A 144179-nucleotide genomic window follows, 5' to 3' on the forward strand; every position below is an offset into this window, starting at 1 on the left:
AAACAGCTAGATATCCTCTTCTCACACGTGGCAATCAATTGTATGAGCTGTATATGTGCAGAATACACCTGTTCTCATATAGCCTCCTTTTTGTCATTGCGGCTGGTGTTACCGAGGGGGTATAGTCCACAGTCTTTGTTAGTCTAATATTGTTTTAGGGCAAATTCATTCAGTTTCAATCTTTCAGTTTCCATCTATCTCGCTCTTCCCATTTTCTCTTTCTTTGGTTTTCCAGGAATCTATGTGGGAACAATAGCTGTACAATTAACGTGAACCAGGCACAAGAGAGCCAGCGTTTGATGTTCCTGTCGAGTGGCCTCCTCGCTGAGGGTAGGAAAGCAATGTTTGTCTGTGCTTTTGCTTCACGGTGTTGTTTTCCTTCTTTCTGAAGTGTGTTAGCTCCCAGATTATTAAAATTCAGGCCATAAATAATAGCTGATTTCCCGCTGCAATATGCCAGAAATAATGTTTACAAAGCCAAGGCCCTCATTATCTCCCCAAGCCCTAAAGTAGGAAGACAAGGAGTGGGAGGAAAAAAAAGAGAAACATGCTTTTAGCCTCCTGTATGCTCACTTTTACTCTGCTCTTCTTCACTCTCATGTCCTCATGTACCACTTTCCCTCTGACTTAGTGGGAGGAGAAAGACAAACCAAGTTAGAATCATGCAGATATCTGACTAATGGTAGCAGCAGTAATGGAAATACTTTCCACTAGTTACCCTTTAAAAGCAAAAATGAATTTATACAGTACTTTAATCTTCAAAAAAGGTTGGGGTTTTTTTGGTTTGGGTTTTTTGTGAATATAGTGCATAATATGAAACAGTGCTCCCAGTACACAAATTATCATTTCTAACGGTTCCATTTGTGGTCACAGCAGCAGTCTTACTGTTTCACCCCTTTAAAAAAAAGTGAGGAAAAAAATCAACCAAAAGAAAAAGCGCCTCTATTGTATGTTGTCTGTTAGCTTCAAACGCTGGACCAGTAGAGTATAGCTAAAGTAATACGCTATTCTTTCATCAGCTTTCCCCATTATTATTGCCCAAGGTCAACAGCTGGATGGAGGAAATTGTGCCAAAACACAGGGACAGGTTGTAATGAACTGGCCTGAATGTTCATTTTGGCCAATTTTCCACCTCCAAATTAACATACCAACCTGCAAACTCAGAGGTAAGATTTTAATCTCTTGTGTACTAATTCAGTGTGTGCTCATTTTCACCCAAATGTGCACTTTGCAGTGTCACAGCTGGCTTCAGGGAATTCAGTAATTAAGCAAAGGCAGGAATATACACGCGGCATAATATACAGTTATAACATATCTATCAGCAATTAGCACTGGAGGTCAGGTTGTCTACTGAGTACTAAAATGTAAAGGATCAAATTTAAGTCAAATCTATACACCACACCAAAATACAGTGCCTCTTTCTTCTGAATTTCATGTCTTCAGACCTGTTTTTTTGCTGGCTTCTAATGGTTGGACATTCTCCAGAGACATCATCGAAAAAGAGTAACACAGTAAAACGAGTGGTGGGGGGGCTCCATCCGCTGGAGTGGTTCAGCCAAATAAAACCCATGGACATGAGGAGCGCAGCCAATTTATCTTTAAATGTGGTCATGATGAGAAAGGACATTCAACTGAATGCATGCTTTGTAATTGCACAATGGCCATTCTGGGAGGAAAATATTGGTGAGCTTTTGGTTGCCTGCCCTGGCAACTCAAGAAATAAGCAGTAGCGTTTACATGGGTGTGGAGGCCAAGATCATAGAACCTTTACCCCTAGAAGTGTCGCAGGTTGATGTAGCACATTTACACACACAGATAAAATATTTCAGAAATATGTAATGGGCAAAGTTTTGAACATTACTTTAATTTCATAGTAATTTACCAGGATTTCTCTGAGCTGTGCCTGCTACAACAAAGAGAAGATGCAATTTGGAGCCCAGAGAAAATACAAAGCTTTTGTGAATGTTGTGTACTGTGTGTGAGTAAGGGTAGGAATAAGCACGTACACTACGCACACATGCACTGATAAAATAAACCAGCATACACTTGCACATTCGCAAACATACAAACAGATTTAATGCATACACTTTCAGTGCAGCGGTTGCAGGTGCTTGTTCTAAATTTAGTTGTATTGTCAGCGTCTTTGATCAGTGGGGCTGCTGATGGAGGGCGGTGAGGGCCATGGTGTGTTTCCATAAGAGATGAGGGAAGTAGACAGAAAGCGTGTCGCATGAAAGCTTGTTGCTTTGTTGGGAAAGCAAAGTGGAGGGAGTGTATATGGAAGTGTGAACTAATGGGCAGGATGTTGAACCCTCTCAGGCAAAACATAAACAAATGTTAATCCACACTGATACACGCAATGTCACGTGTCCTTCAAACACAATGGAACCAGTTAGGAGATCCACAGAATGGCAGACTTCATATACTATATATATATATATATAATATAAAATATTTATTCATTCCTCATTTTCCAAAAATATAATTTTTGCCTTTATTACATTCTCTTTTTTTTTTTTCAATCCAGAGTATAAGATTTCCATACTACAGAAAAGCTGTTTAATTGGCACCGTTGGCTGAACACAGGAGGTTTCCCTTCCTCAGGATATCAGTCTTACTCAATGCCATCTAGAACAGATGTCACATAAACGTGTGGAAGATACTGTTTTGCTTGAGTACGGTATTTAAAAAAGGCATCTTTGCTTAAACTTTCCTTTTCAATAAGGCTACACTGTTGAAAATGTCACTTTACAGTTAAGTGTTTCACTTGTTATTTTACAGTCTGCTTACTGTAATCAATAACAATCAATGCTCAAAAAAATTATGGTACTATACAGCATACATGATTTACAGTACTGTTATTTGTTTGATGTCTATTATATGTTCTTTCAGTGTTCCAACCATAATCTCCTAAATAGTTTATTACTCTAAATTCTAAAAGCATTTCCTCAGCCGTGCACGCCGACTTCAATTTCTTTTCTTTCCTAAACAAGATAAACACTTCCTCTGCTCGCTGGACTGCACGGTGCTGTCGTACTCCACATTTTATGAAGATGGCAAGAGGTGATTTAATGCCATGGGAGTCTTGGGCATGTCTGTCCATTGCAAGCTAAACTTAAATATAGCAATCTCAGCCATAAACACCGGAAAGCAAATTACATATCCCACATCCACAACTATTAAAGTCAAACACAAATAACAATAACAATATTCTGAATATATGATTTCCATTTTAACATATAAAATCTCATTTTCCCAAATATTTTATTATACTGTGAAAAAGACATCCTGTCAATATTTATTTATTTTTCTTGAAGGACATCATCATTCACAGTGCTTCACAATTTCCCATTTCTATTCTTTTTTTTTTTTAGAGAGAGAAAAATAATTGTTTTTGTTAGGAATTCAGCAAATTTTGTCATCCGTTTCATCGTAATACTAAGCAGTAACAACAAACCACTTGTTGGCCCAGTTGTCAGGAAACAGGAAGAAAACTGAACTTTTCCATGGAAAATGTAACTTTTTACAATCACACGCTTTTCCTCCTTTAACCCCCAAATGAGACGAGCCACAGCAAATTTTAATGAGAAGCAATCCTGTCACTGTCCTCAGTTGTCCGCATGAAAAATGGACTTTACAATCAAATCAGTGCTGACAAAGAGGAGAGGGATAACTGATTAAGAAGAAAAATGCAAAGCCATAAGCACAGATCATGGGAGCTCATGAATAGCGGTAGAAGAAGTAACTTTCAACCTGAGTGTTTTTACTCCGTTTTCCGTCTCTTTAAGTGTGTCCAGGATTTTCCATTTGGCTGTCGCTTTAGATCTGCTTCTTACCTTCAGAAACTCCTCCACCCTTCGTGGCAGCTAATGGAAATGGTGTGGAGGTGTGTCACTCAGATGGGATAGGTAGGATGGTTATAGTGTCAGAGTGAATGAGATCCTTCAAATAATGGCTTTTAGCAACAGAAAAAAAATTATTTCTAGCTATCTAGGTCAAAGTATTGCAACATTATTGTGGCACTTTTTTTGTGTCTATAGCTACAAAGTTTATCTGTGAAAAGTGTTTTTGTGTTTCTGTCAGTGTCTTCCAGCAAGAAATTAGAAGTGAGGTTCTTTGCTTGTGTGAAATAAAGTCAGTAATAATAATAATGGATTGCATTTATATAGCGCTTTTCGGGGCCCTCAAAGCACTGTACAATTCCACTATTCATTCACACACACACGGGTGGAGGCAAGCTACAATTGTAGCCACAGCTGCCCTGGGGCAGACTGACAGAAGCGAGGCTGCCACATCACGCCAGTGGCCCCTTTGGCCATCATCAGTAGGCAGTAGGTGAAGTGTCTTGCCCAAGGACACAACGACCGAGACTGTCCGAGCCGGGGCTCGAACCGACAACCTTCCAATTACAAGACTGCCAACTCTTTGAGCCACAATTGCCCCACAGGTTTTGGGGAAAAATAGCTGCCAGCTGGAGCGCTCTATTTGCAGGTGAGAGGGAGAGAGGATAAATCACAAGTCAAATGTCAATACGCCATCGGGCAAAATCTCTCAACCTGATGAAGCACATCAATAATCAGATTTGGAGACCCATTTTGGGAGCACGAGATCCGGGGAAAAGGGGTATCTTTGGGTGATGATATGCGCTGAACAGACGGAACAAGGAGCACTTTTTCCTGACTGACAGGCAGCTCCAAACAAGGCTGTTCTTTGAGGGGATAAGGGTGAGGGTGGGAGTGGTGCGTGGTCTCTTCCCCAGACGTGATCCCAGCAGCTTAGAAAAAACACAGAGGAGGAAAAATGAAGTTCTTTGTGGAAGACCGAGGATGCACTGGTAGATTTGCGGGTCAGATAAGGGTAGAGAAACTGAGAGTTTGACAGCTGAATTAGTCTTGGCAATTTTTGCAGTATCATACATTCATGTGATTGTGTGTTTGTTGTAGATGCGGTCATCTGAATGTATGTTTGTCCATATTTATGTGCACATTTTGCTTTCGTCTTTGTACCTTCTTTTACATGCTCATTTGAAAGAATTCCTCTTCTTTTTTTTAAGCAAACACAGACTGTATGCACTGAGCTTTTTCTGTTTATGAATACCCAACCGGTGACAAATGTGTGTGTGTGTGTGTGTGTTAGCGCAAGTATTTGATCTCCTGGTTTTTCAGTCCATACAGACGCAGGCGTAGAAGCCAGTGTAAACAGTTGCTGCTCTGTCAAGTTGAACGTAGAGAACCTCAGGTGTCATTGCATTTGCGTCAAACTCGGCCCTTCTTATCACACATTCGTCATCGCTCGGTTTGCCGCTGACTGTTTTCATACATTATGTAGTGATGTGCATTTACCTGTAAAGACTCCATGAAACGTGAGAGTCCTCGTGAATGGGATTTGTAACAGTTTAACTCATGATCCATCCATCACAGGCAGAGTTTGTTTAGACATAAGAATCTTTCACACGAGTCATAATATTGTAGAAATTTGCTGTAGTCTGAGCTTCATGAGCGGCTGAATGTAAACCTGGAGAGCTATGCAAATCACCCTGCACTGTCTGCTCCTTCAAGCAAAACTCAGGTAAAACAGCAAGTTCATGCAAAATTGTTGAACGTCTGCCACGCTATGAGATTTCGCTGTGAGTGTGTATATGTTAAAATAGCCATAGTGTGCACAGGTAAGCACGTGTCATATGTTTTACATATATTAATGCTGTACCAGAAAAGAACATGCCACCTGAGCTATTAACATGATTAAAAGAATTTGTTTTTTATTGGGGGTTTTTGTTCTTGCTTTTTTTAATGCATGCAGGTCCATTAGCTGCACAGAATAGTTGTAATTAATTTCTAATCAAACTTTCAAAATATTTGCATTCTTTTTTTTCTTTTTCTTTTTTTTAACCAAAACAGGTTAGGACTATAGTCTAGCAGCTTTTTCTAGCTTGACTATTTAGGCTATTCTACTGACCATTGCATCTGGCGCTTCCTGGCTCCAAATTTGAACCATTATTCTCTGAATTTGAAGTCCAGATTGAACGCGTGCTGCTACATCTCGTTTAATCTGCTGATTGCTCGTCGCTCGTTGCAGTGCTGTTTAGTGACGGGCGCCGGGAAACTGGAGGCGAAGCCGCCGTCTGAAACTGTGGTAATGCAAAGTAACTGTCCCGCACAGTGACAATGTCAAACAGAGGAAAGGCTTTCATGATGATGTCAACGGGCCGGCTGTTTGTGCGACTCTTGCTGATCCATTCTATTGAGCTCTGTGAATGAGAGAGCAGCAAAAGCAGGAGGAGGAGGGGGGCAGCAGCCTACTGTAATGTGGAAAACACCGGTGCATTTACAATGAGGGACGTCAATTTGCTGTGATGATTTTCCTGTCTTTCAGGCTCAAATCGCTGTAGCACTTTGATGTTATATATTTTGTTCAGGTGTTTGCAGCTGCAGCGCAGAGTGAGTGCCTTTGTGCGTTTGTGTGTGTGTGTGTGTGTGTGTGTGTGTGTGTGTGTGTGTGTGTGTGTGGGAGTTTGTGGCAGCCGACCACTGTACAGTCATGTATCCTGCCGCAGCGGCGCCAGGTAGGGAGCAAGTACACAGTCTGCACCGTGCGGGAGCAGAGAGACAGCAGGCCCGAGCGTAAGCTCACTTGAACTAAGCCTCAGCCATCTAAAATGTTATGAAGACGAGACATCAGGCATGTATTTTTTTTTCATTCATTCAGTCATTCATCTTTATGCTTTACCAAAACTAACCGAGCAGCATAATATCCTAATATTTCTGAGTGATTTGTTTCTGTGCGCGTGCATTGTCATTTCCTGATACTGAGACCTAAAACTTTATTTCATTTCTATTTGAAAACGATCTGGAAGTGAAAAGGTGCCTTTTGCCGTTTCTCTCCCTCTCTCTTTTTTTACAATTTTTGACAATACAAATAAATTCGCAGATTTTTATTGACTTATTTTATTTCTTATTGTTATTTCAAAAAATTCTCAATTAAGTTAAATATTTGTATCGTTCTTGCATGTGTTCGTTTGCTTGTGATAAGTGTCCTATTTTCTAGTGGAATGTTCACATAATTTGACCTAATTTATTAAACAGACCATTTTGAAATTATCTGCGTTATTTGTTTATTTGTTTAAAGGAGTCTGCAATGAAAGCGCGCGTGCCCTCCTGTCTCGCAGTTCCCTAGCGCCATGCAGTGGCGGGAAAATATTTTCAATTGGAGTTAATTTAAGTCTAAAACTGTCCTGATGTGATTTATTGTGTCACCTTGTGAAATTCACTCCATCCTCGTTTCTCTCTCTCTCTCTCTTTCTCTCTGTCTATTAACCCACTGACAAGTCTAAAAATTCAATCATTTTAAATTCCCCCTTTTTTTTCTTAGTCGTATTGTTGGAAGATTATAAAACAACTCTTAAAATAAGCGATTGTTCCGCGACTTTAAACGTCCGACTCTATCAATTTGACCCAACTTTGATCAAAGATTCAAAAGCGTTTCCGCGCAAAATCCGTTTCAGGCGGAAGACTCTAACAGCTTAATTGGGACTATCAAGTAAAATTGATACATCCTCTCGCTCTGCTTAAGATACCTACAGAAAACTGTGACACGTTTTTCTTTCCTTTCTTTTTTTTTCTTTTGGTCTAATGACCCCTGCAATTTTCTTCCACCCAGACTCATTTGCCGGCAAGAGGAGGAAATATTGCATGGGACCATTTGAGGAGATGATTTTTCTTTGAAACCATTTCTCCAGGTCTCTCCAAAGGGGAGTTTGAAAACATGTCGACCCCAATTAGCGCTTCAGACTTCAGACTGCACACCAGAGTCAACGAGTTTTTGTTTTTTCAGCATCAACACAGACTTACAAAATTTTAAATTACATTTTCATTATCCGTATCGTGATTTTTTTTTCTACATGCTTTTTGGAGATATTGAATACGATATTATTTATTGCTATTTGTTGTGTCTGTATGTTTTTTTTTAAGTATTTGAATTAGAAAGCTAGTTTTTCTGAATTAATACTTATTTTAAAATTGTGCAACGATAATACCTTTGGGAGGTGTATTAGAATCTTAGAACCTGTGCGCTAAACTTCGCTCTTAAACGTGATTTAATTTTTTTAAACCCTCAAAGCCAAAACAAAATGTAGAATTAAAAGAATTAGACATGGTTTAACATCACAACGTCATGGAATAAAAATAAAAATAAAATAAAATCTCATAGTTTCCCGAACGAATTTTATTTACATATTTATTTATGAATTTATTTATTTATTAGGAGAGACGCACTATTAAAGTACCGTCACATTTGTTTTTTTCTTTCATTTTGCTTTCTTTCTTCCTTGTAGGCCTTGCAAAATATTCCACAATAATGACACTAGGTTTATTATTACAGGTGAGACATATACATATATATATGTGTGTGTGTGTGTATATATATGTATATATATATATATATATGTATATATATGTATATATATATATATACATATATGTGTGTGTGTGTGTGTGTGTGTGTGTGTGTGTGTGTGTGTGTGTAAAATACTTTTTTCCCTGAAATTAAGATGGCATACTAGTTAATATAAAAACCCACAAAACACACTGCAATATTGCAGCACCATTTTTGTTTGAAACAAAAGGGTAATTCAAATCACCATTCCTGCACCCTGACTTCTCACCCTGGCTTGGAATTATGTAAGCAAAAGAAATGTGATTATCCATTATGTCAATTTCAATAACGTTTCATCAGTAATGATACCAGTATCATAGCAATCATTTGCCCCAGTTGACTATTAATCACCTTCCATTAGGGTCTCTTACCAGGCTTTCAGAGCGGTTCCAGGATCCCAGTCTATGTTTCAGGATAAATTAGTCATCAAGCCAACCACAAAAATACAACAAGTCACTGTCTTTGTGTTCCTGTGTGTCACTCCTGCATACTTCTGTGCAAACGCAGGCATTGATTAAAATATGCTTACCCTCTATCAGGATAGGACATGGGACAGTATCCCATGGGATCACAAAGGTTCGTGTGGGCAGAGCGACAGAAAGGGGAGAAGGGGGGACTCATGTGCAACACTTTAAAAGAGGCGGGTTCTCCATCTTGCTTTGTCAGGAGGCCTGCTGACATGGGGAAACATCTGCTGCGTAGAAATAGAGACTCATGATTCAAATTATGTGCAGTCCGAGGGGCTGCCAGCTTCCAGAAGATGGGGAATGAAATGGCAGAGAATATGTAGACAGCAATCATTCAACTGAATGCCCCGAGATATGTTCCAACCCTACACAATTCAACTCTTCCTCATACGTGGACTGTAAAAACAAAACAAAAACAAAAAAAAAAATGAAGAAGAAGAAGAAAAAAATAAATGAAGAGACCCAACACAGCTAAATGTTTCTGTAAAGAGTGAAAAGTCAGAGGATAAGCATGTATGTGTTCACCTAAAGTTGGAACACAAAGAATGAGGCGCACTTCAGCTTGCGTGCTTACTGGGACGACCACAACAAAACCGGGATCTGCAGAGCTGTTTGCAGTCTGTCTCCAATAATGCTGCCATTTGATCTGGCAGCTGAGAAGTCTGCCTCTGTCTACTCCATGTTACTTGTTGTGTTGGTCCACTTGAGCGAAGATGGAATTTTTAGGGGCACGTTTCACCTCTTGGTTTAGTCTCCAGCAGCAGCGTGCTGATGTTTTCGTGATTAGGATGGCTAAATTAGAACCAGAAAAACCATAAACCAAGACAAAAAGCAAGAGAGAAACTATTAAGTGCCAGAGAGGGGATCAGCTCTTTCTGTTACTGACACCATGCCAATGAGCTTTTGTTTTGAAAGGATGAATATTGACATTGTTATTGTAATTATAATCACCACATACAGGGCTCATGGCACAGGGAAGGACTCTGCTCCTTGACAGCATGCCGTTGTTGTGATCATCAAGGCGACCAGGCACAATATTGGATCTAAGAGTGTTTCATGAAATTTCTCCACCATAATAGTGTTGATTTACATGCGACTGTGAATCCTCTACATGAATAACAAAAGGAAACTGAAAAGGAGGGAAGTGGGAATGCGTGCTTATAGACTCTGTTTCAGTCATGCTAGTAAGCTGATTTATCTTACCATAAGAGGCAGATCTTAAGAAAATGCAAAGAGAGAAAGCTAATGGATCATTATTATGTCTTCCTCACTCCCTATCTTTCAAATGACTGCAGGGCTTTGCAGTTCTGGCTTTGATTCGCAGCCCATTCTCCTATATGACTTGAGTGGACTAGCTGAGCTAAGACATGATTTCCAGAAGATTGCAGTGTAAGTGCCTCTGGCAAGACCTTTTTATTTATTTGGCACTTGATTTTATCCCACTCTCTTGCTTTTGGGAGACAGGGAGTAATGGAGAGAGAGAGGACGTTTCTTTTTACTTACATTGTTTTGGGTTTAAAGGATAAAAATCACCATGAGATAAACATCACAATAAATATTAATAGCCGATAGTTTTGTGTAACCATCATCCACGTGCCCGGATTATCAAGTTACAGACCCCTGGGTACAAATATCCGGTGGCCTCTAACCAGTTTGTGTAAGTTGGGCCCTTTCATTTCTTCAATAGTTAGACATATCATACAGAAACATGTGGATACTGTACATGTACAGAGAAGAGTTTTCAATAGAGAGCGCTGTGGCTTACTGGAAAAAGAAAAGTAACTTTCAGAGTGAACTGTTTCACTAAAATCTTTCAAATGTGTCTGATATGAAATGGAAAGTTGAGCAAGCAGAGCTTTTTCACATTTTTAACAGGATAATACTGCATTTAATTTTATTGTCTTTACACACACACACCTGTTGTTGTCTCCTCCCTGCCTCTCTGTCTGGTTGTCACCCTGATGATCTCCACCTTTACTTCCGTTCGGCACCACTTGCCAGGAACACTTTGCTCTATCTGTTACACTTGTGCACAGTCCTGCTGCCAGATGAGTGCTAAAAACAATGATTAATGATAAAGTAAAGCTCAGAGCTTTTTTGGGGAAAAGCACACTTTTGGGATGTGACAAAAAGAATACAGGGTTTTTTTTATGAAATATGAAAAATAAGATGTATTTCAGGAAATATTCCCTAGAAAATTCTCCTGGTTACCTCCCTTTTCAGTTGTGAGCTGCAGGAGTCCTTTAACTGCAGGGCAAAAATGGCCATTTTCATGAAAGTGGCACATCCATTTTTTGGTGGAAAAAGGACCACTGCATTCTGCCGATAGAAAAGATATACATACATACATAAGAGAATAAAATTTTAGTAAGTTTATTTATTTATTTATGGTTTTGATCTTGCCACAGTCTACAACTGTGGTGATCCCCTGGACACATACCCAGCATGCCCATCAGATAATCCAGCCCAGATCCTCTAAAAGAAGAATGTTTGCATTTAGTCTGATCTAAACCAAACTTGCAAATTGTGCTGTATTTATGTTTTCCTAGAAATATGGTTGCATACATAAAGACAAAAGGTCATAGGATGAAATCATTTCTACTAAGCATGGAATCTTCCATTTACACAGGGAGTGTTAGTGCACCTATAAATCAACAACGTTTGGATCTGAATAAAGGATTCAAAGGATTTTGTTTTGGCATGCGTGTGTACTCAGATCAGTGTGTAATGACACAGAACTGGTTCAGCGTCATTTGCTGTTTGCTTGCATGTGTTTGTCCTTAAATACAATAGTCTTCATCACCGTCTGTATCGTGATTTGTTCTTAACTCCAATAACTTTGTCTGTTCTTATGTGTTTTCTTGCACGCATAGTTATGTCTCTGCTTGTCATCTGCGTATCCTAAATGCTTCTTGATGACGGGAGGTGTCATAGAGGACATATTTTGTGCCACACAGGACATGTTTTGTGCAAATGCATGAGTTGTGATCTCTTGACTAACAACTCTCCCTTGTGGGCACAGAGGACATTGCATTAGCAATGAAAGAGGTTTGAACACCTTTACCTTTCATCACTGCTTCAAATCATGCTGGTTGTGCCTTCTAGACAAGTCCCATCACATCGTCCGACTGCTCCACATATTAAACACACACACAATTTCAAACAGATGTCTCGGTTGCAGATGTGGCATTTTGCGAGCAGTCTAATCCACATGCTCTAACAAATACAGATAAAATAGCTCTGAATGTATTAAAACACAATAAAACATATTGCTCGTGTGTGCCACTTACAAATGCAAAAACTAATAATGCACGTCTTAGCTTTGGTTGAATAAAGAGCGGTTCCTTTACCATCCAATTAAAGGTTACATCATTGTACTGTATTTAACTAAATAATGATTAAAAAGCACGATACTCTACAACCAGCAGCAATGCAGGCTGTCGCTAAAGAAAACACTGCAGTTGCTAGGCAAAACAGGAGTGTATAATTACCAGCGTGAGTGGCAGTTTTCCATCAGCGTACCTAACATTGAAATTCACTGTGATTCAGTCCCAGGTGTGCCGTTGTTGCGTGTTTACAGCAGCTTCAAACATGTCTCAGCCAATAGCAGCTGCTGAGTGGAACCTCCTCTTAATAATTAGGTCAAATAATTAATGAAATAATGAAACAATGAGCCTGAGTTTTACATCTCAGAGGCGTTGATAGGGCCTCATCACCATGCCAAGTGGAGGTTGAAGTGTCCGATGGCTTATTGGTTTTAGGAATCAGCCAGACGCACTGTGTCCTTTTGTGCAGAAAAAGATTTTGTAAAAGAAAAAAAATCATGAAAGCATTCGAGAAATGTTCTACTATCAGTCAGTAACTGAAAAAAAAATTAGTAACAGCAGTGCTTTCTGTGATGTGATGACTGATGACAAACATCTGTTACAAGATTACAGTTTATCATCAGTGACTGTCAGACTTGTGTGGAAAATGTGACAATGCCAAATGTTTCAGCCAAACACGCAAAAGTCGCACGCCCACGCAAACTCTCATAGCTGTCACTCTGACATCTGTCAGCCAACAGCTGCGTTAGTTTTGATATTGTAACCAATAAATAACCACCAAAAAAAGGGACGAAAAAGGCCGTGCACCCTTTCCTGCAATTACTGATTATAACCTGTGAATAACCAATGACTCCTCAGCTGCAGGTACATATAGGCAGTCTTTATCTTTTATATTGCATAATCTTGCTTAATGGCTGTTCTCATTTAATTATTGCAACATCGAGTGTCTTTAATTGATATTTTGTTTCCAAATATGCAGAATGTCAATTTCAATTTTTGTTTGACCTGTCAACATTGCTAATTATGAGTTATAATATATATATAATAATATTATAATAACAATGAGTTCATCTTTTCCTTACTGGCTATCTGTGGTTTCTTTAATCCCACTTGCCATTTTTCTGCACTCACAAATCTTTAGTGCACAGTCCTTATCCTCAGTTTTCTCCTAAGGCTACATGCCCCTCCCTCAGCTTTCTTGGATTGTTTGTGGCACGCAGTTGCAAGTGGATTAATGTCCTTCAAACTTTTATGCCTGACATAAATGACAGATTGTGTCCTCTCTAGTGTTTTGATGTGTGTAAGAGGGGGCGCACACATGGACTGCTTTGAAGTCCGCAGAGCTTTTATCTTCCTCTGTTTAGATTGGCTAAAGTGTTAAGTGGAGTTCTCCTTCGGCTTGAAGGATGTAATGTCCTGCAGTGAGAGATTTACAGAAAGGGAAATTGCAAACTCTGTGTGCTCGTTTTGTGGCCTCTTTTTAATAAAAACTATTTATGCAAATGGAAAGTCTGGAGATGGAAAGCAAATTCAGACAAAATCAGATGTTTCCAAAGAGGCTGCCGTACTGAGTTGGCAGATGTTCTGTCGCTTCAGCGGGGACCCCATAAACAAAAGCTGTTGATGGCTCTTCGATGAGTGTGAGCTGCGCCAAAAGCTGCATTTCCTTGGAGCCATCTGGAAAATGGCTGACAATATGCTTGGCTGGAGCTGGCCGAGCACGGGAGAAAGAAAAAGTGAGGGCACTAATTAAAATGAATGCTTATGATCTAGTAAAGAGCAACAGAGCTTTTCAAAAAAAAAGCCTTCCCCATTATAATGAACTATTGATAGACAGCAGAGGTGTCAGGTCAAAATAAAAAACATTTAAAAACCTGCTATGTGTTCTCACCTTCATTGCATTTTTTCTGATGTTAACAGTTTATGAAGCAACGTAACCTCAAAAACTAAAATAAAATTCATCAGCTGTATGTACTGTAAGTTGATGATGATCTATAGCTCGTGTAGGATCGATGTCAACAGAACAGTAAAGATTTGACTTTAATAAACCTATTCAGGAACTCCCAATAAGCCCATCCTCAGAGAGTGCTTTATGAGGTTGGTAGCTTTTGCACTTATCCATCAAAAAGCAGTATTTGAGAAAGTCTCACTTTTGATACATCAGCAGATTCAGTCGTTTAATCTCATCATCAATAACCGAGCAAACCTTCACACACGCCAGCAGGATAATGATGAATAGTTCTCGGAAAGTTAACATTCCTGGAACTTTTGGTGAAAAGCATCCATAGAGATCGTATCAGTGCTCATTATCCTCACGTTGGATGGTTGTGATCCTGACCTGTACCACCCACAAGCCGTGTAGTGCTCTGAACCCTCCATGACCTGGTGGGCATATTAAAAGCCAGGCGGACATAAGACCTACCACGTTGTCCAACCCCACAGGACTACCGCCATGACAGACACCAGACAGACCAATAAGGTATCCAAGGAGTGTGTGCGCATGTGCGTGCGTGTGTGTTTGCATTTCTTTCATCAACCATAGGAAGATCAGCAGTGTAAGTAGCAACTACAAAGCTGCGTGAAGATACAGCCGCCAGCTGCCTCCACTTTGAAAAGAGCGAGCGTGTCAAAACAGCACATGGCTGTGCCCTGCACTCTCACGGGTCATCTCCAGTGACAGGCTGGCTGTAGCACTGGCCCCTCTGTGCACCTCTGCACTTTTTGTGCTTTTTTTCTTAGCACTGGGAAACAGAATGGTCAATTTTTTGTTAAAACACACATTTGCAGGAACGTTTGAATTGCTCTAAGCGCAATAACAGTGCTCTGCAAAGTAGCTGCAGTAGACATAATGATCAGTCATTCTGGTGAACTTTAAATTGCACCCAATTTTTTGCTCATCACATGAACTACTCACATTAGTAGTATTTTCAGCTAGCACACTGTGAGTCAGCCAGCAGCTTTACCTTTGTGAACTCTTTTATTGAGCTTTCATATAATGGAACTGGTTGCAAGCACCTATCTGCTGCTATAACTTGCTGCAAATAAAGTCATGTATGTGTCGTTCTTAACACATAGCTTTATCTGTCGATTTGTGGAACTGCAGATTTTGTAATACCCCAAACATGTTTTAATGTCTGTTAGTATTCAGTAAAAAAGGGAATAAATACAAATTAAAAATGCTATTTCTGCATCCTGTTTCATGACGACAAGCCACAATAGATCTTTATTAAGCAACCTTGTGATGTCATGTGGTGCACTGTTGACATAAAATGTAATTGACTTCTAATTGTGTAGCACTAATGTTATGTCAAACCAGACCCTGGCCTCCTTTGTCCAGTGTGTAGGCCATTTGGCTGCAAAAAGGCACTTGGAAAGCCAGATAACAGGTGAATGGCCATGGCCTAATAGGCCATCTGTGGAAAACACATTGCAGTCAATTAAGAGTCCACTTCCTCCAGTTGTCATGGCCATTACACAGCCCCACCACGACAAGTGACTCTTCAGTGGCTTTTACTTTTCAACTACTCGCTCTTTTTCATTCACAATGTCCTCGAGCTGCCCAGTTCCTCAAAGAGAGACTTTTTTTTCTAGTTTTGTTGTCCACTATGCTTTTCTAGCTTCTTTTGAAATGCATTTTTTTTTTTACTTAGCAATATTATGTGACCCTGACAGTCAAATACAACCTCTTTCACAATCTCTTTTTCTCTCTTGCTGGCACATATTCTCTCTTCTAGATCATACATAAAAAGCAGAGCTCTTACCTCCCTTTGAGAGGACAGCCTTTAGAATCATTACATGTATCCAATGAGCTAATTTAAAAATCCTTGTCTGGAAATGTATTTACTGTTTTTCATACAGCCTTCCCAACACACACATACACACATGCACCTTTACAGGCAGCCAACTCTCCCACAATCCTGCATTTTTCACTATTTTCATAATGTAACTTTATAAAAGAAAGCATCAAACCTGCAGGTTTCAACAGCAGCTTTCAGCAGTTTACAGCCGCATTAGCAAGTCTAATATGACACACCTCGAGTCACGCTACAGTGACATTTCCTTCGTCAGTTCATTTTTGTTTTTGAGTAACACTGACGCATGACAGTTGACGTGCAGAAAAAGCACTTCTGTAATGTGACAAAATCATATTGACGTTAATTCCTTTTACAAAAGGAATTTAATCAGCAATTGTGTTTGCAGGTGTGAGCTGAATACACACTATAAAACTCGACCGTCTTGTTGAACAGGAAGGGCAGATCGTGCGTGATAGTCAGTCAGCACTGAACCGTGTGTTGTTGTCATTTGCTCTAATGAACCAGTCAGTAAACGTCGCTTTCTTCAAAGGTTACTTGTAATCTTATTTCCACGTTCAGTTTTATTTCCAAAGAGCCTGGAGAGCTTGTTGTCATTGCGCAGCCTTAGATAATCCTTGGGTGTTGTGAAAGACGGATGCTGAAAAACAATGATTCACACCTCTTGTCAGCAGCGCAATAAAAGGCTTATCGCCCTCGTCTCACAGCTTGTTATATGACGCTGTCAAATTATGATTGCTCTTACTGTGCACACACTGTTTACACCATTTCACGTTTGAGCTGTTGCACTACACAGACCTACAGCCAGCATTTAGGATATACATTGATTCAAAAAAGGTTTTGAATCAATGTATATCCTAGTCAGAGTCACACTTCCTTTACCAATTAGTTACTGTAAATGGTGAATCCTGAATCCACTGCTTGCCTTTTTTTTCTTTTGATACATTCTGTGCACATGTGCATTTGAATTAAACTAAGCATGATTAAAGTACCCTGTCAAGTAAATGAAGCAGACATAGTCATCAGCCATTCACATTAAATAATTTAGAAGTATATTCAGCAAGTGCAACTGTGAGTCAGCCTGTAACATGACTTTTTGAAACTCTGCCATTGAATTTTGCATTATGAATTCAGGTTGTAGCCGCGCAACAGTTTGGCAACCTGTCCAGGGTGTATCCTGCCTCCCAGATAGGCTCCAGCCTCCCACAACCCCGAATTGGATGAGAAGAAGACGGATGCATGGACAAGGTTGTATATCATAGCAGATTTGGCTCTGCAATTATTGGCACATGTTGGGGCGCTTAATACATCCTTGTGTACCTGAGTACTGTTGCTGACCATGTCCATCCCTTACTGGTTTCTTTAACAGCTGTGTGATGCTATCATGTTAACATGGGCCAAAATCTCAGAAATATTTCCAGCACCTTGTTGAATCTAGTCCACAAAGAATGAAGGTAGTTCTGAAGAAAAAAGGGTGTGCCTAGTGAAAAGCCTCGCTAAATATCACCAGTAGAATAAAAAACAGTAGCATAACGTGAAACAACACAACTTTACTTAGATGCAGGACTTGTTTACATTTAACCATAAACTGGATAACCCAAGAATGTGTGAATAGTATGGAATAATGTTCAAAAACATGACAAAAAGTCAATAGTTTGCATTATTTGGTATTAAAGGACACTGAACACAACTTCATTTGCAAGAGTTTTAATAATTTACTAAAAAAAAGAGTGTAAAAGTAACAGATCTCTCCCACCAAAGTGGATCTGTTTGATATTCAAAGTGATGACAGATGTAACAAATTTCTGCAAACTTGCCTTTGTACATTTGTGTATACTTACTTGGCAATTTAACCTCTTGGCTGTAATTAAATGAGTTTTGCACTGTATACTGTATATCAAAAAAAAAAAAAGCTCAAAGGGAAAAAAATACTTTGATATGAATTAAGTGAAAGTAAACCAACCAGCATTAAATGTACAACTTTAAGAAACTCCAAAAAGCACATCTGAAAAGTGTATATACAAACATGCTAGGAATCTAACAAAGAGCAGACTGAGGGAAGCTGGAGAGAGACGGGCCTTTCTAATGGTTTTCTTGACATCATTTAGGAGAGCCAATAAAGTAAAGCATCATTCGGAAATGTTTCATAATCTCGCAATACCGTGGATTTTATTGCCTATTTCAAGTTTTTGTTAGGAGAATAGGAACACTTTATAAATATACAGTTCATAGCGTATCTCCTGCATGAATTTAATTTAACTTAAATAAAAAGTTAAAATGTTCAGCATCTGTAGAAAACAAAAAGAAACTAAAATGCATCTTTAATAAATGCTCAGACTGTGCCCATCCCCAGTAACATTAAGTGCCTGCTTGAAAGAGGTAATATATATTTATGTATGTACACACATATATATAGATATATATATATATATATATGTATATATATATGTATATCAAATTCTATGACATGATATAATTTGTATAAATATGGCGTCTTTACAACTGCATTAAAATGACAAATTTTTATTTCAGATCCCAAGACGATTAATGGTCGAATGGGAACAAAAAGGCCTTGTTTAAGTTTCTCATTTTCTCGTTTTAAATATTAAAAATAAGTCTCGATTCTTTGTAAATGTATGCCATACATTATAAACAACACATGTTACTCAACTGTACAAATATTTTCCATCGTGTTCATATCTACAACACTTTGGAAGGTACGAGGGGGAAAAAAGTGCCATTATCAAATAGTCCCCCCTTCTGGAGCGAGTGGGAGTTGCTCCTCTCAGAGTGAAGGTAAAAGTTTCTGTAACCAACCAGCAACCGAGAGACACAAGGAGCTCAGTTCTATACAAAAAATGTAAAAACACCTTTGATGTAACAAAGACACGCGCTTGTGATCTCACGTCACTCTGCTGGTTGTAAAACACGCCATGTGGAGTCATGTGACCCTGCACAGAAGTCCCTTTTGACAGTTGAGGGTGTTTAAAAAAGAACCGTACGGAGCTTCTCTGTAAATGTCGTCCACAGATGCTTCAAAACACACAAAGAGATGCTGCCCATGTGGGATATAATGGTTTGTTTTTAGTTTTTTTCTTGGATAGGCATAGTTGGGATGGATCTGTCCGTGTTCCCCGAAATGTTCACAGACCCATTTCTGAAGGTACACCCTGCACTGGCTTTCCACTGCGTCGCAGCTGAGTGACGTTGCTGTTGAAAACATTTCGCTCTTCTTTTATTCGTTACATTCCAGGAATGGGATTGTCTGGCTTGTCCTGTCCTTTATTTGCCATCAATCCATGTCTACCTAATAGAACAGAGGAGCTCTGGTGCCCTCTGGTGGTCGGAAAGAGGTGTAGGCACAGGAGAAATTAAGCTAACCCTCGGCCCTTGACTGCTGTCCTGGAAGTCTCACAAAAGCTAAAGCATGTTTAGGATGGCATTGTACATCTGGACTAGTATGGCCAGGTGGACGGGCAGGCAGGATTGGCGATCTTGAGTGGCAGGGGTACACGTCAGCCAAGAGAGGGCATTGTACTGCTCCAGCACAAACCTATGAGTGGAAAATATACACAGTTTTATCAAGGCGCTAGGTGAAAACTGTTGAAGAGGAAAAAATGTAACTGCTGCTTTTTCTATGAGATCACATCTAATTCTGAACTCATTCTTCACACTGACAAAAATATGCAAACATCTGCATAATTATCAAGGTGATAATTATGAACTTTTCAAGAACTATAAGAAGAAGGCTTCATATTTTCAGGCTTTATGCAGCTTCCTTCATCTGAATTGTTGGTGCTAATATGAAACATATACATTTAGCACGCTTGTCAATTTCATTAGCATTTAATGCACATAATGAAGTTACCTGAGCACGTCAGAAGTGGTCTTTGAATCCAAGGGGTGTGGGGCCCTCTTAGTCTTCTCTGACACGTTCTCATCTGACTGTGTTATGGAGATATGGTGGTGGAGAGAGGCCTGCGGGCAAGAAACACAAAGCAGTTTAAAGTACTGAAGCTTGACTGCTTTCGAAGTTTACCTGAAGATTTTATAAACAGATCTATAAACAAATCAATAAATTTGAGGTTTGTGTCTCTCTGAGTTTCTCCCTCTGTCTCCAATCCTGAAAGCTTTACATTCATTCTCAGCCACACTTGCATTGTTGTGGGTACCTTGAGGAAAAGCGGACACTGTTTCTCAGCCTGCGGGCAAGAGGCCCAGAACCAGTGAGGAAGTCCGTTCGCCTGTGCAGTGGAGACGTAGTAGCCCAGAGCCAGCGGCTGCTGCTTTAGCTCCTCCGGGGGATTGTCCCTTGACAGCAAGCGCTCTCCCTGGCTCTGCAGACAGAGAGAATGCCAGCAAATAAATATTACCTTCATTGCAATCTGGGGTCATGACCTGTACAATTTATTCATCTGTCAACAGGCTATATTTCTGAGCATGTGCACTGACAGCTGTGGGCTGTCTTCCTTAAACAGAAATGCGTACGTTAGCATTTTATGACAGGCAACTCTTCATTTTTCAACCGAAATAAAACGGTTATGTGTAAACATAGCTCATTTACATTTTAAAATATACGACAGTCGCTCTTTTTCTTTTGTTACAGGGTGCCACTTGTTTCAAGCCTGTGCACCCTCTTTCCACTGAACCCTGACTCACCCTGGTGTGCTGGAAATGGGATCCCATTCCCATCCCAGATGGAGACCCAGGCGAGGGCACGGGAGAGGTGTTGGGTGAAGAGTGGAGGTTCAGCATTATGCCAATGCCAATGTCATTCTCCAGTTCATCAGGAAAGGGAAGATCAAACATGTCATCTGAGGAGAAAAAGTAAAGTAAATGCATGCTTTACTCATCAACAACAGCAACTATCTGTGGTCATTAAAAGCCTACTCAAAGCACACAGCAGCACATATCTGAAAACTATTTTCAATGTGACTTTCAAAGCACAAGGACGCCACCTGTTGGTACAAAAAAGCACCATCGTATTTATCCAACTGTTCAAGGTCTACTACTAAATAATCTTATTACTTTAGCATAACTGCTATCCTGGGTGGCGTTACCATTATTGTCTTCTGTCTGGTAGGAGCTGGACGCCAGCTGGGTAGTTGAAGAAGTTGGAAAGACTAGAATGTGTGTACAGGAAGCATCCTGAGGTGTGTTTAGCTGCGAGGTCTGCAAGTTCAAAGCAGTGCTGCGGCCAAACACAGAGCCCATGGTAACCGCATCTGGATCCGCATAAACAGAAACACACAAAAGGTGAGGGGAAAACTGTATTTATTAGCTATTGAACTAAAGTGGTCAGCACATGTTTAATTATTTATTATAGCTGAATACAAACATTTGTTTATGTACACTTTTTCTTATTTGCACACTGGTGCAAAAAAATTTCTGTTATTAATCTGTTACTCTGACTGTTGTGACGTCTGAACGCTCAAGTATGCGCTATTATTAGTGCCACAGCCATAAACATGACAGCTAAACTCATAATTTATTATGCTAACTGCTAAAGTGGGTGAGCTACTTACCAGGCATGACCACGAAGGAGCCCTGTGGCTCCAAGGCGACCAGGCAGGCGCTGAGGATTGTTGGAGAGTCAGCAGCTGAGATCCCACACATGCGGCACGCCTCCCTCAGCTGGCGTCCTATTGAGTGGAGGGAGTGCTCCCCAAGGAGTGAACTCCAGTCTAGTAAGAGAGATAAAGTAGGGGATATAGAGATGTAGCAAGAAAAGCCAAGGTTTTAAGAGAGAGCAAGTTATGAAATGTCTTTCCATTATAAAACGTGTGTCTATGTGTGTGCGTGTGTTTGTGCACCAGTCTATGACTACATCTGTAATCAGTACAGGTGGGTAACACGAAACTCTCCATTCAAAAGGTCAGAAAATTAAATTACGATAAAAGAATAAAAGAAGAGTTCGTCAGAGAAGTCTGCTGACTGAATGGCCCAGTTGTCTTTGCTTAAAGCCAGAAACTGAGCAAGTCCAGTGAGTCCCAGTGTCCTTTCAGTGGATTATATGGAGCTCAAAAAATTAAACACTTTTCATTCAGAGTATAGCATCGCATTAGTTAAACTTCTGGGATACTTATGTGGTTAAGTAGCAGAGGGGGTTGTTGATCAGTTTCAGCTGATTTGCTGTTAATGAAGTTAAGAACAGGCGCACTAGAGGGGCAACAATGAGACAATCCCTAAAACAGGAATGGTTTTACAGGAGAAGGCCTTTTTGGAGCCTCATCTTTTCTTTTTTTTCACTATTTTAGCATTAGGGTAGGGTCAGTGTCACAACTGGTGGCATGAGGTGATACGTGGACCCTACAGACTTCGCATAGGTACGCTAACTTCTCCAGTTGTGTCTCCCAACATAGTCCCAGGAGCATGGAGGAGATTCCGGGAGAAAGGAAGTTACTCTAGAAGATTTGGACAGGGTCGTAGAAGGTCCTTTACCCATCAGCAGTACTGGTATCTACTAATTTGTGCAAGGAGGAACAGGATTAGCAGTGCCAGAGCCAGAGCCCTACAGAATGACCTCCAGCAGACCATTGATATGAACGCCTCTGATCAAACAATCAGAAACAGACTTCCTGAGGATGGCCTGAGGGCCTGACGTTCTCTAGTGGGCCCGTGCTCACTTCCCCGTGGGGCATGATTGGCATTTCCCATAGAGTACCAGAACTGGCAGGTACACCACTGGCACCCTGTGCTTTCCAGAGAGAGCAGGTTTACCCTGAGCACATGTGACAGATGTGAAACATTGGGCTGACTACAACATCATTCAGCATGACCAGAGCTCAGTGATGTCCTGGTCCAGGTCTGGATTGTGGAGGCCTTGAACATCTTTTCATTCCTAACACATTGCCCAGTCCGTATCATTATAGATATTACAAATAGATATTTTCTCTCATTGAGATCTGATGTGTTTTCTAATGATCAATTTCATTTTTTCAGCACTGTAATATTGATAGATGTGCAGTATGAAGAGTAAAGGTCAGTTATACCCTAAATTAACCCTCAAGACTTTTTACTGCTATTTTGCAAGAAAAAACTATTCTACTGCACACTTCCTCTGCTTAAAACCTATCAGAAAGAACTGAAAATGAGTTGTGTCACTCACCTTTAAGCTCCCCGTGGCCTAGTCGGCCTAATCGACCAATAACAATCCTCCATGGCAGCGATGTCATCTGAATGATGCCAATGCACCACTCCCACAGCTTCTGTAGTCCCATCTTCCTAGCTGACGCCTTAGGACGGCGGGCTCTGAAGTGAGAAGAAATCATGAAAAAAGCTAGAAACCGCCATGTCACACCAAACGCTTTGACAGGACAGGCCTTTCACTGAAACCGTTTCTCACCTGTTCGGCACATCAATGTTGATGATACAAGTCTCTAAGAGCTCTCCTTGCTGGTCAGTGCAGGAAACAAGCAGCCAACGCTGGTCATGTGACAGGCAGTATCCTACAAAGAGCACGTTGTATTTGGGAGGCAGCTCTGCCCATATTTCTCCTGGTTCTGGCTGCTTGGGACGGCTTGGACCGAGCACAAATGGTGGAGTGTACAGCTGCAGTGGGCTGGGGTGCTACATTAAACAATTAGGATTTTATTAAAAAGGGAAGTTATGATATATACTACAGTTACTGAAACCAAACATATCATTGAACTGTCATGCTTACCTCTGGACTCTTAAGTACCGAACTGACAGTGGAAACTGGGCCAAAACCAGTCAAGGACTTGATATGTGTTTGCTGGGGTAGTAGACGCCTGCACTGAGAGTAACAAGAGAAGGCCAGGGAGCGCAGGTGTTGCAGGTACAAATGGCTCTCTCCGCTAGCTGGCTGGAGTAGATACTGGCACGGCACCACCTAAAATATAAATGACGCAAAGAAATGTTGAGGATGGCGATCAAAAGTGAATTCTGCTTCCTGCCTCGCAATTATTTTCTTACCTGTAGCACCAGTGCGGGTCTTGTTGTTTCAGGCAGTGTCTGCAGCATCTCTGTGTAGCAGCGGAGAAGCCCTAGCAGCCAAATGCTACTTGACTCTACCTCGTCACCTTCTTCCTCCTCCCCTCCATCGTTTCTCGCTCCGCTTGAGCTCAGGAAAGCGTCCACTATGTAAATAACAATAGCTGGTGGGTTGGCATGGCTGTCCACTGAGTCAGCCACAGTGGGGATGCCTATTCTAGACTGCTCGGAAGAGCTGAAAAAAGAGCAGAGGAAACAAGCTTCAGTGTAAATAAGCTGGAAGAACAGCTGAGATGTTAAAATCATTCTTAATCTTACAGTTCAGGGTTTTCTGCTGGTGTGTTGGCTGGTGGGGTGGAACTAGGAGGTCCTTTGGAGTCACTGGCTCCTCCTTGGATCTCTTCTGTCTGGCCTGCGGTTGCTCCAGTTGGGGCTGAAGCATTTACTGAACTGGCACCACCTGTAGTTTGTTCTCCTTGAGTGGAAGAAGAAGGCTGAGCTGAGGATGTGTTGTTCACAGGCGGCTGGGCTTTGGGAGGTAACAGAAGACTGCTGTCTAATGGCAGGGCAGAGAGCTGGGGGCCTGAAAGCGATAAAAAGAACACATGCCCATCTTTATTCACCTAAGATAAAGAAATATACAGATTCAAAAACAGAGCTTATGCGATCCAGTTCGTTTACTCTGTTCAGTGATTCTCACCAAGCTGCTGCTTGCAAGCATAAGCATAAAGTTTGAGTTTGTTGAGGTTGTCAGTGTGCTGCTGTCCAACCCAGGGTCCAGTCAACCACTGATCCACATCCAGCTCCTCCAGCTTTTCTTTCTCCACATCTTCTCCCACGCGCACGATGCCATCTCTGGACACCTTGGCCAGCGGACGGTGCTTCCCAAGACGGCATGTCTGGAATAGGAGTTGGGAAAAGGACATGAAAGTCTCAAAGTATGTACAAATGAGTTGAAATCGGACCGTGGCTCTTACTTGGAGTTCAATCTCCTACCTCATAAACTGCACTAAGCTCCAGAAAGAAGGATCGGGCAGCAGACAAAAGCGAGGGGCTGTTGGGACAAACCACCATATAAGCAACATCTCGTTGTCCACCGTAAGGTTCCAGCAACAACTTCTCCCAGAAAGGCAACGCCAGCGGGGACAGTGCCAAGAAGTCCCGCTCCCGGTCATAACCCAGCAGCACTGTAGGAATGGGCAGGGGCTCCGGAGACTCCTCTGAACCTAAGAAAGGAAAACATTATGACATCTTTAAGATATATATTATGGCACAAAATATACAGGTGAAATTCAACACAAAGCGCTAGCTGTTCACGTAAACACAAAGAATGCACTGACTCACCATAAGAACCTCTCCCGGCCATCTTATGAAACTGCTGCCAGGTGAGCGGACCCTGAACATGCTGGATGTTTTCCCAGGTCCGTCCTGTTCTCTTTTTCTGGATGGCATCCTGCAGGAAAGGCTGCAAAGACAGCAGCATACGCACCATATCCTGTGACGACAACATGCTCATATCCACCACTTTCGAGACACACACACACACACACACAGAAAGTGTACAGATGCACAGGCGTTAACAAGATTCTGAACACCAAAGAAACAAAGAAATACATAAAGAAATACAAAATACATCATAGATTACATATAAAAGCAGCCCAGCATGCATAATAAATATCTTAATTTAAGGGATTTATCATAATTATTTATCATATCAGTCCACTCTTTAGAAGCCAGATTACAATTCTTACCATTAGTGTGAGGCCAGGAGTGGAGAGCGGTACTTCTGACAACGGATAGATCTACTTTCCCTCCTGTGGGGTTATCCACATACTGAAGTCCCTGCTCCAAAGCATTGTAGCAGGCCGTACAGGCATCACTCCCATCTGCCCACTGCTTTTCAGACATCCAGCTCTGGAGCAGTGCCCCTTTGCGGCCGTGGCAGGAGCAGCTCAGGGGGAAATGAAGTGAAGCCAGAGAAGAAATTGGGTGGGAGCACTGTTCCTGTAAAAGGACCATGACCGCAGGAGAGGCAGGCGCTGCATCCTGCGGCCGCTTGGCCTTGGAGTCTCCCATAGTCGGGTCCCGTCTGGAAAGTGCTAACCTCCTCTCAGCTGCTCGCCCTACTTCGGAGGTTCGACCAAAAATGTCGAGCTCGTCCTCCAGGAAGAGGCCTGTTCCGAGGGCCAGTCGCCTGTTCACGATGGCGCTGAAGCCACACATGCAGCGATACTGATCTTCACCAGTGGAATCTGGGATATAAACCCCCACATCTGCTCCTTTGACATTCTGGTTGCAGGCACAAATACAGCAGCTGTCAAAGTTGCGATCCTTGAAGACACTGAGGACAGAGTCTGAGAGGAGGAGGATTGTGTACAGGCTGTGGGCCTCAGGCAGAGACGGGCCCGGCCGAGCTAGGGGCTCTACAGAGCTGAGAGGCAGGCTTGTCGAAGGGGTGGAAACTGGTGAGCTAAGCTCAGTACCATCCTGCTTTACTGAACCCTGTCCAGAGCTTGCAGTGTTAATACCCCGTGGTGTACGTGGAGTTCTTGGGGTGGGCACAGAGAAGCGTGGGGTGGCAGGAGATGGGAGGATGCCAGTAGTGGTACTGGTAGAGGCAGTAGCTCCACTCATCTGCACATAGTCCTGGTCAGCAAGGGGAACACTGGGAATATTTCTGGAAAAAGAATCGAAAAAACAAATAGTGAGACAAACAAGATTAGCGTTACTGTCTGGAAGCATCTCTTAAAGGTTGTGCAGTTTGTTCCAAACACAAAAGGAAATCCTCAAAACTAAGTGATATCGTGCTTAGAGCACTACAGTCTTTCCAGTGAGGCTAAAAAGTGCCCACAAGCCATCCTATCAGGAACTGCATGCTTAAAAAAACCTTTAAAATGAACTCATTAATTATCCTTGGTAGATTAAAATCCTTGCCGCCAGGGGGCAGCGTTTCACCAGTGTTGAGATGTTTTGGATGTGTGCTTTTCTTTAAACTACCCATTTTCCCCAGGCTCCCCCATCCCCACCCCCCGGCCATCATTGCAAATAAGAATGTGTTATTAATGACCAACCTGGGTAATTAAAGGTTATAGTGACAGGTACACGCTAAAACTACATGAAAGTAAAGCTGGGCCCTAATTCTCTCCAACACAGTAAACAGATGTTCTACACTTAAAGTCAAAACAGTTGTGTCTTTGCATTCTGTTGACAGCTTAATTTCAGAAGCTTTAAACTATTTTAAACAGTGATTTATAATTACAAGCAATGTCCAAACATAAAACTGTTCAAAAAGAGTTATAAAAATATGATCTTCTCGATCTATAAAGAAAAGGAAAATATTTAAATTAAGTGAATGTCTCTATTTAAAAACAAACAAACAAAAAATTCATGATGTGATATTATAGTATATAGTATATCAGAAATCTGTTCACTATTTTTATTACAAATTATATCAGTAAGGAAGCTGACTAAATATTCACTGATAATTTATGGCAAAGGGGTGGGATTAAATAAGTGTATACTTCTTCCCACTCCCTTTCAACATGTAAATTAATCAGAATGGTTTTTTGTATGTAATTTGTATAGTATTTTTTTTCTCTCTTATTTCTTTTCTAAATGTACTTGTATATTGTTCACATGTTGAAATAAAATTACCAACCAACCAACCAAGAGAAGCACAAGATGAAAGTCGTTTTACTCTCTAATGTGATAACTGATTACTCACATGTATCCATCCTTGGTGAAAGCAGAATTCTGGGGATGCATGACCGTGGGGAAATGTTCCATCTTGGGCAACAAGGACCAGGAAGGACGGTAATAACACTGTTCAGGAATCTTGAGTGGTGGAAGATTCTGGCTGGGTAGGCAGGCTAGTGGAGCAAACATGGAGGAGCCTATCAGCGGCTGGACAAAGAGAGGAATAAATGTTTGTTATTTACAAGTATAAAGACATGTTTCAATACGCTGAATAAGTGGTTAAAGAGCAGAAGTTGAGGAAAAGCTTCTTTCTACTGTAGGCGCAATTAACCCTTGTGTGGTGTTCGTATTTTTGTTACTCAGCCAGTGTTCATGGGTCTGGTGGACCCGCTAGAGTTTTGGCTTTCCAAATTAACACTATCAAACAATTTTATGTTAAATTACTCAACAGATGTTTACTTCATCCCAATTACAAGACATATGAACAGCAAACATGGTTAATTTTTTCCCTTTACCTTTGTTAGATCACATTTATGAATTAATGTGCTTCTCGTTTTTCTTTTATATAAAATGTTATAAATAAATCAGTTATAATCAAGTGGAGTGAGTGGAAAGACACAACACATTTACACGTGAAAAAATAATTAATTGTTTAATTTTTCTTTTGAAAAAAACTGAACACGGGTCTCACAGACCCGAACACCATACAAGGGTTAAAAGGGCTATTTAGAAATCAGGCTTGCAAATAAATCAACTAAGACAGTATTTTTCCAGATTTTTGGAAAAAACAATTCAGTGGCCACATTATTGAATGTCTGTCCCCAGCATCATTAGCAGTCCCTGCCTTGAGTTTCAGAATTGTTGCTTATCTACTAATCACAGATTTTCAAATTATAAATACCTCCTGAAAATCACTGAAATTAATAAACCAGTGATTCCACAAAATTAATGCCTCCATCCAGTTCAGTTCTGCTTATCCAGTTCAGGGTCACAGGAGGCCAAAGTCTACAGTCATAAATCTATTTGATAATTTTCTTGAAAAACATAAATAATTTCTTGAAAGAGCAGAGAACTGTGTTTTTTAGCAAACATCCCCTGTCTGTGGTACTCTGTTGACTATTTAAAGCAACAGGATGGCTTGGGGAAACTACCCATGTTCATATTAATATGTTTTTTAGAGCAAACAGAACAGTGACATTTTCTCAGCTTTAGCTGCGTAACTGATATGTTAGCAAGATATTCCTCAGTGATCTTCTGTTTGCATTAGGGACTGCATTAGGATTCTAAGAAACTGTTAAAAGCAGATGTTCTCCTTGAATTATTCACACGTTTAAACATTCAATAACATGTCATAAGAAGCAGGATTATGACAACCCTTATCTGCTTTAGATCACTATGTATGTCAACTCATCATGAAGTCATATTCACTCAAATCTAATATTTATGTATTTCAGTCTTCCTTCTCATATCGAAGCTGCTCTAACAATATGATTTGCTTGGAGTAACTTGCTTGTGTTGTTAAGAAGATGCACTCAGTACGGAGCAAATGCATTCATAATGCATATGATTAGCATTCCCTGCTCACCGAACCTGCAGTCAGTACAGCTCTCTAACATTAAAAGGTATTAGTGAAACACTTCCAGTGTGATATGAGCTAGCACCAAGTCAGCCAAGTCAGACATTTAAATAATAACAAGTAAAATGGACAATTTATCTTATTTCCATCCATCTGTGCACTTTTCTAAATTGATGCTTGCTGCAAAAAGCTAATGACATGTTTTCATACTAGGGATCAATTCAGAGTGTCAGATCTAACAATCTTAACTACCGCTTCTCCTCACCTTGATATCCTCCTGCCTGGGACTACCAATGTCATCCTCCACCTCCATCCTGTGTTCAGTCAGCTGGGTGGAGGCTGCTGCAGGAAGGTGGTCAGCTGGTCCAGTGGGCGCAGGGGGCTCTTGACTAGGGGTGTCCCGATAGGTCATGATGGGAGAGAAGGCTGGGTGCTGCTCTAGAGAAGGCGGGGTGGGAAACATCCGCTGGAGATCTGCTACTGCTGAAAAGAAAAAGAGATGGACAAGGAGACACAGAGAGAGCAGGGGGAGGTAAATAGATGGTGAGCGGAATAATAAACACCAAACTGAGGGAGCTTTTGAGATTTTAAAACTAGATACTCATCAGAGTGACTCACTTGATGGATAAGGTACTGCAACTCTTCCTTCTTTTCCAATAGGACGATCTTCTGTTGACACTGGTACCTTAGTTGAGTGCTGGTTTGGGTAAACAGTCTAAAAAGTATTACAGGGTAAGTTATGTGACTAAAAAATTTATTCTTTAAAATTCTTAAATCGTTAACTAAAATACTATTTATTTTCTAATATGATGTTTGGAGTTTTGTTTGTTGTTTGTTTGTTTGTTTCAATTTAAATCAAAATCGAAAATTACATAGTGTCTTACCACTGTTAACATTGTTACAAGAATATAGATAGAACATTATATTTTACCCCCGGGTCTTCATCGTCTTCATCAAGTATGTTGTCTAGATCAGAGATGTTGACCACTAGATCTATTTCTCTGGTCAGAGAGGGATTGGTTTTAGCAGCTCCGTCGTCCTGGCCTGATTCGTCTAAAACAACACAAAACATCGTTAGACTGAACAAAACTACTCATGTGTGACATGAATTGCTGTTTTGTAGAACATGTAAATTATGTTTATGTCTGTGATTAGGACCCCCACCTGATTTTGGAGCAGAGTTAAAAATGGACATAGCATCTTTTCCATCAGTTAACGCTCCATTGCTGGTGATTTCTTCTCCCTAGTGGAGGGATTCAAATAAAATGAGAACATTCGCAGGTTATGTTCAGCACAGATTCAATAAAATATGTCGAGAGCCTCACTTCATTATTATAATGTACGCTTTGTGCTACAAAATGCCTCATCCTAATAAAATGCCGCATTCTGTAGCAAAGAACACAAAGTATTAGCATTTTAGCATTTTCAGTATTAATTGGCAGTTTCTTCCTGTTAAAAGGGAGTTTATTCTTCCCACTGTCACCAAGTGCTTGTCATGTGATTGATGCGGTTTTCTCTGTATTATTGTAGAGTCTTTGTCTTATAATTTAAAGTACCTTGAGGCAACTGTTGCTGTGATTTGGTGCTATATGAATAAAACTTTATTGGATTGAATTAAATAGAACCTACTTTGGTATAGCTCAGACAAAATGATGGGTTAAAGTTTACTGTTCACTCTCCATTTAGCTTTTTTTGACTTGTCCACCCTACTAGTGGCTTATCCAAGTCTTTAGCTGCAAAATGCTCTGTTATGTTCACCCTCTGGCTCACGGTTGTTAAACTCATTTTACTACATGAGCTGCATATATTTAAATTTGAACTTAAGTAGAGTAGACTTCTAATAACGTATAAAGACTATAACCTATATACCTTTTTTTAGTGTTAGGAAGTGTTTCAGAAGTTCATTCTGGAAATGTTTGGATTTCATGAACTAGTTTTCTAAAACTGGTACACATTAGTGTTTCTAATTTGACCAGCCTTAATAAATTATACAGACATGTTATTGTAGCAGATCAGCAGGGCCAGAGAGTTACAGTTAAAGATATACATCTGTAAACTGAACTTACTAGTCTTAATTTAAAAAATATTTAATTAAAAATTTTTCTTTCAATTCAAAGGAAATGCCCTTTTTTTCACTGTAGACCCATACTGAATAAAATAGCAAATTCTCTATTAATTCATTCTGTTGTTTTTTTTATGGTGGGTCTATTACTTATTTCGGTGTAGCATGGCAGGTCAGCAGTGAAGTCTATCGGTACGAAGGCTGTAAAAATGACGATGATTCAGATCTCTGGACCCTCAGTTTGGACTTTCATGATGTGATCAGTTTTTAAGCTTGAAAACCAGAGGAAAATTTACATTTATACTTTACGTCTTTGCAGTAGTCACATTTTGCAAAGTGGAATGGATGGCCTGATTTTGACCGCTGGGCTGTAACTTTGAAAGCCGTGACCTGGTTGATAACTATGTCTGCTGGTTGGGTGACTGGACAGATAAGATTGATAGCTTTATTTATTTTATGTTTTACTCTAAACAATTACCTGTTACAGCACGATTGATGGCAACTGTAAAACGAAATTAAACAACAAAGCTACTATGAGACCTCCTTGCATACAAGTGGTCATGCAATCCATAATTAATAGATAAATATTGATTTTAACCACGTTACATTTTCCCTGAATCCAGTTTTTTTGTTTGTATTTGTATTTTCAAACTGTGTGTTGTCCTACCTTGGCCTTCTTGCTGGGTTCTCGCCCTTGACCCTTTAATCTCTTGGAAGTGGAGAAAGTGTACTCAATGTCTCCTTCCTTAAAGTCATAGGGATCGTCCCCATTATCCCGAAGTGCCTCGACACCTGGCTGCTGGAACAGGCCCAAAGTTTGGATGTGTTGCCTCACTCTCTCCTCTGAGAGTTTAAATCTCTTGTGCGCCTGTGCGTATAGTCTAAAGGAGACAAAAAAACAAGGTTATTCTTCTGCGTTCTCATGTACAATACAAATGCACTAAATTCCCAGTATTTTCAGTATACTTCCAAATATTATTTCCCCAACACTGGTGCAACTCTCCTACCTTTTAAGCGAAGCTCCCTCGATGGTTGTGTCTGTTGTCACTTCCTCTAGTTTATCAATGGGGAGTTCAGAGGGTCTAAAGTCAGTCTTATCAGTCCTGGGAGTCCTGAAGCCTCTCCACCAGCCAGCACCACTCTCCCTCTGCCTCAGCAGAGCTGCATACACAGCTGTCTCGCTAGTAATCACCCCCAATCCTGAAGCGCCATCTTGACAGGCGGGCATATCCACAGGCCCATCCATAGCCTCTGGGTCTTGTACCCGGGGATGCGGGCTAAGAGTGGGTGGAAGTGGAGATACTGGTGAATGGAGAAGGGACTCGGGGGCCTTTCTGCCATTGGAGTGGGGCTTGGAATACTTGCAGGTTGGCAGAGTGGCCAGGGACTCTATGGGTGGATCCAGCGCCACGAGGCCACCGAGCTGGGGCCCTCCTGGAGAGTCCTGTTCCAGAGGACTCTCCTGTGTGACAGACAGACGATGGTGGAAAGGAATAACAGCTGGCCTCTTGGACTGTTTGTCACCCTTTTCTGTCTTGTCACTGGTCTTGTGTTTGGGCAGGGAGGGAGTGTATAATGATGGGCCAGAAGACTGAGTGGGGTTGGCACTAGTTTGGGAGTTGGCAGTGGACGCAGTGGTCAGATTCGACTTCTGCTGCTTTAACCTGAAACAAAAATAAATAGCAATCTACTTAAAATTCTATGAAAATACTTCCAACTAAATTATATACCTGAAAAGTTTGTTTTTTAAACGCATCAGCATGAAAACAAGAACACCTGAATCTAACACATTTGGAACAGCTTGGGTGCAATTCTGGAGTACCTAGAGCAGCTGCAAGGTGCTCTCGCTCCCAGATCGTTGAAATCCCACGTGGTAACTCCATTTGGCACTTCCTTTCGAGGCGTTACTTCAGTTGACTGATTCGGTCTGCAGGGAACGAACAGATCCATGAGGGCGCCAGCTCAGCTGCATCACTGCACTTCAATTATAATCCGGCCAAAGTCAGGGAGTAAACTCCAGATTTACTTACACATGTTGAGGCTGGTTGAGATAGCACTCCCTCCAGGCCTGATGGACCACCTGACAAGTCAGCTTCTTCCCAGAATGCTTTGGGCTGATGCTGGTGATACTCATGCTGCTGTCTGGTGTGGGCACACTCGAGGCCGAGGTTACGAAGCCGCTGTCCGCTGAAAAAAAAAGAAAAAAACACCGTCAATGTAAAACTGTGTAGTTTTAACATTTCAGCATGTGTGTACAACGCTGCGGCATGTCTGTGTCCCTGTTACCGGAGCATGGCTGCTCTGGTGATGTTGGTGGCGTCAGTGGCACGCTGCAGTGGTTCAGCTCTTTGTTGAGGCCCTGAGCTGTGGGAACAGGTGGAGGCTGCTCCACTGGTAGGTCTCCTTGGGCAATTAGCACGAAAGCAGATGGGTAGGTCATTCTTACTCCACCTGAGAATACAAGAAAAGAGGATCTGCTGTTATAGGATACATTTAAACGCTGGCTTAATTTTTTAAATGGGCACCATTTCTAGATATTGCTAATAATTAACCTTACATAAATAAAGAGGCTGTATAATGTCTGGTGCTTTTCTGTTAATGTAATTACCCACTTTCGTACTCACCAGTCATGAAAACACAATCAAATCTAAAATCCGTTTGTACTCACTCCTTCAGTATTATTTCTGGCTTTCCTCTTTAGATGCAAAGCAGTTTTAATTGTAATCAGGTCAAACCAAAGCTGTGGAATCAGACTGATTAGAGTAACTGTTAGAGTAACTCCCCAGGGTTTTCTACCTCAACTTCACTTCACTATTCTTCCTTTCTGTCAGTCCTGCTCTCTCCTCCCCTGCCTTCCAGTCACTTCCTGACTTCTGCTCTTTGATAACTGACTGTAAGGATCATTGTAGTATAAGCACCTCATCCACTAATACCTCAGCTCAAACTGCCTGGGAGTCTACATGAGGACAGAGGGTAATTAACGTGATGCTGATCTCTTGGTGTTTGTTCTAGTTCCTTCTCATCTGAAAGAACTGCAGTCCTCTTTACTAAGTACTGCTTTTTGGTACTATTTTATGCAGGATATGAGTTTCATTGCAGACTGACTGCACAGCAAAAGTTTTTTTCCTTCTTTTTTTTTTGCATTGATTAGGTGACCCTGAATCCTCCCTTAGTTATGCTACAATAGGCCCAGGGTGCTGGGGGTTCCCATAATGCACTCAGTGTTTCTTCTTCACTCACCTCTTTGACTCTCTATCTGTTTATACACCACTCTGCATTTAATCATTAGTTATTATTATTTTTTGGCTCTCTTCCACACCTTCAGCAGGCCTGTCTCCCTCACCTCACCCCCTAGACAGTCAGAGCAGATGGCTGCCCCTCCCTAAGCCTGGTTCTGCTGGAGGTTTCTTCCTGTTAAAAGGGAGTTTTTCCTTCCCACTGTTGCCAAGTGCTTGCTCACAGGGGGTCATCTAATTTGGGGGGTTTTCTCTATATACTATTGTAGCATCTTAGCCTTACAATAAAAAAGCACCTTGAGGTTAGTGTTGTTGTGATTTGGTGTTATATGAATAAAACTGTACTGAACTGAATTGCATACCATTTTAAATCCAATGTCTTTTTCACCACCATTGCTTTTCCATACCTACAACGACCTCCACCGCCACGTGACTGTTGCGATCGTAGGCCTGGCTTGTTTCCTCCTTTTCCTTCTCTCCACCTAGCTCTTTCTGCTGAAGTACCATGGGGTAGAAGTAGCTCCACTCCTCCATCAGCTTCCGCACTGCTGGATCACTCATCTTATAGGCCTGACCTGTAAGAGTGCCGCTCAGACCGTACGGACTCAGGATCACTGCATAGATAAATTAATAATGTAGAGAAAGAAACAAAGTTCACACATCAGTAGCTCTGAACCATTTTATTATTTTTTTCTGCATTGATTTTTATTTTCTTTGCACAGCAAACCTTTAGTGATAACTGCAATGCTGAAATACTTACTCTTGGTTTGTGCTATTTAAACTTCTACCACTGGTAGAATTGGACTTTTTACACATATAACCCACAAGAAGAAGCACCTAAAATATAAGATATTACTTTTAACGAAGCAATCTGAAAGTACAGTATGTAAAATACTTTGTAACCAACGGGATCCTCACTAGGCTATTTAACCTCTCCCCGACTGGTGCCACTGTTCCCACCTGTCTGAAGGCCTCCACTATCATTCCTATCCCCAGAGAACTAGTATAGACAGCCTCAATGACTACAGACCTATAGCCTTCACGTCTGTAGTCATGAAGTGTTTAGAGCAGATAATGTCTCAGCACATCAGAGACTGTCTACCCCCTGTCCTCAACCCCCACCAGTTTGCTTACAGAGCAAATCGGTCCATGGAGGATGGCATCACCATCACCCTTCACAGAGCGCTGAGCCATCTGGAGAACAGGAAGAGCTACATGAGGATGCTCTTTGTGGACTACAGCATCCTAACCAGCCGGCCTCAATTAGTCCGAAGCTGAACGTCCTTAAAAACAAAGAACTCATAATTGACTTCAGGAGGCACAGACAGGTCCACTCCAATCTGATTATAAAGGGAGAACAGGAATCTGTCTCCACCTTCAGGTTTCTGGGCACCCACATCTCTGCTGACACCAACGACCTGCTGAAGAAGGCCCAGCAGTAGCTGCACTTCTTCGGTGTCCTGAGGAAGAATAAGCCTGACCAGAAGCTGCTGCTGGTCTTCTACCACTCCTCAGTGGAGAGCGTGCACTCCTGCTGCCTGGGTGTTTTGGTACACAGGGGCTACAACAATGAAGGGTGCTCATACAGTGATTAACACAGCCCAAAAAGATCACTGGCTGCCCTCTGTCACCCCTGGAGGCCCTCGCCAGATCCTCTTCCCTCAGGAAAACCAGGGCCATCACAGGTGACAGCATGAACCCCACTCACCACCTGTTTGACCTGCTGCCCTCAGGGCAATCAGGTCCCACACCTCCAGACCCTAACCCTAACGCCCCAACCCTTCCACTGGGCCATTTGGACTGTTAACAAACACTGTTAACAAAGCCATGGTCTGAGTAGCCGCCATCACTCAGGCCACTCTATTCAGACCAATTCTTTCTTCTATTGTGTGCCTTTTTTTGTTTTTGTATATAGGATATATATGTTTATATTTTATTCCAGCACAGTTGGACCACTGACAAGAAAGGGCTAATCTATTCTATTCTAATTACATAATGATTTGTACAATGCACAAAATAGTGTCACACTCACAAGACCAAAAATAACTATTATTTGTGCATCACAACAGATTTTGCTCATTCATCCAAGCAATAAGCAGTCATGTGTCTTTGTTATTACAACTGTGCGGTAATACTAAAAACACATGACTGAACCACACTGCTGGTCTGAGTGATGTTTCATTATTATAAACAGCATGGGCACAATTGTTTATTCAGAAATAACTCTATGGGCTACCAGCAGTGATCACTTTTATTTCACTTAACTGTGGTTTCTTGAAAGTGAAAGCAAAAGCGTTCAAGATTCAAATGCTTCCTCTCTACCTGTTGCTGACTTGACAGCCACTGTCATCTCATTTTCCATTAAGGAAATTAAGAGACTTCCATTTTTACATAATAATAATCACACCTCTGTTGGATATATATCGAACATGAGGATTGCTTTGTTTTACATGCATAAGCACTAGAAGAAGAAAAAAAAAAACATCGGGTTTGTGGTGTTACCCTGTACTGGTGTGACGGAGGTCTGCGCGAGACGGATGTGGTGTTCTGTGATGTGGTACGCAGGCTGGTGCTGGGCAATCTCCACACTTGTGCACACGTTGCTCTCTCCGTGGAGGAAGAAGGAGAAGGAACACGACAGGTGTTCGCTGAGGAGAGACGACAGTGAAGATTCAGATGATGGAATCAGGGATGAGCGTAAACAGCGTAGAAATGTGGCGGCGCGCTCACTGAATGTGAGTACGTGTGTGTGAAGTGTGCTGACCACAGAGACATGGGAGCGAGTAAAGGTACACAGCCTGAACAAATAACAATGCAGTTCACGCTGTCCATTTTAATTCCATGTAAAATTTTCAGTGTAACACAATTCATTTTAAATCCAATTACATCATTACGTTACTTGAGACTGAATAAACCCAAAGATTGGATCTTGGAGAAAAAATGTTTAAAAAGTAAAACATGAAGTTGCCTTTTAGGCCACAGAATAACAAATGAGAGCATTTCTGCAAATAGCAATTTAGAGAGCAGCCTCAGAATGGATCTTGGTAAAAGCCTCGCTGAGCTCCACCTTCATTGATCATCTTCATCAGTTACCAGATATGCTCCTTATTGCAGGTATAAATCCTCATTTGCTTATGAGTGATTGTGGTGACTACATGTTTACATTATGCAGCGCTCTCTTTATTACACAGCCTGGGCATAGTTCATCATATTTTTCTTCTTTTTTTAATCACAGAGGATAATTGCTGGGGCCTTATTACAATCTATGTACCAGTGGGCGGGCTGGACATCATCACAAGTACCTCGACAGCTTCACTGATGTATATTTTTAATCTTTAAACTTCCTTGCTACCTTGGTTTATAGATATCAGACTGACAATAAAGTCAGCAGGTACTGTAATCTTCTTGCGATTACCCTGCTGCCTATGCAATATCCCTTCTGCCCCAAGGGAGCTTGACCTCCATTTGAGTCGTAATGGATCATCAAATTCAATAAAATGGCCAGCTCCACAGTCACTCATTTGGGCAGAGCTTAAAACGCAGTCTAGGGAGACGGCCTCCAGATGGCGCTGAATGCACCCTAAGACAGAGCAGGCCAATTTTTTTTCCGCTTCTTAAACATTCCTGATGCTCCTGGAGAAAAAAACACGCATACCCTCCTAACAGCAGGTGGTTTGAACACAGGTCTGCACAATCACAGGAGAAGAGCAGAGCTGAAGCACATGCATATGCATGCACTGGGCTGCGACAAACGGGCGCACAGGCGCATGTCGCCTCCACACCTACAGGCGCTGCCCCACTGTCTCCCTCACGCACGCACAGACAGACAGACACACACAGTTCATCATCTCTGCAATTCACATCTCTGCAAGACATGACTCAAAATGATTTCAATGTCACTGTCCTCCAACCTTGGCCTCACTGCATCATCCCACCATATGAAGAGCTATATATAGCTGCATGGGGAAGTTCAGGCAAACAGCTGCAAGTCATGAATACCGCTCATGCACATACGCAAACAACTACAATTATCACTGAGGGATCTTTAGTGTCTCCACTCTTACATGCTTTGATTCTGAATGTGTTCACTCTTTCACATAGTTTCAGCACTTGGTTGGATTAGTAAGTTTTTATTTATTTAAATATTTTATGGTCCATCAACTGTCTGATTGGCTGATTGACTCTTGATTGGTTAACTGTACACAGTCCTGCACAAATAAAATAAAGCTGTTGAAGGCTGTTTATTGCCCTCTTATGCTTGTAATTTATTTTATATCATTATTTATATATACACAAAAATATGACTCCCGTAAGGACTCTTATAGACAGCCGAGACCTAATAGCAGGGAATCACTGTAGAGAAATATCTCTCTTTAACTATCCGTCTGTAACTCAGACATTGATCCAGCATAATTAAGGGCTGGATCCTTCTGATATCTCAGCTCAATTTACTGTGCACTGAAACCGTCTTGTTCACAATGGGGCAGCCGAGTAAGAGCACTCGAAAAAAGTGAAAACGTTGCAGGGAGACGAGGAAATATTTGCTTGTGCAAAACATGCCGACCGATAAAGCAATCAATGAAGCCAATAACTAGTGCGCAACAATTGCAACAAAGGAACTCTCGCAACGGCAATAAATATGCGATCATATGCAAGTCAGGGAAAAGCAGAACTACAGAAAGAGCATCAAGCTGTAGGGCTGACGCAGCTGGGAGATTGATGCTCCCTGTCCTTTTACAAAGGGCATTTTCCTGCACAGTAAGCGACTGTGAGTGTGTGTGGACGCACTGGGCTCCTTGCATCCTCTGGGGCATTTGTGCAGTCGGCAGGCATGTGTGTGCAAGAGAATGGGAGACAGAGATGCGAGGCAGCTCTCTGTGCTGGGCTGTATGAGTACAGGTATTAATAAATGAAGAGGAGTGATGGTTGAGACTTGCCTAAGGGCTGACAGTACAGGAGGAGAGATAGAGAGAGGAGACAGAGAGAGTGAGAAAGGGAAGGCTGAGAGTGGGATGAGAAGAAAGAAGCGGGAGCGTGAGGGGGAAGAAAAGGGAAGACAGAAGGAGAAGAAGATGGAGAGAGCGAATTAAAGCCGTGCATGGGTAAAATTGAGACAAAAGGGGGGGTGGGGGACGGAAGGATGGAGAGGAAATTAGGAAGACAAGGAAAAGAAAGATGGAGTTAAAATGAGGAGTGAGAGCAAAACAAGTGTGTGAGAGAAAGAGGAAGAAGTGAATAATTCAGCGCCACACTCTGCAATTGCTGCACACATATCGATGAGATCAGAGTTTTAATGGGTGGCTACTGAGCATACTTTTATGGTGAAATCAATCAGGAAATGTAGAGTCAGACAACACAAAGAGACATACCGCACACTGTTTGTGCGGTTTCATGTGCATGTTATGTGCTCACAATAAGAGGTAACGGTATAAATGTAGTTGAAGCGAATGTATTATGTATGTGCAAACAAGCAAATGCCTTATGCATGCAGAAAGTGGCATTAAATGCAAGCACAGCTAATGCAACAACGACAACATACGGTCTAAATGCTGCACGCGTGTTTGAAGGGATTGTGTTTTGGCTCGTGTGACAACGTGTGTCTTTTTACCCGATCACAACAGTACCAGCCAGCCAGCCAGCAGGGAAGCTGGTTAATGTCTGACATGCATCATGGACTTGACACAGACACACACACACACACATCTGTGCATATAATCACATGCACACAAAATAATAATGTTTATCTCGGTTGTTGGGCTGCTCTCACGTCTAACCCAGGAGACACAAAGATAAAGCAAGATTAGATTAAAGGAGATACAAAGCATTAAGCATTACAATCACAATGCGCAAGGCACACAAGGCTCCTGTTTCCACTGTTAGATGCACTCCCAAAGCCCATGATGTGTTAACTATGTTTTGATATAATCAACTGTAGTTACATGCACAAAACACACATATCAGTATTTTTCTTAAGATTCTCTGAAATCTAGAGGGATTAATCTGCTTAATCTGCACTCATACTGTTTTGTCTGTTACCAGCAAAACTGAGAGTTAAACTAACGGTTACCCTGTTCCTTCTCACAGTCTAACCTTTCCCACACAGTTGCACGAGTGTACACATTCCTCTGGTGCACACAGGCCACTGTGGAGGATGTTTGCACTCCTGTGAGCTCTTGTTAGGAGCGTGTACACACACGCTCCGAAAGTCCTCTCACTGCTGAATTGCTGAAATTACGGCAAACAAATCTAACCAAGCCACCTACCATGCATAACGCATAACAGACTCAGACGTATGCTGCTGCATGTACAACACCACTATTAAAAGTAACATAGGGGCACATGTGGTACGTTTGATGTATTATTCAGCGGCCCCTGGTGAGTGGCCTTAGCTAGTGTTGCTATCACAATCTTTGTGTTCAAACAATCCTCAAATGAAAAGGTGTGATGTAGACAAAAAAAAGCACAAAGATTGATTGATTGTTTTGGGTGTTTTTTTTTACAGAATCTCTGCAAACGCTCAATCCAATCATTACCAAGTGGCTAAAAAAACTTCAATGTGAGCCAATACAGGCTTTTACTTCATATCTATGATCTAATTAAAAACAGAAGGAAGAGGTCTGGTTTTAGGTTGTTGCTCTGATGTATCACCATCCTCTCTATTGATCTGTATGTTTTTTTTCTCTCCTCCTTGAACTCTCTCGCATGCTCTCTGTGGTTTCTCACCTGGTAATATAAGAAATCTGGGTTATTGCGCATCGCATGTTCTCTGCATTTTGTCCATAGGGAGGCTGAACACGCACGTGGAAAACGTTTCAAAAGGAGAAAATACAAACCTCTCAATAATCCAAATGATTAACAAGCCCTCTGATGACCACTGATGATCACTTAATTCTGGAAATGATACTATCAGTATCATTGTCTTGTGTTAAATTAATAATTTTATGGCTCACAGTGCATTTAGTCAACCAATGAGCCATTGTATAGACTTTTAGCTAGTTCATGAAAAGAAATAGAGACGGGAACATTAACATAAAGTAGTCAAAATTCATGACTGACTGCTGAAGTTTAAGCGATTAAGCTTTAATCGCTTTTGTTGTCAATTTTCACTACAAACAGTTGTTTCAGAGTCATTTGCAAGTCAGCCATTATTTTTCTCCAGTGCAATACTGTACCGTGTAGTAAAATATAATAATTTGGCTCTAAAATAAGTATGAAAATACAGCGGCTTAGAAACAGTTGCATGAACCTTAGAGTTTTTCCTGCATACAAAAAAATAAATAAATAAATAAACTCAAGCACTTTTCCCGTATTTTCCTGGTAAATAGACTCCAAAGCTACAGGAATACTGCTGTAATTATCATCTGAACAACAGCTCTGAACTTCCTGCTTCCACAGTCATGTGGTCTAGCTGCTAAATCTTCAACACTCATCTCGGTCAAAAACAAATACAATCAAAGCTTAGACTAAAATACGATTTGAAATTTTTCACTTCATTCACTTTTTTGTGCTCGCCCGCGCAGAAATGAGAAAAATCGACAGCAAATTATTGGATGAAATAAGTATGAAGGGAAAAAGTACCGAAAACTCCCAGCAGCTAAACTTTAAAGAGCCGATATAAACAAATTAAAATACAGTGATTTAATTTAAGCAGCTAATTCGCCTGAAATGATCCCACATCCCACATCTGGGATGCAGACTTCCTCCCAGTTGCAGTTTTACATATATGATCAGTTTTTTTAACCTTTTTTTTCTAATAGCTCAAAAAACAAAGAATATATATGTGCAAAAAATTCAAAGCTGATCCTTTCCCCTACTTTCACATTAGTATTACTCTCCACACAATAATGAGGATAAAGAATGTGTTACTGTGTCTGTTGCAGTGAGGGAGGGGGTGGTTGCATACTTACAATGAAAATAAATTAGGTCATCCGATTGTTTATATTTGTTTTTGGGTTTTTTTACTAACTTGTTTGTGTTGTTTGTGAATGAATGTGACTGAATTTATTTATTTTTAAGCTAGGACTCCATAAAACCCAATTCCAGCCTCGCTCCTCTCCTGCTCATGCAGTTAACCGTGGCATCTGAACTGTATAAACATAAACAAAGACCGGTAAATTATTTCACAGGTTAAAACTGAGATGTAGCAAAGGTACATGGAGAATTTTCAGAATGTGAAGGATAAGAGATGAGGGGGGGGGAGAGATCTTTTTTCTCCTTTCATTTCTTTATGTTATGTTTTTATTTCTGGAGATTCTGTGACCTTGTGGTGTGGCCTAACACCAGATTAGGGCTGGGCGATATATCGAGTTTTTTAAAAATATCGATATATTTTCATACGAGATATAAGATGTGACAATATCGTTTATATCGATATAGTCTATGTTACGTTATAATTATACTTGTGGAGCCGCAGGTTTGCCTCTCTTTCGTCCACTTTTGTCTCTACGCTGCGTTACTCTGCCTCGCCTCCCCCATAGCTTCACCTGCAGGCAATGACAAGATGAAAGCGGAAAATCTCCGTTAGCGAGTTACCGTGCGTGGGGCTGGACGGTGTCAACGTGTTAGCGAGCTAACCGCGCTAACGAGCTAACCGCGCTAACGACATGCAGCCCGGAGGTGCTGCACGGCCTAAAATCCTTTCATTTTCTCAGAAATCGACAGTGCACCTTATGTATGAATTCTGGTTGTGCTTACTGACCGCGAACCGATTTTATGTGGTACACAGCGCTCAGCAATCTGTCAAAAAATGTTTTAATATGACTTTGCTAAGCTACGGAGTTGCACCGCTTGATGGATTGTCAGAGGACTACGGCTACCGAGGAGGAGCCTCGCGGAGTGATACGTGTTCAGAGACCTGTTCAGAGACGTGGTGCAGCTGTGAAATCTGTCTCTTTGTTATTACGCTCAGCATCTATTAGTTTACATTTTGACTGCACAATTGTGAGCTTTTTGTTATGCACAAAAACAACATTGTTTTCTTTTATTTATGGACCATGATTATTTAATAAATGCTGATAATTTATTTTTGAGTAATTTCTTCATGTACATCTACGCTGTATGTAAATAAAAGTGCCCGTGTGACATCTGGGACACAGTGTGACTAAGAACTCTCTTTTTGTTCTTAACTTATGGCTTAAAAAAATAATAATATCGAGATATATATCTTATATCGCCATCCAGGTAAAAAATATCGAGATATGAATTTTGGGTCATATCGCCCAGCCCTACACCAGATGTCTGTTGCCTAGGAGATGGCTCATATCTCAATGTCACTTATCCCTGAGGAGAGGAGAGGAGAGGAGAGGAGAGGAAGAGGGGAGGACCTGCAGTGTGTTTTAAAAAGCTTGTTCTGTCAGGTCAGGTAAGAATTTCTGAGATTTAAAAAAATATATATTTAGGTAGGTGATGCAGCTCGTGTCTGTTTTATAGCCATGCTACACTAAAATAACCACATTATTTATGCATGAGTATATAACCATTAGTGAAATTAAAGCACCAATATTAACAAGCATACTGTGGACTGCACTTGACATGCATAGAATTGACTGAACTAATGAGAGAGACAGACTCTAATACAACCATTCAGCCGTCTATAGTAATGATTAATTTATGACCCCCTACTTTCACTGAGCCCCACCACACACACTGAGCCTCCACCCCACTCTTCCTCCCTCTCACGCTTCTCCTCTCATGCTCTCCCCTGTAACTCTCTCCCCTCAGCGTCTGATGCAATGCGTTACCAACCCAGAGTGCTTTCCTCTCATTCAGACACAAAGAGAGCAGGAGTGTTGGGTTAAGAAAGGAGGGGTTGACGTTTGTGTTGTTGTTGGTGGTGGTGTTGGTGGGAGTGGGGGTGGGTGGGAGGAGTGGGTTTGGGAATGTTCTCCTGGATGCGCCGATTCCCGCTGTGCCCCAGGGACACATACGAGATAAACACCAGATAAGCCTGACAAAGGCAGCAGTGCCAAGGCGCAGGAGTTGGCACGAAGAGGCAGCATGCCATTGATATTAGCACCAAAGCGCCCCCTGTTGGGGATAAAAAGGCACAGAGTGGAAGTGAAGAGGAGACAAAGGAGGTGGTAACACAGCTGAGGCGGGAGGTCACTGTACGCCTAACTGAGCAATGTCCCCCTCATGGCACGAAAACGCTGATGGCCAGAGATCTGCAGGGGTTTTTAGGACTCACACTGTCAAGTGTGGGGCAACAGTGCAATTGTGGGAACAAGGGATGGTTTCTGTGTGTGTGGAGAATGAGGGAGGGGGGAGGCTGTGTGCTGGAAGTGAGCTGTGGAGATATGTGGCAAGTGCAGGTACAAAATGTACAGACATCTATAAAACACTTGTATTTGTTTGTGTGAGCGTTCAAGTACATTTCTCTCCGTCTCCGTCTCTGTCGTCCCTCGCAGGACTTGTAATAATTCACAGAAAGAACAAGTCAGGATTGGCATAGCAGGGGGGCGTACCAGCTGACAACATATTCAAACAGAGCTGTCGAACTCAAGAGGAATTACATGATGTGCAAAAGTCACACACACGCAAACACAAAAAAAGCACGGCACATGTTCATACGCCAAATGTGTATGAATGTCCACTTACAGTAGGACACACGTAACAGCGTCTTCACACCGCCCTACTGCCCACATATAATTTAATTAATCTCCAATAACGAGATATGTGATCACTGCTAGCTCTACTTACTAAGATGTACTGTTTGCAGTGGGTTGTTGATTTGTTGTATACTTGTACGTCATTTGTATATTGTGCAGTTTTATGGTGCCATCATGGGGTCTACAGAGATAAATTTATAGTTTTGCTAAAATTGGGCATCTTACATTAATATGCAAAAGTCTTGCGCAAACCGTGATTTATTTATATTCTTGTAAAGTGCTCTCCATGCTTTCTTTGGACACTCATTTGACTCATTATCGCTTGAGTTCTTGTACACGGCCATTTCTAGAGGAATGTGTTTTGTTTGTGTTGTTTGCTCGTCAGTCTTTGACTCATGAATCATTTAAGCATAAAACAAACACCTAACGCAAGAACGGAGTCAGAATCAGAATTACGTTTTAACGCCAAGTTTGCCTGGTACAGAACACCGGTACAGAAATAGAATATAGTGTTGAAGAGTGTCTACACATAACCCATTTTGAATTGTATCTATTGTATTATTTGTATTTTAATAGTACATTTGTATTTTTCTATACAAATGAATAGAAAAATACAAATGGGATCCACTTTGTTAGAATACAAAGTGAATCCCAAAGAGCAACTCGCTGAAAATTATGCAAATCTTGGCATGGTGTGGAGTGTATTCTTAAAAAATTTGCGGAAACTGGAAATGTGAAGGATAAAAGAGGAAACAGCTGGACTGAAAAACTGTCTGCGGCAGATGAACAGAATCTGAAAGTCATGTCCTTAGGAAACAGGAATAAAAATCCAGCAAAGACCTGACACGGTACTTGAGAAATGCACCTGACCCTTCAGTTGATCCATCTACTGTTCACTTAAGCCTCATCAGAGATGATCGCAATGAAAGGGTGTCTGTCAAGAAGCCACTCTTAAGGAAGGGAAACAGGAAGAAAAGGCTGGCGTTTACCAAATTACACGAGAAATGGATTAAAAATCAGCGGCAACAGGTCTTTTCACATTTTCCAAGATCAAAACTTTTGCACAGTAAATATGGTTTATACTGAAATCCACTCACATGAACTGTCCCTGAAAAATATATTTTTTTTAATTTACCACATCATTACTTTGTAGTCGCTCTTTTACCAGAACAAATGCAAACGTATAGCATTTGTAAAAAACAGCTGTTACCAGATGTTTCAAATTATTACAAAGTCACACATCAAAGGCCCTGACTGGACTGGAGGATAATAGCATTTGTTGGGGGGTTTCTTGTTTACAGCAAGCCATAACACATCACCAGTATAACACATGACCTCAAAAAAAGAGGAAGAAGAAAATGTTAAGAATCTATTGCCGAAGCTGCATGCCGTTATAGCTGGACTCTTCTGCCCTGAATGCATTACCCCATTGGGGTTAAACAGGCCCTTGGAAAGCAAACATCCCCTCTGAAACAAACCTGTACTACTTCCAAACATTTGAACCAGAGGCAGCAAAAGGTTTGCTACACAGTATCAAAGTATCTGATAGTACGATGGAGCCAAGTTATATGATCGTGGAGCTCAAGCATGGCCATTCATACTTCATTAAAATGATGAACCAATAAAGAAACAATTGAAGGACGAAAATGTTGCTGTTTTTTTTTTCCTTTTTGGTTTTGTTTTTCCAGCTGAAAGTTCTGAAAACAGACATTTCTCTGTTAGTTAGCAAAATCTTTCTGTTTTATAATTACAAGACAGCCTGGCCAATCAGCTACCAGAACGTTTTCTGTAATTTTACACATTTATTTCTTACAATTTAAGCCCAAACAGACTTCTATTATTAATTACAGCAGAATTTATTTATCACATATAAAAATCGAGCAGCATTATTGAAATTGCACTTCTTTTCTTATATTAATGCATCTCAGGGATTAAATGTGTCAATAAACTTCTTTACACTGACAGAAATGGGGGATTTCAGCGCTCTGGCACATGTGAGATCAAAGAGAGCTTTATGTGCACATGATGTACAAAGAGCTTGGCATCCCTGACTTAATGTTTCTATTTCTATTTCATTTATAGTTTTTGTTTTCAATTCACTTTAGTTCATTGTCCCTCAGTTCCTATAAAAGTTACTGCTACTTTAGAGTCTTCCCCCTCCTCCATGCACCTCAGAAGCTGCGCCAGAAACTACTCCTGAGCCAACACAAGCCGCCAGAGCTTCAGTGCTCATTCTAATATGTTATTTATATGCATTTTTAAAAAATATTAGAGGGACGAGCTTGTTATAGAAGTTAAGAGGTTTTATCTTCATATGCACAGTGGAAATATACACAGCAACCTACACTGGGAAAATTGTATTTCGCCGATCTCTCCCTTCACAGAAAAAAATTCTAAAAATTCTAATGAAAATAAAAAATAAATAAACTTTGGAAAAGAAAGTGGAAGTCATACATGTGCAAACAACGAAAAGAGTTCAAAAGACCTGCGTTTGAAAAACTGAGCTGTACCTCAACTTTGTGCAAGTGTGCAAACACATCTGTATAAATCAGTGGAGCAGCAGATAGCAACAGTCACAGTAATACTCAGCAGTCTCATTCAGGAGTCTGATGGCAGTGTCACAAGCATTCACAGTCTCTCCATCTTCATAAAATCAGTCAGCGAAAAAATCAAAACATCCACATTCTGAATTATATCTGATTCCTCCATTACTTTATCACCGATACATACAGTACGTTCTACCGGGAGTGCTTTTTGGTACAAAGATGTCACCGTCGCGTCAAGCTTTCTCGCAGTGTTTCACAGATATATGCAATACAAGTGACACACACTCCTCGAGATGTCACGCGGCATGCCTCGCTGAGAGGCTTCCACCTGCTCTAAACAGCTAAACCCAAGTTTGCCTCAGCACATCACAGCAGAGTGCACTCGTGTCAGCAACTTTCTACAGGAAGAGTTTCCTGTGCATTTGTTCCTTTGCGCTACGTTTGAATGACAATGCAATTTACAACTTAACAATGTCCAAATATATTATATAAACGCATGCATGATTTGTGCGTGTGTGTGCTCGTGTGTGTGTTTGCTGCAGCTACGCAATATAAAGCAGATTTCCAAAAGGAGCTGTTTGACAAAGCCACTTATTTATCCACTCAGCGTTTGAGCTCTGCTATGTTAGAAATGTAAAGAATGGTGCCTCCTCACCAGCAGGAAAAGCTGAAGTGGGCCGACCGAGCTGTGTGAGGGAAGTGTAATGGCTGCAGCAACAAGTTGAACTACTGCCATCACACCCACCCCTCTTTTTACTCTGTTTCAGTCTCAGTGACTGTCTCCCACACTGCCTACACAGCGTGATCCACAACCCTTCCCTCACCCTGGGAGCGAGAGAGAGGGGGAGCTGTGAGAACTCAGCTATGCTCTCACCTTCCAACACTGCTCTAGTTTTTAATAGTCTCCCACCATGGGCCAGCTGCTGAAACATCAAGGACAGACGACACTACAAAGTCTGACACAGCTATTCGCACAGCCAAGCTGTGTCACGCTTTGCAAACATGCATTTCTCAGAGTCAAACATACATGAAAGAGGAAAAAAGAAGAAGAAATCCTATTAAAAGTAACCAAATGAGACGTGTGCATGCACTTTTGTGCCAAGTGTTCGACTTACGTGTTGCCTAAAGACTTCTCCTCCAGCTCGTGCGGCTTGAAGAACCATTTTCCAATCCTCACGAACCCCTTATCCGTCAAACATCTGCAGCGATGAGCAAGAGAGGACAAGAGAGTAAGAGAGCCGTCAGTTTTCTCTCATCATCAGCAAGCAAGTGATTGATTAACTGCAACATCTGAATAGCATTGTGCGCTTCAATCAAAGCATCAAGTAACAAATAATATTGTTGTAAAGCTGAAAGAGTTTTTGAGTTTGTAAAAGTGATGTTCAGAATGAACTTTAAGGCAGCTGCATGATAGCGTGCAATTTCAATCATTTTCAGCCGAATAGTTTCACAGTTACAATTATTAAAAAAAAGTTATAATTAGCCAAAAAATGACCTTGCAAAATTTGTATTAGCGTTCTAATCTTCCTGTATTGAGCCATTTTACTTTGGCTCTTTGCTTCTCAGAACTATCTACTATTTTACTTATTACTAGTAATGCTGATATGTAGTTTGCAAGTGCACAGGGGAAGGAAGAGTAATTTTCTGCTAATCTGTTTCCCCAACGTGATTTGCACTTTTGCACATGGCTTGCCAAAACCACTTCTTTCATCTGAACAAAATATGATCACATCAAAGTTCAGTTCAGTCATCACGCTCCCTGTTTGGCTGTGCAACCAGCTCTTTTAGAAGTTTTTGACTCGTCTCTCTGTGCAGGTGCCAGTGAATCCCCCGCTGAAATCTCTGACCTGGGTTAAGGAATTACAGTGATTTCAAGTCCACCTCACTCACCCAGACTCAGCTATCCAAAACTTTCAGTCTCCAGCTGTACCATCTTTGGTGCATTCTGATTAATACATTTTCTCATCTGATCGTGCCTTTCCATTACATATAAGCTATTTCTGAGTTTTACAACAATATTCATAAGGAACAGATTACTATAATGACTGTAGGGTATGTATGTCTCTTTTCTCTTCCTAGATTTATTAATCAATCTGGATGAAACTTGCTACATAAACTGGCTGGGGTACCAGGACCATCAACATCTATACAGCTTTTGGGAATTATATTTATAACACTGACATCCTCACAAATTATGCATAATTTATGTAGTTACTGATCTCAAAATGAACTGTATCAACATTGCATCTGTGTGTATGTTGTTGTTTGTAAATGCATTTTGGCAAACTAATTCTTGACTGAATTGTGTTGTCACGTCACGTCATCGCCATCGCATACAACTGCATGCTAAAATGTAAAATGAGGCCTTGCCTTTTTTTCCTTTAAATGTGGGGAGTTGATATTTTTCTCTCATTTCCCTTAACTCTATCTTGACACCGCTGTGTTACCAGTATCTCAATTTACCTGCAACAGTGACTGCCAAAAGCTGTGCAGGAGAAAAACAGCAGGAAAAACCCCCAAACACACTTTTAGCTTTTTTTTAATCATCTGGCAAACAAATCACTTATGATTACGCTGTACAGAGTGTCGCTATTGCATTTTATTTATGATCATATTTTCTGATTCTGCCCACTGCGTTGTCTTTATTGGAGCCAACCAATACATTCATCTTCCAGTAGATCAAGGGTATGAGGATCATTTATGGTAATAAATAACAATAAAATAGCATCCATCCATTTGAGAGTCGGGATATAAATTTAAATCTATAAATCTGGTGGTTGATGTCACACTTTGATTCTTTATTCAGCAAAACGTCTTTACTGTGATTGGCCGGTTTCCTTGTGACGCTCTGTCTCTCATCCCAACTTGACGAGCAGCACAACAGAGTTATTGTAGCATCTTAACTTTTTCATTAACTTTAGCAAAAGTTATATTTCTGTCTTTATGCTATTCAATCCTTTAAATTAAAAAAAAACTGCTTGTAAAAGAAAAAAACTGAATAGTTTTTGATGACAATAATCATAATTAAAATCAGAGCTATAATATCGGCAGCCTGAGACAGAGGTCAGCTTGATCTGCAGAATATAAAAGAGAAAGTGGAACTGATACCTTTAGTGTTGAAACAGTGAGCTATTTAAGGAGTTAGCTTCAAGGTAATAGGAAGGTTAATTCAGCATGCCCCCTATGATGATCACTGATGCTTCACTTAATAGAGAGCAAATATGTGCTGCTTCATTTAACAGATGGCTCTGACTCAGAAAGGAGAGCTTTGGGTACTTGAGCAAGTGATTCAGCACTCAGTTTATAATTCCATTAAGGTGAAGCTCATGCAGGAAAACTAACACGCTCTGTCACTTTGACTTAAAGTTGTTGTTTTTTATTTGTTTGTTTGGTGACTTTCACAATTCAATTCCCAAAACAGGAAGAAATACACCCCTATTTTGCATTTAGAAGTCACTGTGTAAATATTTAGGAAATGGGAATCTGAGGACATATTGCACTATTATTTTACCCCTATCGCTTTGTTGTTGCACCTTTGAGCTGGGTGCAAAGGTAATAAAAAAATCTAATCTACATGTGTGTAAAAGGCTGAGCTGGCATGAAGCGACGCTGCTGTGTCAGACGTGAAGCCCTTCTGTGTAAACTCTGGTGGCATTACACCAGCTCGCTGTGGTTCAGCGAGCTGGTGTAATGCCATAAAGCGGGGTCTCCGTGGACACCAGCATGGTGAAATCTCTGTGTTAAACAGGACTGCTCATTATTTGCCTCAACAGGCTACACTTATGGGTGCCACAGTGGAGTTATCCAGCAGTACGCTTGTTGTTAGACACCATTTATTTACATTTGTTTACAGCTCTCGCGGTGGACTGGAGAAAGCGCTGATGGTTTTACCTTTCCAGCAGGTTGTGTATGGCCTTGAACAGAAGGGTTCTGCACTCGTAGGAAAGCCCACACTCCCACAGGCCCTCCTCACCAACTGAAAGAAAAGGAAACAAAGACATTTGTCAAGATTTTTTTTCTTTTTTTTTTTACTCTTTTGTTAATGAAAATTTGTAGTTGTATCAATCAACCAGCCATGGAGCGACATCCACCAATTTCCAGCATGCTTAGCCCTAACCAGTCACAGGCCTAGCTTGCAACTAGCACATCTTTTGCTCATTTGCCTCAGCTCTATCTTGGCACCGCTGTGTTACCCAAATCTCAACTCACCTACAATAGCAACTGCCAACAAGTGTGTAAAACTGCAGTAAACCACCCCCCCACCCCCAACGCACACTTTTAGCCTTCAAACTATTCACTCATGATTACCTTGTACATTATTATTTATTATTTATAGCCATTTTTTCGGATGCTTTGCTCTGCTGTGTCCTTATCAGAACCAGTCAATGCCCTAATCTTCAAATAGATCAACGATATAGAGGTAATATGTTCAATTACGAGCCACATGCTAACATGCTGTTAGTGGGGAAGCTGCTCGCTGTTGATAATAACAAACCCAATCAGACACTTAAAATCACCCTCATCTGACTGATCTGGACATTATAAAGAAGCTAATAAAGACAAAGTACAATAAAGCAAAGTGATTAAAGCTACCCAGAGCCTCAGTATGAGCATCAAAGCTGGTGAAGCTATAAACATAGTGAGAGATTATGTACACTTGACACTTGTTTTGTTATCTAAATCTGTTGCACCTCTATTTGCTCGATGTAAGGTAAAATCTCTCAAGCAAAGGCGCGTGAGCAGCAACCCATTTTCAGTTCATTTCTTTTTCCAGTAGCAGACTACTTAACTGTATATAAATGTATTCAGTTGTGTAAGTGAATAAGTTTTGCAGTTACAGGCGTATGCATGGAAAAAATCAGAATTTGGTTTGTATATGCTGTCAGTCATAGTCATTAGAAAGAAAAATCAGTATGAGGAGGTCACACAAAAGATCTGAAACTGGAATCAGCCAAGAAAATTGTGATGTGGCAGCTGTGAATCGGTGCATCTCTAATGAGAAAGTATTACATTACTGTTATCTCAGTAAGTAACGTCATTCACTGTGACAGTAGGACATCTGCACACGCCACCTTGACAATAATAAACAGCACATGGTCAACACGTTAATGAAATTTTGTTTATGGATAACTCTGTCAAAACATGCTGCATGTGCTGATGAGATAATTTACACATCATATTTAAAATCAAGATGATGCCCGTGTGTGTGTGTGTGTGTGTGTGTGTGTGTGTGTGTGTGTGTGTGTGTGTGTGTGTGTGAAGACAGAGAGTTTCCTCGGCTGTACAGCTGTCACATTGGCTGCAACGACGGCCCAGTCAAACCCCATGCAGTTGTCAGCCCCTGTTAGCCTGAGAGTGAGAGCATGCCTGTATCTATAAAGGCTGACACACAGGCTTCACCCTGCTCAGGTTTTTACATGAATAAAGAGTTTTAACTCAATTCACTTTTCCTTTAAAAACATGTCTGAAGACAAATTAAATCAAGTTTGTCTAAGCAGTTGGGTCTGCAGTATGCTGTGAACAATCCTTCTGCCTCCTGATTTCTTTACCCCCCACTCCGGCTCCCACCCAAAACCTACCCTGGCACCAACCCCCACTGCCTTCCTCCCAAAAAAAAAAAAAAAAAAAAAAAAAAAGGAGACACACTCTCACACACACACTGACAAATGCACACACAGCGGCCAGTTAACAGTGTTTCTCTTTGTTCTTTGCCATATACCTGCAGGGCTGCTGGAAGAACTGGAGGATTGTGGGTGGGTGTTGTGTTTGCTTATAGGGTGGTGGCAAACAAACCAAGCATCACAGAAATACACAAGGAAAAAAAAAAAAGGAATGAGAGACAGAAGCAGAGGCAGATCGCCGGGGGGATGGGTGGCACAAACCCCAGAAGAGGTTTCCTCTTTCTCTCCTCTGTCTCCTTTTTATCTCCTCCCTGATTTTCTCTTTCTTTCTTTTTTCGCCGTGTCTGTCTTTCTCCATTTCTGTTGCTTTGTTGATATTTCCCTCCTATTTTTTTCTTCTTCTTCTTCTCCATACCAGAGTGAATGAAATTTCCTTACTCGCCAGAATTACCCTGTAACCATGGAAACGCTGGCGGTGAGAGCATGGCGCCCTGGCATTCAATTTCAACACTGGTCCCTCCCACCCCTCACCCCTCCTCCTCCTCCTTCTCCTCCTTTTCTCTGTTCTATTGCTTCCAACACCCCTCCACCGTGCCCCCGCGTCCCCCCCACCCTTTCCGCCCTCCCACCCACCCACCCCTCATTTACTCCTGCTTCAGGGCTCAGACAGGAAGCTCGCTCATGCCAGCTCTTCTACAGAGGAGAGAGAGAGAGCGAACACCATGAGCAGAATGCCAAGTCTCCACAAAATCCAGCTCATTAGCTCTCACTGTCTCTATATCTCCCCTTCTCTCTCCCGCTATTAAAAATCCCACAATTTTTTTACCTTCCCAAACTCTGGCAGTCCTGTACAACCCATCTTCATTTACTCTCCTCATGACCAGCTCCATAACACGCTCCTGACCCCTATTACTCCAGAACTATGTCACAGACTCCTCAGCCTCACATTTTCCAGCACTTCCACCCAAAAGTCAACAAACTGAGCCACCATCTAAAAGGAAACATTGCCACATTCGCTCCCCTAATGCATGTAATTTTGTAGCTAATAAAAGAGAAGAACGTGTGTAGCAAATCCCAACGGTAGCACCAGAGTACGCTTTAGATGCCAGAAAACACGCGATTCACACTGGACGCTCACGTTTATAGTGTAGTTGTCAAAGAGCCAGCTCACTGCGCCATATCAACACGAGGTGTGACAAATCACTGTTGCAGGGAAACAAGGTCAGGCATCCACACAAGCACGTGCACGCGCTATTAGTGTAAATATAGAAAAAATGGAGTGTGAAATAAACTAGCAGTGATATCAAAAAGGGGATGAAGAAAATACCATGAAACTGTCATTTCACCAACAGTCGGCTGATGACCATCACTACCTTTCCACTTTTAACTGCCTGTTTTATTGGAGGAGCAACACGGAAGGCCTGATGAAGAAGCACACTGTCAACGCTAAATGCACAGCTAAGTGCAATACAGCTTTACAGCATCATGATCAATCATTCATACCATCCCGAGCTACAGGGAACTGCATCACGCCTGAAAGATTTTAAAGGAGCTGGGTGCAATCGACCTCGGTCTCCATTAGATTAAACTGACTCATCAGTTTTTGTTTTACTAGGTCTGACTAATTAGCACTCAGTTTTTAAAGAAGCAGATGCAATTAAAAGCTGTTTTCACATTGATTTACATCTTACACTCACTTCAAATTTATGTCGAAGTTGAAAGACAGTAAAGAAAAATGAGGGGAAACAACTGCAAAAAAAGAGTGTGTGTGCAATCTACCTAAGTAAACAGCAATAATTGAAATGATATGTTTAATGATATGATATATCATGCATGCTTCAGGATCTCTTCCTTTTTCATTACGATGCAACCTTACAATAATAGAGAGAAAACCCCAACAATCAGATGACCCTCTATGAGCAAGCACTTGGTGACAGTGGAAGGAAAAACTCATTTTAACAGGAAGAAACCTCAGGGAGGGGCAACCATCAGCCGAGGGGGAAAGGAGGGAGACGAGACTAAGGCTGTGTGAGAGGAACAACGAGAAAGTATTTTTGCCAGAATCAAGGCTGACTTTTTTAAACCCTTAAATTCCAATGATGACGAACTGTAAGCTCCAATATAACGACATTCCCTAAACACTTCACCCGCAGATATCATACAACGTGAACAGCATAGCCAAAGTACAAGAACTGCCCATTTAAAGAAATGTAAACTCAACGCCACTGTTCATTTGGTCCCTAGCAACAGACGTGCCAAGTGTGAAGTAGAAAAGTGAAGAGCACATAAACAAACAGCGATTCCTTCTTTTGTTAGTGCGATAAGAGATGAAAAATGGGAGTAAATTCTAACATCTGAGAAACTGGAGGAAAAAGTCAAAAATAAAAATCATGTGGAAAAATTACGCAATTAGCAAAGCAGCTGCTGTTAATCATGGCAATCAGTTGCTCAACTAATATCTTTATGAGCGCGTGCGTGGGTGCAAGTCTTTGTGTACATGCGTGTAACGTGAGGTAACATCCTCACAAATGCATGTTTATTTCACGCGGCCTTGCCACCCTCAATCCTCGTGCCACAATGCTCTTAACTGCTGCGCCACGTCAAACACAAACAAGCAGTGATGGAACTGGGTCGCCACTACCACTCTGAAAACTTCTCCCTCTCTTTTTCTCCATTCCACCCTCCGCATCTAACCCCAGCTTTCCACCTCCATCTGTCCATCAGTCCCTCTTTTTTTCGCTTTGTGTGCTCTCTCTCTCTCTCGCCTTCTCTTTCAGCTCCTCAGACTGTGTTGCCCTGGCACCACTAGAGGGACTGACCGCTCACTATAACTCTGAGCTAATAAACGCAAAGACGGTATTGATCCGAAGTCTAGCGGTGACATCACGCTGCCTTTCATACGGTGACCTTTTTCCACGCTTGAAAAAGTAACACGTTACTGTAATCACATTACATTTTGTCTGCAATCTTTCAAATACTGTGGGTAAAGCACATTATGGTTAATACTGAGCTCTTTAATGATCCCTCATGCTTTGTGAAAAAACCATGTGAGCAACTCCGTGGCAAAGATGGGGCTAAAAATGGCAGAGCAATCTACAACTTTCTAAGGTTTGGAAATATGCTGTATAATTCAAATGTATTGTGCAAAGGGACCGAGAACGTGAAGGTTAAAGTGAAGAATGCTGGATACGCCCTTATTAGTATAGGGATTTGTGCTGATATGTAGACATAATTATTAGCACAAATGTCACTTGGCAATTATGTAACAATGCGTCTCGTGACGATGCAAAAGTAATGTAACGAGAAGTGTGGCAGATGACTTCCTCCAGCTGAATTACTTCATGAAAAGAAACAAAAGGTGAGGTCTAATACATGACTTTCTTAAGCATTGTTGTTTCTCCCCCTCCTGCTCTCTGTCTCGTTTTGGATCAATAGCACCAGCAGTTCTGCTGTCCACCGGTGTCTGTGCCGTGCGCACACTATGAGCTCTCACTGGGCAGCGCGTGTGTGTGTGTGTGTTTATGTGTGCAATTTCACACAAACCCCGCTGCCACTTTACTAATTAGCTGGCCCGCTGCATGTCTGAGCAGAGGTTGGTCTCTGTTTACTCTGTGTGTATGTGTGCAAGCATCTATGTGTGTGAGTCTGCAATGCTTGGGTATGCATGGCAACACAGTGTGTGTTTTCATTAATATGAAAGAAAAGAAACATTACAAGGCTGCACAGATGGGGAGAAAGTGAAACAGAAGAAGACGTGGCAAAGAGAGAAAAAGGGAGGAGGACGATAACGACACATCTCAGGAGAGGATAACAAATCTGCAAATGCGGGTTGGGGATGGAGGCAGTTTTCATAATTATCCCCCAAAAAATCTTTTATAACTGTTCCCATATTTACTGAGTTTTTTTTTTAATCACAGAGTAAAAACTTATAACTGTTTTACTACTCTTTTTGTAACTATTTAAACATTTTTATTAAAAGAAATAATTTGAACTTTAACTGAACTTCACCCATTCAGTGGACACTTCATTAGGTACAACTTTATTAGGTTTAACTGCTTATTAAGGCAAATACTTAATCAGCCAGTTACACGGCAGCAACACAGCACTTTTAGGCATGTAGACACGATGTCCTAATGACCTGCTGAAGGTCAAGGTGAGCATCAGAATGGGGAAGAAAGATTATTCAAGTGACTTTTAATTAGGTAATATTTGTTGGAGCCTGTCAGGCTGGTGTGGATATTTCAGAACTGCTCATTTTCCCACACAACCATCTCTTGAGTTTACAGAGAATGGACCAAAGTAGAGGAAATATCCAGTGGGTGGCAGCTTTTGGACAAAAACGCCGCGTTGATGCCAGAGGTCACAGGATAATGAACAGACTGCATCGAGCTGATAGGAAGGTAACAGTAACTCCAATAACCACTTGCTACAAGGGATGTAGAAAAGCATACAATGTGTTGAATGTCAAAGCAGATGTTAGGAAACTGAAGCTACAATTCACACAGGCTCTTCGAAATTAGACAATAGAAGATTGTAAAAATATTGCTGAATCTCACGAGCCTTGAGTTTTGCTGTGACATTCAGATAGCAGGGTCAGAGTTTGGTATAAACAACATGAAAGCATGGATCCTTTTACGACCACAGCGTACCCTTCCAGCAGGATAAGGTTACCAAAAGACTAAGAATACTCAGAGTTGCATATAGCTGTAATTGAACACAGACAACATCTACAGCGTGTATGTAAATGTGCTGATGTCATGAAATGCTCACAGTACAGTTTACGACAATGCCTGGCAGTCACACACAAGAATAAGCGCTAACGCTTGATGAGGTCTAAAGATGTCACCCAGGAAAATTAAAAGGCTGTGAAAGCGGCCCATTTCAACATGCCTGCAGTGATCTTTTAGATCAGCACAAACACAAAGTTCAATTCTTTTTTATTCATGTATTGATCGGCACATTTAGCCCATGACGCTATCCCACTTCAATTTATTTTTCTCCCCTCTCCACATAAAGGGGAATATTCCAGCTAATAATGTGTGAGTTTGTGATATGACGCAGCAAACTTCTATCTTTTATATTTCTTATTTAATACTCACACAGACATCATAACAATAAAAAACAACAGTGTGCAGGGAGAAGCCAGATGCCCACAGGGGATTACTAACAGCGCTTTCCAGTACAGTAACAGTAGTTTGCTGTCTGTTTGCTGGCTGGCGAAATGGCACTGCTGCAGCATGAGCCAGAGTTTATGCAGCTTATACCCTAAGTATAGTCATAAACAAAGAAAGAGAACTGTCCATCACTGTTCTCCTCTTTTGGTCCACACTGCCAGAACGTGTGTTTTTTCTTAAGCTGGAGATGAAAACACAGTTCTTAATTTGTCAGTTAGGAGGTCACATCTGAGGCATCCAAACCTGCTACAGCTCACAGGTGAGGCGAAGCGAGAACCTGTTGCAGTATTGGAAACTTCTCTTGTTTGACTTTAGACATACTGGAATTTTTCTTGGGAGCAATTAGCATTGCTAATTCTTGGATAATTAAAATATTAAAGGGCCTTTTTTTTCCTCCACAGCTTGTCTGTTTTACATGGTCATTTTTCCCCCCTGCATGAGTTTGACATGGTGTGGCTGTCTTATGTAACAGCAGCTAGTTCTCTTCTCCGGCCTACTCTTTCTGGTTGTAGGTGTGCAAATGTGTTAAAATTAGCTGTACAATTTAGGTATAAAGGAATCCTGCGTGCATTGCCTGGATAACTGGCTGAAAAGCAGTGCTATTTTTTTCACTGTCTTCAGTGACTACATGATGTGAATGACACACGAGAATAAGATGAGAGGAAATCAGTTAAACAAGCAGCAGCTGACATTAGTGGCACAAAGGCTCGGCGTCGTACGGTGCTTTCTTTTTATCCTTGTAATACTCACATTGGTGCTTTACTGTGAGATTTACACATTTTAAAAGTTATTATGTAATATGCTTGTAGGATCACAAGCTTCAAATCCAGCAGAGGTTGTTTAGATGTGAGGTAACAAACACAACAAGGATTTCTGAAATTAAAAGAAACTTGGTTTCTGTGCTTGCTGCTTGTTTGCAGTTGGGGTGCTTTAGAGATCAACACCAGGTTTCTACATTCATTCATACAGCTCACTATGTAACATTAAATTTTGTATCAACACACGCACAAAAAAGGAACATATTTCCTTTTCACCTGATTTCAGCTTCATACTGTGCCCTCAATCCCTCACACACTCTCATGATCCAGTGACACCGTTCTCCTAAACCCGTTACCGACACCTGTCACTTCAACGCAACGGACCAGATCTCTAAAACACCCCGCTAACAATGCAGGATTCAGAAGGCGGTAAACAGGAAACACTGTGGGCTTTTGAATTTTACAGCTTGCAAATTGTTTACAACCTTTAAACTGCTGGCACAATGACTTCTGTTTCCCTTAATCCACCCTGGACAGTTTAGATTTACAACTTCTGGTTAAAGATTTAATTGTCAGCTGTGCGCTTATCATCATATTTCACTGAATACTGATTGTTTCCCATGAACCTTCAGGTGAAAATAAATTTTAACATAGTATACGACCTGAGGAGAAACACCTTTAGGAAACAGACAAAAAGAAAAGGAATGTACACATGGAAGGCACTCAGACCCAGGAGGTTCAGAGAGAGAGCGAGGGGGCAGCAGTGACAGCTAGGAGGAGGAGGAGGCTCTGAGAGAGTGAGGGGATGAGGAGATGGGGGAGAGAGAGATCTGGAATCAATTAGGTGACTGAGCTGAAGTTGCTTGCATAGCTGTGGTGGGGAGTCAGGCGGAGGGGAAAGAGAAGGGACCAGGGTGTGAGTGTTGTGCCATGAGTGAATGTGTCTATATAAACACAAGCTCAGTGCAGTATGCGCCCGCTCGTTTTGATTGGACGGCATATCTAACTATGCGTGTGAGCCTTTTTACCTGCTAGCCCTGACATCATCTCTTTAACCAGTAAAGTCAAGCCGCAGTAAAGCCCCTCGTCCGCTGAGCGCTCCGGAGCTAAGGTCAGAGTGGGTCACAAGAACGGATGGCTGGCACAGACCCAGGCCATGTCAACACAGCAGCTCTCACTATTCCCTTACGCAACTTCCCCTCGTTACTTCTGCGTGCACCAGATTCACACAGTGTATTCCTGTGCTGGCTCTGACACTGGGGGAATTTGACTCGACAAAGGAGGGAAAAAAACAGCAACACTGTGAACTTTGTAGTCCGTGTTGTTAAAGAAAAAAAAAAGAAAAGCCATGGTTTGTGAATGGTTAAACATATGCAGAGGATAAAGTGAAGTCACAACCTCAAGTAACGCCAATTGAGGTTTATTCACGTGATTTCAAAAGCATGTTGTGCAGCGTCACTGATGGCCGGATGTGAACCCTCTGAACAAGAAAAAAAAAGAAAATCTTTCTTAAGATTATTTTGCAAACCTTGGATCAAGGATAAAATGTCTTTTTTTATTTTTTAGGAATTTGGAGGAAAGGATTGCAAACTGTGACTCAGACATAATCACTTATATAATCATTACAAAATATGTATAAAAAAGTATGCCTTTTCTACTACACTAAACTAAAATAAAGCAAATCCTCACAATCACATATACTATAAACTTTTTCTGTCAATAAAAGCAAAATAAATTTAAAAAACACACTAGCGCTGTTTAAATTGGTCAAAAAGAGCCTAAGCTAGGTTGTTTGAACTTGGAGTATGATATGTATTACAGTATTAATATTTTCAAAATGTTACACAGCTACAGTTCAGCGTCTGGGGTGTTGGGATATGAAGTGCTTGTGTACATTAGGTCAGGAATAGATGGTGAAATGTTACAACTGCGGACTGAAGAGGGCTCGGAGAGCCTGGAGCACCTCCGCTGGCAAGCAAAAGGCATATTGATGAGAAGAAGAAAAGTTCAGAGAGCAGAAAGTAAGAAATGAAAGCACAAAATGTGAGGGTTACTGTGTGTGTGTTTGTTTGTTTGAAGGTTCAAAGTAGACAGTCAAGAAAGTCTGAGTGAAAATTCTCTGAGAAGTCAGCCTCAGTGTGAGCGGCACATTTTATATACTCAACAGGGGGCATGTCGGAAATGGGAAAGAAAAATAATATTAACAGAAACACAAAGAACATCTTTAAATTCACAAACTGCAACCGTACGCTAAAACTGAAAGACGCCAGCTGCTGCAGCTCAGATTTTCTCATCAGCTCAACAAAACAGACTCCAACACATCACTCATTCAAAGTTAACCGGCGATCGGTTTCTTATGCATGTTTCTACATTTGTCGGCTTCTTGACTTTTTTTTTTTTCATTTATTTTTAATTCAGTAAACAAATGTGGCGCATACTGTAAGCTTCTTGATTTATTTATCATCTCACCAGTCAGCCTGGCGCTAATTTGAAGCGATGCTGTGCATGATTCTGCAGCTTTTAATCGGGAAGAGCTTGTCGACACCATAATTTATAATTTACGGGATATTTACCGTATTAATGTAGAGTCAATGGTGCAATCAGAGTGACTGAAGAGGACTAAGCCCAGGCTATTATGTCAACAAAAAGAACAATATAAGATTTATCACTTTATCTCTAATATAACCTGCTAGAAAAAAAATTAGGGTGTAGATGTGCGTTTATAGGTTTAGTGCGTTTGTTGGTATAGAGGACAGAATCAGGGGAAAAGACTGAAACACAGGCAGAAAATAGGAGATAAGGAGCTGAAAAAAAAGCGCGGTATGTAAAATGCACTTGTGTTGGTGTGTGCATACACACGCTGGCCTCTTGCCAACCCTGACAATCAAAAAAAAGAAAAAAGAGCCAAGTCTGCAGAGAAAAGCCAACAGATTTATCCCACACCCTTATGTAATTTGACAGTCACTTAGTTCTCTCAAACCAGCACAACACACACACACAAATCAACGGTACACACTAATCTTTTGATGTCTAGGATGCAGACGATGGATGGATGGATGGATGCTAAGCACTAAGTGTCAAGTGTTGTCCCATAAGTCAGTGGGAAATATATAAATGAATGAACGGGATGTGGCGTCTCAACTATTTGTCACGCGCTGCAGTGAAAACACATTTTGTCTCTGTGGACACACATAATGACAATTAGCCTGTTAGGTTTTAGCACAGAATTAAAAGCAAAAAAATAATAATGGAATTGAAAATGAATCAAATCTGCGCGCGTCAGTGTCTCTGCTGAACCGCATTAAACGGCTATTAATCAAGACAGATAAACGCCTCAAACGTCTGGATTATTCCTGTATTGACTCACAGATCTTTCATCTGCATTTCTCTAAACCTGAATGTTTACCATCAAAACTGGCCTGTTTGAGTTAGCACTTTTACACGATGTCTCTTGCATTCCTTTAGATATCCTACTGCATAAAGAGCAACGCACGGTAACTCAAGAAACTGTGTATTCAAATGAGAGGTGTTTGTACACGTAGCTCACTGTGAAGTCTTTACTCAGGGATAATTATTAGCCAAGCATATTATTACACTAATGTGTATTCCCTTCACAATTTCAAGTTTATGGACTTCAGACTGCTGCATGAATAAACTGTCAATCATCTCATCCATGCTTGCCGTCTAATGCATCCTCTAAGAATTAATCCTATTTGGCTGAATACACAGGAAGCAATAGCAACTCTTTCTATCAGCAGGCAGAGCTGAATGCGGTGTTGATGCCTCATATTTACAGTTTGCTCTTCATATAAGTAGATGCTGATGAGCTATTGCACTGTTGGTCTGTGTGACTGTAGTGTTTACACCTAGATTTATGCCTGCTAGCGTTAAATAAAAGCATATAAATGCATAAAAGATACACAGTTCCACAAAAAAAGATTAAATTAAATACCGACATGAGAAGTGGACAGGGCAGAGTGTTAAAGGGGCTGCTTATAATGTTCAGCCTTCAAAGAATTATGACCTTCCTTTGCGGTTGCTCTCAGCTTTACAAAGCTGAAGCTGCACAAAGCTGCAGAAGCTTTCTGTTCATTGCTTGGCGTGAAGTGGGCATGGATGTTGGACTGACAGGTCCTGAAGGTTACAAAGACAGTCGAATATATCCCCCTGCAACATCGTGTCAGAGAGCGAGTAGTATTCTGGCAGGTTCAGTGTCCAGAAAACCAATAAATAAATACCTAAAAAAACAACAAGTTAAAGGTTTGATAATAAATACATATTCAGCTCCTCAACAGAAAGCCTGCAGCAGTAATTGAAAAGCACACAACCAGATTACTAAAAAGCAGAGAGGCAAAAGTTTTGAAAGGCCTTTGAAAGTGGTTTCATTTTTTGCCTGTGCAAGACTCCACCCTCCACCACCCACCTCGCCCAGCTGCCACTGTTGTTGAGCTCCCATAATTTATTTATTTAGGTTATTAATTGTGGTGTCAATGGGAAAAGTTGTGGCAGCTCAAATACAGACAAACAAAGGTAGACTTCGAGTCTCCACACCTCTACTACCACATTTACTTGCTTAATTAAGTTTCTTCTTCTTCTTCTGCTAACCAACTAATCTTTGATAGCTGCCCCTGACGGTGAAGCATGCCTGCGCCTGTCCGTGCTTGTTTTAATCCACGCAATTAGGAGAAGGTGAGCTCGCTTTGGGCTCACAGGTTATGGTGTAAAAACCACACACAGCCGGTTCACACCATATCGGGGAAAAAGATATTGGCAAACAATCAAAAACAATTTGTCTGATGTCCACGGTTTCGCAGGAAGTGTTTGTGAAGTGGGACGCTGGAGAGTGACTGCAGCTGAAGGGGTATTTGTTTGTTGTCAGTAATGCCTTCTCAAGTGCATGAGGTCTGATATTTTGAGAGTTGCTCAGGTAGAGGGGAAGCACTGCCTTTTGATCCCCATTCATCCAGGGTGTATTTGCAGACTGTCAAAGTAATGTGTCAAGCGTCGAGCAGCTAGTTGTGCTGGGATTTGTATGAGTCAAGCATCGGTGCTACAGTAAAGAAAACAGTTTATCTTTTTGTTTTTTTGAGACGGCTGAGGATTAAACAGAAGTAGACTTTGAGTAATGTAGGCATAGTATCATGCAAGCAAGTGTTCATTTATAATGACTTAGTCTGGTGCACGGAAAATAAAGTGTGACAAGCATTTTAACTGATGCCTATTAAAATGAAACGCCGGCAGATTAAAATATAAGAGCATTTAATCTTTAGCACTCGCCAGAGTGGAGAAGGTAGCGATGTAAGAGGGACCATTTCTGTGTGTTGACCCTCAAGTTAAGCCACAGACACTTGAGCACCTCATTAGAAGTGAATGGGCTTCGAGGTGGGAGGCAGGGCAGCCATGGAGAGGCTCAGCGGGCCTCCACAGAGTTTCCTAACTGCCACTAGAGGGGAGGCGAGAGAGAAAGAGTTGGAGAGAGACAGAGACCGAAGCGCTGTCTCTTTCTCTCGAGGATGTTGGAGAAATGGACTGCTCCTCCTCCCTTTCCAGGGAGCATTCATTGCAGTATTTGTGCTGGTCCCTGTCTGGTCCACAGAGTTTAGGAACTTATGAGGAAATATTTCAGTGAAGTATTTTAAAGTACTCTCAGAGATCAATAGTTAGATGGTAAAAAAACAGCCCATCAGCAAATATGCCTGGTCTCTGAGATCATCACACCACTATTCATCAAACTGAATTAAACATCTCAGTGGAGCCACACGAGGGCTGCAGGGACAGAGATGCTCAAATGGGAGCCATCAGTTTACTCTAATGAGTGTCGGATACACAGGAATCAAGTCTTTATTCAGTTTTAACCATTTTCTTGCCTTCATTGCCAGGCACTGAGACGCCACCACTTATCAGCTATCTTAAGAACAGCAGCTTAATTTAGAGTTTGTTAAATATATATTGCAAGAAAAAATGACAGCATTTAATCAATAGCTTTCAAAGTGGATGTGGTTCATCATGGACATCGTCGCACTAAAATTACTGCAACCGTCAACTTTGCCTGAAACGGTTGTTCCAAAGACACCCATCTTTGAAATTACCGACCAAGTCCACGACCATTCGCCGTCAGCTCCCGCTGTCTTTACACAGATTTCGGTGATTCAAGATGATAATAAAAAGGCAATAAAATGAAGTCAGTCTGCTATCAGTTAGTAACTGCAACTACATGCAATTTGTTTCTCACAATATGACAATAAACTATCATAAATTGGCGGAAATCACAAATGTTGTTGTCTAAATACACCAAAATTCACATTAACTACTTAAGAGTCCACCCAGAAACTCATAAATCTGAAACAGAAATTCCTTCATAGCGATGTAGTTGCTGCAGGACAGCAATTTAACTACAATCAGTTGGCAACCAGTTCAGTTGAGTCCTCATCTACAAAGAGGCGCATCACAGATTGTACTCATCGGCACAGACTGGCTCACAGTGACTGCAACATGTTGGCAGTCGACCTTTAGATTTTAAATGAGATCAGAAATTATTTGCAAACCTTCACAAATCTGTCTGAAAGTGATTGCAATTTTATCCAAAACAGTTTAGACATCTTTGTAGAACGTACAACATAAACTATGTAAGCGGCCGATACCGTTGCCAGCATTCATGCTTATGTGTTTCACCTGGTGGTCGTGTCATGCAGTGCGAGGATTCCTCCCATGATCCTCTGCTCCTTGTTTTTGTCTTTTTTCTTTCACTTTTTTGTAAATTCACTCACATCAGTTCTTTCAATCTCTGTCCAGGAAATAATGACATCTGCGAGTCCTTATATTGAGGCTAGGATTATGGTTCCTTATACAGAGGCTGACAATTATTGTGCACTTAATGATCCATTCAAAACTGCAGCGGAAAATTAGCCATTATGTTTATTACTTAACCAGTGCTTTTTGGCCTGCAGCCTTCATCAGGGTCATCAAGAACTACACTGCAGACAGCACTTTAAATATCATGCTGTGTAGGGTATCAGAGGAGCTTGCAGTTATGACGTACATACAGTTTAGATTTAGCATAGAAGCCAAGAGAGTTGGCCATGGCAGGAATCATGAGCCATGCATAGCTAAGCTAGCACAGCACAGTGTTAAAAATCAGGAATTGGACATGAGTATAATAGTTTTTCTTTACTGTGCCAGAATTATGATTATAGGCAAAAAAGATGTACACATACTGATGATGAAAAACTACAGCTTGTAAGGAATCTGTGGGAATTCATTTTACAGGCAGTGACGTTATTCCCACCTGATTACAACAAAGTTTTTAAAAAATGCATAACAGTAATAGCATAAAATACCAAAGTAGCTAAAAATACTATTTAATTATTCTTCTGGCCGATGTGTAAGTAGCCTATGGGCATTATTGAACACATTCCTAACAAAGAGCACATGTGGAGGTGTTCAGTATCCAAAAAAATGTAGTCTCCATGATTGGTAATTGTTTTAACAAGCAGCTCTAGCCCCTGTAGGAGAATCGCAGGCTATTGTGGAGACATTGATTGTCTGTTTACTGCAACAAAATCAGCATTTCTCTGCTTGTGATAAAAACGCCAAGGGAAAAAATCAATTTGGCCATTGCAGTCACTTGATGCGGGCTGAGAGGCCTCGCAAACTGCAGATATCAAAGGCAGCTGGCTCATCGTCAGAAAGGAGGCTCGAAGGAAACAACAACAGCATTCATACCATCTATTTTAAAATATAAGCATATATAGCTTCATTTTTGAGTCATGTTTGCTGTTAAACAAATTTGGCTTTAGTCTGCACTGCATAATACTCGTGTCCTAAAGCGAAATAGAATTAATCTCAAAAGTCACAATGGAGGAAGATTTGGAGCAGTGCTATTCTTATTTATTTCTTTATTTATTCGAACAAAGCATGGTGTCTTGTTGTTGTTGTTTTCTGCCTTTTGTTAATGATGTTTTCCCCACAGTCAAGTCAATTCTATGCATGTAGTCTAAAATAAAATAAATAAATAAATAAATGAAAACACAAAATTGCCTCACAGAGCTTTAAAATCTGTACAACATAAAACACCACCTACTGTCTACACCAATGCTTCTGACACCACAAATAAACTTTTAATGTATCATCTCAAAGCACACAGCATAACACTGAGAGAGTGCTTTGTAGCGAGCTACATACCGTCATATATGCCATTCATTTAATTTCAGATGTTACATGTCAGACAAATAAATTCACACTTGGAGTCGCACTACATATATATACATACACACACACACACACACACACACACACATATACATATATATATATATATATATATATATATATATATATATATATATATATATATATATACAGAGAGAGAGAGAGCCAGCATTAGCTAATGCTAGTTAGCTAGTGCTAGCTAGTGCGAGTTACCTAAATTTGGCAGCAAACTATTTCCATAATATATTGATCATAATGTATAAATTATTAAAGAAAACATCTGAGATGCTTACCATTTGTTCCAGAATAGTGTTAAATATGAACCAGGGCATTTTTTTTCTTTTTCTTTTTTCCCCAAATTGCAATGCTAGGACATCATGAGAATGCCATTGGTCAGTTGCAATGTTGATCCTGAATCAACATTATTATGGTCATGCAGGAACAACACAAACATATATAGATAGATTTCTTGTATCTTGTATCCATGCATGCAGAAAAGTTAAAAGTGGAGTTTAGCAACTGTTCTAAGTGCCACTGTCTCCTTTTATAGTACTGCCACATCATCAAATAAAGCGCAGCTAAAGTTCAACAACCTTCCTCAACTTAATCATAAAAAACAGATTCTCGGCACAGCTGCCTTTGCGAGGAGTACACTGGTGAAAAATGCATAAACAAAGGGATTTTTATTAAATCTGCTGTATATTTCATAGCAGCAGCAAACTGTTCATGTCTTTGAGGTCAGATCGAAAAGTTATACCATGTCCACATTTGCCCAGATTAGTTTAATCCCACAATTCCCTTACAGCCTCTCTTCTTTCTCTGCCTGCTTCTGTAAAACTCCTTCTCCCAGTCTGTCCTTCATTTTGTCTCTCAATCTCTTTTTCTATCTAAGACACACGCACCCACACAACAGCACACACACACACACACACACACACACACACACACACACACACACACACAAAGCCTTCATTCTTTCAGTTTGTGGTTTTTCTTTCAAAACTGAAAGGTTGTGAAGGAAAAGCGTACACTCCCACCCCTTCTCCGTGCAGCTGGGAAACTTCACCCCTACCGTTGCATCGCTCTTTCTCACTCATACTCACACACACACACACACGCACACGGGGTGAGGAGGTCACGGGCCACGCCCTGAGAGCCCACAAGGGGAGGAGAGAAGAGGAGGAGGGAAATCAGAGATTCTCTGTCCTTCCCCACAAATTTGCAGACAAGTAAACACGACTGTGGCAATTTTTTCCTTGTTTCCTAACTCATTTTCCCTCCTCCCTTCGTGTGGCGTGTGTGTGCCTCCATCTGTCAAGTAAAAGCCAGAGGATAAAGTTTCTCCCCCCACGAAAGCATGTTTTTCTTCTTTGCGTTTGGAATTTGCAAGTAAATTTGTCCATCCTGTTAGAAACAGTCATAGCTGTAGAACAGACTGATCCTTTCTCACATATTCGAGATAAGAGAGATGTGAACAGGAGGTGTGAAGTGACCAATTTTAAAAATGAGTGTATGTTGCTGTTGCTGGCAGCACAGCAAATAAGAAACCAAAAAAGAAAAAAAATGGAGAAACATGTGCAGAACACCACACCAACTGCATATCTAAAGGCCTAAAGAGAAATCGCAGATGTTCTGCTCTCCCTCCAAACAAACCACCTCTTTTCTTCTTTCTGAAGCATGAATTCCCGTCTCTCTCACTCTCTCTCACACACACACTCACTCCCGCCGTTCCTCCCCTCTCTCACTATATGTATCTCTGCCTTGTCCTTTCCCTCCCTCTTCATCTTCCCACTCTTCCCACCCCTCCTCCTCTCTTTTTCTTGCTCATGTTTTTTTTCTCCTATGATGGAATTGCTGCTTTCCACATGTGACTCACTTTTTCACCAGCCAAAGCCAGACAGGGGGAAAAAAAAAGTCAAAATGCATGAGTCTTATTGCCTCTCTGACTCTAGTAAGTCCCTCTCACTAGGTGAAACAGCATTCCTTCAGGGGCCTCTTATAACCTCCATAGGTCTCCCTCTTTCAGCGAGGTTGTTTCCTATTGAGACATGTGTCAGCCAGCGACCTAGTTCACGATTCGAGCAAAATTTGGGAGGCTAATTATTCACCCCCTCTGTTCGAGTCTCGCTTCTGAGGGCTGCTCCTAAGACAAACCGTGAAGGAATAAAGAGAAAGAGTAGGCCCTGATTGGCAACCGTACACCCACACCTTTTATTTGCCAAGGAACTAAGCGTGCTCGCAGATATTCGCCACCTTAACATCACAGAGAGCAACCCCGAATACAAGGGAGGAGAAAGGAGGGGGGAGCACAACAAAGCTCCAAGAGGAGGGTTAGCAGGAGGAGGAGAGATGGCTAGAAAAGGAGAGCGTCAGTGTATAGAGCTAATGCCAAGTAAAACTTGTTGACACAGAAAAGAGGCTACTAGGGAGTCATTTAAGATTAAAGATAGATTTAATTTCTTTTTTTAAATTATTTTATTGCTTTATTTTTCTCAAAATCAAACAGTTTTAGATGAAGTGACAGCAGATTTCCTCTGCTGTGAGCCAATAAAGTGAAGTTGAGCTTTTGCCTCTAAAAGGACACATTTCAGTACAGTCATATTATTGAATCTATGGAAAAGGCTGGTTATGATAAAAGCACGCTTTGCAATGTATGAAAAATGTAGCAGGTTACTGTTCTCGCCATGAATATCTCTCTTTGAAACCGCCCCATAAAGATCTCTTTCCACAATCACAGAAGTGACTTTTATCGACTTTCTTTCATTCACTTCCTGTCTGTTTTATTTTACCCCAGCTGAACCCTGTGGCCTTTGTCTCGTTAGTCTTTAACAACCTCCACCTTCGATTTGCCAACTTCTGGCTGCAAGTTGTAAATATCAAGGATTTTCTAAAGCTACTTTTCAGACGTGAACTCTTTTCCATTAATCTGATGGCATCTGAACATGTCGCTTTCATGCCTGAATGCACATCGTAGTCACTTTACCACAAACAGTCTCAACAGCAATCTTACTACAGTGAGTCTAGCCTAGTAATATTTGTGTGTCACTCTGAACTTGGCAGAAGTTTGTTTTAAAGAAAGGCAGACACAAGATTGTGACTGTGCACATGTCTCTCTTACATTCTTTCATCTCCCTGAAGGCACGGCTGTTTTGGAGAATACCCTAAACGGCAATAACGTAAGAAAAGGGAGAGAGAAAAAACACTTTTGGCACGTGATATCCTCTTTCGGTCTTCATCTGCCCGAACTTATCTGGCAGAAAACCTCAAAGATTTACCAAAAAAGTAACATGTTTATTTTCTCCACACAGGTTAAAGTCTGAACATTTTAACATTTCGTCTCCTGCATTGGTTCATCAACATCACAAAGACAGCACAAAACATACAGTTTGCATTTCTTTAGTGGCCAGAAGCACACAAGCACACGCACACATAGTCTTCCCCAAAATCCCAAAGTTGAGCTTTCCTGGCTCACTTAACCCTGCAAGTTCACACTAAAGCTTGATTTAGACTTCTGCTGGGAATCTACACCCTAACTTACGACGTAATTGGAAGCAGCTTTTAGCCCTACGCTGTAACCTTTCACGCCATTCAAGTCATCGCGGGCGGCATCGACGCAACATGTAGTTACATTTCTCCGGAGGTGCACTCCCGATTAAGGATTAAAAGGAGTTTCGGGTAATGTCGATTATGTCAGTTCTTTAATGCTGTGAAAGGTCAAGTTTACAGGATTCGCAAGTAGCGAACTTAATCCCACTTTTGAATTTTAACTGGCGTGAGTCAGTCTTCTTGCTTCCAGCTGATTTTAGAAGTCTTTCTTCCCAGTTTATTAGAAGGCCTGCTGCATCAGACAACAGCAGAAGCCACCCTTGAGCTCCTCCCAAAACAACAAACGAACAATAGCGAGAACTTCATTACGGCAAGCATGACGACAGGATCAATCGACATCTAACAGCTAATCACTCTGTGTTCCTCGCGTCAGGTAGCTGTGCTGTCTCACAATAAGCCACAGTTTAAAAACTGGTCTGTCTGCTTAAGTGTGTGGATGTCTTCTCACAACCACACAAAGGATGTGGCTTATTTAATTATCATAGCAATTAAGAAAACTCTGACCTCATTCACTATATGTCACTTGAATTACTGCCAAATCTCCAGAAGAGTGCACAAGATCGAACGAGCGCTGCAAGTTATGCTTTCAGCAGAAAAAGTATATAAATATATACACCATTTCAAGGGGGTTTAACAAAACCTATGTGGAAAGAAAGCTGCACTTTGAAGCCCACATTATCAGGTCGGAAGCACACTCTCTGCTATGCGCACTGGCACCTGTTTTCTGCGACAGCATTCAACATTCATCCAGGGAGGACTGGTTCATCGTGTTTGCACACAGCTCTTAAAAAATGTTGCTGTGTATGCAGGGATCACTTCGGCACATTGCTGAGCAGGGAGAGCATTGTCGCGAGCTCTTCACTCCTCCTCACTTCTTTATTTTCCACTATACGTTATCATTATGATGATATGGGGAACAATGGCTCGGCTAAAACAATATGCAAAGAGAAGAGACGGGAGAGCAGAGGAGAAAGAAAAGATTATATCTGCTCAATCTTTAGATTTTATATACAGTAATAGATCTGAGTGCCATTGGAGCATAAGGTTATGTATTCAGCTGCTCGCTGCCGTCATTAAAATGATCAGGTGGTCACAGCTCAAGCTAAAAAGTGTAGAGGCAGCACTTTAGGATCACCACCTTGAATCCTGGCTGCAATAATCAGAGAGGTGAAACAGATTCCAGTCGGCTAACAACTGCTGCCGAGTTGCACTTCAGCAAAACGCTTAATCTGTCACTGATTCGAAGAGGGTCCTTAGCCGACCGGCTACATTCTGCAGGACACAATAGTGCTATTAGGTATATGATGCAAATATCTGTCTCTGTGTTGGAATGGTGCCGCATCTACTCTGAACAACCTCAAAAAACAACACATAATGAAACTACTTGACAGGACACTTTAAACACAGCAGTACTTCCTATTTAATCCATGCAAAATCTTTCAAATGTTTAAAACACACACACACACACACACACCCAGAGTGGTGCAGCGCAATAAGTTTGCAAGTTCTCATTTTATCAGCGTGGGCTTCCTCCCACAGTTCAAAGACATGCTTGTTCGGTTAATTGGCGATTCTAAATTTGCCTTAGGTGTGGATATGAGCGTGTGTTGTTGTGTCTCTGTGCAGGGTGTACCTAAAGTCAGCTGGGATAGACTCCAGCTCCCCTCACCTTGCGACTCTGAAAAGCAGTTAATAAAAGCTATTCATCACACATTCTTCAGCTGATGAACAACAATTCAGAAAGAATTTTTCCTAAATTGTCAGTATTTCTTTAATGAGACGGCTTTTATGTTTAGCCGAAGAGACTGAAACTGTGCAAAATACCTGCTCTGAACTAATTAAGTTATCTTATGTAGTTCCAGCAGACAGTAATCTAGTTTGCACATTAAAGAAAAATTGTAACTTTGAAGTTCACACTTGCTGTCTCTTTATTCTTCTCTAATGCAGAGAAATAACAAGTACAAATGTTAGAAATGAGGCAGAACCAGGAACTGTCAAAGTCCATCACTTTTAAAAGACGTGAGCAGTGACAGTTGGAACAAACAAAGCATGTATCTCAGTTAAGGATGACATTTGTTCCATTACCAGTCACCTCATTGTTATTTCAGGTGGGATACTGGTGGAAAAAGCATGCTCTAGTTCATGCTATAGTCAATTTTGAGGTTTTGGGCTACTCTATTCTGAGACGTCTGTTGGATGTTTGTGTAAATTGGAGCATATCTGCATGTTTAAAGACGGCATTTCAGAAAACTTGATGAAGTATGTGGGGAGGTTTTATGATGATTCTTGTTGCTTGCATGTTATTCTGTTCCAATCAAAACCTAGAGAGGTTTCACAGTACATAGCTTTAAAGACTGTTATATCCAGTTTTATTACTATCAATATTTATAGAACATATGGCGTAAAATCGATTTTTCTGAATTTATTCAGTATTTTTAGATTCATGAAGGTGATGAAAAGATATTAAAAACCACTGACTCCGATATGTTAACAAACCAAGAACAAGAATCTATCTGGTTTTTTATCCAGCGTTCAGGAAAAGTGAGCACAGCAGTGCATATTTGGATAAATAATACGCATCATTTGCACATTAAAACATAATATCGCAGAAAACTAATCATAAATTTTTTTTTTTTCTTATTTTATTATATTGTGCCCCGTTCACCTGCAGTGTCTCCCCGTTGAATTCCTCCAATAAAATTATGAGCTTGCTCCATGTGTAAAATGCAAATCCAGGACTGTCAGGCAGAGCTGCGAAATAACCTGGAAATTGTGTATGTATGGCACTCTAATAACTGTGCATTCCTGCCGGCAGCTCCATAACAGTAATAACCTAAATCTAACCTGTATTTCTAAAGCAGGTGGCAAGTGGTGAGGAGGGTTTGTCTCCACAGGCCAGATTATGAGTTCACAGCCAGACGTGGACAGATAGAGGCAGAGGTTAGCCCTCCTCCCTGCTCTCTTCTACGACACACACACACACATTTTGGCAACCGTTTTTTCACAGGACAATTACCTTGCGACCTCTGCCAGCCCACACACGCACATACACACTTGTCCAATTACGGACAGAGTAAAGGAATGATAACAGTCACAGTCAAGCAACACACACACATAACCTGTCATGATGCGTATACACACTCCACAACCCCTCCAGCGCCACAAAATATGGCACTCTCTTTCTGAAGGGCACAGCAGCACCCAGCTGCAGCATTCAAACACACGAGACTATCAGACTCCCCGTACACATTTGGCACAGATTTCCCCGTTTCACCTTGTTTAAACCAACTGCCTGCAGTAATGTCCGATTCACACACACTCACACTCTTCTTCTCTCTTTTAATTTCATTAAGTCTGATTATTTTCTCATAAGCATTTCTACTCTAATCCACTTGTTGGGTCGCACATCTTTGTAGCAGCAGCCAAACACTGAACTGATAATGGATATGCACAATTGAGGGTGTTTTTAAAATTCACTCCTGCTGTGGCTCACACATTCACTGGTACTGCAAAAATATGCTGAATGATGCTGATGACATTTGGATGTAAGATAAGGTATATGGAGTATATGGTGTATAATTATCTCTCTGCCGCCTTGTTTTTCTTTGCTCTTTCGTTTGTGGTCTCTTAAGATCGTTTCTGAATAAACATGTACATAATTTCCTTGAGACAGTGCGGTGTTAAGTGTTAAGACAGTGTTAAGACGCCCGTCTCTGGAACAACATTCACCCCAAGCTAGGATTGATTCCAGTCAGAGTCTTTTTCTGCTGGATCCCCCCCACCCCTCCACCCTCGACTCCTACTTTGTATTCCCCTCAGCTTTACTACAGTTTCAAGAAAGAAAAGGAAAATTCAGGGTGCTGGAAGTCGTCCTCTTAGTTAAAGCTTAAACAACAACATATAGATTTTCAAGTGTGAATTTCCAGCAGGAGCCTTGACGCCAGGGAAATGCAAATATCATAAATTTGCCTGATTGGGATGCACGTCATAAATATTTCAGCAGCCTCAGATGAAATTATTCCGATCATACAGCATAGATTAAATTGCAAACACCTGCTACACACGCTTAAGTGAATATCCCTCTAACTCTTCCTCCTGCAATCACCTTGACCACATGCTGTTTTGGTGGCACACCGGAGCACCGCCTATGGTGTTATCAAAGTCATCAGCCTTTCGTTTTCCGCTGCAGAGTGTCCTAACTAGATAACGCTCCACCCACACACCCTCTTCAGCAAATCCATAATCAATCCCATTATAGGTTTCTTTGTCCGGTTGTTAACCGAACACATTTGTGGGCTGATAAAGCAAACTGACATTTTCATTTTAGTGATCAAGCTGCTGCTTTTATACGGAATAATTTGTGACCGCAGCGGCAGAATAATTTGAAATTCATAAGCCCACTGTTAGGGTTCCAAGGTTCAGTGGCTTTACAGCACATGTAACACTTGTTACCAAGTCTTTTTATAATATACATATATATATATATATATATATATATATATGTATATATATATATATATATATATATACATATATATGAAAGCCATGTTTGATATTTTTATGTGTTTGTGCCAGGAGAATGGAAAAACCATGAAAATGTCTCTCTATGAAAGAAAAGAGATCCTAACCATCACATCTGCACTTTCTTTGAGACTGAACAGACCTTCTTTTTTTTATGCTCTAAAACATAATCGGCAGTGAAACAACGTAATTTAGGAGGTTTAATAAAAACTGGGCCATTACGCAGATACAAAGATGTGACTCAGATGCAAGTTTTTTTTAAGTCGCAGTGGAGGAGAGGTAATGACTCATCCTCATCCAACTACTGTGGGAAAGTCATTCCACCACAGGAAAGGAAGGAGACTGCAAGGCCACTGCAGGGAAAGGGATAAATAATTAGACAATTGCACCAGAGCAGAAAGCGAGGTGTCTAGGTCACGACCTGAAAGTACAAGTTTTGTTTTTAAAGTCAGTATGTATAGCCACGGCCATAAATAGACACAAAGGACAATTCTGACAGCAGCTGTATGGATGAAAAGAAGGAAAAGGTTAGCAGGATGCAGGAGTGGATACAGTGCGATTTGGGAGCTGTGGCAGGCCGAGATGATTGCTGTGATTTGGGTTAGGCAGGAAGGAAGGCATGAATGTGGTGAGGCTGAGAAAAAAAGTGTCATCATTATTGACTGTACTGAAAAGATGGTTGTACACACTCGGTCTTCACCACTTTTTTTTTCAATCAAGTCTTTTCGACCACAAAGCAGTCATACCAACCCTGCTTTATTGTCTGAGTAATTCTAAATGTGGCATTATATACATTACATAATTCTTAAAACTAATGACAGAAACCAAAGACCAGGTAACCCAAAGGGTCGTTTTCACATAGAAACTTATAGAATCCAACAGTCTGGCAACCTTCAGATAGGATGCACTTCCGTATCGTTTATACATAGTTTATGATTAAATATCCCGTCAGCAAATATTGCTTCATCATAGCTGACTGCATCTCAAAAGGCAATATTTAGTGGTAAGAATGAACAGTTCTCTTTGATGGAGGAAAAATGACTAAATGCATTTACCATAGTTCCTGTCTTCTTATGGGAGCATAAGAAGACAGGAAGTGCCATTCGTCATATCTCACGTGAATGTTTAAACTTTTCACTTGTTAGGTTTACACTTTAAAAATGAACCAATCACAATGGACACTGAACAGTGACGTTGAAGGGTAGCCTATGTGTTATAAAGTGACACCAAAGGGAAGTGACCAAGCGTCAGCATGTGATGCACTGGGAATGAGACTAGGCCCTCCTTGTTCAAAGAAGTCTAACAGGAATGGCAGGAGGCCCACTAGTGAACCCTGGGGAACGCCTCCATGTAAAAAACATGTACCATTGGACCAGAATACAATATAGTCTTCTTTCAGCTGTGCTACAGTAGATCATCTGTCTCCATTTCATCCTATCCCTAGAATCCTCCTCTCTTCGTGTCCTCCTTCACTACATCTATGTCCTTCTCTCTCATTCCCTCCTAACACGCCTTCCCTCTCTTCTCTTCCTTTGTATTTGGCCAACAGAAGCATAGTTTCCACCGGCATCCTGTCAGCCAACTGGAGGCAATCATTGTTAACCCTGGGCCCCATGGTGGGGCCACAAGCCAGTATACTCCTAGTGCCAATCCCAAACCTGGATAAATGGAGAAGGTTGCATTGGAAGGGGCATCTGGAGTAAAAGCTTAGCCTAGTTGAACGTACAGATCATCAATAAATAATAATAATAAAGCAAGTGATTAAAAAGTCTGGGGAGTTATAAGAAAATGAAACCCAGGAATTCACTGTTAATATTTCCAAGACGTGTGACTCCTTGTGGAAGATAGAGCTCTGAAAAGCAATCCCACTAGTCTGAATCTTTCATACAGATTTATACTGACTATTTAATCATGAGAAAAACTTATTCCTAAAAAGTTTTTCACCCCGGCCTCTTGTGCTCTTGCTTTGACTCCTTCAAATCAAAACAAAACAAAACAAAACAGTAAATCTGAAAGCTTTCACTCCAAAACTAGGTTATAAGAGTATAACCACCATGAAATTATCACTTTCATGTAACAGATTTACAGCAAATATGAGCAAACCAAACCGGTTCTTTGTGTTTTGCTTCAAGAGCGATAAATCACCTCTTTAGTTTAAAGACCACATGGGGTATTAAGTTTAAGATATTATTTGATGTACTGTCTTGGTTTGGCTGAGTAATTACCGTAGTAATTACAGTGGACACAATTTTGACACATTTTTAGCCGTGCATCCTTCAGAACTGAAACATTTTAACCAGCGCTTCTATGCAGAGCAGCTCTTTACAGGTCTATGAGCCATCACCCTCACACTCTCACTCACACACACAAGAGTGGCTCGAATCATCTGTTTGACACTTGTGATTACATGTGTGAACGTGTGACTTAAAACCCACCTACTGACTGCCAGATATTTTAACCATTTGAACTGATCTTTTCTCACTGTGGCTGTGTAGTGACATGTTGGCTCTCTGTCATGACTTACAGGGACATTTCAAGGGAATAGAGCCATCGTTAATGTCGAAGATTTTTCTTCCCTCGTCTGGCATATCAAAGGTGGGGAAAAAAGACCAACAGAACCAGACAGTAAAATGCATTACCTCGTTCTTGCATTATGACACTTTGACTAATGTGTTGTGGTTTCATTCAAACCAGTTCTGTCCCTAATCATCTCAAGGTATATTCAAAACACCAAGTGCTGTTGCCTCACAGCATGTGTCTTCTGGTTCCCTGAAATGTAAGTTACACCAAAGAAACATCCACACCAGGTAGTTGATGCTGCTTCATGAAAGCTTCCTGGTTAATTCTGTTTAACCAGGAAGCTTCTCTGGTGCTATTTACAATTACGAGCAATTGTTAACGAGTAATTTATGCAACAATTCTTTCAAAGATGCGACCGCACTTTCAGCGTTTGTAATAAATTATTTCATCACCGCCGTGTCCCGCAAACAGACAAAAAAGAGAAGTGTGTGTTTGTTTGTAGCTGCTGTAAAGAGACAGTGCCACACACACACACACACACACACACACACACACACACACATGCACACAGGCTTCTTTGTGGCTCTGTATGAGTATGTAAATCTCTTTGGTAGGTGTTGCTTCTGCTGGATGATCATAAGGTCCAGATTGTGTATTCAGCCACCACTTTGACCATTATGCATGTTTAAGTATGTGCATATGTGTGTGTGCGTGTGTACACGACAGCCTGTGTGTTTGTGTGTATGTGTGTCACTTTCTCTTTGGCTGTGCTGGCAACACGCTGATGACTCAGCCCATTCAGCACACTAATCCTGTTTCCTCACAAACTGTACTCAGCCCACACTGGGTTTTATTATGCTGTATACATTATGGGCCAATGCCGTCTGATTTTAGGACAGCAAGTCACCATGAGTTGAACATGATGCTTTAATGCCTGTCATTTAACCAAAGGCAATACCACAGAGTGCTGCAGTATAGTGAGGAAGTAGAAAAAGATGCAAGGCTGGATCTAACAGTAAGCTGCACATGCTGCTGGGAGTAACTCAAAGCCGCAATTAATTAAGACTAAACAGCAGGTGAAAATATCCATCACTTTGAATAGTCGGAAGCCCATATCGATATATTTTGGAATTGGGTTACTTTGTGAATATTTAAACAAATGAGCTCAGGGGAGTCGGCTAAACCTGTCCTGTTACCTTAGATCACCAGAACATTAAAAATATTAAAAACAGCTACTTGGTGCCAGCCAGTGCCTATCAGGACAGCCAGAGGAGATGTCTGTCCTGTATCACAATGAGTTTGTAGAGTTGTCCAGCAGTGGGTTAGAAAATTTAAGTGTGAAAAGCACTTAAATCAATTCTACTTACGTCGAACATAAACATTACAGTGTTTGCTTAGACAACAAATGACCAAATATAATTCCATCTATTTTTCAACCCTTTAAGCCTAATGTATATATACATCGGTTTTTGAGACTTCTACCTCATCACTGTGATTTTTACCCCCAAAACTAACAAAATTAATTGCACAACACATTTTTAAGCAGTAAATTACAAAAAAAGCTAGACGTAGTAAATATGATACAAATTAGAACCAACATTATTGATATTATTTTTATTATTTATATATATTTTTTTATTTTATCAGATGGGTCAAGAAACACTATTTTCAATTAATTTAATTAGCCAATTAATTCATGGTTCAGGCTTTAAAGGGTTAAGGTTGTCTTAGGTAGTCCTAAAAAAAGAAAAAAAGAAAAAAGAAAAGATTTTTAGGCTTTTTGAGGTAGTGCTGTACTTCTGGTGACTTGGCTCCACAAGTAAGACAGGCTGCCACTGTTTTTGGCTAGCTGACATTAGGCTTTTCTTAGCCTCAATCTGGGACTTTACAAGAAATACAATCACTTTTAGACACAAATAAATTTGTTATCCAGTTAAATTAATAACACTTATTATAATGTTACAGACGGGCTGGGCTCCTACCTTAAAGTTATCATTTTATTTATAGTCATTAGCCTTTAGCCGCTACCTCATTGATAGCACACCAGACAGCTTAGGGCTCTTTCACATTGAAAGCAGCATGCACGACACCAAAATTTGTGTTCAAGTAGCCACTACGCGTTACTTGTACTACGTTGTTTTGTGGCCACTCATGGTCTACACACGTAGTGTATGGATAACTAAACATGTTTGATCTGGCAAAGCGCTTGTGCCTGATGCAACCTTCCCAATACCAACACCACCACTGGGAGTAAACGAGCTTGTGACCACCTGATGCAGCTTTCAGGTAACTGCTAATAGTTAAATGGCTAACACTGACGTATGCACAGGCCAGGTTAATATTTATAATACCTCTTCAGTACTTCAATGTTGCTGAAACTGAAGCTTCATTGACCTTTCCAAGTGTTGCTTAGTGTTTTAAAGGTCAAAGTTCAACTGCTAGTGATGAGACAAAGACGGTAACATTGATATTGACCCATATGGAAAAGATATATATAAATCTTATAAAGTTTGTATCTGTCTTGTGTGAAACTTGTATGAAAAGCATACAAGAGTGAAAACAGATATAAGATCCCTTGAAAAATTATATAAATGAAACTTGTATGTTTTGGATGCTTACTAAAACAATATATGAAAGTAATTAGAAAGTGGCCTCTTTCATGAGTAAATCATATAAGTTTTTACTATTTCTTTTCCATATGGGGATGCTGCTGTAAACAAGTTTCTAATCGAACAGTAACTTTTAGTTTTGACAACGAGTGAGTAAGGATGCAAATGATATGTTACTTTTTTTTTTAAAGCAAAAGATAACAATAAGGGTAAAATCCAATCACTGTACAATTCTGTTTCCCTAAATTATGTTTAATTACTTGACAGTGACTTTCAGGAACGTTTCACCTCAAGAAAGACAATCTACTTTCTTCTAAATTCTTCTAACACCTACCAGCATGGGTACATTACACGCAACATGCTTTAACAAGATGACTTTCCCAAGATGATGCATTTGTTTAAATGATCTAAGAGTCCTAGCTCCTTGCCTGTTTTTACACGGCTACAGTTTAGTTCAGCTATTCCAATAAAACTCTACAGTCAGTCTCTTTTTAAGCTGATGCGTAAGGGATGTTAAGCATCATCGTCTTCTTAACTATTACAAGTCTGATATAGCTTCTGAAAATTTGAAGGATGACAACCTCTTTTCATTTCATTTCATTTCATTTATTTGTTCATTTTCAGGCACAACAAATACCTATATTGAACATAAAATGCACAAAACAAAAAACAAAAATTGCCTGAAAAAGGAGTCGGACGAAGAAAACTTATTAAATCCCACCCCTATACTCACTCATCAACAAAAAAAAAAAACTTCCCGCAGCTACGCCCATCATTGCATACAGACCCATCAACAGCCCCGGGCACATACAAGCATCTAAACGGCAGCTCGCAAACAACAATTAGAGCCTTCATAACTGAATACAGAATATATAAATTATAAATTGCATTACCACAGGTAACAGGCAGTAATAACTACAAGTAACAAACACACATACATATACATACATATATATCTACACACACATGTACATATATGTACATACATACGCACACTTTTTTTTTTTTTTTTTTTGGAATCCATACCAGCAATGGTAAGAGAACAGACATTACAGAGCACACTAAAAGCATCATTGAGTATACTGTGACCAGACCAACTGTTTGTAGAGAAATCTATGAATATTTTTGCATTGTTTCAATTGTAAACTCAGACTGTTCCAGATTTTCACACCACATACAGACACACAAAAACCTTTATGGGTTGTTCGAGTTCTGGGTAATTTGAATTCTCCAAAGCCTCTCACATTATAAACCTTTTCTCGAATTTCAAATCTAGTTTGTAAATTTGCCGGTAAAAGTTTAGTAAAAGCTTTATACAAAATTATGGATGTATTGTAATTAACCAGATCCTGGAATTTAAGTAACTTTGCCTGAAGAAAGAATTTGTGAGTATGATCTAGATAACCAGCCTTGTGAATAATACGCAGTGCTCGTTTCTGTACTGTGACTAATGGATTAGTTGTATTTTTATATGTGTTTCCCCACACTTCCACACAATATGTAAGATATGGAAGAACCAGAGTACAGTACAGAGTACGAAGTGCATCTTTATCAAGGTATGGTTTCACTTTGTTCAAAACTGCGAGGCTTCTGGAAATTTTGGTTTTTATGTGTCTGACGTGGGGTTTCCATGAAATTTTGTTATCAATTACGACTCCCAAAAATTTGTTTTCACTCACATTATCAATTGGTACACCTTCAATGATAATTGGTAATTCTACATTATATTTTAAATTACCAAAAAACATTGCTTTAGTTTTATTTATATTTAATGATAATTTATTTATGTCCATCCATTTTTTTATTAATTTTAGCTCCCTGTTTACGGTCATTACAAGATCAGTATAATCATCGCTACTGAAAAATATGTTGGTGTCATCTGCGAACAGTATGAGTTTAAGTACTTGAGAAACATCAAAAATATCTTTTATGTATACATTGAAAAGTTTTGGTCCCAACACTGACCCTTGGGGAACACCACATGTAATACCAAGTTTCTCTGAGTGGTAATGCCCTATGCTAACATATTGTTCCCGACCCGTTAGGTAACTTTTTAACCAGTTACCAGCTTTCCCTCGAATACCATATCTTTCCAATTTATCCAATAATATTGAGTGATTGATTGTGTCGAAGGCCTTTTTGAGATCAACAAAAATACCAACTGCATATTTATTTTTATCCAGTGTATCAGTAATTTCTTCTACTGCCTCAATTATCACCATTGAAGTGGTTCTTTGCGTTCTGAAACCATACTGACCAACCTTTATTATTTGATGTTTTTCAAGGAATTTTTCTAATCTTGAATTAAAAAGTTTTTCTAGAATTTTTGAGAATTGAGGCAGTAGAGAAATAGGCCTATAATTGGTAAAACTGTGTTTGTCATTACTTTTATATAGTGGTATTACTTTCGCAATTTTCATTTTTTTTGGAAAACAACCAGGCTGAAATGATAAATTACAGATATATGTTAAGGGACTAGCAATATTCAGAATAACCTGTTTAACTACAGACATATTTATGTCATGATAATCCATTGAAGACTTACTTTTACATTTTAATGTGATATTTATTACTTCTTGCTCATTTGTAGCTGAGAGGAACAGTGAAAAGGGATTTGATTTTATATTACTGATATTTTCATTTTTATGACACGGGATGTCTGCTGCTAGTTCAGGGCCAACATTTATGAAGAATTTATTGAACCCATCGACAATATTACTCATATTGTGATTTTCACCATTTGCATCAGTAAAATATTCAGGATATGATGTTCCAGAAGATCCTTGTTTAATTAAGTTGTTTAACACATCCCAAGTTCCTTTTATATTGTTTTTATTTTCATATAATCTTCTTCTATAATAAAGTTGTTTGCTCGTTCTTATAATATCAGTCAATTTATTTCTATATGCTTTATATCTTTGTTCCACTTCTTTTGTTTTTACTTTGATAAACTGTTTATACAGATTGTTTTTCTTTTTGCAAGCATTAATAATTCCTTTTGTGAGCCAAGGACTTTTTATCTTTTTTTTCTTTGTCATGTGTTCGTTTACAGGACAATGTTTATTGTACCACATAGTAAAAATATCTAGGAAATTATCATAAGCCTTGTCCACATCTGACTCTTCATACACCGAATTCCAATCTTGTTGTGCTAAATCGAAATTGAAGGCATGAATTGCTTCTTCATTTATTGTTCGCTTTGCTATCATGATCTTGGTATCTATTTTTTTTTTAAATCACAGTCACACAAAGTAAAAACTGGTAAGTGGTCAGTTATATCACAGACAAGCAGGCCACTATTAATTTGGAAATCCATGACATTAGTAAAAATATTGTCAATAATAGTGTCGCTATGTGAAATTATTCTGCTTGGCTTTGTTATTGTTGGATATAGTGATAAGCTGTACATCGTGTCAGTAAAGTCACACTTTGAGTGGAGCAGCCAGCTAATATAAAAACATGTCAGAGCACACTGCTTTAATATCTGCTGTATGACTCAAAACATAAATACTCTAAATAGCTCTAGCTGTTCCATCAAATGTGTATGAATCAGTCTTCTTTTTTCTTTTTTTTAATGAATTCTTGGATTTTAAATTTTGTTATATGAATCTGGAAATCATGTCCATTTGGTAGTAAATCCATTAAAAAAAACATTTTAAAAAAGAGTTTAGATTTTCTTTTCTTATCCATTCGTCCCCTTGTTCCAGATGGGAGTAAGTACGGAATGGCCACAATCTTTGTAGACTATAATGGATTAATCCCAGTGGCTCTAATTATCCCCTCACTTTTCCATTAACACCAAAATAAGTATGACATACATGGTACCCTGGAGATTCAACGTAATAACTTTTATCCCCTATTTTTATAACTGTTCTTTTCAACTGTAGTGAACTTTTGTTTAATACTTTGGTTTACGACTAAACAGCTGCAGCACTAGTGACATTTCCACCAGCCCATATTGTTATTTGCATCTAGTTTGCATTAGCAGTAATGCAAACTAACTGCTCAAGTACAAAGGTAGGCATACCAGCTTAAGGTTCGTTCAACAGTGTGTTGAATATATGAAGGTGTAAGGCTTTTAATGGGGTAAAAATGAAACTTTTTTTTAGACTGGCTCGGTCAACTAAGAAGGAAAGCAAGGCGAGCAATGTGATGTGAGAAATCACATGACTTTCGCATGTGACAAAAGTGAGGACAGAAGTCAGAGCAGTGAGTAAGCAAGGCAGAGAAAGAGGCGCAGAAAAGGGAGCAAGCTAAGATCAAGCTTTTCCACTATGAACAGATATGCAGGTGCGCAGCTTTTTTAAGACTCCTTAAAACACTGATATCCCCTGTGTGTGTGTTACAACTGATTCTAATTTGGAAGAAATCCAGCTTCACTTTAATTAACAATTATCAACCACTTCTTACACCCCAAGTGCTATTTTCAATGCTTAATAGGAATTATACATAGGAGACCTGTGAGATTTTACAAATAAGAAGTGTTATCATCATAAGTGTATGCTTGATGTGTGTGTGAGTATGTGTAGGCTACATTTGTTGTGCGTAGAAAGAGATCCCACAGCACTAACATCGCTCCGAAACTGGCCTCTATAAGATAAAGAAGTGGAAGCACTGAAAGTCAAAGACATAATCCAGCAGATTCTTACTTCATAGACTGAGACTACCTGAAACCCGCTCACTTGGACTTCAGTTAAACAAACAACATTGCGAGATCAACCCCTGTAACACAAGGCACTGCTAAATCAAACGGCATATACAGCAAGACATAAAAGTGACTATAATAAGAAATAGATATATCAATAGCTCAATGAATGCATCATTTTTCAGTTTCAGTTGTGTGACGCTGTCGTTGTGTTTCAGCACCTTATCAATATAAAAGAATGAAATATTTATAGTTTCAGGATTCAGTTAATCACTATGAGAAGAGTGTATAGAGTACAACAGGCTGATGCACAATTAAAGCTATTAACAGGCCATTTGTGAACATAAACAGCCGGCCAACATTGTCACCAAAGCAAGCCTTGCCACTTGGCAGCCATCTCTAAACATCTCTGGGTTCTTGTTTGGGTAGTTATGTTGAATCTAATTCAACCTGAATATTTAGAAACAAGTCTACAGTTAGAAAAAATAAGCAGAAATATCAACGTGTGACTTTTGTTGTTGATTATTACATTAACACAATTTTTTAAACAAAACAATGGATGTGTAAATGTGTAAATGATTATCTTTTTTTCTTTTTACATAACAAAGATACGATCATTAGATCAATTCGTGCCTTTAAACACATGTAATGCAGAAAAAATATATTTCAGACTTAAGAAGTAAAAATGTTTCATTACAATTATTTTTTCATTTTGTTACTTACTTTTGCAAAATAAGGTTTTGTAAAAATGTAAATATGTTGTATTTTAGTACATATAAACGTGTTTACACCGTATATAAAATATAAGAAATGTACATTTTGGTCATTTTCTTTCTACTACTCTAAAAGAAGGCCTCCCGAAATCTCAGAATATACCAGTGCATGAAATATTACCTTGACTTTCTTTTAAAGTAACATATAAAGAAAAATGTCTAGCACGTGTTAATATGCAGGATATATCTCTGCATTGAAAAATAGACAAATAGTAATAAAATTCTTAGAACAGTGACACCACTGCAACAGGAAGAAATCAATAACCATAAAATGTAATTAAAAAGGCTTAGATTGTTATCAGCTTTATTGGACCTTAGTGTGCTAGTCAAAGAGAGTTATTATCAGTGTTTTAGGCTGCCGTTAGCAGCTTGTAAATTGGTGAGGTAATGCTAAAATTTCATGCTCTACATGCTTGTTTTATGGCTTCAGGTAACTTTTTTGCTCCGAAAGCCTAAATGCTGCCACTGTTCTCACTACACTGACTCAATGTGTTTGCGTGATCGTTATCAGCTTTCATAGATCTTCTTAAATCGATGAAAAAAAATACCATTTTCACAAAGGCCAGATTATATCGGAGTTGGATGATGTGAGTAGATATAAACGTGGAGTTTGGATGCTGGCAGTTTGGATAGGGGAGGGGTAGCAATGAAAAAAAGGTGAGTTTTCTCTGTGTCAGTGATGCAAACGTAACTCAGAATATACACATGTTTGTGCAGAGTAAAAGGCTCTCCCCGGCAGTGGCAAAAACATCTGTCAAATACCTACTGCAGTGCCTGAAAGGCCTTTTCACGTCAAGTCAGCTTTAATAGATAACCGAAAAACGGAAATTTTCGCTATCGCTTCCACCTCTACATCCAATATTGTCTTTCCCAGCTCCCGACTCGTGTCCTGCTGAACCAAACCCAACACAATCCCTCTCCTGTTTCCCCGTCTTCCACAGGCTCGGTTGATACATTAGACTTCCACACACGTGCACAGTGAGATAATGCAAATGTTGCTATAAATAGGGACAACAGTGCTGACAGTAGCACTCTCTCAAGTGAGATATCTCGGTGTAATTTTCACCAGCACACGCCGCCACACATAGTCACGCTGGCAAGAAAAATCTACTCGTTTGCTGCGCTTCATCATAGTGATAGTCCTGAAGCAGCATATAAACACTTGAGATGCAAAAGCAAACACAGATATGAGCTATAAGGGGCTCAAAAATAGGACTGCTCCACACAAACCGGATCAATATGCCCTAAACATCTTAAACAAATGTGCAGCCGACTAAACAGCCTGAATCTGCATAATACTCAGGTCTGCTATATGAGAGCCCCTGCGGCTCATGTATAACATACAGGCATTATGCCACACTATGAAACCCTGCGTTATTGTGTGTATGTATCTAACACACAACACATATTTCACGATTCTCTGACAGTTTTTCATAAAATCCACTAAAAGCACAAGAAGACTGTATTTCACATGATAACTCCCCTCTATATAAAGCAACTACAAGCCCGTAAAGCTTACAACCTCAACTTCCAGAGCACAATGGAAGCTGAGGCGAAGACCGATGGGATGGAAAAATAATTGAGATGGATAGAACACAGGAGCGACCCTCATCCTTCATCGCTTTCATCCTCTTTCTCACCTTCCAGCTCTTGATGAATGACACCAGTAAGGTTGGGCTCTTCGCCCCACCAGAAGATCCACAGCTCCTTGGCATCGGGCTTGATTTTGCGTCGCCACACGCACAGCAGGTTGGACTGCACGCAGCGCATGAAGCTGCGCAGAACCGGGTCGTCCTGGGCCGGGGCGGAGATCACGGGCCCGTACTCCCCGCCGCTGGAGAACCTGTAGCAACGCCATTTAATGCCCGTCAACTCCGCCTGGAAGAGAAGAGCAATTAAAAGAACCTTAAATCTTGTATTTGTAATGCATTGTTAATACTTACAGTAAATAATAGAGTAATTTCCCCGTGGCTTCAGTGCAAACACAGTTAAATGCAATGTAAAATAATTAGTTCATTTATAAGTTAATTTAGCAAGTAATCTTTTTAACAATTCTTTAATCATTTCACTTTTTTTTTCTCTTGTTCTCTGGTGCGAGCCTCACCAAAGCGAGCGGATTTGCCGTTTCACGCTTTTTTTTATACTTCTGCATTGAATATTTTTGCATTTCAGGCCAGACATTACAGGATGCTGTCTTGGCTTCAGTTAAAAAGCGACGGTTGGTTTTCTTCTTTTCTATTTTTGACACCGATATGAGTTTATATCAGGAGGAAAATTAACAATCTTGCAGTGTGTTGCACAGAGAGCAATCTACTGCTTGACAACAACAAAACCAAGAAACTGATTGTTCCATGATTGAAAAAAAAAAAAAGGAGGCAAAGACATACACGCACACAGCAGCAGAGCTGAGCTGGAGCATGTGAACGCTTCTAGATTCCTGGGAATCGTTAGGACACCGACATGACACATTTACACCCTTGGAAATGAATGTTCTTCCTAAATCACGCACAAGAAAAAGTCATTTGGAAACATCACAAACTTTGATAGGTTGTGCACAGCCCAGGATGGGAAGGCTCTGCTGCATGTGATTAAAAATGCTCATAATATCATAGGTACCGATCTAGCGAACATCAGCGATATGCTAAATGACAATGCCCAACCCAGCCGCAGCCTGTTCACCCTGCTGCCATCTGGCAAGCGATACAGATGTATCCACTTCCGTGCCACAGAAAGTAGTTTCTTTCCCCGGGCTGTGAGATTACTGATTTCATCCTCCACACTTCAGCACAGATAATAGCTTTACTTTTCATGACTAAATTATTTATTCATTCTTTTTCATTTACCTTTTGTTTTGTTTTGTTTTGTGTTTTGTCGGCTGCATAAATGAACTACAGTTGAACGTCTTGCAGAACGATGATTAAAATGATCCTGAGTTTAATAAATATCTTTTTTTTAATCATTTATTAACTAATAGTTAATGTGCAATACTGTTGTAGTGAGGATTTCTAAAAACATCAGCTTCTAAATAAACCATTATTATATAGAAGATGAATTAAAACGAGCATTATGGATGAACCCATTAGGTGTGATTTTTAACAGTGACCATATAAATGGTGTTATCACATCAGACATTGCTGATTTAATCAATATCTGCACATGTCCCGTCCATTCATTTTCTATTTTCGCCGGCTTCCTGTTTACACGGCTATGATCGTTGCGTAAACAGTTAAAATTATTTAACGTGTCCCTGTTGTGTTGTTGTAATCTTATTTAATCGATGCTTTCACTCGCCGCTCTCGCCGCTGCTGGTGCTGCTGTAAAGATAGCATAAAGAGTGTGTAACTACTGCAGAGAGACGAGCTGGAGAGTGACAGGGAGACGTAAAGGATGGCCTTGAGTGAAATGCATGAATGAACTACTGCAGGAGTGGCGGCACTGAAATGCAGGCCAAGCCAAAAGCGAGAGAGACATGAAAAGAGGAAACAAGTGTCAGGTTCAATGGCTGGAATCTGGCCCAGCAACTGACATCTTCTCCATTTAGCCTAATGAGATAAAGGGTGTTTCTGTCGCCTGCTGCAGACTTGCAACTTTGGAAACGTCTCCTCCATCAAAGCCTGACAGGAGACATAATCCTGTCATAATGCTGATTTTTTTTTTTTTTTTTAGGAGCACACACATAGTGTGGGTAAAGAAACCAAAACACACAAATGTCAGTGATCCTGTGATGATCACGTGTGCTCCGGAAACTATATTCTGATCTTTGTTTGGGTTTTCGTGTTTGCATTCGAGCATGAATGAGCAGAGTGCACAAAGGCATTGTTGAACAGGACAGAGATTTGGCAGGCAGAGGGAAAATCTCCGAGTGTGCTGCGCTGCCCTCCTCTCCTCCCCTGTGTTCACCCAGCTGTGAGGATCATGTTTGGCACACTGGCCCAGGCACCAAGCCATCCAAGGCCAACGAAGGGAAGAAAAATACTGACCCACTTTAACGCAGACACAGGTAGAAAAGAGCAGCTCAAAGGAAATTAAAGCCCGCGGTGTCTTTGAGTGGGTGAAGAAAAGCAGGCTCTACGGTTGTGATGATTGTAAAAAGAGGGGACAAGGAGGCTTATAGAAATGTTAAGTGTGTTTGCAAACTGGCGACTACTCTCTGCACCCAAATAAGAAGCTAAAAAGAGAAAGCAAGGACTCTGAGGAAGGGTCTGTATATGCTCAAGTATTCCTAACGAACATATCCACATTACCTACTGGCACACGTCCTAAATTGTGAGCGTACAATAAAGTATGCATTTGGCACGCAGGAACATCCTCGCAGCAAAACGAACCCATAATTACGAGCGCGTCCCTTCTATAACGACAGCGCGTGTAATAGAAGATATAAACATTGGCGCTGTGATAAGCCGAGCCCTAAAATTAGCCGTGACAAGGTCAAAGATGCTGTTTGTCCCAAAGCAAAGAGGAAGACATCTGCTTGCACTGCCTCGTCACTCCCAGTCAATGTCAAAAGTTCCTCCACTGTTTGGCACAGCTGTCTGCTGCTTCTACTGAATCAGGAGCTCTGAGATGATGGAAGCAAAGTGTCAGAATATATATTTACAATGGCGGCATACCAGCGAAACGCACGCTCCCGTGAACGGATTCTTCAAACGGCACCCTTCAGACATGCTCCGCTTAGAAGTCTGCACAGCAATTCATAGCAAAAGTTGGAAGAAGTCACCTTAATTTCTGCCAGTATAATTCTAATCAACTCAAGGCGCTTTAGATTTTAAGGTAAAGAGCCAACAATAACACAGAGAAACCCCCAACAATCAGACAAAACCCAATCTGTGTGGAGAAGGCTTAGGTTTTATCAAATAATGAGCTTTTTTGGTTTGTTTTTTGTCTTGTTGGGCCAGAGTGCGCTGTCAAAAGGTGCTGTGTGCTTCTTGGCCATGTGGCAAGTGCTGCTGAACTCCTGTGGAGGATTAGCTGTGGCACAGTTGAAGGAAGGGGGAACAGAGCTGCGCTCATACGCTGGCGGGCACATCCAAACACATGCCTGCACACAAACACTGGCATGCACACACACTGCAGCTGTGATGATGTGCAGACCAGAAGTGCTCGAAATAAAAAAAAAATTAGAAAAAGAAATCACTGGCGTGCATCGGGAGGCGGACATATTTTCCGACTGATGTCCAGTTATTTTTCAGACGTGACAGCTAAGATCTGCTCATCTATCTGTCTGTGCGCGCGTGTGTGTTTTCGTTCATTTATCGGCTACGTGCGCGTTCGTCAATACTGTGTCCGTGTTTTTCTTTAATATATGAGTTGTACACGGAGGCAGTGATAGCTACACTCTTGCTGGATGATAATGATCTCTCAGCACTCTTCACCTTCACTATCAGACCTCCGAAATCAGTAGCAGTGCTAACAAACAGCTAATTCTCATATTTGTATGAATAAATTACCACTTGTAACACATAAGAGAAAATCTGTCAAGCATGTGAATTCAACTGATATCACAACTGAGTCTGGAGACAAAGAGCGGAGCTATTATTTGCTACTCCACTGACAAATCAGTGTTGCTGAAGAAAATCCAGTCACAAAGGACAAAAAAAAAAAACGGTTATTTGACTCATTTAAGTATAATTCTGTCATCGCCGCTCTTTAAAGGAATGGGGGGGTTAAGTTCCTGAAGTGCACACCAAATCAGAGAATGGATTTCAACAACAACAATGTGCTGTATGAGTAGAGCAATTTTGGTGCTAAATGAGGCAAAACTGTAAAAACATGTTATAAAAGAACGGATTACCCAATTGGGATTCGACTCTCATCAATCTGAGAGAAATTAACTAGGACAAAAATGTCCTTTTGTGCCGTCGGCGCACTTGGTTCGACTGTCAGTCTGCAAGCCGGCAAAAAGAGCACAGCAAATATGTATTTGAAAGCAGCAAATTCCTCATCACCCGTCGGAGTAGAAAAGAGCAAATCAAAGATTATTCCAGGCTGCAGTCTCTGTCTATTTTAAACACTACCACGGGGAGGGGGAAAAGGCAAAGGGGTCAAGAAAAAAGATGGGAAGATTTTGTTTCACTGTCAATAAAACCCTGCACTCCTCCGAGCCCCTTGTTCTCCAGGTTGGCTGGTTCAATTTCTGATTGAATGCAGGACCAAAAACAAAAGCTTTTCCTTCAATTGCTAAGACGGACCAAAGCCTTGACCTTACTCTCACCTCTATTATCTTCCTCGTCTTCACTCTCCCGCTCATCTCTCAGCACTTTCTCACCTCCACAGATGCCTATGTAATACATCCCGGCAGGTGTGTCTCATACTTTTTCTCTTTGCCTTTTTTTTTTAATTTATTTATCTTTTTATGTGTTTTTTGTTGGTTTTTTTATTTGTCTAGAAAACACAGCTTTAGCTTTAGCTATAGCTGCTTTAAAATCTTCCCACCATTCGCACAATAGGATAGATTCAATCTTTTATCTTTGAAAGGTGGTGTCGGACAGAAATCCAAACTTTAAAGCTGAGAGTTTAAAAGGTATTTCCTGGAGGAAAAAAAAGGGGTGGGGGGGGGGAGCTCAGAATAACAGAATCTGTCTCCAAACCAGAGGTCAGCCTCAGTACACCAGTCCCGCGCTTGTAATCACAAAAATATGGAAGTCGGTGCGTTAATCTTTAGCGCACTGTGCTTGAACACAACATAACTTAAAGAGGAAAATAGAGAGAGAGAAGTGGATCCCATTTCTAGAGATGTTTGTCATACTGCAGCTCAAACAAACTGGAACTCGTGTGCATATGCTGTTTAAAGCCCGGGAGCTTTACAATGAACAGGAAACATTCATTACTCAGATGGCAAAGCTGAGAGGAAAACACACTTGACATAGACTTTTCAGGAACGTCTCCGCAGTCTGAAAATATTTTCACTCCCCTCATTTTTCTCTTGAAAACTTGCAGACCTTCTGAATGGACCTCTTGAACTCCCCGAGTAGTACTTTGATGCAGGAAAACACACACACACACACACACACACACACACTCCTTTGGCCCAACCCTAGAAAAAGAAAGAGCCGTGTACTGACAAAGCATTCAGACATGACTCTGCGGAGCACTTCCTTTCACTTTCAGGACAAACGACTGCCATGAAAAGCCATAGCACATAAAGCCGCAGAAGACAGAAGAGATCTTTGAAAACACGCGTTTACACCGAAAGTTAAGAGGAAATATATTTAGTCTTGGTCGACTAAATATATTTGGCAAATGCCTGAGCTTCTAACAGGAACGCAGCCGATGTGATCATCTGAGAGGATAAGCGCCTAATACTCTACCAAAGCTGACAGAAAGCACACAGACAATGTCGTCTGAGAGAGACGCCACTTCTTTAGGAATCTCAGCGCAAGAGCCGGCTGACAAAGGAGCCACTTTAGGCGATTGAGAGATAGCTTGGCTCAGCAGTTTTACCTACTCTGGCACATGCCGAACACTTAGTCTGTCTTAGAGTGGCATAGCTTTCTCATCAATGTCAAATCTGATTAGCCGCTTGCCAAGCTGCCAATATTTGGGGTGTGTTCAGATCGCTTGTGATGCCCGTGAGTCTTTAGATAAGACTTGTTGTCTTTATCAGACAAACACAACAGCATCCATCTCCCTTTGATTCAATGTCAGAGGACTTTATTTGCTCTCTGAAAATGAGTCCTCGCCGCTTTAAGTCAAGTGTCTTTTGATTGGCTGCCTCTCGCAAGCAGAAGGTTTGATGAGCAGGTGGGCAGGACTTCTGCGCCTGAGATGATCGCAAGCATATCTGCCCTCACTGACATCACACAGTAGAAAAAAGTAGGAAGAAACATACGCTGTATACGAATAAGAAGCAGTGGATTTTGGGTAATCTGGGTATTCTGGGTAAAGCCGTGCGTGTCCCGTTATTTGGTAGGTGTGGGTTAAGACAGTGTTTGGTTGTTTTAGGACCAGTGATGAACTAGAATCCTCTCCTAGGTGTGTGTAAACCGCTAGCTCTGTATCAGCTGGGACAGACTGTCGCATTCCCACAATACTAAGTTAGATAAGCTCTTAAGAAAACACACATAATGTTGTTACATGTAAAATGTGAGATTATTAAACATCGTTTCTTACATATTGTACTTGGGAGTATAAAGATTTTCATGAATGGTACTTGCAATAATTGGACTTTGATTTTGTTTTCTTGACATGACAGAAATTAGCTGTGCATGCAGAATAAAATTAAGAAACTCCATCTATGGAAATCCCCTTTAATATTTACACGTATTAATTCCCCTCATAGTCATTTTTATGGCATGTGGCTGTCACATTTAGGCCAATGTGAACAAGATCACATCCTCTTATTCTCTTAGAACTGAAAGCATTCACGTTAAAAGCATGCAACTGGGAACGCACTGGATACGTTTGTGAAGGAGCTAAATGAAACAAAATGTAATTTTTTTTCCTTGGTTAGCCTCAAAATCAATCTTCAAATCAAGAAAGCTTTAATCTGGGGCATTATTGACAGCTACACAGTAGTTTTCCCTGCTTCAGTTCTCTCCACTTTCACGGCTCTCTTTCTCCACATGCTGCCTGGTTCTCTTCCCTTACATCGTCGGATAAAGAAATAGGTTGCCACTTCTCTGCTGTTCTGCTTGCAGAATGAAATCAGATTCCAATTTTTTTTGTGCGGCCTGATGAGAAAGGTCAATTACTGATCTGTTTGGCTATGCTGCGAGCAGACATAGTAGCTGCCATTCTTTTAGTATTTTCAGCAAAGTAACTGCTCAGTGATTGCTGCAGCATTGAGCCACACTTGGTTCTACAGTAGATGTCACAATTTTAAAAAAGGAAGTGAAATCTTACAACTTTAATGACAGTTTTTTTTTTGCGTGTGTGTTTGTTTGTTTATCGCTTCAGCGCTGAAATGCTGAAGCAGTCCAACGGAAAATCAAGTGCGGAAATTAAATATGAACAAAGACAACGTGAGCTCTGAGGCTGCGATTGCTAAGTCAACACCGAGAAGGCACCAGTTAGAGGAGCCAGTGGCAAAAATCAGAACAGGCAACGACTCCCCCTTCATCAATTAACCCGCTGAAATCAAATTAACCCACAAGGAGTCGCGCTCCCTTCTGGCATTTTACAACACAAATGAAGAGCGATGCACATTACTGCACTTGCGAGGAAGCGAGAGCGACACCAAAGCGCCAAACAGGTGTAGAAAAAAGGCCTCTGGGACACTAAACAGATGCCTTTCCTCTGCCTTCTGCCACCACCTTTACAAGCCCCTGCAAAACAAGGGACCGTCATTTGATCTGTGCTCTGCTGCAGCATCCAGCCCTGGGAGGTGAGCAAGCCAAGCGACCTAATTAGAGCAGTGAGAGTCCCCAGGGCTGAGTGACGGATAGACCTGCCAATCACGCCGCGGAAAGCCTCCATCAAACCCTGACTTCTCACCTGACACAAAGAGAAGTAGGAGGTAGGAGGAGCAGCGGCGGAAGACCAACAAAGACAGCTGGACACTGCGTACAGTAGCGAAGCCACATCTGAAAGACAAGATCCCCTGCCATTTGCAAAATGAAACAACACAAGCTGCAGCATTAGGCTGCATTAAGGGACAGACTAAAGCAGCGGTCCAGCTCCGACTGAATTATTAACGTGCAAATAAATAAACCAGCCCCTGCTTTACTAGTGTCTCTGGTGTAACTTAATTAACTGTGACAAGCCACGGGGAGGGAGAAATGAGCAAAAGACACAAAAGACAGAAAAACGGAGACTCACAAGAGGAAGAGAGAGAAGTAAAAACAGTTGCTAGGCAACATACAACATCTGTAGGAATTCAGCAAGATATTCAAGTTTGGAGATTTCTGTCTCCAGGGTTACAGTGAAAATATAACATTACAGTACTGTAAAAATCTCAAAATCACAGAGCCGCATGCTGCATGACCCTCCTGAGCACAGCTACACCTCCCAACACTTCATAACAACCACCGTTAATAAATGCTAAATTGATCATTAATTAGTTTTTTTAATTTACTGTTAATTACATTTTTGTTAATAGTTATTTCCTGTTAATATGCAATAAAGTATTTACAATATTAGATATTATTAAGCTCAAACTGACATTTATGGCAGTTTGTTTAGGAGTGTGTGGGGGTTATATGGCACATATACAGAACACAGTGATATGCCACCAAGGGAGTCTAATACGTGACGCTGGATCTCAGACCAGTCTCACTATTGCTGGGACAGTTGTGTCACAGCTGCAACACCAAAGGCCGCCTTGTGTGGATCTTTGGGACGCCAGTGGCTTTGACAAAACGGCGGTTTGACACCCTGGGAATGAGCTAGGCTCGCTAGTGAGTAATGACATCTTTATTTTAATATGAGCAAAGCTATCTGCTAATCATTAACAACTAATTAGAAATTTGTTGTTCATTAAAAATAATATAAAATAAACTGTTTGTTGGCACATTTCAGCACAGTGGAAATTTTAGTCTTTTATCAGATATGATACAAGACATATTATATGACAGTTCAGTAAAATTAGTCGAATGAATGAATGCCAAAGTCTCAGATTTTATATTGTTAATAATAATTAGCAAGTATTATTGCTCATCATATCACTATTTACAGCTAAATGTTATTTACAATTTCATTAATGCTGAACTTACAATAGATTAAGAATATTTGTTAGAAATTACAGCATTACTCCCCCCCGCCCCATACAGCTGGAATTCATGAGCTCCGATGTGACTGAACATTACCGTTGTACAGGATTACACACTGAGTTTTTGTGCAGCAAGAATGACTTAAATTGTATTAAAAAAAACTTACTCAGTGCAGTAATTGTACAATTAGCACTGCATGGAGGCTTTTTGAAATGCCTACAAGTAGTTAATAGTCTGATTGTTCCTGAAATTGGGCAAATGGAGCATAAGCAGTATGAAAAATATCTAATTTGGCTTGTAATTTCCTGCATTGATTCCCCCCCCCCCCCCCCCCCCCCCACAGGGATACCGTTTCAGATAAAAAGACAGCCCTCCATAAGTCAACATGACTTTTCAGTTGTTTCATCACACAGCAGATAAACAGAATATAAGGAAGGAACCTGAAAAGCACGAAACTGCATGTAGGTGAGTGGGTGGCGGGCTAAGGCATTGCCAGGCCATTAGTATCTCAGTAGGTCACACCTGAACAGGTTCCAACCTGCAACTCACCCGACTGCTGTCTGTAATCCATTGTTTTGCTTACTAAGTGGGCGTGGTAGCCAATCAGAGCTTTTACACTAAAAGTCCTCTGCACTCACACAATCTTATGTAATCCCACTCAAGTCCTCCTCTTGCATCCATTCACTCTTTACAACCCGATACAACAACAACATGGCATGAACGCTTTCAGCCCCGTGTCTTCACACTCACTCAGTCCTGTCTGGTAAATATTCCATCAAACCTCTTTGTGCTTCGCTATTACGCTGCAATGTCCATTTATTCCATAAAGCAAGCCAGGACTGAAATTGAGCTGTACAAATTTTCATTAGCATTTGAAAAATCATGAGTGTCTGCCTAATTCAAGATGAGAGAGAGCGCGCCGTTTGGCAGAGCAGTGAGAATCAATGCACAAACGGTCGTGAATCAACAGTCTGCACATAATGTGTTTGTTCTCATCAAGTACCCGTCTGATTGGTCGCAGATAATCTCTCAATGGAACATGAACACACGATAATTAGAATTTGCAACAGCGCGGCAGACAACATTAATGTTTTCTCTCTCCCCTCTTGTTTTGCAGCTCTATGAGAAACCCTTTAACCTAAGTGCGCTCTAACAGCAATTGAATCCCAGCCAGCCATGATATTGGCAAAGCTGTCTGGCTTGCAGAAAATATTTGCCCAGTTACAAGCAGGGCAATATCTCCCTTAAAAGAAATTCTCTTTGTCAATTGGCCTGCAGTCAGGTGGAGAGACAGCAAACAGATCTCCCCGAGGAAAGCCCAGCACGCCTGTGTGATGCTACATGAGACCTGCGGCATCATAAAACAAAAGTTTGACTGGTTTCTGGAATATGTCTAACAATTAGGTACCATCCTTTGGAATTTGTGTTGAATCCAGATGTGGAGGAGCAAAGTGAAATTCATGTGTAGCGGAAAACAGCAGAAGTAGGTGGAAATGTGACTCTGCTGGGGATATCTTTATTTTTTTTAGATAACAAATAACAACTGAATTGATGGAAACTGCCTTTACTTAGGATCTATAATTAACTACAACGTCAACTTGTTTTAGGAAAGTATGCATGGCTCCTTATTTTCTAAATATTTTCATAAAACATTTAAATCATGGCTTTAATGTATATCAAGAGCTGTTTTGCATCATCCAAGTTACAACCTCCAGGGCTGAAAAATGAAGCCAACGCTGAAGTGCCAAAAACTGCAGTGCCTCCAATGTCCATTTGTGGTTGGCTCTAAAAGCAAGTCAGTCCCCACAGACCCTCATGTTAAAATGTCCAACCTTACAATAGAGTTAAACGTCTTTATAGCATGGTAAAATACAGCTTTGGTTTTTATAGCTACTTTCCCCTTCATAACAGCTGCATGAAACTGATTTTTATTTATAACTGGCCCATTTAAATTTCATTACGGCTGAAATATATGCATTACTAGAGGTGGGACCACTCTGAGTGGCAGGTAGAATAAGTCTGAACTACAGCTCACAGCTGTCTTTGTGCTCTTTTGTACCTTTTGGATTATTTTTAATGTCATTATCATACAAATAATATAACCTACTGTGTAATACACAGTATCCATTTAGTCTAAATTGTATACATATATATATATATATGTATTTTTCTTCTGTGAATAAAATGTTTTCTTGTGCAAAGCTAAGAAAATGTTGTACTTTTTATCCCAGTATGACAAGAAAATGGCAAAAGCAACACTAAACAATGATGTTTTCAATACACATTTCTCTAAAAGTCTATCAGCCTATTCGCCAACCACCTACCAAACTTTCCAGCTGTCACGGGCAGCTGATGGCACCAGCTACTGCCCATTCCTGCCAATCCTCCTTCCCCTCTCAGACTTCTGTCGCCCTACACACATGCAGGAGCACCAGCGGGCGCTAAGAATAGAACACAGCTGGCACTGCTGGGTTTACATATTTCACACTCAAGCCACCGTGCTCCAAAATACTCCTGCACCATCCTGTCCCATATCCAGCTCTGGGACCGGCGGCGCTTCCTTCCCTCCCTTCCCGCCCACTCTGCCTTTGAACCGTTCTTCACCTCTGCGGCAGGTCCCTGACAAGCCCTCTGCTCAGATAAGATCCATGACTACGCTCGAGAGTATTTACGAGAAAAGGGATGTGTAGTGAAAACAGAAGTACGAGCGAGGCGATTCCCGTCTTCCTGTTTTCGACTCGTACTCTATCCTATTTCTGTAACTACTACACTGGTCATTCACAACTTATTTGAGTGCAGCATGTGTTTCTGACACAGAGCATGCCCTGTCCAGGCAGACAGGTGGGCCACTGCTTGAACAAGACCTATTGCCATGACAAAGGATTCCCTCTGCGGCGGCGATGGCAGATTAGTGGGAGGTGTCGCACAGAGGCTAGGTGAAGCCAGCGCTACCTGTGTGAACTACAAGCGAGCAGCCTGGAATGATCACTCCTTAATGCTGTCCTGGCTTCAGTGTCGCCCTTAAAAATCTTTGTATAAAAAAGCCGCAGCGCATTTATTTAAACAATGCCGGCATCTGATATCGAATGCCTAGATTAAGGTTTGTTTACTCATCATTTCATCTGACAGATCCTGATTTTGTAATCATCTTTTTCTTATTTATATACACATAGATTTGAAAGATGCTAAATTTATACTGACAACTGTATGTGTAGACAAGCCTGGAATGACTTAATCCCTTGTGCTATACACTTGCATATTCTATAACAAAACACACCAGTGAGCAGTTTCTTCCTCCGCTTTTATAATGTTCACCAAGGACAGCGTGGGGTGTCTTCCATTAAAAACATACGATTCAACAGCTTAATGTAGTCTTAACCAAGTTTAACACTACATATGTTGTAGTTAATGCTTCTTAAAAAATTTTCCTTTACCTTTTCTTGCTTATTGGCTAATTTATTCTTAAAAAAATGCTTGTGTTTACACAAGGAAACAAGTCATTCTGCGTGCTATCACTGCATGTCTTTAGCTACAGTTTGAAAAATTGTTACTAAAGACTGGTTTATGGCTGGACTCCCATGATTTTGGCGGGTAAATAACTGTGACTGAGACGTGCACTGAGCAGGCCATTTACAGCAGAAGAATAAACAGCATCATGGTGACACTACATCTAAGCTATTACTCACATACTCCTGCTACTTTTGTATGTTTTGCTACTTATTAGATGTAGGGGGAACCTGATGCAGCATAGTTTCACGTAGTGATAGCGTATCGATACAGGACAGACAATCCCAAAATACTCTGGGAATTCGATGAATAAGCGGGATAACCTCATGTACCACAATCCTGAGATAATGTTAGCCAAGGAAACCGAAAAAACATCCAACACCAGCACAATCACTCACACTTTTGATCATAAGGCGATTGGTACATGTCACCTGGTAGGAGGCAACCTTTCTGCAAACAGTTGCAGTCTGACTTGGACTGACTGCAACTGCTCTCAGCGAGATTGTCGAAGGTTTGCAAATAGTTGCAAGTAGTTTATAAATACAGACTGCAGGAATGTTGCCCTCAGTCTGAATGAATCTTTGTCAATGAGCAGAATTCAAGGGGACTCGACTCAATTGGCTGCCAGCTGGTTGTATTCTGGTTATGTTACTATAGAACAGGAATATTGCTCAGTGCAATTGTAATCGTTAATAGTGAATTTCTACACAGACAGCAACGGACATGTGATTTTTGACATCACAATTAAAGTTATCACAGTTAATTGCTCTATCATCAGAAACAGATTGAATGTAACTGCCAACTTATTGTTTAGTCTGAATTTTTTATTCATTTATAGCAGGTTCCAGTGACAGCGTTGGTATGGTAAATGGTAAATGGCCGGTATTTATATAGTGCTTTACTAGTCCCTAAGGACCCCAAAGCGCTTTACACGTCCAGTCATCCACTCATTCACACACACATTCACACACTGGTGATAACAAGCTACATTGTAGCCACAGCCACCCTGGGGCGCACTGACAGAGGCGAGGCTGCTGGACACCGGCGCCACCGGGCCCTCTGACCACCACCAGTAGGCAACGGGTGAAGTGTCTCGCCCAAGGACACAACGATCGAGACTGTCCAAGGCGGGGCTCGAACTGGCAACCTTCCGATTACTCGCAACTCTTGAGCCACGATCGCCCTGATGCTTGACAATCTAATCTCATTTTGCAGCAAGAGAAAAACTGAAGTGACATAACTATCTTTTTGGTAAAACAAATACTGACAAAGTTTAACTCACAGTTTTTCATCCTGCAATCAGCGAGTTAACTGTCTTACTACAACAGGCAGCCAAGTGGAAAGGCATGCGGTAGACTGAGCTCAGCCGCAGGCTGCCGCTGAGAACCACAACAACATATGGGTCCTGGGTGCTTTTGTTAGGTGATCATAATTAGCAGTTTAAATAAAAAATGATAAATCTCTGAATATCTCAAAATGTTAAAAATATCTATCGTATTGAGAGGACCGACAATCTACTACTAGTAATATACGTGACATTATTTGCTAATAATTATTTATTTTTAGAGGTCATTATGGTAGAAACAAACAAACAACCTATATATATATATTAAACAGCTATACATTTTTCATTCTCTGAGTGTACCAAATACCAAAAACAGTAGTCTTGCTGTATAGTTCCAACACACAATTCAAATGATGCCCAGTTTAACAATTTCTTGGCTCAGCAGACCACGACATGCACACTATCCAACCACCAGCTCTTTTTCATCCCTAAGCAACCTTGCAATATTCTCTACCATTAATAACAAGCAGACGCAAACAGCTTAAATTAAAAAGGCACTGCTCCTGATTACCTGCTTCTTCTTACAAGCCATGGCCGCTCACCTGCCATAAATCAAGACGCCGCTGTTAATGCTATTCCCTCAGCCTCATCTCTTAGCATTTTTATGTCCACGCCAGACAGTAGCATCATCATTATACAAGCAAGATCTCTATTGGAATACAGTTTGGCTAATGAGCACCTTTTAGTTGATCACATTAGACCTCTACTTGAGGACACTTAATTACCAGTGTTACACTCCACGTGCCTCTGTCGAGGGGGACAGGAGAAGTCCTTTAATTAAGGTCTCTCCATTCCACATATGTTTGCACAAGCCCGGGATGTAGGATACATTCACACCCCGGATGAAGGCGACGAGGTGCATGGTGTGTACGCGCACGCAAGAGTGGGAGGACTTTAGTGTGCCCGTGCACTTTTGCGATACATATGTTTGAGTGTGGGAATGTGGGTGTTTATTTTTCTTAACCACCACCTCTCTTTTTGTGTTGCTGCTTGTGTTTGTGAAAGCATCTCCGGGTGTGTTTGTCTGCCTGTGTGTATAATATGACGGGTGTTTGAAGTTTTCCTCCAGAGTCTGCATGGTTTACAGTGTGCCCAGTGCAAACACACACACACACACACACAGGCTTCCTGTGTTGTGAGGCTCTTAACTGTCTCCTCCTTGCGTTTCATATTCAGGCTGGGACTCAGTCTTACAAGAACCTGCCCAGTCCACAGAAAGATGACTGTTCCCTCTCTCTCTCTCTCTCTCTCTCTCTCTCACTCTCTTTCCCATTACATTCTCCCTCTTTAATTTTCTCTCGTGCTCTGTCTCACTCTTTCACTCTCAGTTTCTCGCTCAAATAGGCTGAGGCTAGCAGTCAGGAAATGCACATCAGTCATAATACTTTCCTAAAATGAAAACAGATTCTGCTTCAGTCCATCAGCCTCTCCCTCTCTCTCTGCTCGCTCCTTTAGCCCAAAACATTCCTGTTTCTCCTCTTCTCCCTTTCCTCCACCCTTCCCTGTTTCAGTGCCACTTCGACTTAGCTCACCGTGTCACCTCTTTTTCCTTTCTTTTTTTTTTTTTTTTTTTTGCCTCCCACCTAAAAGGTTCTTGTTTGCTTTCTGTCACAGATGGATGATCTCCAGCACACAAGACAGTTGTTTTGTGGGTTGTGTGATTGCAGCAATCTCAAGAATCTGACACGGGCCACACGGAGCTCATGACAGTAATCCTACCGTGCCCCCATGAAGTTCCCACATTATGGGAGCTTATGCTTCCTAAGGTACCCTTGTTTTTTTACTGGTGCGGGTTGCAATAACAGTAAGCAAGTCGGTGTGAGCGACAAGGTTAATGCATGCTGGAATGCTGTTTAACAGGCTGTCAGAGCAGGAGCGCTCAGTGATTAGCCACTAGAACACAACCTAGAGGGAAAGATAAAAAACACAAACATCCCACCTCAGAGCCAGTTTTATTGTCATGAAAAAGAAAAAAAAACCTGATGCTGCCTTCGACTGATTCATAAAATCAGAAGAATAGGAGTAGCTGGTTCATCTAATCTACAAAGCAATAGTAACTAAGCTTCCACTCTACCTTTGTAGCTTTGTAACAGTTACCAGCTACTTTCCTCTAAATGGTTGTTTCCTGATGTGCTTATAGTTCAGACAGAAAGACCTCATCTCCATCATGCCTGCATCTAGTGGTGAGTTTAAAAGCATCATAAGGAATGAATGCACTGCAGGAGACCTGTGCATGTTAAATGTTATGAGTATTTATATATTCTACATTATGCTGTAGATCTTGTATTTTAAGTTGTATTTGTAGCTTTCTTTTTTTTAACATATTATATTTATTATATTGTGATTGATTACCTTGGCCAAGCCTCCCTTGTAAAACAGATCTGAGCTCATTGGGACTTCCTGGTTAAATAAAGGTAATAATTACTCTCCTTGTTGATCAATATTCCATCCACTAATCAATAACCGTTTCTGCATTAAAGCGACGCCTGCAGGAAACAATAAGCGCGAATATGCTGAAGATTTTGTTTGCTGATTCATTTCATTCCCTTCGGGTGATATTAACAGCACCTCAACCTCCACCTCTGCCGCATTTTGTCACATGAGCATCAAAATGCAACTCTTCATTGCTGTCTCTTTGTCTCCATCATCCCCTATAATCAGGATACTCGGTGTCTCATTAGTGTTTTGTCCCGTCTTGGAACTGCATGAGTCCTGCCAGTGAGCAACCACTTAGGCACCAGCCAGTCATAAATATTCTAAACAAGTCAGCTGATGGATGGTGTCTTTCTCCCTGCGTTTGAAAGGGATGTTCACGATGGCCAATAATGCCACAGCGAGTGAATGCAAGCTCTCTCCCCCGACACACACCCACGCACACACAAGGGAATATCCGCGAATGACACGGTGACAGAGAGGCAATCGATGTTTTCTTTTCTGACAGGCTGACTTCTAGCGTAATGCCAGTGTTTCTGTGCAACTGCAATCCAAACAAGCGTCTCAAATAGCTCGAAATCCCCCCCTTTGTTCCAGTTACAGACACCAATATTACTCAAGTACACAAGAAAGAAGAAGTGATGATTCATTTTGACTTTCTGTGCTAACTACAAAGTCTATTCTTCCCCTATCTCCTGTTTTGTGTCGTGCTTTTTAAATCATGTGACATGTGCCCCTATGACTTCAGTATGTAGTGTAACAGGGTCCCAACTGCTGTTGCAGTTCGACAACCTGCATGATCACCTAAAGAAAAGCCCCCAGGACCCATATGTTGTTGTGGTTCTCAGTGGCAGCCTGCGCCTGAGCTCAGTCTACCGCATGCCTTTCCACTTGGCTGCCTGTTGTAGTAAGACAGTTAACTCGCTGATTGCAGGATGAAAAACTGTGAAAGCACCGCCGCTTGGTTCTCTTCCACCCTCTGCAAAAATGCTGCTGCCTGGAGAGTCAAAAACACCTTGTTTTCAGTGTGAAAGTGCTGCTTCCGTTGTGTGCCTAATACATGATGCTGCCTGTCAAGAGCTCTCTTGCTTTGAAAAAAAATTCTCTTGTGAGACAATTATTCCACTAATTCTCATTCTCAGATCTTCTTCTTTTTCCAATTTATGAGATAGGTAGCATTTTTTTTTCTAGCAGCGCCATGCATAAAACTATTATTTTCTGAAAATCGGAGTTTTTTTTGTTTTTTTTTTTGTTTTTTGTTTTTTTTTTGGGGGGGGGGGGGGGGGGTTCTTTGGGTTTTGTTTTTTTTGGGGGGGTTTTTTTTGCTTTATTCTCTGGCTGTAGAGATATCTGACAGCGGCAGCAGCAGGGCTCCTTTCCAAGTTAGTTGCTTGGCAATGCGTTAGAGTTCCTGCAAGATTTCCAGTGAAATGATTATTTAAAGGGGGTGGAGGATAATGGCCACTGTGCTCTTCATAGGGAGAAAATAAATGACTGTTTATCTATTGTTTACTTGCCAGATACATGCAAATACACAAATAATTGACCAGTCAGTTGTAGTAGCATTTGAACCCTGCGTTTTAAAGCGCCACGAGATTTGTTTTGGTTTGAAAATGTGATAGCAAAGTTGAATTATCCTCGTTAAACCCTCCTTTTATGATATCAGGCATACAGTGGTGAAATATGCTGTTTATTCAGAATCACTAACCCGTGTTAATGATTGCCTAATAACAACATCAGCGATTGGTTCACCTTCGTACAGCAGACACACATTAAAGCGTGCCTCCCCACTGTCTTATGACTTGTCCATCACAGCCGCCTCGCGTGTCTGTGACGAACATGATTTATTAATACCGTACCAGAGAGAAGATGTTGGAGTGGCAGTCCTCAAGGCTTGCCCCGTTAGCCACCCAATTCGCCGATGTAGTCATAATGGTCCGCCTTTGGGGTCGTCAGCGCAGGGCATGTCGAAATCCTACATCGGTTATCAAACACCGAGCAGGGGCTGACAAATCGGTTCCCTCACGAATCTGCCCCCCAAAAATATAAAAAAAAATTAAAAATAACAATTTATATATAAAAAATGAAATTTAAAAAAACAAGCAGGTTTATAACCTCACAAGAGGTCCGGATAATAGGCTCGGAGTGGTCGGATGGGCGTTTTCAAAAAGAAGTGCAAAATGCATTAAAAAAATAAAAACAAAAAAAGCCTGTGTTGTAGTGTTGATATATCCAAGCGTGTGCGGGGGATCACAACATTGTTACAATCCAGGTCGGGCGATTCCAAATCTGATCACTGTCAACAGCCGGAGAGCGCACAAATGTATCCATTTCAATCCCGAGGAAGATTCGCCTGTTTCCAAATCAGTCTCTCCGCGGATAGTTTCATCATTAAATGACCGTAATCCATTTGTAAGGGGGGGGGGGGACGACGACTCCCTTTTCTTCCTCGCTCTGGGAACAGCCTACCTCCTCTCCTCCTCCTAAAACAAACAAAAAAATTAAAGAGTCAAAACTTCTTGAAATATAATCGCTGCACTGCGAAACAATCAAGTTGAGGAGCACGCAGGATATCTGATTCCGTTTCCACAAGCTGATGCACCACTTGTGATAGTTTTCGAGAATCGCGTGTGCTATTTATAGCCGTCTTTCTTGTCACAACCGTTCCTCTCACAATAATGTAACCCCAGTGCGCGTGAAAACACACACACACACACACACACACACACACACACACACACACACACACACACACACACACAAACGGGTGGTGCGGGCAGGAATGTTTAATCCCTCTGTTGCTCTTGAATTAAACGGGAGCGCAGACGGAGAGGTCTCTAAAAAAAGCTTCCCCCTCCACACACACACAAACACACACCAACCAACCAACCAAGTGCTCCTCCGCGGCAGGACGGACAAAGTCGAGCGGGCTCCTCAGTTAGCCTGAATCATGAGTCAAAGCGTTGAGACAAGAAAAAAACTCTTCTTGCAGGGTTCACTCCACCAGCAGGAAAACGACAAACAGGCGTCTGTGCAGACGGAGGTTTGAAAAAATCCTTCCTTCCTTTCAGCTTTGTATCATTACGAAACGTCCTCTCGCGACCACAACAGCCTCAGTCTTGCACACCAGAAAAAAAATACATATATCAGGTAGGATTTCTTTAAAAACGCACAGTTCAAGCAGAAGTGTCCGTCCTTGTCTGGCGCCCGTTGCTGACATAAAGAATATGTTGCATGCTGCAGATATAAAGATATTTGAAATGTCTCATAAAGCACCACCTCGGCATTTAAAAGCGCATCCTCCTGTTTCTCTTTCGCTATTGAATTAAATCCTCAAAGGCGTGTTTGGTTTCCTCGGCGGCGACTCCTTCCTCATTGTTTATCTCTCAGACGGCGTTATTATGCAGCTATGGAAGTGTATGCGTGCGCGCAGCCCGAATGTGTCACTCTCACCCTCCGTGTCTGTTTGTTTTACGCCGAGCGCTGTGGCGTTTCTTCGCGCACGATCGTCCAGCCCACCGCGCATTGTAATGTAATGGCGGTCGGAAGCGTACTACCCGAGACTCGCCTTTTCCATTTGGCCAAGTTTGTACTCACGTGATCAAAGTCCAGGATTACAGTAGTTGAGTGTATTTGATATTAGAGGCGGACGCGACAGTGCGCTTTGTTTCTGTGATCTTTTGTTCTGCCTGAAACGCGCCGTGAAGGGTTATTATTTTATTTATTAAATATATATATATTATTTTTTTTATCACTGCACGGTGTCATTCTGTGATGCATTGGTTACATAATGTATCTGTGCTCTCACAACAGAGGATGTGACAGAATAGAGGTCAGAATGACTTACTGAGCACACAGTGTTTCATAAGAGATATCTATGTAGGTTAGTCTTACACTCAGCATGTGCATCACATATAATCTGAAAACATTTCTGAGGCTTGTCTCACGCGAAAAAATGAAAATACTCAATAGGAGTCAAACCAAAGATTGGGAGTTATTTAGAGTGGTTGTATTCAGGGCCGCAGCCAAGATTTGAAAGACACACAGGTTATCACAAGTCAAGTCCACCATGAACCCCACCCTAGCCCCAAGGCCTAAGACGCCAGAACCAAGGTCATGTTTAGTTGGCTGTTTAACTGTATATCTACTTACTACTATATTTCAACTATTGTTTTAGTGTATGGTGTCAAAAAAGTTAAATATTTATTTTTAAAAACATTTAAAAATGCTAAAATGCATTTTGAATATATTTTTAATGCTAAAATATAATTGTTGCTGTCATCAATGAATTTTCGAATGTACAGTTTTACAAAAAAAGAAAACAGTCAAGCACTTTTTTTTTTTTAAATTAAGATACCGAATTCCTGTTAGTTATTAAGTTATTCGCCTGGTGGTGAACAAACTATGCTGAAGGGTGTTTCTTTCGTCTCTTTGCTTTTTACATTTTTATCTATCGGGTGTTATTAATGATAGATCAACAAATAGCTAATATTGGGAGATAATAGTAGCCTGCTGATACGGCCCCATTCAGGCTTTCGCAACTGGGCAATAGTTTGCTAAAGCTTTTACTATACATTAAAACAGCATTAAAAGTGAAAGCACCTCTGTAATTTTCTTACAGCTTTACATATTCCAAGACATTAAGGCCACACATTTGATAAATGCTGGTTTGAATAGAGATTTGTTGGTTTCCTCTCAAGATCAACAATTGTGTACACACTTAGCAAATTCTGTCATTGATGCTTTTTTCTTTGTAATATGTGTAGTTATTGTTTTAGCATGAAAATAGATCAAATAAATAATTTGAAAAGAATCTCATGCTATTGTTAAATTTTAATTTCAAATTTAAGTAAGCCAACAAACTCAACCCATCACAAATACTTCGCTCTGAACGGATAATTGGAGGTGAGCTTCCCTCCCTCCAAGACATCTACAGGAAGCGGTGCCTGAGGAAAGCGGGGAGGATCATCAAGGACTCCAGTCGCCCCAGCCATAAACTGTTCAGACTGCTTCCATCAGGAAGGAGGTTCTGCAGCATCCGGTCCCGAACCAGCAGACTGAGAGACAGCTTTTTCCATCAGGCCATCAGACTGCTGAACACATCATAGACACCTCACCTCCACTACTTCAACATTATGCACTCCACACTGTATATAAATGCCTCTGTTTTGCACATGTCTCAACCAACTCTGTATATTTTTATATATTTTATTTTATTGTTTACTCTATTTAATTTGTAAAATATGTATACACACACACACACACACACACACACACACACACACACACACACACACACACACACACACACACACACACACACACACACACACACACACACACACACACACACACACGTAGAAAAACATATTTAGTATACACATCCAGTAATGCATATACTATTATATATTGTACATATATTTATTAGTCTCAGATTTAGCCATTCTTATATTTTGCTTGTTTTACATTATTGTATTGTTGCACAACTCTGTTGCTTGTGAAGCTCGCACACAAGAATTTCACTCACATGTACTGTACCAGTGTACCTGCACATGTGATGTGACAATAAAAGTGATTTGATTTGATTTGATACTTACTCGGGTTTCCAGGCAGAATACCAAAGACATGAAATTGCCTGGAAATATTCCAATTTTTGCTTGATTTAATCTATCCAGTGGAAGTGCATTATAATAATATGTACTGATTATTATTCTGTCAATGCAGTGTACACAAGTTATATTTATATTACAAGTGTGCTGTTAGAGATTTTGTAAACTCCATCCATAAACATGCGGTTCAGGTCCTGTGTCAAGCAGTCTCCTTTGAGGCTTAAGAACAAAGCATTATTATGCAGACACTCTTTCCTTGTACTGCAGAGGCCATTCAGAAGTCAGCACATAAAATATTTGTGTTACTGTTAGTGACTCACATGCTGTACATGCATTATATTTGCTTGGGTTTTCTTTATGGTTGGATATCAAAGTTAACTGGATTCGGTCTTTAATCTTGCTCAGCAGTTACTTAGTTATGCTAACCTGATGCTCTTTTTTTTTCTGAAAAGAGTCTTTTCTGACTACACTGAAGTAACTGGGCTGCTCTTGCTCAAAACAGAAGAATATGCAGACCTTTGCATGTGGATCCCCCTAGAGGCCTTAAGATTCAATAGTTACTTTATTTAGCCCAAAAGCTTTTCATCTCTCCGCCCTCAGAAAAATGAAATATGTCATTGAACACTGACCTGATCTGACTTTTTCATTTGGAGTCATATAATGATTTTTAAGTGCTTACACACTACAAAACCACCTGCCTGTGTATTATTTTCCCTCTGTTGAACTGAGATGTTATCTTTAGAGAAAAAGCAGCTGAGAAGGGCCACCAGTGTCTCACAGCCTTTGTATGACTCGTTAGACGCATTCTAAAAGTGACATACATGAATAATATATATAAAAAGAAATTAGTAATATAAAACAGTATTTGTAATAATACTAACAATAACTGACTGATGTAGTGTTTTGATTAATTTAATCATGTGAGTCATGACTGTCAGGTGGGCACATGATGCAAACTTTTCACGAAATTTGCAGCCATCTGAACCTTATTTGAAGTGTATAAACAGTTGCTCAGTGGCACTTCCAGGCTAATCAGAAGATCCTTTCCACACAAGAGACGTTACCTCTAATTCCAGATCTAACAGAGCTATTTACGGATGTCTGTATATTCCCTTTGTTGCCTTATGTTTCCAGTGAAGATCGCAATATGCTGACTTATCTAGTCCATCCTGACACTGGTTCAGTTCTCACATTAATCACTACATACAGCTTTATGTATTTGAGAAAACAGCCAGAAGCTGGTACATATTGCCACAGACCAGAAGCCTTTAGTCTGGTGATTCCTCTCATATCTGCACAAAAAAAAAAAAAAAAAAAAAAGCAGAGAGAGGGCAAGATATGAATCAGATGGATGAGCGAGAGGAGCTTAGCCTGGTGGTTATCGATCCCTTTGCTCCTGGAATGATCCAGAACTCATTTGGACACTTTTCCCCCCTCTTTTGTTCAATACACCCTTAAAGGCTTTGAAGACTGTTTGGCCCACTTGGTGTGAAGCTGATAGGATGAGATGCTATCAGTTTGAATAAATCTATTTCAATATGCCACACATTTCCCCTTTGTCAGGCCCCTGCTGACCGAGGAGAAAGGAAGCATTACTGCTGTGATTAAAGATAATATGTTTGTCCGGACAATCTGTTTAGATGTGCCGTGCATCCGTGTGCGCTTTATTCAGGAAGTGTGTCTCCTGACATGTAAAAGGACGCTTTATATCAGTCAGGACATCAAGTTTTATTAATGCTCCTAAAAAATGTGTTTGCGGTTCTTAAATATTTATTAGTGATATTAAATATTCATGATGAGATATAACAGCCAAAGTTTAAGTTGGAAAACATCCTTATTAGTAAGATTTTTTTTTTCTGTTGCTAATACGCTTGAAAAGGTTTGCACCACATGAACAATGACAAACAAAGACATTTCCTATAACTGTGAAACTGCTGTGGAGCAAATAAAAGTTGTTCACAGAAATCAGCCCTGTCCCCTGTGATACCAAAACAGCTCTGACTCATGTGGGCACAGACACAGGACCTCCCATGGGAATGTGGGCAGCAGAGCCTTTGGATTCATGGGGTGGTGAGATATCTGTGCATCCCATTTGTTCTGGCAAATCTCACGGTCACTTGATCTGATCGGGATCTTTGGAGTCCAAATCAGTACTTTGTGCTTTTTGCGGTGTTCCTGGAGGCAGTACTGAGCAGTGTTTATACGGCGCGCTGGGTCACCCTCCTCTGCTGCCGAGGTAGCTGACACTTGGGGAAGGCGCTGCCTTTGCCAGGGTGGGTTAGGTACATGTCAAAAAATAACATCCACATCCACTGCGTTATTTTAGTCACGTTTATAATCAAGAGTAGCACACGGTTCATTACAAATTTGACATGTTAACAAGCGTGATTGTAAAATATATACTTTAATTAGGCTATTTATTTAATATGAGGGCCAAAAAATGGTCACATAAGGGTGTGAATAATAGAAAAACACCAATAATTGTCATCTTGTTAAGCCACCTCCATAAAACTATTTTCTTCTGCTCATCCAATTTAAGGTTATAGTGGTGGTGGACACCCCAGCTGTCACAGGGCGAGAGGCACGGTACACCCTGGGCAGGACAGCAGTCTGTCGCAGGGCTAATAGAGCAATCCATGCTTTCTCCACACAAATTTCCCAGTCAGCCAGCCAGTATATTAAAACCCACAACCTTCTTGCTGTGAGGTGACAGTGCTAATCACTGCACCACCGTGCCATGTTTCACCCACAGGAAATGTATTTTAAGGTTGTGATACAGCTTGCACATGTAGTTGATTGCTTTTGATAAGGCAGAACTAGAGACATTCCTAGCCATGGATTTACACTTCATGAAGACGTTACTTTGAATGTGATTGTGAAAATCAGTTTTCAGGGACAAACACTGCTGTGTTTTCCAAATGTTTCACACAAAGGCCGCCATCCACATTATTATTAATTCAAGACGAGCATATTGCAGGGGATTATGGGCATCAAAGGGAGTTCATCATTCACAGCCAGAGAGGAATGTGTTTCTTTTGAGAATGAGCAGTCGCCTCGCAGTATCTTCATTAGCGATTGATGAATTACCGTGTGCTGAGTTAACACGCACCTAGCAGCAAATCCTCTCGGTAAAATCAGATGGGATTCTCGCCTCTCTTCGTGGGTCCAATACCACTCTGGCATTTCCTGGAGCGCGGAGAGTCTGGCTGAGAAGAATAGATAGTGTGCATTATAATGAACATGGGCTGACACCGCCTCATCCATCATTTCACCCGGGAAAATTATAGCAGTGCCAGAGAGAGAAGGAGAGAGAGGGACTTTAAAAGAGGGGATGTCTACAGGTCTGACTTCTCCTAGGCTGTCATCGGCTCGTTGTTGTTATTGTTTTTAACTGCTCAATCTGATTTTGCTTTGATTCTTAGGACGATACTGTCTAGCTGCTGGGCTCCACTTCAGGTTACTGCATATTAACTTGGCCATCATAGGCCCAGAGCCAAATATTCTAAAGACAATCCATTTTAAATGTCTGCATATAGGCACGTTGCATGTTGGTCAGTCACTTGATCCATCACTGGTGTAAATATCTAGAAGACAGTAAAAGCATCCCCATCAGATTTTGCATACACATTTCCTCTTAGAGGATGAATCCTAATGACTGAGAGGATACCTTTCCTTTTATTAGTGCACCATCGGATTATTGAAAGCCAGGTGATCAACATTTACATTATTAATTGGCTCAGTTATTTTATACATACATTCATATTTCCAAAAAGATGAATCTTACTGTCTTTATTAAATTGTCTAGTGACTTACCTGTGCAGGTATGAATATGTCTTGGAGAGAGGGCAGTGGGCAATCCTGGAGAGTAAGAAAGGGCTGAGGAATGGAAAAGCAGTGTACCAGTACTGATTTTTTAAAAACAAGGCTGATGTGCAGAGTAGTAACTACAGAGGGATAAAACTGAGGAGCCATATCGTGAAGCTATGGGAAGGAGTTGTTGAAACTCGGTTACAAACAGAGCTGACAGTCAGTTGGCTGAGAAAGAGCACTGCAGATGTGATGTCTGCTTTGAGAGTTTTGATGGAGAAGTATAGAGAAGGTCAGAGGAAGCTGCACTGTCTTTGTGGATCTAGAGAAAGCATATTATAGGGTGCCAAGAGAGGAACTGCGGTACTGCATGAGGAAGTCAGAAGTGGCGATGGTGAGGATGGGGCAGCGAGACAGCGGTGTGGAGTGCAGTAGGACTGGCACATGGGTTTAAGCTGGTCTGTGCCCCTTCTTGTTTGCTGGTAATGGACAGGCTGACAGATTAGGTCAGGCAGGAGTTTCTGTGGACTGATGTTTGTTTATAGACAACACTGTGAACTGTAGTGAGAATAGTGAGCAGGTGGAAGAGATGCTGGAGAGGTGGAGGCATGCACTGGAGAAAAGAGGAATGAAAGTCAGTAGTCAAGTAAGACAGAATATATGTGTGAGTGAAAAGGAGACAGGTGGAAGGGTGCAAGGAGAAGCGGTAGGGGAGGTAAATTAGTTTAAATACCAGGGTTCAACGATCTAAAGCGATAGACAGTGCACAAGATACCCAAAGGAGAGAGTCCAGGCAGGGTGGAGCAGGTGAAGACGAGTATCAGGGGTGATTTGTGACAGAGCGATAACAGCAAAGACTGAAAGGAAAGGTTTACAAGATAATAGAGAGACCTGGTATGATGTATGGCAGAGATGTGAAGATTGGAAATGAGCCTATCAGAGGGCAGGTGGGCAATTTGGAGACAAAGTCAGAGAGACGTGGCTGAGATGGAGGCAGATTATTTTATTTTATCATATCAAGGGATGCAGATTTTTTGTTTATTTTTGTTTATTTCACTTCTCAGTTGTGATTCTGAGCCCCACTCCATCGTGTAGAACCACCATCATCCATATTTTATTTTCTCTGATGCTTTGGTTCAATGCTTTGCTTTCTGTCTAGTGCCAATTTGCAGACATTAGCATGTTAAACATTGTGCTGTTCCTGCTCAGCATCAGAGTGTTACCGTTATTATTATGAGCTAGCTTGTGTTAGCATTTAGCTCAAAGTCTCACAGAGACGCCAGCATGGTGGTTGACTCTTCTGTTGTCAGTAGTAAAGCAAATAATTTCAGTAACTGCCACTGACTAATCTTTTAAAGGGTTGCAAAGCTGACGGCCGACTTTTGGGAAAAGGTGGCAGTACAGTACAAACAGGTCACCAGTCCATTACAGGGTTGACAGAGAGAGACAACAATTCATGGTCATTCATTTGCACCTAGAGCTACTTTAAAATCACCAGTTAGTCATTGCATATAGAAAGGTGAATAATGAAAGGGAAAAACAGGATCCTCTGCTCCATCTGTGTGGGAAACTGGAGGATCTGGGAATTTTGTTTGCATGGTTTGGGTCAGATAGTCTCCTTAAAATGAAGGGTTATTGTAAAAAATAAAATAAAATTAAAAAATTAAGTAAATTGCCCTGATTGATTACTTTCATCCCATTATGAAACATCCCTACCCTGTAGGAAGTGGTCTCTTCCAGGATGACAATGGCCCCATCAATATTGCACGAGGAGTCACCGAATGGTTTGATGAGCATTAATATGATGTGGATCTTATGCAACCCAGCTGAATGTCCATGGGAGATTTTAGCCTGATGCGTCAGACAGCGCTGTCTACCACCATCCATCAAAGCACCAAATGAGGGAATGTCTTTCATGAGAGTGATCCTCGTTCTCCCTCCGCTAGACTTCCAGGAACTTTGGAATCAGAGCCAAACCCCATTAAAGTACTCTGGGACTCATCATCTTACCCATGCAGTTTATTCCTGTTTTTCCTTTAATTTGTCCTCAAGTGCGGGACTTTGGACTGTGGAAGCATCTACATGTGAGGAAACAGAGCGGCCCTACCTGACCTGCTTGTCTCTTAAACCCACTTTTTTGCAGTGAGGGGACAGCACTGCCTGCATGTTTTAATATTTTGATTTTTTTGCTACTACTAAAGGCAGCACTGTGCCTTTCACCAACAACATCTCTCTGTCCCCTATGAACCCACCATAATTCATCCTGATACCGGTGCCGATCTCCTGATTACCTTTTTTTCTGAATGTGCAATGAGACAAACTTAAATTACACACCGAAAGTCGAATTATTCTTATTATATGCAAGGACACAGGAGACGGTGTATTTGTGTACCTGCGTGTGTGCGTTTTTCATCTCAGATCTCGAGTGATTCACTCAAGCACGCTGTGAAGACTGTTGTAATGGTGTTTCCGCAGCATATTGATTTCACGATGAGCAGATGATGTCTTTGTAAGATGACTCAAGAGATGGGGAAATTAGATGTTATCGCGCAACAACAGAAGATGAGGAATCATATGGTAGGTTATCTGATTTTTAGAATTACGTCGAGCTGTCACACTCACCGCTGCACAGGGTGTACGCAGCGAGCCTCTAACGATGCAGAGAAGCTGATTAGCACACACAAGTGCGAGACGGTAAACAAAATATAGATTTTAATTTACATTGCAAATAGCAGCTGCAAAGTTATGCAGGGTAGAAGATAGCCCGGAGGTTAGAGCGAGGCCTTTAATCCTCAGCGGCCACTATAGAAACGTGGTTTCGTTGTGGAAGAGTATGGCTGGAGTCATGTGTGGCTCTTTCATGTAGAAAGATTACCACAGATAGTGGATTTGAAGTGACCACGGCAACATTTCCACTTGGCTGCACCCTCTGATGCCACCTGAACAGAATTCAGCAGGAGCCTTCAAGCGCTCTCATACATAATGTATTGCTGAAGGTCTGCTCAGTTTCCATGTTCTCCTAATTCATTTCACAAAGAGAGAACGAGAGAGAGCTCTGCCAGCATACAGAGCACACAGACTGTATCACACGGTAGTGCTTGGCAACACTGACACCAAGTACATACAGGACCAGTATCACTGATACCAAAACCAATATTCTTAACCTATAAAGGAGGCTAACGTGGGGGCAAGGAGTGTGTCATGACTTATGAGATGAATCATATCATCAACTTGCAAATTCTGAACAGCTTTCAATGATGACTAAATAACTGTGAGTTTTACTTTCCACAATAATAAGTCGACAAAACACCTTTTAGCTTTTCATGTGTTTTGAAACTGGGTTTGTTAGAGACCTGGAATGTAACACGTCTGTTTCTAAAGCACTTTGGATGAACTTCTGTTCTTTTAAATGTGTCATAAGCTATAAATAAAATAGACGTGACGGCCAACAGAAAAAGGTGCAGGCAGATTTCACAGTGTGTCTTTGAGGTGTATTTTTTCCATTTCCAAAAAGGTAATCATTTATTTAAAACAATTAAGCGAGCTATGCTGAACATAGAGGATAGAAACAACGTAGCAGTTCTGTTATGCTAGTATTGAGCCAATACCAATACTAGAGTCAGAATAAATACTGAACCACGTGAATAAAAGGCAGTGTTGTCATCATTTATCAAAATGAAGACCCTTATTTCCCTGTATATAGCAGAATGTAGGTCTTTTAATGACACCATATAGATTTCCTAGCTGTAATATCTGATGTTTGTTTTTGTTTTTTAAATGATTTAGTGTTGATTGCTATTATTATTTCACCCCACATTTTCAAATCAAATACTCTCTTTGGACTTTATTTTCAAGTTGGAAATAAATCAGCAACTACACAATAGCAACAATGTGCTAATACCCCCTTCTTCCCCCCTTCAACACTTGTAACAGCTTAATCCAGCAGAGTTCTTCACGCTCTTTGTCTTCACATTTCCAAGAAACAAACTGATATTTATTAGCTTAACGCTCAGTGACACGGCTCTGGCCGTGGCCTTCATTTTTTATGTCACCTCCCCTTATTTTCTTTTGTGGCCGTGATTTGATGTGCTGTGATTGTCTTTTGTTTCTCTTTTGCTCACAGCATAAAATCATTCATGAAAATCAATCCAAACACGACCCGCTCTTCTATTTTTCAAAACGTAGCCTTCCCCTGACCTCAATAAATCGACCGGCGAACGTTAAACATTTCAGTTGGTGCCCTTAAAATGGCCTTTCCACAAACATAGTCCTTCACTAAAAGGGGGGCACTAAGAGCAGCGTGTGTGCATTTGTGAGAGAGAGTGAAAGAGACAGAGTTGTGTGGCAACCACCACTTTTTAGGCTTTTTTTAATGCTTTTACCAGTAGTGGGATATAATTATGGCCCAGTTCTAATCATTTTAATTTTGTCCATTTGTTTTAGTTGATTTTATCTTAAAGAGAACAGACTTTTTTCCTGCCCTTTTATCTGAGAGTCAAATGAAAAAACACAGGATATTTCTGGTGTTCAGAGAAATCATCATGAATTTAATAAATGTGGTTTTAAAGGGAGCTATTTCTGTGAAATTTGGTTGACTGGCTATGGTAAATGGGCTGTTTTTTTTTTTTCACTCTTCCGTAACGATACTTTGGCATACAAACCAGAGCAGCCGGGGATCGAACCACCAACCTTCCAATTAGTAGACATGCCCTAACTCAAGAGAAGTCAGCAGTAAATATGTGCTGTGCAACATGCATGGACAGACTTGTAAAAGGCTTCCAACCCCACCACTTCTAGATCTTATGCAGTGTAGCTCTAAAACCTTAATTATCTTGTTGATTGAAACCTATATCATCATTCACTAAACAAGAAGCTCATGCTTTCCATAGCATCTTATTGTAATTTTCTAACTTTTTCAAGCTCAGCGCACACACACATACCACAGCAATGCATCAGCATCCTTTTTCCCTCTTCTTATTTGGGGCTTTTTACCCTTTATTATGACAGGACAGTTTAGATTTAAGACAAAAGCTGGGAGAGAGAGAGCAGGAAACAGCCTGGAGCAGATTCACACCCGGGCCTCTGCAATAGCCTTATGGCACATGGGTCATCTGCTCCAGCCAGTGAGCTAAACAGACACCCTCACTTTCAGGCTTTATTGGGCATGACTGCTGCTTTAACTCCAGTCCACCTACTGAGCGTTTCATAGCACTCAGCAGCACAGTCTGCTCGCAGGCACCAGATATCAACCAGCAGCTGATTGGATTTTCGTTTATTATCCACATGTAGCATAAAACCTGTGAACACATCTAAGCTTTGTCCAGTGAATGGGCTTCAAACATCGGAGCCTTTAGCAGCTGCTTTTCAAGGGGCACGCGCTTTAGAGAAACCACACAGAGTGAAAGCTCTGAACCAAGATGGCGGCTTTGGCAGCGTTCAAGTTTAAGTTCAAACAGGTTATGTGCCTTGTGCATCCCAAAAGAGGGAAAGTCGCACGCCTTACTGTCAATACAATGTTTTTTAATATGGGATCATGAGGAGCTCAGCAAAGCCAATCTGAGACTCTGAGGCACAAGGTCAAAGCAAGAAAAAAAACAAAAACGGGTTTTTTTGAAGACAAGAGGGCCAAAAAAGGTACTCATACTCTTCCACTTTGTACTTACATGGACTGTACAGTTAAAGCAGGAAAAGGGGATTAGGGAAGACGTTATGACAAGAAATGAAGGCATAACACCACTATCTCTGCTTTCAACTCATATTTCAATGGAACGTAATAATGCACATAAGCTCAGAGAGCACGCACCAAGCAAAAGAGTTCGAGTTTTACCTCGTAGCAAAAGTCGCGTAGTGTACACATGTAAAGTAAAGATGCTGTACATTTTTAGATGTCTTTCTAATGCCTGACATAATTTATATTTGCCTGTTACCTTCTGTTTATGAGAGGAATGAAGCTGGCCTAAAGGGGAGATAAAACGTGTTCGTTTCGGAAACTCTGGGCTTCATCTAGCTTCAGTATACATTTTTACAGGAATTGCATGAAAGTAGCATAATTAGTCCATAGCTGTTGTTTAGATCATGGCATGATGTGTTGCTCTTTGAGACCTTTGTGTGCCTCACTTTGTCAGACAGGTTCTATTTAAGTGAGGTTTGATGGTAATCAGGCCGGGGTGCGGCAGTGACATTGAACTCAGCTGTCGAAGAAAAAAAAAAAAGTGGTTAATTATAGCTAATTTATGATTCAGCAGGGGAAGGGCAAATACTTTTTCCACGTAGGCCCAAGTTGTGAAGTGAAGTGAAGCTGTGGAACAGACTAAGTAAAGATGTGAAGCAATGTCCAAGCATGGCGCAGTTTAAAAAGCGGTTTAAGGATATGGTTTTTACAGGGTACAGGGAAAAGGTAGAGATTTGATAGGGTGTTCTTGTCTAATATTTTCATGTGTGTGCGCATGCACGGCTTTGTTGGTATGGGTGTATGTATATATATATATATATATATATATATATATATAAATAAATAATTGTAGGCTGTGTATCCTTGAGGTGTTAATGGGGTTATTGAAAATGTGTATATGTGCGTATGTATGGATAGATAGAAACATATATGTGTATATATTTAAAAAAAAAAAAAAATTACACATAACATATAATGTAATTACAAGGAGGTATTTCTGTAGTCTATTGATACTAGATAGTGGAAAAGGGGTGGGATTAAATAAGCTTATGCTTCTTCCTGCTCCTTTTTGAACATGGACGTTATTTGGAGTTGTGGTTGCTCGTTTTCCTTTTGTTTGCTTTGTTCATTTGTCTCTTTTAATTCTATTTTTTTTAATACTTTTTCAACATGTTCAAAATAAAGATTCAATCAATCAAAAGTTGGTTTAGATAGCTTCTGTTTAAATCATCATTTAGAAACTGCATTTTGTATTGACTCGTGCTATTTGTGTCTTATATTAACACTTGTTTGACCATATGAAGCAGTTAAATGTGACACGTCCAAAATACTTAGCTTGGACAAATACTTTTTCATGGCACTGTACTGCCAAAGAGCACAGAGAAGTTAAAACTTGAGCAACATTTGGAGTTTAAAGAACAGCTTTTTAGCCTTAATAAAGTGCACCACCGAATGTGAGTTTTATCTGATATATATTAAACTAAAAAACAAAACAAAACACTCATGACATTCAAGTTTTTTTGCTTCAGACTGTGGATATCAGAGTAGGTTATGGGGATGTAGAGGAGCAAATGAAAGGGTGGGAAATCATGGAGAGAAAACGCACACACACACACACACACACACACACACACACACACACACTGAGACATGTGAGAAGGAGAAAGGCAGGTCTTTTGGCCACTTGTGGCTTTCGTAACCCAGGCACAAATCATAGAGGGACATGGCAATTGGAGTGACAGATGAACAATGCTCCCCTTTTCCAGCCCCCTGTGAACAGGCCCATCCATCACAGCGGGGGAGATTAATTCAATTCATCAGTGTTTTGTCTCCATGGGCCCCCTAATGCCACCTGATATTGCTCAAAGGGGACTTATAAATGTTTGTGGATTTGATGCGAGCTTTGCTGCTTGACACCGAATTAAAACATTACTCTTTACTCGTAGCAGTACACAGTTTTTGCCAATAGCCTGCCATCCACCTCTGCCATAATTCTGATCAAGATTAATTCTTATGAAGACAAAATTGTTTGCCAAAGGCGGCCAACAAGAACATTAAGTAGAGTTTGCAAAGAGAGGAGGGCTTTAGTAATGGAAGATTGATGGTTGCAAAAGAAAACACAGGTCAGGTAGATTTTATTAAGGCATTCAAGATGTACAGCACCTTGAGGCATGTTGGCACGAGACTGCCTAAGCTCATTTACACAATGACCAATTTGTCCTCTACAAGAATGGGCGTTTTCGTCTCTGCTAGCCAGCAAACACATTATTCACAAAGAGCAAGGCAGAAGCAATGTTTGTGTTAAATTAAAAATAAATAAAAATTTAAATGAGGTTTTAACGGTGCATAAACACAAAGCGCTTAAAGCCAGACTTTGAGTCATGAGGCTTATGGACATGCAGCACAACAGAAAATGTCTGAGGTTCAGACATTACCATATGTAACAGAGTATAAGCTCACAGTGCAACAGCATGACTGCAATTGTGCAGAAGCAGTTCTTATAGTTAAACAGCTCGAGCCTTATCCAAAAATTGTGTTAGTGATGACACCCAGTGGCTGCAAGATGCACAACAAGCGACTTTTTTTTTTTTTTTTTTTTTTTTAAATAAATGTAAATGCCTAGTTGTGGTCTGAAAAGGCTTCTCTGGAGATGCCGTAGTTCATTACAGTTGAATAGTATCGCTGTGGAGATGCCCGCGTTGTGCACGTGTTATAGAATTGGCATTGGATCTGTAGTGCGTACATAAAAACCCAAGTTTAGGTTTACAAATATCTTGCAGGTTCTATTTTTTGTTCCTTTCCATAAATTGTGGTACAGAAATGTAAAGTAGGAGGTTCAGTGCTTAGCAAGAATTGCTGCAAGTTTTCATGGCATAGATTCGCCAAGTTATCGGAAATACTCCTTGAAGACCAACATGAGGGCATCATAGTCTCGCAGCAGCTGAAAGTAGCTCAGCTGACAAGCAGTTAAAGTGTACCTAACAAAGTGGCATCTGCATGTGATACATGGTAAAGATTAAACATGTGCAGCATGTGGGCTAAAGAATGATTTTTAGAGCCTGAAAAGAGCAGACAGTGGTTTGGGGACCACCATATCACTTTCATTATATGTAATCACATTGCTTTTTATAGACTTCATCACTGCCTCATTTTTAGGCACCTAGTATGAACAAGTAACACCGAATCAGTCAAGACTTACAAAACAGAGCAGCGTGTTGCAAACATCCTCACATAAACCACAAACAATTGAAATTAGACAAGGACTTGTGAGAGTTACTACAAAACATTTCCTTTATTTAAGCATAACCCTCCTTCTGAGCCTGATAGTAGATTCTGCCTCCTCTCCAGACACACAGGTAGTAGGTCGTGCTCAGCAATCCCACTACAGACACCAGCAGGATGGCTACTACCAGGGCAATTTTCCACACTGCTGATCCTTCAGCTTTTTTGAAGTCTAACAAAGCAGAAGTGTCACAAATCAAATCTTAAGTGTGCAGGATGACCAAAAGAGGTCATTATTAATGCTGTTAGCGATCATGTTAAAGGCATGAAACCTCAACCCACCTTGTTCCCTCACAAGAAATTGTTCTGGGGTAGTTGATTTCATCTGGTCCTTGGCTTCCAGTGTTCTGGCAACTTCTGATGAACTTTCAGGCATGCCGTCCTGGACTGCTACAAACTGTCCATCAGCATCAACATACTGCGGATTCTCAGTGATAAGCCACTCTTCCTGGGTGTACTGAAGCATGGCTGCAAGTAGATACTCAAAAATATAAGCCAATTTATCAGATCCTGACCCAACAGTAGACGCATGCTGCTGTTTTCTTACCTGAATGACCACCAGGAATGGCCAAAAAGGCCAAAAACACACACCAAAGCACAAACATGATCACAGAAGCTCACAACCAGCTTTCCCTTGGCTTTTTTTTAATGCAGCCACCTTATCTACAGAAGTGACATCAGCTGTGTTGTCCTGACTCAATCAAGGCAAATTGCAGCAACTGAGCTCTCAAATCGCCTGCTTTGGTGTCCTTTAGAGAGCCCCCATTTCAGTGGTTAAACTACACCTCTTTCATCAGAAAGTGACAGTCAGTCAAACAGAAATTGACCACACAAAGAGCAAGTTGTTATGCTGCCACTTGAAACAGCAGAGAAGAGTGTTCTTCCAGGAAGTGCATCGTAAAATCCAATATTCTGTCTGAAGTTCAGAGGTGGATACTCGGAGAACGTTAAAGCCATAAATATAAATAACTTGAGAAGCAGGTGTGATGAGATTAAAGCGATCACTGAAACAAACCATGAACAGACACAGATCGTTTATTTCGTTACAGCTTTGGTACAGAATAACAGGACTGCTTAATATCAGATATCCACCAGATATCCACTCTGTGAACACACCGTAATGAATGGAGCTTTAACATTCATCACACTCCATGTTGTGAACTACAGTAAACGAAACTTTGAGGTTTGACCTTTAATTTTTTTGTCAGTTAAGGCTGAAACTGTGACTCATTATTCCCGCTTGTAACACAGTCACACAAGTCACACATACATTTTAAAGAACCCCCCCCTCCTTTTTTTGCAGCATGCAAATCAGAAATGTTGAAACTGAATAAGAGCATTTTCACAAGGGTGGCACCGGTACACTTTCTAATCAAGGCAGGCATTTTGACATGTCACAGCAGGAAAAGCACTGGTGTAATCGATGACATCAATATGTCATTCAAGTGTCCCGATTCCCTTTAGCACAGCTGATCAGTACATTAACTGCAAGCAGACTTCAGAGCCTCTACGCTTCCTGCTATTACAAATGAAAATAAGACTAAAATCAGGCTGAAAAACACCACAAAGTAAACGTGCTTACAGTAAGATGATAACATTAAATACTGCACATCCTGGAGATTTGATATGTGTTTTAATGGAAACCCCCCTCAAACAAAACAAAACAAAGCAGTGCTTAGGTGATCTTGTGACTGGCATCACTTCTTTGTGTCACCACGTGAAACATCACAGGCTTTTCCCTCACTGACAAAAATAAAACAGCGTGACACAAACATGTTAAACAAAGGTTATTGCTGATGGCCTTTACCTCAGTGTTTCAGCTAAAAAAAAGTGACATCTAATCAAAGTATCGCGCTACATTTTCATCAAAATTTGTGCGCACTCACGAGACGGGAAAACGATGTCCATTTACTGGCAAGTTACTTTTTCCCTTGCATAGTTCAGCATGAGATTCAGCACACGTCTCTTAACGTCTCAAAGAACTGCTTATAAGCACAGAGTATCTGCATATTTCTGAATCCCTTAAACATTTTTAGCAAATCTATTAAACTGGCCCTTTGGACAGTGATCATTCAAAGTCTGATCAATCAGTTTAATCTGAGGCCTACAGGAATCAACACTCTTGGTGCCAGAGAGACATGTAGTTATAGATCTAACATCTTCAGACTGCAGCAAATTACACTGTAGTCCACACTGCTCTGGTAATGTATACACAGATGCTTGTAAAGAATGCTTTCACTAACCTTCCAAGTAAGAAAACCCTTTCAAAAAAAGGACAAAAACAAAGTCAAACTTTAAGTTGGCAATGAATAACAGAATGGCTTTTTGGCCTGTCATTACAGTACCGCTGAATATGGCTAATAAATACAGCAAGTGAAGCCTCAGAGTAACAGTTCACATTGTGCTGTGTCTCTATAAGATATCAGGAGTATGGTAAAAATATATATATGTATACCGCTCCCAAAGAACAGAGGTTCACTGTACTATGTAAAGTACTTTTTTTAACCCATCATATCCATTTAAATATTTTGCTGTCACCACCCAGATCGCCCCTGAGAGTTTTAAATTCCCCAAAAGGGATATTTCACACAGTCAGTTTTCACTTCTTATCTATCTTAACTAATGTAGTACATTTCATAGTTCTGCAATTAAAAAAAAAACTACAGTATTATAGTTTATCTGACTAATTGTGGACTAATCTCATTTCATGGATCCCTTCTTTACACATCAGCAATGTGTCTGTACAGACAGACTGGACTCCTGCTCAGTTAGAAGGGGGACAGTCTGTCCTCCGTGATCCCTCCTTATTTGTGCTTCTCTTCATCACCGTAGACCTTCCGAAGGCTGGAGTCCAGCAGGTAATCCACTGACCTGCAGAGAACATGGGAGTGAAAATGCTTTTATTTACCATGAAATTATTTCTGGTTCCATTTCCTAAAGCAGAAGTGCTGCAAAGAACACTTCTGCTTTCAACGGCTGCTGTTATGCAACGTTTTATCAGCGAGTGATAGCGGCTGAATTTGCTTATAAAGGGAAGGTAGTTGTACATGTAATATTGTGCAGCACCCATATTTTAAATAAATAACCTCTCTTATTTTATCTACTTTTTTTTTTTTAACTTACTGAGATTCTTATTCTGTTCTGCTGTATTTTATTTAGGTTTTAACCTATGAGATCCTTTCCTTTATGTTAATTTATTTTTTCTGTTTTAATCAAGTTCTTTATTTGGGGAATCAACCTGGGTAGTGTCAGAAAGGATGAGATTGCCCTTACAAGTGGTGGGGCTTCCCCCCAAGGGAGGGACTCTTTCATTATAGACAAGCTGAAGACATTAGTTGGGGAGGGACTCAGACCAGAGTGGTACTCCTCTGCACCTACGGGGGGAAGTTAAGGTTGTGGTGGAATCTGGCCAGGATGGCTCCCGTATGCTAGATGAGGTGTTTCAGGTATGTCCACCTGAGGATCCTCCTGGAGGTGGTGGCCTCGGAGAGTTGGTGTGAGCAACTCCGCTCAGACTGCTGCACCCGAGACCAAGTAACTATCAGAAAATAGATGGATATTTAAGGCTCTTTTTTTAACTTTGTGTTTAATGTTTTGGTTGTAACAAAGAAATTCCCCAAACTTTGGGATAAAATTAATCACCAATTAATATTCCTCTTTTTTTTATTATTATTAATGACCACTATACATTGTGCTTAGGGTAGTGTAACCTTTTCAGGCTTCATCAACAAGGGATGATATAAAACATTTCAGCTCTTTAAACTAAAAGCTTTAAACTAATTAGGTGTAATTTTTACAAATATTTCTGAATTTTTAGCATGACTTTTTTTGTATTTTTTGCTTGTTTTTTTAGGTATTTTAAGGAATACATCTAGCATTATTTTACTCCCATGAAAAAACAAGCAATGCATTTCTTCTTTCATGTGTCTCACATGTCTCAAAACACCTGGGCCCTGTATATTTTATCCTTTAAGTAGCAGTGAATAGGACATTTGTTGGGGAAAGACAAATCCCATGAAGACATAATACTGCTGAGCCACTAAATGTGTTACAGTAGAAACATTTGAAAAATCATGTTAAAAATAATCTATTTAAACATATACAACACAGGCTTTAATAGGATTTAATATGATGTCAGTCCGGGAAGGCTATCCACAAGGTTTAGGAGTGCGTTTATCATTCTTCCACAAGCCCACTTGTGAGGTGTTGGAAGATCCATGTTTTATGGACCTTGCTTTGTGCACTGGTATGCAGTCATGTTGGAACAGGAAGTGCCATTGAATTCAATGATTTGGATGAGTGAGTGAATATACTGTAACTTGTGCTTACCTGTCTATTGGAGTGATGATGAAGGGGATTGTAGAGAGACCTATAGCAGTGGTGGTCCACTTGCGGACAGGTAATGGCCACCTCGTGGTCCTTCCTAACAGGTACAGCGACGCGGCACACACACGATTAATGGTAAATCCTGGGATGATCACGGATGCAAGAGCCTGCCACACAAATGTGTCCACCACTGCCACAGCAACCTTTGTTGTCCTCCCTGGGTTGTCCCCATGAGCCTTGAGACACAGTTGGATATTTGGAAAAATGAGGGTTGTCACAACTGTTAATGATGAAAGTTTCAAGAAGCAGTGAAGGGGATAAGCAAGTTTAGCTGGACTTTTCAATTGAACCAAAAGCTACAAGCAGCAATATGAAAAATGCATTCTCTTTTAGTCTGAAGATCACTTGTACCACCTTTTGCAAAAAATGAAGAAAAAAAAAGTTTCCATTAATTTATTTTAAACTATGATCAAATTCAATTTTGCAGTTGCAACTATGAGGTGTTAAAAGGAATGCACAGTCTCCCTAGATCTCGTATTAGGTTGACATCATGACACATAGACATTTATTGAGATAGTAAATGTTTGCTTACAGCTGTGCCAAATGATCTATGTCCCAAGTTTGGTTTAGCAAATCAGTGGGACAAATTTCAGAATTTTTTGCCTTGAGGTTCAAGAAGAAAAAAGAATACAAAGAAAGAACAATAAGAGGAAAATAGAAACATGTCTGTGTTTCTTTATGATCCTTTCAGATAGTGGACACTTGTGGGGCTTATAACCCATTAAAAACATATATATTTACTTGCCAGTTTTAGTATGTAAAAGTCAAACTGTTAAAATAAAAACACTTATAAAGTACCATGTCTCAAGATCAAATCCATTCCAGGGATCTCGGATCAACTAAGGTCATTTTCACACCTATGGTTCATTTATTATGGTCCAATTTAGATGATGGGTTTGCAAACTTGTAGCTTTTCTCTGTGGTTTGGTTTCTGTTCACACAGAAAAATCCAAGAGAACTCCAATCAAACTAACATGTGTCACTACAACCCAAGTGAGAATGTCCAGTCTGCTTATTGGCCAGATGTGTCTGGGGCGGGAGGAATAAAAGTAAATACAGGAAAGAAAGTGTTGTGTTCTGGACTATTGGAGAACATGAGCGAATTTACATTTATTTTCACAGCTAGTTGCAAGCCTGTACAGACCTTTGCACATCTAAAGTACCATGCTGGATCCTGAGCACATGTGACTAGGGGTTGTTTTTTTACACACAAACTTGCAATGTACACCTGGTAGTTGGTAAATATCAAGGTCAGACAAACACAAATGAATCTCAGCAAGGGGGAAAACGAATTAGAATTCAACTTAAAGTCACTAAAAGCTAAGATGTAATTAAACCCTTTCCTTGTTACATAAAAATGAAAATGTACCCTATAAGGTTTATTAATGAAGATACAATAAACTAATGGCAATATCTCACCACAGCTGCTTTCTTCCCTTTGTCCACGGCATCAGCAGTAACATATGCAGTGGCCACAGCATAGCTGCCCCATACCAAGCTCACTGGCACAAGAGCACGAAAGGCCTCCCCGACTTCGTTGGCATACCCTGTGGGAACAGAGATATAAATGCATTCTAAGTCTGCTTTACATACACAATAGCCTATCAGGTGCTGAAGCTCCAGAGCAGAAAGCTAATTAACAGTTCTAAACTTTTATTCATAATAATAAAGAATTTATGATATTCAAAGTAGAGGATCTCTGCAGTATTTATTTATAAGCTAGATCGCAGGACAGGATACAAATCCTGAAACGAAGGGGCTAATAAACAGCTGTATCTCTTTCCATTTCCATTCCAATGATGGTGGAATGACTTACACTTCCTAGATCTTTTATTAAGAAGTCCCCTGCGCCATATCCCATAGTACATGAACATCACTGGTACAATTAACACCAGTCACACAGAAGCATTATCTTTGGTTCAGTGACAACAGAACCAGTGGAGCGTGGTGGAGTCAAATTCTGCTGCTGCTCTATGATTACATCAAGGGTACTGCGGGCAAAACTGAAGCTACTGTTCAAGCACTGCCAACATGTCTGTCACAAGCTTTGTGTTTTAACACATCAAAAATCAGCTGAATCACATGTAATCAAAAATAGTCTGAGTATACACGATGTAGTGCTTGTTTTTGTCTCGACCACAAGTCACATAAAACTAAAAGAAAGAGCAGTCAGAGTAGCAGCAACTGTATACAAAAGACAGAGGTTACCGAATACCAAGCAATTGATTGAAGTATAGGCAAACATCATGGATCTTATAATGTTACGATTGGTGTTTTCACAAAGAACGTAGGCCACAAGACGACCTTCTACAAAAACCAGCCATGGCAAAAGTTGCTGAACTGGAGGAATAAATGCCTTGCAGTCTGAACCAGTTCCAAACACACCTGACAGTGATCACATCATAATAGAAATAAAAATCAGGCTAAACAAGAACTGCAACACTTCAAGTATATGCACAATTGGTTTGGCTGCAGCTTTTAACATAGCTCACACTGGTTTTCAGTCATTTCAAGGTTGTTTTGGGTTTTGTTTTTTGACAATATCAACACAATTCCACCTTCTTAACCTGTTCCACCTACTAAATTTGCTTTCCTGCTACTTCCTCCACTTACCCAAACTGAAAATGACTGTTTTGACAATCCAGGACTTATTGCTGAGGCACAGGTGCAAGGAGACACACTGAGACTGCAGTGAGATATCTAAAAAATAACTCAAACTGTCATTTTTCACAACTCATCTCTTGTGTATTTTGCCAAGGTTTAAATTAAGAATGGCTGCTTTGACTCTGTCTCCTAAGGTTTAAAGGGGAGAGAGACCATTTGACTTCAGCATCAGCACACAGTTCAAGGTCATGCATCTCTTATGGTATGGGGGTACATTACTGCCTATAGAACTGGCAGCTGGCACATCTGGAAAAGCATTACCAATGCTGAAAGGTTTTAGAGCAACATGCTCCCATCCAGACAGTGCTTGCATACTTCAGCAGGACTATACTAAACCACAAACTGTGTCTATTACAGCAGAATGGCTTCATAGTCAAATAGTCCAGGTGCTGAACTGGCCTGCCTGCAGTCCAGATTTTCTTCCAACTGAAAAGACAATTAATGCATCATGAAACGAAAAATGCAGCAAAGAAGACCCAAGACTGCTGAGCATCTAGAGTCCTATATCAGACAAGGACGGAACAATATTCCTCTCCCAAAAGTCAAGCAACTGACCTCAGTTCCCAGACATTTATGGACTATTGTTACAAGAAGGGGGGGATGCTACACAGCAGTAATCATGGCTACGTCCCAAAGTCCCAGATTTCATCACATGGTACACTTTCATTTTAAATATTTGACTGTTACTGCCCAGATCAGCTACTGGATTTGGACCAGAAGGTGAGAGTAACATTAACCAAAAGATAAGAGCCCTTCTTTTCTACAGTGCATGCCATCAAATGTACTGATGAGGTAATCTAAGAAAGCACTGTCTAATAAGAAAATATGCCATGACTGCTGTTTGCCCAGCAAGACAGGAACGTTAGTTAGAGAGATTGGGTATGTTTTATGTGCTCACAAGATAAGATAAGCAGCAGCGATAAGGATCACAAATGCTGAAAAAGATAGCAGGACGTGGGTGATAAAAGTGACGTTTAGAGATTTCCATGAACAATTAGTGAGTGCTCACGTACGCAGCGGGGCAATTCTGCTGCATTATTTATTAGCATCAGATTATAAAAGTAAATTGGTATTAATCTACAAGCACAGCAGACAAGCCACTGTCTCTTCTATTGCCATCCACCAATAAATAGCCTCCTGTGTTTCACTGCCAAAACACTTTGATTTGGGGGGGGGGGGGGGGGGGGAAAGTGCGCCATTCAATACTTTGTGGTAACATGCTCAAAATATCTCTAAAACAACCAAACGTAAGGAATTTAAGTAATCTCAAAGGTCATTAATGGATCTTCCTACTAATTTAACTGATTATTTTGTTATAATTAAGATCAGTTAAGTTTGAGTTGGATAACCACCACCTGGCAATTTCATCGCAGTATGGAGACATGTAATATTAATAATAATTTCATGTAGAAATGTGTAATGTTTCTTAATGTACAGAATAATATAGCTGGAAAACAAAAAACTGATGGTTAATACTTTTAGGTCACCCTTGTGCTGCCAAAACAGCTCGGACCTGACCTCAGGGGGTGTCCTGTATTTTGTCACCAGGAAATTATCAGCAGATCCTTTGTGTCCAGCAGGTTACTCCGCCCTTCACGTTGGGAGCTTGGGGAATCTGGACGCTGGGACAGTATCCGCCTCTGTTATTCACGTTCGAGGTTTTTGTCAGGTGGAGGACTGCTTTTGCCATGAGTGGCATGCTTGACCTTCAGTGCTTTTAAGTTAAAGTCAAAGTAGCATCCACATGAATACCGGCACACATCGTAATAAGATCATTATTGCAGCTGAATTAACATGTAGGTGCTTTCACTGTTGCGGCATATTGACACATACAAAAATGACAGGAATGCACATTACGCCGCATACACACTGCTACTACCGTGTTACTGCTGCCTAGTATATGTTATGAAAGCTGAGGAGGCATGTAGCCTGTGGGAACAGCTGCAGAGTTGATGCCCTTCAGGACTGGTTGCTGCTCGCGCCCTCCCTCGCTGTAATAGCTGGTAGAGATGGGGAAGTAAAGGGAGAAATACACTAACCTTAAATAGGATCACGCCTGGCCGTTTCTCAGTGGTTGAGTCACTGTCTCAACTTGCTTGTCAACTGCCTTCACTGAGTGATTTTAAGGGCTAACCGGGACAACTACACGCCGTGGAGTTAGTAGCGCACTGCGTCTTACATAACAGTGTGGAAACAAAACCGCGACACTGCCGAGCATACCTTCAATGCTTCAAAAGTATACCATGCAGTAATAAAACGACCTTGAACAGGCAACTTTACTATAAATAGATATTGAGGAGAGTGGTTAGCTGCCTTTGCTAACTCCGAGCTAGCTAGCATTTGGTCCACACTCTGTCCCGGCAGTGAATTTAGCGCAGGTAACCAGAAACCAATTAAACAACACATACCCAGGAAGCGGACCCACGTATCTCGATAAATGTCCACCGTTTTCTCCAGCTGTTCTTTAGTGGGATCCATGGTTTCCTGCCTTCCTTCACACCATCCCCCGCTGCCAAACTCTGAGAGGGGGCGTGGTCTCCTTCACAACATCCACTCCGCCGACCAATCTGCTGTGCCTGCGAGCCAACACAGGGCGGCAGCAACATATTACAGTGTAGGTTTTCAGAATCAGAATACTTTATTGATCCCTGGGGGAAATTATTTAATTTATTTAATAATTTATTTATAAATTGTTTAATTTATTTAATAATATAATTTAATTATTTCAGTAGTGATGTGCAATACTACTGATTTCCTTTCCGATCCGATACCAAGTAATATTCAGGGTGGTATCGACGATACTGATCCGATACCGATGCTTTGTACAAAAACGTATTTTATTTATTGTATCTCAAATTATAGCGTCATACTGATTACAGGACATCAGATTACTTGTTCTTATCACTTAATAATAGCAAGTTCATCATATAGAAATAAAAAAAACTGAACTTGTGCGCTATTTGAACACCTTGCCTCCCTGCAGCACTAAAGGACTCCGTGAGAGACGTTTGTCTCGCCCTAGCAGCACCTGTCCCTGTCCTCCTCTTCAGTTCGCCTCAACATACACTCCTCATATTCTGTGATATGATTTACTCTGAGGGGTTTGACAAGGTTAGTGGTGTTGCCACAACCCTACATGCCAACCCTCCCGATTTTTCCGGGAGAATACCGAATTTCAGTGCCCCTCCCGAAAATCTCCCGGAGCCACCATTCTCCCGAATTTCTCCCGATTTTCCATTCAACAAAATTGAAAAACCATTTCGCAGAATTCATAGCATGGCCCAGCCAATTCCAGTTTCCAACAATGGCGGCAGCTACTTAGTTTTAATATGACTCTTATTTCTCTTTCTGGGTCGCAAAAAAACTTTTAACATATTTTCACACAGCTGAATAAACGTCAAACAGAAAACTGATTAAACAGAAGTGTGAGACGGTCGAGAGTTTACGCCAGCGCCCGGTTATATTTTAGATAGCAAGGAGCAGATGACAGAGTTTCACTCCACCGAGGGAGCTCGTGACGTACTACCCGGCTTTCTTTCATCAGGTGGAAGCAGCCTCTGAATTTGGACACCCCCCGCTGTTTTCCCCCGGCCAATAATAACGGTGACATTTAACGTATTTTATCCGATAAATAAACACTGTAAAATTTATTCATCACCCCCCCCAACAGCCCCTTTGAATGTCTCCCTAATTCTGAGGTCTCAAGGTTGGCAAGTATGGCCACAACACCTCACTTTTTTTTGCCACATGTATTGCAAACCACTTCTCAGCTGTTTGTGGAGGTAAAATACGTCCGCACAATTAGCTCAGCCATTGTTGTGAGTGCGCGCGCCAGTGGGTGCTAGATATTTATACAGCCGTATTTCGCACATGACTATGAAAGGCGGAAGAGGAAGTAGTTCCTTTGAATGTACGAATGATATAGTTTCTTTCCACTGTGTTCCTGTTAATGATAAACTACAAATTTACCCTAAATTACTAAAATATCGATATTTTAATGTGAGAATCGATTCTAGAACATAAATGATTGGTATCAGAGGAATCGATATTTCAGGATCGTTCCGCACATCACTAGTTTTCAGGATTTTCCAAGCGATCGCAGAAGGTAATAAAATGTGACATAGTCAGACTGTATACCACCGACAGCGGCGTCATTTGTAATGGAAAACCATTCAAGGTAGGCGTATCAATCCCAGTAGGTACTATCCGGTTGTTCAGTCTGACGTCACTAGCCGTGTCTGGGTCTAAACTCCGCTGCAGGTCCATATATCAAACGATCACTATGGCATTACTGAGAGTTGAAAAACTGTCTAAAGTCTTTCATCTTTAATAAAATGATCAGCGTTCTGCTCTACCAGGTGTAACAATTGAGTTTAACATCCAGGCATCCATGAAAACGGAATTTATGACATTTAAAGGAGTTAGAAGTTAGCAGGGAGTTAGCTCGCTAGCTTCTATCTAAATACAATATAGCATGTCCTGACTGCGGGGTTTTGGAAACAAATTAAAACGTACAGCTCTCCTATCACTTCCAGCATAAATGAAGACAGAAAACTAAACAGCAGTAACGTTTGTAGGGTTACTGAAGTTGGGCTAGCTGGTATATAATGATGTGCTGCGTGACCGCTAGCGACACAGCTATGTTAGCATAATATAAACAAGCTAACTTTTTTTCCACTCGGTAAAAGTTACCGTGAGTGTTCTCGGTGGTCAGGAACAAATGTAATCGCATGGCAGGATGCTGTAAAAGGACCAAACTTCAGCCAGGAGAACAACTGAGATAATCCATCCACAATACGAGGTTAGTCATTCATATACTGCTGCATGGGCTGGGCTGTAGTTACATCCTAAGGTTTTAAAAACTGAGCTTAAATAAATGATTAGCGGTAATAAAAGCCGGGGGAGGTCAACAGTGATCACTGACTGTTTTAGGAGCTTTTTTAGATCAAATAGAAGAAAATACATAACATTAAACATGTTAACAACACAAAAGCCATATTAAACGCAGACTACTTTAGACCCGGAAGTAGGATTCGTCGCGTCATCACTGAACAACCAGATTGGAAAAGGGTCTGCAGATTATCATGACCTGGATGACCAAGGCTGGACTGGGACAAAAAATCGGCCCGGGCATTTTGACTAGAGACCGGCCCACCAGGATAAAGATTGAAAATGTGACATCATTCAGGGGTAAAACCGCAAAGGGTTCTGGGAACTTGTGGCAAGAGGTACTAGCGCACGCAGGCTTTCAATTGAACTCAGTTACACAGCGATAAAAAGAAACCCAAAAAATGGCAAGAAGCTGTTGTATTATTAACTTCAATAGCCGGTCACATGGCAGCCACGGGTAACGAGATCGTTTTTTTTTTTTATCGGATTACGTCGTTGAAGAGAAATTTTTTAAGCCATGTTTCTGAAGTAAGAGCCGACGGATGGTCTGGATATAGGGCTTCTCAATTAATCGAATTTTAATCACGATTACGATCTGGGCTTTCAACGATCATTAAAAATGACTGAGCCGATTATTAGCCCCTCCCTCATTTATCCGCGACACCTTAAAGGCCGGTCCGTGAAAATATTGTCGGGCATAAACCGTCCGTGGCGCAAAAAAGGTTGGAGACCGCTGATTAAGAGGACCCGAGGGAAGCTCGGAAAGCTAAGCAGAAGTTATTTGGAGAGGAGAGTGACTGCTGTTGGTTGAAAAGAGAGGTAAAAAAAAAACTTCAGTGGTGTTGCACACTATTTTATATTATTTTTTTAAAGTCATTATTCAATACGTTGTTATTGTTAACCCTTTAAAGCCGGTCAGAGCAGCACGCTCCGTTTTGTGTAACTATTTTTAAATCCCTGTAGAACCGGAACCGCGTAAGCTAGCGCAATAATTTGTTTTGCATATGAAACCGGAGGAGTTGTACTTACATCTTATGCCATCAGCTTGTCCTCGGTCAAGCTTTGCAAAAATTGCATAAAAAGCGCTTGCAGGAACCAAAACATAATATTCCAGAAACACGCTTTGCCGATCTGATCAGCTGTTCGTTACACTTCCCACAGTGAAACAGACATCAGCGCGAACTATCACATGTCCGCCATTTCCTGCCCGAAACCGGAAGTGACGTCATTTTCGTGGAAAATGTAGTTTTTTACTTGTAGGCCTTAAAAACCTATACTGGTCATGTTTGACTTTTCTGAATAGTTTCTGGGATGCTTAGAACTCGAATTGCACTGCTGGAAATAGTTTATTTTGATGCACATGCTGTTTTCTTTGCTAATTTGCATCATAGGATTGTTTTTTGTTTTTCCTGCAGTATATAAAAATTGCTGTATCTCCAAAATAAAACTATGAAGACACTCAAAATAAATTTCCTGTTGTTGTAAACTATTTTGTGCAACTTTTTTGTATTTACAGTTTTGAGGGATAAACCTCTTAAATTTCTCCAAGTAGAAATATATGTAAAAAAACAAACAAAAACTATTTTAAATTTTTTTGTAGTTTATTGCACTTTTTTGCAATTAATGTAGTTACTATGGCCTTAATGCATACATATTATTAAAATATGGGCTATAACAGTTGTATAGCAACTTGAAATGCTCCCACAAATGGCACTACAACATGTAAAAAAATAATATAAGCTCTGGCGGACTTGGTTCTATAGTAGGTCTTAAAGGGTTAAATAAATATCGTCAAATAATCGAGATCTCAATTTCAGTGAAAATAATCGTGATTATCATTTTTGCCATAATCGAGCAGCCCTATCTGGATATACCAAATATAACGTCTCAGAACCCTCCAGCTCACATGTTAGTCTGCTCCAAGCATTCCCACAAAGGTCAGAGTTTTGTAGTAGTTAATACGTCATTTTTCTTAACATAATTGGTGATATAGGTTACAAGCAAGTCTGGCGCTGAACAGAAATTGTCGCGCTATGCTCCTTTGTTTATTGTGCATAAATAGTGAATTGTCCTGACACAATATTGCGTTTCGCTTCTGTTATTACCATGGTACATTGACAAAAACATATACTTTTATTCACAGGATAAAACAGTTGTTTTGTATCACTAATTGTCCAGTGCGATTACAACATACAATATTATTGTCACTGCTACATTTCTGTAATGCTACCAGAAATTATTTCCACTACTAATTAATTACCATTGAGCTCAAAGGTTATATTAATAAACGGTTAACGAATGTGTATTTATGACGACGATTTGTGAGACTGGTAAACTTACCTTTGTTCGTGCGATGGTCTTTCGTTCTACACGGTGCGTTTCAAGGTCCTGCACCCATCCGTCGGTAAACTGTACCTGGGCTTGTTGCAGTGACCTGAAGTTACTAAACTTCATGAGTGTATGCACTCACTCCAAGAACCGTATAATTATAAATCTGAGCGTGGTGAAAGTTGGGCAGCACGCTAACGTCTTTTGTCCCTCTGCGTGCTCGTAAGGGTAACCCTTTCACACCTTTGATTTTTTCCTCGTATCTTTTCTTTGTCTTTTCGTCGAGTCTGTCTTTGTACGGACCGGCATTGTTCTCATTTTGTTTTGTACATTCCTTTTTTGTGCGGCAAAGAAAAAACAAGAAGGTATTGGAACCGGAGAATGAACGTTTTGCGGTGCTGCAAATGCTTGGATTGTTTTGCCACTACTTCCCGGCATGCAACGCGCGAAAATCACGTGATTGCTAAAAAAAGGGGGAGGGTGCATCCGGCCTCCTCGGCTGTAATTGGTCCAGCCCAGAGTCGATCATGACCAATTGGCCAATCCAACACCTTTCATTATATATACCCTTCCTAAAAAAAAATAAAAAATCCATCGGCCCATAAAAACAAAAAATCGCCAGCGGCCCACCGGGCAAATGCCCGGTATGCCCGATGGCCAGTCCAGCTATGTGGATGACTAAGAACCTACAAACGTGGCAGTGTTTCCCAAAATGTGGGCCGTAAAGGTACTGCATGTGTGCAGTAGTAATAACAGAAATCTAGTTTGAAACTACTCACAAGTTACATAGGCGTTGGGGGGTGTCACACATTGACCTCAACACTTTTAATTGGGTATAGTGGGCATATAATAATCATTAGCAATTTATAGCCAATCAAGGTTACCAAGCTGCCTGTTTTATTCTTAATTAAGTATTGTTCATAAATTTACAAGCACAGACCTGCTGTGTATGCTGGCTGCCTTAAATGGAAAGCCAGTATATGCAAAGACTCCCCACACCCAGGACACCACCTGTTTACCTTCAGGGAAGAGATATTGGACCATTAAAACCTGAAAAAACAGACTAAAAAGCAGCTTCTACCCCAGGGCTTTGTCACACATTAGGAGGACATGGGAACAGAAAAGGGAAAGAAGACAAAAGGACACACACAAACACACATAAACACAGGCAGAAGTTGTCAAGTCACCTGTTCACCTCCTAAATCTACTAACCTTTACATGTGCTTTTGTGCTAGAAATGGAATGTCCACTGAAGACTGAACATACTTAATCTCTACGCCTTGCCATTGATCCCCTTGTGCCTTCATCTAGACAAGAGACATTTACTTGACCACACTCTCACATGCTCTGTACCTACATCACCATCCCTGACAGCTGTAGCTTGGCCCATAAGAGGGTCAAATCATAAGAATGTGTTACTTTGCAAAATGCTAATAATAATACTACTACTAATAATATAGATAAAAGATGAAGTAACATATGTCTTCTTTAGTTTTTTGTTTATTCCAGATGATCACCCAGATGTCTGGCTGGCTGAATGTAGCCTTGTCCTGTGAGCCACCGTAAGGATGTACTTGGAGTGGAACTGGACTGTCACCGGCCTCAGGCTCTTCACCTTTTCAAAGACAAAGCAGTCATTTAGATAAAATATTGGATATTGTTTACCTGTAACAGCACAAAGAGAATTTAGAAATGTAATTATTGACAAGAGTGAACAAGCACTGATAGTGTAATCTCCAGCTGTGGCCACGTTTAGAGAATGAGAAGTGTTTGTTTTGTTTTTTTCACAAAGTTTGCTGTTTCAGTGATAGTATAGCATAACAGCTGATATATCATATATTATATGATAGCTAGTCCAAATTTTGATGGGAATATTGGACTTAGCCAATTTTCACAGTTTGAAGGCATTGTCTTGTGTCCCGTATACTGCTTAACTAGCACCAAAATTAACTACGTGTAGCATCAAGTTTTAGCATGTTTTATGTTATCTTGTTTTTTTCTAAGATTAGCATTGTACAAGAACAATTTTACTGGGTTCTAAATTTTTTAGAGGAATATAGGCTGCATGTTAGCTTCTTTAGTTGAAACCTAATTTTTTAAGCCATTTCACAGCTCAATTAGGGTAGAGGTATATAAAAACAGCCTTAAGCAACAAATAGTTCTGCATCTTTCCCCCGTGTTGGGAGCACACACAGCAATCAGAGAGGCAGATCAATGAGCACTCTGTGTGTCCCAATTCATGGGCTTCACAGGCCGGGTGAGGCTGTGAAATGGGACGGTCTAGCCTTCAGATTTGCATCACCAGCTGTTCCCACCCTTACCACCTCTCCCCATTGGTAACAGTGGGAAATGATGGATGCTGAAACTCTAATGGCTATCTTTTTATTAATTACAGAGCTGTCCTGGACAGGTTTTTTAACAATGAGGACACTAGACCTGATTTTCGCCTGAGCCAGGGAGTCTCGGAAAGTGCTGCTGAATCTGATTAAACAGGATCAGACACATGGTTGTGGTGCAACATTTGAGGTCCTTGTTTTTCTTTTCTGGCTGGCAAATGGAGCAGCCTACAGAGTTGTTTCCAGAGTGTTTGCAATACCTCATTCCACTGTTCATCACATCATCCACAGGGTCCCAGAGGAGGTGGTGGCTATTCGCCATCAGATCATCCCCCTCCCTCAGACCCCTGATCTGCATGACCTAGACGTCGTGTCTCATGGGTTTGCAGGGCTAGCAAGACACAGAGCCTTTTTGAAAGCAGCTGGTTCAATTGACAGCTGCCATGTCTGCATTAAGCCTCCCAGTGGCCCTGATGGTTAGTGCTACAGGAACAGAAAATTGTTCCCATCAATAAACCTACAGGCAGTTTGTGACGCTTCCTTGATACATATGTGGGCCGGCCTGGGTCAGTGCATGACTCCAGGGTGCTCCGCAACAGCCCACTGTACAGGCAGGCCCGTTACCCTCCTCCAGGGCATTTCATCCCCGCAGATGGAGGGTACCCATGTCTCCAACATCAGCTCCCCCTAATTACTCCCTACAAGAGGCCAGTCCAAGGTGTAGGAGCCTGTGCGCTTTAACTCATCATTCCATGGCACACTCTATTATCCGGTCTTTAAGTGACATATGAACCCAGGTCTAAACTACTCTGCATTCATCAAGGCTGTTGTAATTGTTAACATGTTCTAATGCTTCTTATCTTGTTCTATTCAATCTGAACAAGCCCCTAAAAAAAAGCCAGTGATCACGGTCGGCCTCTCTTGGTTTTTATTACCACTATTCATTTTAAAGCTCAGTTTTTAAAACCTTACAAGTAAGTACAGCCCAGCCTATGCAGCAGTATAGTTGTCACGGGGTGGAATGGATAAGTTTAACTTTAAGTGTTTTTATTTTGCATGTGTTGCTGTGTTTTATTAGTTTTTATCTTTTAATATTGTACAGTGTTTTCTTCTTATGGTTTTAGTGCATGTTTTTATTGTATTTTTTGTTAACTTGTCCTGGAGAGACTCCGCCCTTCCCTGATTACTAACTTAGCACACCTGGGAGGTCACAGAGGCCCAATAAGAGGGCCGGACAGGAGAGAGGAGAGATGGCGAGGTAGCTGATGGTTGGTGGCTGCCACGTTTGGACACGGGAACAGCTAATGACAGGACTTTCGTCAGGACTTCCGGTTGAGTGAATGCTGGTGTGCCTGGCTGCCACTGCTCACCTGTTATTGTGTGGATGCCCCAAAGGGCATCCACACTATTGAGATCCTGTTTCTCTTTAAACTTTATTCTTATAGTTGCTCCGCGTTTTTCGGCACTTAACTACTCCCTCAGTTTTCAGCCGATTTTCTCAGTTCAAACTCTAAACTGTTCTGCTCTTTCTGCTAATTCCAGCTATATCTTTTGGTGTTTATTGCTATTATACTTTTTAAAATATTACACTTTTTTCCTTTTTTTTGTCCCATTGAAATGAATGGAAAACTCCCACAATTCTGCTAAAACTTGCTTGTCTTTGAAACTTAACTACATGCTCATACTTTCACCTAGAAACTCCATTCAAACTTTAAAACGTTCTCAAATGATTGGGCTATTCCTGTGTGATTCAGCTTTTTCATATCTGTTACCGTTTTCATGTAATGACTCTTTAAGTTTTCAGTTGCAACTTTGTGATTTTTCAGAAAATACATGCGTTGCTATGGTTGCTATGCAATTAACTCCCAGTGAGTACTGGTGCGTTCTGAATTTTCTCTTCATGTCTGAACAACTTCTTGCTACTCGTTCAATTTCCACTCAAGCCCCACAAATTATACATCAAAACGTAGGTATTTTTGCTGGCTTTAAGACAGTGTTACGGTTTTTTCACAATTTGCCTCGAAGTGACACAAGGTCTAAAAACTCCCCATTCAAAGTCTATGGGGAGGTTGTGAAAGTCAGAGCTGAAATACTGAAACTGAAGGCATTTTCAAATCGTCATATCTCCTTAACGAAGCAAAGTTAAGACATGAGGCTTGTCCCCGTATATCTTCAGACACTCCTGACGCTCACAATTCAAGAATTATTTTCTCACCTATTACCGTTCTGAGATGAGTTAGACTTGTTTGAGGGGTGGAAATCTGTCCTCCTCTCATTTTTCAAACTCCGAAAATGAAGCCGTTTCTTCTCTCGTCATAGCTCCGCGATGGAGATACAAAGAGCTATGTAAATCGCAGTCAAAGTACACCAAAGTCCGCTGATTCACCCAGTGCAAGAATTATGCTTCTATGCCACCTAGTTTTTGAGTTACACGACGTTTTGTAGCTCCGAAAAACGGCGTTTTTCACCTCTCACCGCGATCTAATTCTGACTGCTCATCACTCTTTTTTTCAAGGCGCCCCGCCCCCTTTCCAGGTGGCGTGGTTGGTAATGACACGGATCTTCAGACCGAAGGTCGTGGGTTCGATTCCACCTTCACCCACATGTTTTTTTCACTACAAATTTATACACTATCACAGACCTGTAATTTATATTGCTAATTTACTACAATTCTGCAAAGTTTTATGATTTTAGCAGCTTTTCTAATATGGACCTCAGATTCTTGTTAACAGTCCATGGCAGAAATACATACAAGTACACAGCCTGATGAAGCAGACAGAAGCAGTACCTCTGATTGGTTCAGCATTTTCACCTCTTATCAGCACAAATCTCAGCCTCTTCTGCTGTTTTCACCTCTTTTCTGCTAATTTGAGCTTCTGCTCCACAGTGCACTCAGCCTCTTCTGCTGTTTTCATTAGAATTTTAAGCTTTTCCACCTTTTTTCAGTTACGTGAGAACCAGTTTGGCTCAATGAGTAGCTGAAAAATATCAGCCTCTTCTGCTGTTTTAGCAGGATTTCAGAGTTCAGCTTTTTCACTTGTTTTAAGCACAAATTTCAGTTTCTTTACCTCATTTCACAACAAAGTTCTTCCTCTTCACCTCTTTTCTGCTAATTTGAGCTTCTGCTCCACAGTGCACATTTTCCCTCTCATCATATCTTTGCTTGTGACCAGAACTCATTTGGCTCAGAGGGTAGGGCAGCTGTCGTGAGACCCGGTGGCAGAGGTTCGAATCCTACCTGTGACAGTTGCTACACATGTTCCCTGCTTGCATGCGCTCTGCTTTCTTGACACTCTCCAGTGTGTCATTACACATACAGCCATCTTCAGCAAGCACTTCTTTTCAGCTCATCTTTTTGCTTCTTTACCTCTTTTCAGCAGAAATTCTTCTGATTCACCTCTTTTCTGCCAAATGTTTAGCCTTTTCACCTCTTATCAGCACAATTCTCAGCCTCTTCTGCTCATTTCAGCACAATTGTCAGTCTCTCCACCTCTTCTTTGTGAGAAAGAGTTTGGTGCAGTGACATGAGAACCTGCCTTGAGTACCAGAAGGGCCAGGTTCGAATCCTGCTCAGGGCAACATTTTTTTTGGGGGTTTTTTTTTTTCAACTTTTTCAGCTTTTTTCAGCAGATATCTTCAGCCCTTAAGGCATCCACACAGCATTTTTCGCAGGAAATGCAAATTTTTCTAGTTATTATTATCATTATTTTTATTATAATTTTTTCAGTTGCTGACAACAATTTGAATCAAGTATCTAAGGCGCGACCCTGTTTTGACTTGTTTTTGCAATATTTGCAGGTTTCTGTTTGTCACAAGGTGGAATGGACAAGTTTAACTTGATGTTTTTATTTCCTTGCATGTAGTGCTGTGTTTTATTCTTTGATCTTTTATTAGCTTGTAGTGTTTTATTTTGTGGGGTTATTGCATGATTTGTTTTCTAATATGTGATTTGTTCCGGGGGGATGCCCATTCCACCGCCCCTCCTGATCATTAACCTGACACACCTGTGTCAGAGGCAGCGGGATGGTGCCTTATGTCCCTGGGACGGCAAGACCATGGCTACGCGTGTGAAGCACAGCACAGTGGCGGGCAGAGTTAGGAGCTCTGCCCGTCCGGGGCAAGTCCCGATCAATCCCATCTAAGACAAATCTCCGGTGAGATACAAAGAATGGTGACTGCCGCTGCCCCTCTCTCCTTTTTAGTTGGCTTAGTTTTTAGTTAGTTTAGTAAAATGTAGTATTATTATTATTACTTAAACACTGGATAGAATGTGCTTTTGGAATGATGAAGATGAGATTCCAGGCCATCTTTCTTCAAGAGTTGGAGGTGCACCAAAACTTTGTACCTCATGTAAGTCATTAGAATATAGTGCCAGTGTTTTCTGAATAACTAAAATAAAATAATGAGAACTTTAATAAACTAAAGTTCTCATTATTTTATTTATTATAATAAGTGTATAAACACCTTATTTAAAAAAATAAAATAAAAAAATCTGTTGCAGGTCATAACAGCATGTCCTATTCTGCATAACATCTGCCTCAGTGCTGGTGACGTCTTGGCCCTGGAGGATGAGCCCAAAGAAGATGTGGGAGATGAGGGGGAGAGTAGTTTAGAGGCAGTCAGTGGTGCTCTCTGGCAGTACCAACCATCTGTTGACTGTCTGCCCTGGAGGAGGTACCCCTGGACCATGATTATTGTTAACAGGCAAGTATTCTGTTTGTAGTGAATTTTTAAAGTGCTAGAATATTACTTGTTATATCTTTATTAACAGCATTGTTTGCACCACTTTGTTTTGCATCTTTCTGAATGCATCTTGGTGACATGGCAGCCATCGATTACATCAGCCCTGCAAATCAAGATGATGCCGTGGACGGTGGAAACAAGCTTCCCTAAACACCATCTGGAGACCACCCTATATGATGCTCCACTTAATAGCTGGGGACACAAATCAAGGTTTCACTTGTGGCACCTCCTTCTGAATGTGCTGGACCAAGACCAGAGACTTCCTGCTCAGCCAAAGTTCAGGCCTGGTTTTATTTATATGTTTATATATAAATGTATGCGGTGGCCCCTAGAGACACAACACGTACAAACACTAGCATGAACTGAACTTCCAAAGCAGAGCTACT

General features: G+C 40.8%; 2 protein-coding genes and 1 long non-coding RNA gene across 8 annotated transcripts; 1 reads left to right on the forward strand and 2 right to left on the reverse strand.

Annotated features, from left to right (window-relative positions):
• Positions 1-10179: 10179 nt before the first annotated feature.
• Positions 10180-22553, forward strand: LOC143419512 (uncharacterized). Its single transcript, XR_013099503.1, has 4 exons — positions 10180-10286; positions 17170-17283; positions 20642-21291; positions 22398-22553. It is a non-coding gene; the product is annotated as an uncharacterized LOC143419512 (long non-coding RNA).
• LOC101487781 (mediator complex subunit 13L) lies at positions 17727-107606 on the reverse strand. Of its 6 annotated transcripts, none has more exons than XM_076886519.1 (33): positions 106968-107606; positions 106198-106560; positions 105937-106107; positions 87787-88024; positions 51603-51687; positions 48827-48910; positions 37061-37206; positions 34966-35172; positions 33609-33773; positions 33353-33509; positions 33145-33249; positions 32330-32986; positions 31990-32203; positions 30425-30503; positions 30192-30313; positions 29879-29975; positions 29526-29743; positions 27713-27891; positions 25740-26665; positions 25333-25512; positions 24985-25214; positions 24689-24887; positions 24307-24571; positions 23971-24223; positions 23699-23887; positions 23381-23604; positions 23144-23286; positions 21561-21719; positions 21096-21260; positions 20695-20849; positions 20208-20372; positions 19904-20013; positions 17727-19588 (listed from the first exon to the last, which is right to left on the reverse strand). In XM_076886519.1, exons 3-33 carry the CDS (start codon positions 106006-106008, stop codon positions 19456-19458), a joined length of 6321 nt encoding a protein of 2106 aa, XP_076742634.1. In that variant the 5' UTR covers positions 106009-106107; positions 106198-106560; positions 106968-107606; the 3' UTR covers positions 17727-19455. The 6 variants fall into 6 exon arrangements, with proteins under 6 accessions (XP_076742634.1, XP_076742631.1, XP_076742635.1 ...); XM_076886516.1 differs by having other exon boundaries at positions 106193-106560; XM_076886520.1 differs by having other exon boundaries at positions 29526-29740; positions 105937-106560.
• Positions 107607-122437: 14831 nt separating this feature from the next.
• mtfp1 (mitochondrial fission process 1) lies at positions 122438-132063 on the reverse strand. The gene is made up of 6 exons (XM_004538045.5): positions 131905-132063; positions 128252-128379; positions 126776-127008; positions 122994-125317; positions 122729-122914; positions 122438-122618 (listed from the first exon to the last, which is right to left on the reverse strand). The coding sequence occupies exons 1-4, from the start codon at positions 131972-131974 to the stop codon at positions 125251-125253; spliced, it is 498 nt and encodes a 165-aa protein (XP_004538102.2). The 5' UTR covers positions 131975-132063; the 3' UTR covers positions 122438-122618; positions 122729-122914; positions 122994-125250.
• Positions 132064-144179: the final 12116 nt, after the last annotated feature.

The sequence above is a fragment of the Maylandia zebra genome, linkage group LG7 (assembly GCF_041146795.1).
Source record: "Maylandia zebra isolate NMK-2024a linkage group LG7, Mzebra_GT3a, whole genome shotgun sequence".
In the NCBI taxonomy this organism is placed as follows: Eukaryota; Metazoa; Chordata; class Actinopteri; order Cichliformes; family Cichlidae; genus Maylandia; species Maylandia zebra.

What these genes read in the sequence shown, in the direction of transcription:
- mtfp1 (XM_004538045.5), bottom strand. Translation starts at nt 131,974, where the DNA reads ATGGATCCCACTAAAGAACAGCTGGAGAAAACGGTGGACATTTATCGA. An exon ending in TACGTGGGTCCGCTTCCTGG is followed by an intron (nt 128,380 to 131,904) that starts GTATGTGTTGTT and finishes CTGTTCCCACAG; the next exon opens with GGTATGCCAACGAAGTCGGG. An exon ending in ATCATCACTCCAATAGACAG is followed by an intron (nt 125,318 to 126,775) that starts GTAAGCACAAGT and finishes TGTTCTCTGCAG; the next exon opens with GTCAGTGGATTACCTGCTGG.
- LOC101487781 (XM_076886519.1), bottom strand. Translation starts at nt 106,008, where the DNA reads ATGACTACATCGGCGAATTGGGTGGCTAACGGGGCAAGCCTTGAGGAC. An exon ending in AAGACGATGAAGACCCGGGG is followed by an intron (nt 29,976 to 30,191) that starts GTAAAATATAAT and finishes AATACTTTTTAG; the next exon opens with ACTGTTTACCCAAACCAGCA. An exon ending in GACCCGCACTGGTGCTACAG is followed by an intron (nt 23,888 to 23,970) that starts GTAAGAAAATAA and finishes TTTATATTTTAG; the next exon opens with GTGGTGCCGTGCCAGTATCT.